We start from the raw sequence: 120849 nt of genomic DNA on the forward strand, positions 1-120849 counted from the left end.
AGGGATGATCGGCTCAGATCCCAGGGAGCAGGTACTGGGGACTGTTTGGGGCAGTGGCTGGGGGAAAGGCTGCTGGATTGGGGCTAGAGGAACACCCCCCGCCCCCCTCTGTTGGTTGCTGCTACTGAGGGTCCCTGGGTGGATCCTGGAGTAGTGAGCAGGCCTCGTTCCCCCCCCCAAACAACCTGTTCTTGGAAAGGGAGGCCAGGATCCGGGAGGGGGCTCCCGTGACTCAGTGGGCCGCGACCCTGGCCTCTAGGAGAGGTGAGAGGCGGTGGGGGGCTCACAACGCTCCTCGGAGGCAGACGATAACGGCCCAGACACACGGGGCCCATGGGGCACGGCCGGAGCTTTGCCACACGGTTACTAAAAGCAGGGGCCGGTTCCAGCTTCCCGGGTGCAGGAGCAGGGACTGGCTGCCTGGCAACTCCCTCCTGGCTCTCGCTCTCTGCTTACGGGACCCGGCCGTGGGGAGACTCCCAAGGCGGGACGCAGTGGGGTGTGGAAGGGGGTGGGCTCCCCTCCCGGCCTGGTGGAGCTCGGTGCGACTCCGGCTGAGGCGTCCCATTCATCCCAGGCTATTGTGTGTATCTTGTTTCGGCATGGCCGTAAGGAAATCCTGCGTCCTGCCGGCTGGCCGCGGGGCTGGGGCTGGCCGCAGGCGTGTCAGGCCTATCCGGGCGGAGAAGCTCGATGGGCGACGCGCCGTTCCAGCGACCACGGCTGCGGATTCTCCCCCGAGCTTGGTCACTGGCCCCACGGGGGGGAGGCTGATGGGAGAAATGCTCCCCCACCGCTTTGCTGATACGTTCCCTCTGCTATCCCAGCCCTGGGCTCCCCTCCCAGGTGCCGGTCACACAGATTGGCTTCTCTTCCTTACAATCCCTTTCTTGCTGCCCCCATTCATGTCCCTCCCTGCGCTGCAGGCGCTGCCCATCCCTGTGTGTTGGGGGGCTGCTCGCACAGTGGCCACCTGAGGGTTAGGGAGGGGATTGTCCCCGCAGGGATCCCCAGGGGGTCTCCGTGGGGTGTGTCTGCCCTTTCCCTGGCTCCTTGGTGCCCTGTGCAGGCTCCCTGAACTCCCGCTGCACCGAAAACTGCATCAGCCAGGGGCTGGGGTTAGAACTCCTACGACGGTGCCACAGCCCCCTCTAGTGGCTGCTCTGGGTAACGGCATCACCCCATTAGCTAAAGGGGCGCAGGGGGGATGTGGAAGGTTCTGGGATCAAACCCAGCATGTGCCTGGTGTCATGCGCCGATCTCCCGCACGGGGGACTCCAGCTTCAACTTTCCATCCGTGTGGCTGACCATACCCTTCAAAGGGCGGCAAAAAGAGGGGTGGGCCCCTCTGTATGCTGGGTATTAGGGTTTCATCAGGGGGCCCATCACCCTAGTATCTGGGCACCTTCCTCATAAACTCTCTAGCACCAGCGATGCCCCGGCTGCACCTCAGTGGGTCTCTGGCTCTGTACCCTTCAGGGCCAGAACTCTGCTGGGGGAGGGGGCGCTGGTGGCTTGGAGGGTGGGATTTGTTGGCAGATTTGAGGGTTTTCCCCTTTTCGCTCTGACGGGGAAATTATCCAGTGATCCCTCCCCTGTCACCCATTCCCAGCCTCCAAAAAACAGGCTATGGACACCATTCCTACCCATCCTGGCTAATAGCCATTGAGGGACATGACTGTATCTAGTTCTTTTTTTGAACCCTGTTAAAATCCTGGTCTTCACAACATCCTCTGGCAAGGAGTTCCACAGGTTGACTGCGCTGCATGAAGAAAAACTTCCTCTTTGTTTTCAAACATAGACCAGAACAGGCTTTTTAAATGGTTTTTTATCCCTGCTTCTGTGCCAGTGGAAAGTCAGGTCTCATTTAGGACAAAGAATTGTGTCGCTGTTGCATTTATAGGCGGCTACCTGTCATTTTTGCTGTTCCAGGAAATTGAGGAGGTAGCAGCTGGCGGGAGACTACAGGGTTAGTAGAAGGCTGGATAAAATCCCACTGATACAAGTGGCAGGAGACACTATTTTTATTCCTGGGTAAGTAACAGGTTTCTTTATACACAAGTCTGTGCAAACAAGTATCTGATCGCTTAATGCCAGGGATGCTGATGTTTGACATACATACTGTGCATCTGGGCTTTCCTGGCCAGGATCTCCTTTTAGTCCTTAAATCTCCACCCAGGCAGATATCTGAAACAGGGAAAACTTCCCTGAGAATCTACAAGCCCTTCCATGGAAGTTGTAGGGAAGGGTCTGCCAAGAACAACCCTCCATGTAGGACCTCGGGGATGTAGAGGAATCCTCTAGGGCAGCGTTTCTCGCACTGGGGGAGCCACTCCAAAAGGGATGCAAATGCAAGAGGGTTGCTTGTAGGGTCACCATCCATTTGGGTTTTCCCGGCCATGACCTCTTCTTTGGCCTCAGGTTTCTGTCTGGCAGACTTTGGAAATATGAAAAATGTCCATGATTTCTCCTGGCCTTCAGCGCTGGGTGGCCGGCGTGGCAGCTGCTCTCAGCAGCCCAGCCTGGCAAGCCGGACCATGGCCAGCAGCGGCGCAGGAGGAAGAGGGGTAATATCATCGCTTGCTACACTTCCTTCTGCGCCGCTGCTGGCCATGACTTCACAGCTGGGCTCCTGCGCTCACAGAAGGTGGCAACCCCCCCACCCTTCCTTCTGCGCTGCTGCCCTCCAGTCTGGGCACGGTGCTTTGTGGCCACCCAGCGCGGAACAGCCCCGCCACTGGCAGCTGGACGGAGGAAGGGTAGCAACACCATCCCGCGCCACCTTCCCTTCTGTACTGCTGCCGGTGGAGACGTTGTCTTCTGAGCTGAGTGTCCTGCCAGCAGCCGCCGCTCCCTGGCTGCTCAGCATGGAAAGCAGCGCTCCCCCCAGCCGCGGCACAGAAGGAAAGGTGGCAGTAGCAGACTCTACTCCCCTCCCTTCTGCGCTGCTGGCGGTGGCTGGCTGCTTCTGTGCTTGGTGCCTGCGCTCTCCTGCTTCCCAGCTTAGATGTTCGCGCTGCTGCCAGAAGCAGCACAGATGGGAGGTGGTAACACCAGACAATGGCTCCCTTCCTTCTGTGCTGCTGCTGGCGCAGCTTGCCATCCAGGCTGGGCATCTGGGCAGCTGCCGCCACCCCTTAGTGCTGCCACCAGTTGTGCAGAAGAAAGGACAGCAGTGCCATGCCACGCCACCCTTCCTCCTGTGCTTTGGCTGGTGGTGGCACTGACTTCTGAGCTGGGCATCTGGCCAGCAACCGCTGCTCTGTGGCCACCCAGCTCAGAAGGCAGCTCCAGCAGCAGTGCAGAAGGAAGGGAGGCGAGACCATCCCAGGCCACCCTTCTGTGTTGCTGCTGCCATCTGAGCTGGGCACGTGACCAAGATGTTTGAGCAAAGGGGTCTGTCGTCTTAGGCTAAGGCTGGTCCTGCTCTCAGGCCTGGGGCAGCTGCTGGTGGCCGAATCTCTCCTGCAACCAGGACTCCTGCTGCATCTTCTTCAGCATCTCCCCAGGTCAGTCCCTCGCTCGCTGGGGACTCTCCCCGTTTGGAGCCGGCTGGCGCGGGAAGGTGGGTGCATCAAGGCAAAGGTGCACCCCCTGGACACTGGTCAGACGAGGCTCCAGTTTGCTTAGCTCAGCAGCTGTTGTCTGCTGCTGCCTCCCAGGGGCGAACATTTAAAATACAAGTCCAGAGCCATGATTCATAACTTTACATCCAAACCCCATCCAGGCGTATACGTAGCATACACAGAGTCAGTTCGCAGGGTTCTCAAGAGCTCACCAGATGCCTTTTTCTTGCAGCCCATGAAACATTTGGCTCTTTGCTGCCTCAGCTCAAGTTTTTCAACCGCTTTTTAACATGTGGCCCCTCGAACAGGCCGTGGTCTCCGATCCCTCCCTCCAATCTGCGCTGCGAGCGGCAGGACAAGGCAAAAGCAAGCAAATGCCCTTCTTTAAGGGGAGAGTTTTCCTCCCTCCGGCCTGGGGGGGTCTTTATGATAAAGGTGAAAAAGAAGAAAATGAACCCTGCGGAAGATGCTCACGGATTTCTTCACTTTCCCGAGCCCCAGAGAATGAAGGTTGGTTTCCATGTAACCTTTCCTTTCCTAGTGAATTCTTTCCCACTGCTCTGAATTTCTTCTAGTAAACTCTGGTTTGGCCTCCAGAGCCTAAATAGGTTTCAGCTTTGAGGAGGAAGGGCCACTTCATTCCCCGTTCAACCTGATGCAGACGAGAAATCTCTCCTTTGCCACGTGCCCAGGCCGCCCGCCTGCGTCTGTGTCCGTTCATGCTCCAGCCCTGTTTCCAGGCTCCCTTCCTACAGCTTCCCTTCAGGCATGGGGTACTGTGCAGCAATCACCTTTTCTCCCCCAGGGTCTCTTCCCCCACAACATGGCTCGCTCAGTCATTAGAGCATCAGACTTTGCATCTGAGGGTCCAGGGTTCAAGTCCTTGGTCAAAGTGAGTCTGTATGACTAGCCCCCCACCTCCCCCATGGGACATTATGCAAGACATTCCCTCCTTTTGTCACAGTTAATTTTCTGGAAACCCCCCCCCCCCCTTTACCCTGAGTCCCTCATACACCCCAACCCCCTGCCATAAGATTGACAGAAGACAGCCTGAATGAAGCTGGATTTGACCAGTTATGTTAACTTGAAAGGAATATGCAAAAAGATGCAGCAGTCCCATTAAAGTCTGAGCAAGTCTTATTGGTGCTAATATGTCAGTTGTATATTTTCAGTCCTGCAAGTGGGCATTCTCATACAGCTCTTCGCTGACCACTCGCTCTGACTTTGATGTAGTTTGATGCTCTGGTTTGAAAAGGTTGCCGACCCCTGCCTGAGGGAGAGAATTGCAGAAGGGGCGGTGCTGCAGAACACCAAATGTGAGAACTTTATGCTGTGCAGATCAGATTAGAGGGTCATTGTGGTCCACTCCCGCCTCAAACTCCCTGAAGAAGCCTGAGGGTTACTCGATGGAGCCGAGAGGAGGAGCCTTTGATCTGACTAGTTTGGATTTTCCATAAAGTTTGTTCCACCAACACTGTCCAACCGCTGCAAGGAGCTGCTGCCACTTCTGCCGGTGCCAGGGACTAGCTGGCTCTCTGAGGGAAAGTCTGGCCTTGTGAAAGTTCACCCCCTTCTGTCACTGCATCTGCTGTGAGATTTCCCGTCTGTTTCGCCCCTGCTGCGAAACGAAGCTGCAGAACCACACACACGCCAGCTTTTTTCCAACTTTTATTTTAAAAGTCATAATTGAAGCTTAACAAAGTTGTAACCCATTATTATTGTGAGAGCTGTGACTCTGACATCCCGCGTAGCAGGAACCACCACCCACCCAGCGGCAGGTCACACACACAAGGATGCACCCAGAAGTGGGTAAGAGGTTTGGGGAGAGAGCTTAGTATGTTTAATTCATTAACCCCTCGTGTGCTTCCCACACTGGGTGCAGCAATGACATCCACCACAAGCAACCTTAAAAGAAGTTTGTTTTATTGGGAATTGGGAGGGTGGGTTTCCCGTAATATACTTATCTCCTGGGTGATGGTTCTAGGGGAGCGGTTCCTTCTGCAAGAAGCAGAAGGCGCTACAGAACCTGGGTGTGTCTCCCCTCTTCCCCTCCCCCCAATACGTACATGCAGATAGTTTATAAAAGAAAGGCAGATTCTGGATTGTGGCCACCCAGAGGATGGCTTCTATCAGACAGGATATTCCCTGTGGGGAAATAAAAATAGACTGCAGTCCCCAGAGGATCATGGGAAACCGTCATCATCATCTTCTGCCATTTCCTTCGCAAACTCAAGGTCCTGCTGCTCACGCTCCCGTCGCTCCTGGAAGACAAAGGTGGGGAAGGTTCCTAACAGGTAGACTCTAGCAGCGGGACTGGGATGGCTCAGATTGATGGGAGCTGAGCTGCTCAGAGACCCCCCCCAGGTCAGCGCTGACCATAAGAGCATGGGAGGCAATGGCCATTCAGGGGTCTGTGTGAAATGAGCGAAGGGAAGGCCCTGTCCAAACCAAAGACTGACTGGGCCCTCGGCCGAACTCCCAGCTCGCCACAGAAAAGGTCCCACCAGGGCAGGGGTGGGGCGCTTTGCACAGACTAGACAGGGGTCCATAGCACTGGTTGGGAAGCAAGCGTTGCTCCCAGGGTGGGTTGCTAATGGGACGCTCAACCCCCCCCCCTTCCCCAGCAGGAAGCCCAGAACTCAAGCAGGACCTCACCTCTGCAGACTCCAAGTCCTTGTTGTAAGACTTAGGTGGGAACCTCATGGCCTGGAAAAAAAAAAACCGCACCAGAGGGGATCATAAGGAGCTATGGAACCACAGCCATGTTCCATCTGGGCCATGACCACAGGACAGAGACAAGCAACCCACAGCGACCTCTCAGGCCGTAGCAGCCATTTCCACGCACACACTGCAGCCCGGGCTCACGCTCCTTGCTTCAGCAGCTGCAGGGCGATGGGCAAGTTCCAAACAGCCAGGTAGGTGGCTGCTGGGTCACAACATGTAGGCAGGAGAGCAACCTTCACGCACACCTCCCAGCGCAGTGGAGCTCAGGGTGTGCTCGCAAGGGCCATGCATGCTAAGGCTGCGTGAGCCTACCCGGGGAATCCGCTCTCGCTCCCAGCAGCTGCAGCTAGTGCCGAGAGACTGGCCAGCAGAGGCTTTCACAGCACTCTGGCATGAACGAGCTCGCCCAGTGGTCACGGGGAGTAGCCTGCTATTATCCATTTTACAGAGGCAATTCACAGAATGGAAGAGAACCCAGGAGTCGTCTCTCAACCCCGACTGCAGCGCGCTGCATTAGCAGGCAGAGTACAGAATGGGGCGTGCTTAGATTACAGGGGAACGTGGTGAGCTCAAGGAGGGCAGAAGGACCATACTTTGGACTGGGGAGCTGAGGGTGCGAGGGAGAGGAAGGAGAAGAGCCAACCCATCACCCTAGAGGGGCCTGGTACCAGCAGTGGGAGCTTTGGGCCTTCTAAGTCACTCTGCTTCACTCCCACAACTCAGGACACCTGACCCAGAACCCAGACAACGGGCGGAGCATAGCTACCTTGACAGACATGTTGTGGATGTCGAGGCAGAAGGAGATCCTCTGATGGAAGGCCAGCTGGGGCTCCCGCGTGGAGTAGATGTCAATCATCTCTTTGGACTGGACGTAGCCCTTCTCGTGGTTAATGCTGGCTTCAATCACCCCATCCCGGATGGCCTGCAGCCCAACAGCAACAGTCACGGCAGGGGCCAGCCACTTGGTTCGCGTGTGCCAAGTGCCTGCGTTCCCGAAGCTACGGTGAGCTCCCACAGGACAGCCCAATTGCTTGGTTCCCTCAAGCTCTGAGCTCCACACGCCTCTTCCACTCAGTGGAAGCGGCTCCGTTTTTTCTTGGTGGAACAAGCCTTGCTAAAGATTGCTCAAGGGAGTGACAGATGTAGCGCGATAAGGCCAGTTGGGTCATGGGCATGAAGGAACTCAGAGCTGCTGACGGCCCGGACCCCAATCAAAAGAGGCTGGTGATAAACCAGCCCTCTGCTCCTTCAAAAGGGTGTAACAGTGACGAACGATACAGGATCAACCCATCAGGAATCAGACAGTCCCTAAGCACTGCATGGAGAAGGGGTCAAGAGCTAGATTTCCTACACTGATCCGTGAACCTGTGCTTCGTCCCAATGACCCACCTTGGCAACAATGAACTCAGCATCCTCCGGGCTGTCCAGCTGCAGTTTCTGAGCAATGTCAGCCAGAGCTATGCGAGAATAGGACAAGCTGATCATGCGCACACCTGGAGGAGAGAGAGAACAGGAGCTGCAGTGTGTGTCTTGGGGCCAGAGTGAGGTGGGAAGTGGGCGTGAGGGCAAGAGGCCTTTAAACCAAGTACAAGGACACTCAAATGCGTGTTGCTCTTCTTTTCTGCACTAGATGTTAGGAGCAAGCCACAGGGGCTAGCTAGGCTAAGACTAGGACTGCCTGAGGGACACCGTAACAGGCCCAGGCCTCAATAGCATGGCCATTAGCAGCTTTTTACCTGTCTTAATCACATTGTGTCTCAGCCTGATGATGAGGGTATAGGTCCCGTCGGCCTGAAATTTGTCCGCAAACTGATCCAGAACCTGGTTGAACTTGGCTAAATTACCCGTCCGAACAGCTGTGAAAACACATAGGAAACCATTGAGAAAAAACAAAGGGGGAAAGATCAGCTGAGGTCCCAAAGTAAGAACACAAGACAGAAGTGCTGATCAATGTTCCCTGTAAGCGGAGTGCTTGGGCGGGCAGCCACCCAGGAGAGATCCAATGCTGTCCAGCTGATTAGCAAGTGTGTCCACTGATGGTGCACATCTACTTATTCTTTGGTGCACATAACAAAAATTATTCTACACATGGATAGAAAAATTAGAGGGAACACTGGTGCTGACACCCAATTCTGGACTTTAGTCATTGCCAGGAGTGGAGAACAGAACCCAGGAGTCCTGTGCGCCAACCACTCAAGCTGCTGCCTGACATGTAAAGTAACTGGAATTTTGAGGTTTGATCCATACATGCCAGAAATAAAACAGGAGACAGAGCCCTTTACTGATGAAATGTTAAAAACACCTGGCTCCTTCAAAGAGCAGAATATTATGCCCATTTACAGTGATGTGTTGGCTTCAGAAGACCAACAATTTCATAGATCAGTCTGACCCCCTGTATAACTGAGCCCAGAGTTACCTCAAATAATTTTTTAAATTTGAGCACATCTTTAAAAAAAAATCCAGTCTTGATTTAAAAGTTGCAGGTGATAGAGAAGATGCCATAACTCTTGGTAATTTGTTCCAATGGTTAATGTCACTGTAAAAAGTAAAATTTACTTCCCTGGCTCCTGTGACATTAGAAGCCAGGACCACCCTGGGTCAGACCAGTTAACAGGTCATAAAGTTACTGACCATTACCTTCCATTCTGAAAAAGTTGCATGTATGGCTTTGGAATAGAAGTTGGCATAGCAACACTCGCATACTAAGTGCACTTTTATCTTTTTTTGCAACTATTTTGTTAGCCTAAATAATAAAACCTACCCAAGAAAATGATTCGTTAGTGAAAATATGGTTACATAAAGGTTTTGTCTTATGTAATGAAACTGACTGTTCTCATTGTTCACAGAACTGACCAATCTTTCTTTAAAATCAACCGTATGCTTTTGGCCTCAATGGTATCTTGTGACCACGAGTTCCACAGGTAACGGTCAGCATTTCCTTATAACTACATCTTTCAGTTTCATATAATAGCTCTTTATTCTTGCAGTATGAGACAGCATAAATAAGGTGCACAATTTACCTGTTGTCAGTAACTTCATTTCTCATGAAAGAATTAAGACACTGTAGCTAGACCAAACATTAGGGCTCAGAACAGAAAGTCAGGGGGTTCCTAAGTCATCCGACAACAGATCACAAACCTCTGGGGAGCACCGACAGCGCATCCTTACCCTGCGTCAGGAGGAAGTAGGGCATGAGCGACCTCTTGAGGGAAGGCTGTCTGAACTGGAGCCTGTCTGGGATCTCGCCCAGCAGTAACTCCACCACGATGAGCAGCTTGTGCACCTTAGGAAGACAGACAGACGCAAGAGACTGAATCTGCTAGAACTAGGGATGTAAAATATTTAATTGGATAAGCAGTTAAACGAGATGTTGAACTGGTTAACCGACTAAAGGGGGCAAAGGCGGCAGCAAGGGGGTGGGGGTTCCAGCCCCACTGGGCTGAAGTGCCCGCTCCCCCACCACCTCCAGCCAAGGTCAGGCTGGAGCAGCCCCTTTGCGGCAGGCACGGGCAAATTGCAAACAGGGGTTGCTCCGGAGCAGCTCTTGCACCGCCATGGACACGGCCTACTCCGAGAGCAGCCTCTGACTGCGGCAGGTGGGAAGCTGCTCCGAGCCCTCACCAGTTAATGCTTAACAGGAACCAGTAAGCATCACCCATTAAGGTTGATCTTTCACATCCCTAATTAGAACTGCCTTCGACACTCTCAGGAAGCTAATTCGTCTTTAGAATAGACTGGCCAAGAAGCTGGTGAGAGATCACAGAACCTGCCTTGCCTCTCTCTGCTCCTCTTCCTGGACCCGATTATGCATGGTGCCTGCACAAAATGCCTGCCACATGTCCACCCAGAGGATTAAGCCTGCACTCACTGTCTGTTTGAAGCCGACAGCAGTGTGTTGTGGTGCCTTCCTCAGGGCATTCGTCATGGTCCTGCGTGCTTCAGAGTATTCCAGCTGAATGGCTTTGATGCGACCTGGAAGGGAAGGGAGAGGGAGATTTACAGGGGGACAAACTATTACAGAGTCGCATTGGTTTAACTGACAAGAGCCCACCCAGGCACTGGGACCTTCACCCTACCTGGCACAAACCGCTACTCAAAACAGCTGCTCCATGCCAGGGCATTTGGCTGCTATAGTTTGGTGCACCTTGAGTGACTGACAGCACTTGGGGGCATATCAGCAACAAGCCAATCTAGGTTCAGTTGCCTCACATTCAGATGACTAGAGGAGCTGCTGAGGTTTGGAGATCGCATGCTTATGTACTCTGTGGTGGTGGCGTCCTCAGCAAGGACAGCAGGGTGTGAGCAGTCTTCACCTCACCCCTTTCCTTGCCCAGGGCAGCAAAGTTAATACCTCTTTGCCCACCCATCAGACCTCAAAGCCCCGCACCCACCTGTGCTTGTTAGTGCACCAATCATCATGAAGGCCCAGCACACTCCCTGGCAAGAGGGACGTGGTCTGTGGCACAGTCCCTGGTCTGGAAACTGGGGCAGCTCCATGTCAATTTTAGAACAGCAATTTCAATGTGAATTACATGTGGATATTAACAAGCTCAGTACAGTGGCCCCTGTTCTCCACTTTCACTTTCAGATTTGTACACTGGTGACGCTGAGCGGCATCGCAACAGTCCAGGGCAAAGCTGGAGATTCTGGCAACTGCAAAGGGGGTTTGTGGGGGACTGTGGAATGCAGGTAAGTACCTGTTAGCAATGAACAGTGTTGGCATTTCCACCATTCAGCTTTCTGTAGTTACCTCTCCCCCCGAGAGAAATTTGGTAGCTCTGAGTGGGGTGAATTGCCGCTTCAGACTGCCTGCAGACTAGACTATAATATGCTATGCTTGGTGCATGTTGTCCAGTTTTCTTCCCATTTATTAGGCAGGATGTGCAGATTCACAGAATCCGAGGGCTGGAAGAGACCTTAGTAGTCATCGAGTCCAGCCCCCTGCCCAAAACAGGACCAACCCCAACTCAGGAATAAATTCTGTGGCAAGGAGTGAATTCTTTGGCAGTGGAATGTGCCAGAGGATCGTGATATTTTACAGGTGACAAAATGGAGGTGGAGATTATGAGATTTGCCTGAGGTCACAAGGTCAGTGACAGAATCAGGAGAAAACCCTCAGAAACCTGAGCCTGGCTTTAATCACTTGAGCACACTGCTTCCCTGGCTCCATCAACAGAGCCCAGGAGTCCTAATTCCAGTCTCTGGTTCTCGCCGCTAGACAGCGCGACTCTAAAGCGGCTTGTGATGGCACTGCTGCCTCTCACCTGTGTAATAGAGGTACCTGGCCCACTCGTTGTTATTGGCCTGCTCGGGGAAAACTGATTTGGAGACAAGCTTTTCTGCCTGGTCGTAGAGATTATAGTGAAGATAGTTCCTCAGCAGCAAGTTCAGGAGAGTGGCCTGGCCATCGGCATCATGGCGGAGGGTTGCTGTCCTCAGGCGGGCATGCAGGAAACTTCAATAAGGGTGGAAAGGAAAGTGTGTCAGGAGGAGAGGGAGAAAGCTGCAAAATGGGACAGGACAAATGTCCTCAGCACGGTTCCGATCCTAGCCAAGGACTGCAGTGCCCTCAGGCACCAAAGGGCCCTTTCCTTTCTGCATAGGCGGGCTCCAGGAGAATGCAGCACACAGGACCGCAACTGACCTATCGGACACAGCAGCAGTCAGTCATACCTCCTGACCACGTCAAGTTTATTCAGGAACTCGTAAATACGGGAGTGGTAGTAATAACACTTGGCCACCACCAGATCCAGGGCTCGGCGATTCTGAGGACTGATCTTCTGCATAAGGTCGTCGGATACTTTCTGGGCCTGGAGAAGGAGAAAGATCAAAACAACCAAGCTGAGAGCGTGAGAGAGCAAACTTATGCTTGCTCTCTCATGAGGAAAGGCAGGAGGGGAGGAAATTAGAAGCAGTCTGGCTGTGGAAACTCCTATTACTCTAAATCCCCTGCCTCTAAAGCAGTAGTAGCTTCCAAGGGCTGCATCTCAGCCAATCCCTTTGGAATGCAGTTAAAAAAAAATCCAGGGATGCTCTCCTAGAAGAGCAGTAAAATGTGAGGTGACTAAGTGGAGGCAGTGGTAATTTTTTGCTGGCTAGTTACTAAAGCCGCCTCCTGTAGCCTAGGCTGGGACATGAAGTGTCTCTCTTCTGAAGCTCTCTCACACTATCTGCACTCTATATGTACTTTTCAAGATGCTTTAGCTTCTGTAGCTTAGGTCATGGGAACATGGAGGCAAGGGGGAGAGCACCCAGATTTGACAGTTTAAACTACAGTTTTGTGGGCTGTGCATGCCCAATACATGGGGTTCAGTAGGGAGATGGATCTCCCCAATGCAGCAAGCAGTACAGCCCTGGGGTTTTACCTCTGGATATCGTTTACTGTTCATCAGGTAGATGACCAGGAGCAGCTGGAGATAGGTTTCCACCTCTGGCAGAAGGGGGGCTGAGGCTGCCTTTCCTGTCCGGGGGCGGAACTGCAGCTCTGCTTCTGTGTCCATAGGCTGTAGAGAGAAACCAAGATGTGCTGGAGCCACAGCTCTCAAGTCCTCTAGTAATTCACAGAAGAAACTCAACATGGATGTACCAGGCCTGTCATCAACGCCCTTAGCAGTTCCCTGCCTGCCCCCCAGATGTACCTCATCTTGACCTGGAGGGATTACTGCTAGGGAAAAAGGAGAGTTCAGTCTCCAAGGCTCACTCAGTCTTTGGTCTCTCTGCTGAGGATGCCAACATGGGCCAGCAAATGCTCGTTGCGATTTACAAGCCAGCTGGTACTGAACCTAGTCACCATCCCCAAATCACTTCCCAGGCACTTCTGAATGGTCAAGTTGTAATGTCTGAACACTACCTGTGGTGTCTCTGCTTCCCCCCACTTACAACAGCAGGTTCTGCTACTAAAACACCAGGCATCTGCCAGAGCAATTACTGCCCCTACTTCAGCCACCACCTCTGCACCTGGGACAGACTCACCTCCTCCAGAAAGCTCAGTAGGAAGTCTCGCATGGTGCTGTTGGAAGTGAAGAAGCCATTGATGGCTTTATGGAGCACATTGGGGTTGAGTCGGCGGGACGTGGAAGGCAGAGCTCTTAGGGCACGCAGGACATAGCGAGGCTCCTTTCCAGACACGGCCTTCTCAAGCTGCTTCACGTGCTCTTTGATGTCTACATGAGCATAGGAAAATTTGCTGGCACTCTGCTTCTGGCAAGTGCCCGCACAAAGGAGGTGCTCAGAGGGAAAATCCTAATACTTGATAATTCTACTGGCATACCCCCCCTATTTCCTGTCTGTAGACGATACCTGTTCCTATCGGACTATTTTAAGGCAGGGGTAGAGAATCTAAGGCTTAGGGGCCAGATACCCTAAGGTTCTCCCCCAGTATTTGGGAGCCAGACCTGGCGTTCCAGCCACCCCCATTGTGCCCCACGAAGCTGGAGCACACAAAATCTACTAGTCTAGGCTCTGGTGTGCAAGGGGAATGTGGGGAGTGTCTTTCTCCTTCTCGGACAGGGCCCGGGTTTGGTTTTTTTTTTTTGCTTTTAACTTGTGTGACCCTCAACTAATTTTTAAGTGGGTCAGTGGCCCCCGACCCTAAAAAGGTTTCCCACCCCGGATTTAAGGAGGTAACTTCAATCCCTCAGGACAGAAACCACCCTCTGAATGATGGGGGTTATGAAGAAGGGCAAGTGATCCAATATCTGTCTACCACAGGTTTCTTGCATCTTCCTCTGCAGTCCTTGGTGCCAGCTGCACTACTATTTATATTACAGTAGCACATAGAAGCCCCCATAATGGACAAGGACCCCAATGAACTAGGTACCATGCGAACACAAACCAAACATACAGTATATAGATGTTGGGCTCATCCAGTTGGATACTGCTTTCATCCTCATTACAGAGCAATTCTTATAACAATCGCATGCTTATGTAGGCACTTTCACAATGAAGTGTCCCACTACATTATACAAGCAACCTGAGAGAGAAGCTAAATACTGCCATCACTTTATGTGCAACTTGGGGTGGAGGGGACCCGAACAGTGCTGGGTGCAGCTGACAGATCTGCCACTGGCTCTGTCAATTTAAGTGAGTCACTTGGGGTCTGATTTTCAGGTGCGCTGAACACCCAAACCTCCGGTAGAAGTCAATGGGCGAGGATGCTGCTTAGTACCAATGAAGAACACGTGCCTCTGTGAAATAGTGGAAATGACGCCTCCTGGCCTGGCAGTGGGGTCCAGGCGTGAGGGGTGCGACAGCGGGGACCTTGGCCATACCCATGCTGTTTGCTCACCAAACCATCACCCCATAGGCCGAGCACCACCCCGAATACCCCTCCCCCTGCAAAAGCTGGGACTTGGGAGAGAAACGGGGCCAGTCACAGGAGGGTGGGGAGGGGCACCTAGGACACAGAGGGGAGCTGGCTTTGGCCTCCAGTGTGAAGCAGCCCCTGCTGGGTACCCCCCCCCCCGGCTCTTCTCCCCCTCTGCTCTTCACTCCCTCCCTCCCACAGGGCTGCCCCCTCCCCCCTCTGCTCTTCGCTCCCTTCCCCCCCACAGGGCCGCCCCCTCCCCCCCCTGCTCTTCGCCCCCTCCCCCCCCACAGGGCCGCCCCCTCCCCCCTCTGCTCTTCGCTCCCTTCCCCCCCACAGGGCCGCCCCCTCCCCCCTCTGCTCTTCGCTCCCTTCCCCCCCACAGGGCCGCCCCCTCCCCCCTCTGCTCTTCCTTCCCTCCCCCCCCACAGGGCCGCCCCCTCCCCCCTCTGCTCTTCCTTCCCTCCCCCCCCCACAGGGCCGCCCCCTCCCCCCTCTGCTCTTCCTTCCCTCCCCCCCCCACAGGACCGCCCCCTCCCCCCTCTGCTCTTCCTTCCCTCCCCCCCCCACAGGGCCGCCCCCTCCCCCCTCTGCTCTTCGCCCCCGCCCCCACCACAGGGTCGCCCCCGCCCCCACCACAGGGTCGCCCCCTCCCCCCTCTGCTCTTCGCCCCCTCCCCCCCCTCAGGGCCCCCCCGCTCACCCTCCAGCGTGACGGCGTCGAGCTCGCGCTGCGACGGTTTCTCCCCCGCGCCGCCGGCCCCGTCCGCCGCCTCCTCCTGCATCTCCACGTCCGGGGCCCCGGGCGGCGGCTCCTCGGGCGGGGCCTTGGCCTTGTCGGCGGCCGGGCGGCGGCGGGACGCGCCCTCCTGCTTCATGGCGCGCGCGGGGCGGGGGGGGGAAAGAGCTCGCGCCGCTCGCGGTGACGGTGCAACAATCGCCGGGCGCAGGCGGCCCGCTCCGCGCGAGGGCTGCTGGGAGCGGCCAGGCCCGGCCAGCCGAGGCCAGAGAGCGCGAGCGGGGGCGGGGGGGCGGAGTCAGCAGCAGGCTTGGGGCCCCGAGCGCCGAGCGGGATTGGGGACCGCCTCCCGCCGCTGGGACGTCACCGCTCGCGCCGCGCCTCCGTCATCGCTCGGGTACTTCCGGCTCCGCTCGGGTGTCCCTGCGAAGAGCTGGGGCGCATGCGCGGCCTCGTGTGGGCTCGCTCGAGGCGGGGTTCACGGGCTTGGGGCCCGCTCCTTGAGAGCTTAGCCCCGCCCCCCGGGACCCCTCTTCCCAGGGCCCCCTCAGAGACAGCCCCTCCCCTCAGAGAGCCCCCTTCCCCCGGCCCAGACACCCCCTCAGAGCCCCTCCCCCCTAGAAAACCCCGCCCCCCGAGACCTCTTCCCAGCAACCCCCCCTCAGAGCCCCTCCCCCCTAGAAACCCCCCCGTGACTCGCCCAGCCCCCCCGAGACCTCTTCCCAGCAACCCCCCTCAGCCCCTCCCCCCTAGAAACCTCCCGTGACTCGCCCAGCCCCCCCCTCGAGACCTCTTCCCAGCAGCCCCCCTCAGAGCCCCTCCTCCCCTAGTAAGCCCCCTCCCCTCAGAGGCCCAGGGTGCCCCCCTTCAGAGACCCCTCAGATCCCTCCTTCCCTTGCTGACCTCTTCCACCAGGGTCCCCGCTCTGACACCCCCTCCAGCGACCCCCCTTTCCAAGTCCCCCTCCCCCTAGTGACTGCCTCTCCTCCGAGATCCTCTTCACCTGGGGAACCCCCCCAGCCCTCTTTCCCTTTCCCCTAGAAAGACCCCCTTTCCTCCATTGACCCCCTTGTCCCGGTGACCCCCTTCCTCAGCCCCCTGCCCAATAACCTCTTCCCCCTCAGGCCTCTTCCTCTCAGAGCCCCCTGTTCCTCCCAAAGCTTCCTCAGAGACTCCCTTCCCCGCAAAGCCCCCTATTCCCTGGGTAGACCACTTCACCTGGAGAGATTCCCCTCCAGGGTTCCTCTTTCCTCAGGGAAAATGCCTTAAGCCCCACTGCTGCTCCTCTGCTCTTGAGGACCAGCGACCCTCCCTTTTCACCATCTGTTTGTTATGGAGATTGAGCCCAAGCCTGACCACAGCTCTGTTGTGCTGAGCACTGTATAAAGACCCAGGAAGATAACATAGGAATGGCCATACTGGGTCAGACCAACAGTCCATCCAGCTGGTATCCTTTCTGCTAAAAGTGGCCAATGCCAGATGCCCCAGAGGGAGGGAACACAACAGGTGGTAATTGTGATCCCTCCCCTGTCTCCCATTTCCAGACAAACAGAGGCTAGGGACACCATTCACACCCATGCTGGCTAATAACCATTGATGGAATTAACGTCCATGAATCTATCTAGCTCTTTTTTTTTTAACCCTGTTAAAGTCCTAGTGTTCACCACATCCTCTGAAGATGCAGCACCTGCTCTAGTGTCATTCTTTCTACTACCTCCACCTAAGGCAGCATGGGTACCAAACAGTAAGCACTTGTGGGTGATTCTGCAGGGACCATTGCTGGGATACTTTTTCTCATCTGGAGAGAGATTGGCATGCATCCCCATTGCACAAGAGTCTCCATTTGTCCTGGCCTACAGGGGTGCTGGAGTGAGGGAATGCAGGGTAGAAATCACCCCTATGTCAAAAGCATCAATATCAGAATGTTAAATGCTCACAGCTTCTGCCCATGTGTCATGATTTGAGAGAATTCTTTAAATATGGTCCAGTCTATTTTAGAAAAGTTATGCCAGTGTAACACTGTTGGTTAGAAGTGTGACTTTTTGTAACTAATATTAGTGTACCAGTGTAAGTGTTGTGTAAGATAGTTAACCACTGCAAGTGTAGTACATGGAGGAGGAGGATATATACAGGGTAGGGCCATTACTAAATTATGAAGGAAAACAATTACAGAAAATATGGAAACGGCAGTGATTCTTAATGACCTTTTTGGGGGTTTCACCAGGAAGGTTGGACACCTAACATAGTGAATGATTGTGAAAATGGGGTAGATTCGGAAGCTAAAATAGGAAAAGAACAAGTTAGAAATTAGACAAGTTAGATGTCTTCAAGTCACCATGGCCTGATGAAATTAATCATAGACTGCTCAAGGAGCCGATAGAAGAGATCTGAGCCATTAGTTATTATCTTTGAAAAGTCATGGACTACAGGAGAGATATCAAAAGACAGGAAAAAGGCAAATATAGTGCCCATTTATAAAAGGGAAATAAGGACAACACAAGGAATTACAGACCAGAGGTCTTAACTTTTGTACCAGGAAAAATAATGGATCAAATAATTAAGAAATCCATTTTCAAACATCTAGAAAATAATAAGGTGATAAGTAACAGCATGGATTTGTAAAAAGAATCACGTCAAACCAAGCTGATAGCTTTTTTTGACTGGATAATAGGTCCGGGGGATGGGGGGGAGCAGTAGTTGTGGTATATCTAGACTTTAGTAAGGCATTTGATACAGTTTTGCATGACCTCATTAAGGTAGGAAAATACAACCTAGCTGGAACTGCTATAAGGTGGATGCATAATTGGCTAGATAGCCTTTCCCAGAGAGTAGATATCAATGGTCCACAGTCGTGCTGGAAAGGCATAATGTGGGGTTCTGCAGGAATCTGTTTTGGGACTGATTCTGTTCAACATGTTCATCAATTATTTAGATAATGGCATAGTTTGTGGATGATACCAAGCTAGGAGGAGTTGTTTAGTCTGGAAAAGAGAAGACTGAGAAGACACATGATTACAGCTTTCAAGAACCTAAAAGGTTGTTACAGGGAGGAAGGAGAAAAAATATTCTCCTTAATCTCTGATGATAGGACAAGAAGCAATGGGCTTAAATTGCAAGGGAGATTTAGGTAAGACATCAAGAAAAACTTCCTAACAGTCAGGATGGTTAAAGACTGGAATAAATTGCTTAGGGAAGTTGTGGAATCCCCATAATTGGAGATGGGTTTATGCGGGGCTTAACATGTGGCCCATGGATGGGATCCTTTGAACATGGCCTCCACTGGGAACACGCTCCACAACGTCGAGTCTTCTTATAATGGTCTTCTTTTGATATAGTATAGTATAGATATAGCGTTTTAGTAGTTAAATTCCTGGACTGTCATTGCTCATTAAAAGTGCTGTCATATGAGTGGAAATTGAGTAAATATTGCATTTTATTAATATCAGCAGAACGGACTTAAATGGGGCCTGCGTGTTTTGTAGTCTTGCCTTAATCTTTGTATTCATGCCTGTCAGTGTAAAAAGATATTTGTATATATTTGCATATATATGTAACCATGCTTAAGTTGCGGCCCTTGGTATGTGCTGTATCACTGTGGCCCCCAGGGCTTCCAAAGTTGAGTAGCCCTGGTTTAGATTGTGCTTGGTCTTGCCATGAGTGCAGGGCACCAGAGTTGACCTCTCAAGGTTCCTTCCAGTTCTGTAATGTAAAAGTAACTCAAAGGTTTTCAAATAGTAGTAGAAACAAAAGCACAGCTTATATTTGTTGTGCGTTGTTTAAAAGGTCAGTTTGTTTTGTTTATTGCCTTATGATGAATTTGGGATGCAAAATGTACTGGTTACTAATAACAGGTTTGTTCTTTTGCAGCTACTTAAAGAGTGTGAAGATAATTGGTTAGACATTGAGTTTTATTAATACCATAATCAGTCACAGAACTAGAAAATTGTAGGGTTGTAAGCTGTGTTGGTCCCAAGATATCAGAGACACAAGGTGGGTCAGGTAATATCTTTTATTGGACCAACTTCTGTGGGTGAAGTAGACAAGCTTTCAAGCTACACAGAGCTCTCCTTCAGGAGAAGGAGGAGAGTTCTGTGTAGCTTGAAAAGTTGTCTCTCATCATCTGAGCTCTGTATAAAGGCTTATACAGAGCAAGCTCGTATTGTTCACCCTCTTTCTCAGGCTAAAAAGAGAGATGCACAATTGCTTCCCTCAAGGTAACAGTTATTTACACTGAGTTTATTGATAAAAGTGATTTTATTGAGTATAAAAGGAAGGGGTTTAAGTGGTCATGAGAGGTAGCAGAAAGAACAATGTAGGTTACAAAACAAAACACGCAAACTAAGCTTTATATTCTAGGGCAAAATTTGGCTCATACAAAATACTGCAGACAAGTTCATGGCATCCAGTGTTTTAATTCTTGGTTCTGGTTTCTCACTTTCTTTGGCTGCCAGGCAACTTGTAACGATCCCTTTCTCTGATCAAGAAGCGGCATTGAGGACATACGAAGAGAGTCTAATCTAAATCAAAATAAGCTTGCTACAGTAGATGGGTGTGTATAAAAATTGAGATTCTTTTTGTAGAGGAAAATCTCACTTAAAAACATTTTCTGAGGTTGATTATGTTTCTTGACTTCCCTTCTAATGTGAGGAAAGGCGTTATGTCTACTCTGACCTAGACAGAAGATGTAAAGCATACAAGGCTACATACAATGCACTGAAGGCTGCGAAAGCAGCCATGTCCCCAGTCTTAATGGGATAAAGTCCATTTCTCTGCAGCTTCACTCCATCCATCTCTATCATTGCCTTGGTTATGTTCAGTTCCTCCTCTTGCAGGGAGGAGATTATGTTGGCATCCAAGCTGGAAGCTTCTTGCTTCAAGATGCTCTTGACCTGTGCAACAACAAAGAAGCAAAATTAAAATCAGGTTGTGACAGTAATAATTGTCTGCCAAATATCACCCATGAAATTCAACTAGAGTGATTGTAGTGGATGAATAAACTATTTCTGTTTTCCAGTTTGTACAGTGCTCTGAGATTGTTCAAGATGAAAGGTACTGTGTGTAAATGTGCATTACTATTCAAACTCATTAAGGTTATTTTGTGCTAAAATCATGATAAACACTTAGGCTACGTCTACACTGGCCCCTTTTCCGTAAGGGGCATGTAAATTTCACCTATCGTCGTAGGGAAATCCGCGGGGGATTTAAATATCCCCCGCGGCATTTAAATAAAAATGGCCGCCGCTTTTTTCCGGCTTTTAAAAAAGCCGGAAAAGAGCGTCTAGACTGGCCCCGATCCTCCGGAAAAAGCGCCCTTTTCCGGAGGGTCTTATTCTTACTTCAAAGTAAGAATAAGACCCTCCGGAAAAGGGCGCTTTTTCCGGAGGATCGGGGCCAGTCTAGACGCTCTTTTCCGGCTTTTTTAAAAGCCGGAAAAAAGCGGCGGCCATTTTTATTTAAATGCCGCGGGGGATATTTAAATCCCCCGCGGATTTCCCTACGACGATAGGTGAAATTTACATGCCCCTTACGGAAAAGGGGCCAGTGTAGACGTAGCCTTAGTGATTTCCAAATTTTAGTGGATTAGTTGTTCCCTAAAAGTGGGTATTTTGCTTTTAAAGTAGGAGCATCACAGATAAATGCAACCCACAACTACATTGTCCCAGTAACTGTTGGGTGAAGGTAAAACTGGGCAACAGCACGTTGAGGAAATGCTGAGTTCAAATTACAAAGTAAATTCTATTTCTCTCTCAAGGAGAATAAAAATTCCAGCAAATGGTAGAGTTGCTTCTGTTCAATTTTTAGACATCCTGTTGTAATGAGGTTTTCCATATACTTTATGAAAAATATGCTTATAAATGTAAATATGACATAACTGGAAAACGCTTTATACGAAATACCTCAGGGTAAGGTATCATTGGAAAAGGTATAATCTACTGAATATGACTTTCTCATTTGTATGAATGTGACATCTTTGTCGATTAAGTTAGGAATATGGAGTATAAACCTGTTATTAATATAGTCATGCTAAGTGAGGGCCATTAATGGTACTTCAGGGTTATAATTGCCCATTAGCAAAGAGACATGCCTGGCTTTTCTGCAGACCATGTGGGTCAGCCCATGAAGTCTGGAGACAGGGGTCTAGCACATGTGACCATGTCACCTGATACTGGAATCCATGTTAAACCCTGTATTTTTCCATGAGTAACTGGGAGGGAGGTCAGACTAAAACAATGGATTTCCACCTTATGCAGATCCTGTTTAAGGGTGAGGAGTGAGATAATCTAGGTTGTCAGTTCTCCCTGGCTACCCCACCCAAGATGACTGCTAGAAACATCTAAGACTGAACTGGGGGAAAGATTGGGCCCAGGTTGGAAGGTTTACCAGGCTGCGAAATAAACTTATTAAAACAACTTGGAGGGTGAGATATTCTGTGTAATGAGTCTCTTTAATGCATTAGGCTTAGCTTGCGTGTTGTTTTATTTTGTTTAATAAGCTACTTTGTTCTGCCTGCTGTCTTACGACCCCTTAAATCCTATCTTTTATACTGAATAAAATCACTTTTGTTTATTAGTAAACCCAGGGTAAATAATTGTTGCCTGGGGTGGACAAGCATCTGCATATTGCTCGTTAGTCCGAGAAAGAAGGCGAACAATATGCGTTTGTGCTGTATAAGACTTTAATAGAGTAAGATGGAGTTATCTGGGGTTCAGGTCCCATGGAGGCTGTGCATTTGGGTGCTGAGGCAAATCCCTTTAGCTGAGCCTTCCCAGAGCTGATCTGATCTCAGTGTCTGCATTACACTGCATAGGGCTGTGACCCCATTTCTGTGCCAGTGCAGGAGGGGGCCAAAAGGCCTGGCTCAGCAGGACAGAACCGAGGGGTGCTCAGGAGGATGGGCGCTCTGATAAATCTGTACATTAAGTGACAGTCCCAAGAAGGTTCCAGAGACCAAACCAGTCACATTTGTATCTGCAAGGGAGGTCCATCCATTGCTTCCTGGGTAGATGCCATGTGGCCCTCAGTGTCAGAAAATTTGGGCTGCAGTGTTTTGATGGCTCTCTCTGGAAGTGGGTAGTTATCCCAGCTTCATTTGAAGCCTGTAATAAGCCTTCCTCCTTGCATCATCTCAAGCTGTGATGTTGCTTTTTGTGCCCGGATCTAATCGTAGCTTTGATTTAAAACCACAAAAGGGAAAACTTCAGTGTGAGACATGTGGTGCCTTATTTCACTGGCATTCTCTCTCACCAGCTCAAGCTGTTTGGGTACAATCTTCTTCTCCACAGACTGTGCCAGCCGCAGTAACTGATCCTCAGTTAACTCTGAAAAAGAAGAAGAAATTTTGTAAGAAAGAAGTTTCTTTCTGGGAGGTCCATGGCAAACGCAGAGGTTAGAGCATGAGGGGTTCTCAAAAATCAAAAGGGGGGCATGATGCCAAAAAGTTTGGGAACTACTGGGTTAGAGCATAACCTTTAGGTATCTGCACTCCCTTTGGATGATCGTAAAGCACTTTAATAAATTGACTAAATTAAGTTTTACTATCTTGTTAGGGGGTGAGTGGTTGAAATCTTTTTATTTCCATTACACAGATGTGCCAACTGAGGCATGGACAAGGGAGGAAGTGGCTTTTCCAAAGTCACAGAACAAGCTGTGGCAAAACTGAAAAGAACCCACGATTTCTGATTCCCCCACTCCTGTTACTTAACTACCCTTGCTCAGGTTCTTGCTGAGGTTTCGGGTCCTGGGTGTGCTATATTCTGGGGTCCCCAATACAGTATTTCCAAAGAGGTGCCTTAAGATGATTCTGCTAGGATGCTATACCAGGATGCAAACTCCATCACAAGGCTACGTCTGGCAAATGGTACACTGTGTTAGCTGGCAACAGCTGCCAAAAGCAGGCCCAAGTATCCAAGGAATGTCTGAACCATGTGAGGTCATGTTCATCATTCATTCTGTTCTTCGCAGGTAGATGCATTTCACATAGTCTTACCTTCAAGTGCGTGAAGAGTGTAGAGAACTGGATCAACAAGGAAAAGGTTTATGCTTCCTGCAGAATCCTGTAAGTTGTTTAGCAAATCTTCCAAGTCTGGATTGTCACTCTTCAGCTCACAATTGTCAGCATCTTCAAAAGCCTCTTCTAGCTGAGGGTTAAGGGGGGGGAAAAAAGCTTCAGGGCTGAGGATTACAGGCCACTGAGAGAAACTAGTTCAGCATGGCCATGTGAGGTACTGAAATATGCATCTGATTATGCAGGGAGGAATGGGATGTTGGGGACCATATTTTTTCCTAACCTCTGCTATCTAATATAGCACAAATCGGGATTAGGGGGATTGAATATTCACTTTTACTGCTGTAAGATACAGGATACTAGAAGAAATGGTTCATTGGCCCTGTGGGAATTTTTGTGCTCTTTTGAAAAATGATACTTACAGAAATTTCATGGAAGAGACCTACTGAGTCATTCTGTTCATTTTCTTTCCAGAGCCAAGGCGGGGCTGGTGCACTTAGTTTATCACATTTTATAGTGAAGGGGGCCAGGTCAGAAGGTGCTGGACAGAGAGATGGTCACAGGGTAGAAAGCACACCAAGAAGGATGGGAGTGTGCATTTCTAAACCATAATGACGGAAAATAGGTGCTTTACCTTGAATTTGAGTTCTTGCAAGAGGTCGCTATCTATTATCACAGCTATGATTGATTTTAAGAATTTGGCACGCAGATCTGTGGACAACTGCGAGAGCTCTGCACATTTATTTTCAACTTCTGTCTTCAGGTCATCTATTCCTCCATCTGAAAACACCAGTGGAGAGTCAGAATGCAGGAATCCTTAGCTGTCTTTGTTCAAAAGGGTCATGTAGGACTCAACATTTAGATTTGGAAAGGCTTTTGTGAATATTCAGAGACTCGTATCTCAGGTAATTAGTAATACTTTGTTCTCAGTTACTGCCTCCTATCCAAGGATCTTGACATTTTCTTAAGTATTTTTCCATGTGACAGAAATAACTTGTCCAAAGTCACATTATAAGTTAATAACAGAACCCAGAATAGAATACAAGTAATTTCATTTTAATTCCTTCATTAAAAAAAAATTAGTCTGCTAAAATATTTCCGAGTCATAGTTTAAGGATAGTTGATATGAAATGCACAGCAGCATAAACTATTACTTTGTTGAGGAATTTTGTATGATGTTTGTCAGGTTTATACCACTTTACACATACGAGTCCAGTAAACGATGAAATAGTTACGTAATCATATAAAATCTTTGTTTGCAGATATTCTGACACTGCTTTCTGGTAAGTGAGAAATATTTGAATCACATGAAAGTCAACAAATTGTCATTGGCTTACATAAAAAACTGTGTGTCAATTTTGATTTTCATGCTGTGGCATTTGGTGAAATTTCAAATCCTGCATATGAGATTTTTGCATGAGAGATAACAAGGGTTTCTTTGTTATGACATACTCTGCAGTTCGAAAAGGCTGGGAAACCTATTTCTGTCTACATAAATTCCCTGAGCAATAAGATCAGAACACCCTGAAACGGTTTGTCTACATTGAATCCTGATGTTAGATGAAGATGTTATGAAGAGCTGCCTACCATAGGAATAATCATATTCCTCTGTTGCACCTGAAATGCAAAAGAAGAGAGGTGAAGAAAAAGTAATACATAAAAACTGAGCCCTCATAATTATGAATTGTTGTCCCCACTAACATGTATGCCTCTTTACTCCATAAAAAGGACTCTGTCAGAATAAAGGGTTTGAGGAAAGCCATTATTCTTGTTACTAAATTTAAGTGGTCATTGAACTAACTAAACTTTTAAAAAGTTTAAAAATAGATTAAACGGGTGCATAGCCCTGCAGTGGTTTAAAATGGGCCGTATCAATGTAGTTTATGCCTGTGGACATATTGGTGCAAGGTAAATGGCTCTAAGCCAGGAATGAATTGACAGGAGTATCCATACATAAAGTCGCACTGTTTTATCTCAGATTATTTTAAAAATCCCACTTTAGTGAGAGAACACAAATGAAGAGAGTAAATATTCTGTTTACCGTCTGCAACAAATGTTTTACCACCTGGATGATAGGACAGGTCTGGAAAGAAACAAAAAGGGAAATGACCATTTATAACCTTTGAAGAGTTATTTGATGCTTCAGGATGTCTTCCTCCCCCCCCCCCCCCCCCCCTGTTCACCAGAAATAGTTAAGCCTGAAAATATCACTACCCCACTTCCAAACATCTGGAATGTGCAAGCTCCATTTTGGAAAGTTCATTGCTGGTGTATTGAACTTTCCCCCATAATGGATGAGCTGAAGTTTTCTGGGTGATGCTTACCCCATGATTCATCTGCAATAATAAGCGGCAAGATTCTGTAGGCCAGGACACAGTCCTTAGGGATAATTATGGCTCTTTTGCTGCCTCTAGTGCCCTGGTTCATGAAAAAGGAGTTAGCAAGGTCTCTCAGCACAGCGATTGCTAAAAGGAGGGGACTGTCCTTCCCCTCCTCCCCATTTCCGGAATCTAGATCTAAATCAAACCTTTAATGAAAAATGGACATAGATCTCATTCAGAATGCTGCCTTCCGTGGTATTGGACTTGAAAAATGTGGTCTCCTCTAAAGCCTGTACAGCCTCGTAGATCACGTACAAGTTCTCTCTGCTCTCCCTTAGCTGTTTAATGAAGGAAGAGTCCATGTTGATTTTCCTTAAAAAAAAAAAAAAAAAAGGCGCCTGCATCACTTTTTTTTCTGTAGGATAGCATACGGTCTTGACACTGGCTTCCCTTATTCTTGGATTTGCCACTCAGGGGGAAGAAAGCAAGAGGAAAGCCGGCTTATTGATCCATCAGGGAATTCCCCTGATCTAAGCAGAATGCCTGAGTTGCACAGAGCCTTGGAAGCCTCTATTCCATGGGTGGGGAACCTTTTTTGGGTGGGGGCTGCTGACCTACAGAAAAATTAGTTGGGGGTTGCACGCAAATGAGAACCAACCAACAAACCCCAACAAGCCCTCACTGAGGTCTGAAGATCAAAGCGCCTGGATTTGAGACTAACTCTGGGCAGGTAGAGGGGTTGTCTGGACACAGTGTGTGTGTGTGTGTGTGGGGGGGGGGGGGGTGTGTCAGGATTTCTGAGCTCTACTCCCACCTGGAAGGGCTAGTGGGGAGACAGGGAGGCTGGCTCTGTCTCTGCTTTGGGGCAGAGTGTGTGGCGAGAGCAGTGGGAAAGAGGGAGCCAGCAGTCTTGGGAATTTCTTCCTGGCTTGGGGAGGGGGTATGGGTGCAGTGCAAGGCTGAGGAACCTTTTTGGGGTCAGGGGCTGCCAATCACAGAAAAATGAGTCATGGGCTGTGCACAAGTGAGAAACAAAATAAAATAAAATACCCCAAAACAGAACCCCTTGACCAGGGCCGACATCCATTAGACACAGTGCCTATGGCCCGTGACAGTTTTAGGGGCCCACAAAAATGTTTAAATTTCTTTTAAAATCTGAAGAAAAAAAATGAAACTTTTAGGATCAAAGAGAAATGTTTAAATTTTTTTCTCACATCAGAAAAAAAATGAAACTTTTAGGGCCCACGAAAATCTGTTAAATTTTGCCTAAAACAGAAAAAAATTGAAGTATTTAAAGTTTATCAAAAATAATTTTTCATATTTATATTATTATGGTGGGAGGGGCCCACAAAAGTCATAATGCGGCCCTGCCCCTGACTGAGAAGGAAAAAGACACTCTCCACATTCCCCTTGCACATCAGAGACTCGGGGGGGCTAGGCTAGTAGATATTGTGTGCTACAGCCCCACCGTTGGGTGGCAGGAGGGCTGGAGCACCAGCGTGGGCTCCCCAATGCTGGGGAGGGGGGTGCCCTGGGTCTTGGGGGCCATATCTAGGCCTAAGATTCACCACCCTGTCTCTCTTCACAGTCCTGGTGAGAGGTGCGGCTGTGTCACAGATACAGTCTGTCTTCTGCACAAGTGAAAGCAGTTCTCCCTCCCGCCATTTCTGCCAGCCTTACCTTTCTTTCTTTAGTAACTCAAGGTTTGCTGGGCTGACATGAACTTTTTTCATCTTGATGGACTTCACTTGATAGGTGCTGGCCGCTCCCATCGCTTCCATTCTCCCAAAGTCAACAGGCACCTTAACACTGCCCTTTAATGTACCGTCCACACAGTCCACAACAGTGATTGGGCCTGAATCCTGAACATCTGTGGGAGGAGGGGAGTTAACATGTTTGCTTTGTACCGCTGATATGTAATTATTGCCCATAGCTACTGTGCACATAGGAAAGATGTGACCTGACAGCATTCAGACACAAGCAGCCTAATTCCCTAGCCAGTCACTGGAAGACATCAGTCTCTCAAGACCAGGATGCTCCAGGAGTGTTGCCACACTGGACTGGCAGATAACATGGGAAGATAATTAAAGCCCGGCATTACCTAGATGTGTGCTGTCCTCTCCAGGTACCAGAATGTCCCAGAGCCTAAATCCTGTTTTGGCGTAGTGGAGAGTCCTGCAGAATGCCTTTTTTGGTTTCCTTCGAACTAGGCATAGGGGTCGGAAGTGATCTTGATCAATAAGATTGCAAACCGGGAGCAGATCTCCATCTGGAACCAGCTGCTTTACCAGCTGTTTGGTTACCTTGTAGAACATCCTGGCTGCAGCCTGATGGACCTTGAGCTGAAGCAAAATGTACTTTTACCTTCGGAGGCAAAGACAAGTGAAGCACACAGCAGTTTTACCTGCTCAGAGCTCTTAAAAAGAAAATCACCCAAGGCCACCTCTACATTACAAAATTACATTGACCATGCCTACACTGGCATACAGCCACAGCAGTGAGTGAATGCTGGGGTTCTTGTGTCAGCAGCGTATGTCCTCAATAGGGGCGCTTGTGCAGACTATTGGCAGGGTGGAGCATTGTGTGATGGCTCCTGGAAACCAGTAAGAGTTGATGTCAGTAACATAGTGTCTACATCAGGGGCAGTCAAGCTACGACCTCTGGGACCTTCAGGCACAGAGCAGCCCCACGCTGCTTTAAGTGGTTGGCTGCTCCCTGTGGCTCTCTGCTCACACTGCCCTCCCCTCTCCTCCCAGCAAAATCTCTCAACTCCTATTGTCTGGAAGCCGAAGTTTCTTGCTGCAAAGAGCTTATGAGCTAAGGAGGGCAATAACAAATAATTCACTTTTATGCAAAAAAACTTAAAAAACAGAGAATAGTCTTGCGGCACCGTAGAGACTAACCAAAAATGTAGATGGTATTGTGAGCTTTCATGGGCACAACTCACTTCTTCAGATGAATGGAGTAAGGGGTCCAGGATACAAATAAATAGCGAAAGAGAGGGGATGGGGAGGGAAAGAGAAGGAAAAATATATTGTCAATTAGAGTGTCTGTGTTAAATGAGGCTAATAGAGTGGGCTGTAAGTATCAGGGGAGCAAAGTGGACAGGGGGCTGCAGACAGGGAAGTTTAAGAGGGAGAGCAAGAGATCCTGCCACTGAACAGGTTACCAGGTGAGAGTACTAGCTTGTGGTATGTGTGGGTTTGCTTGATTTTTGAATTTTGATTCTGATTTCAGGTGATTTCAGTTTCAGTTCCTGTGGCAGTTGGGACTGAGTATCTGGCAGTGTTTGATCCTTTGTTCCATTGATTGCCTTTGATCAGCCTTCCCCTGTGTGACTAACGAGCGGGTAGGTCTGACGTAGGCAAGCAGGCTTTAAAAGCCAGAAGCAGAGCGACCAGGGCAGCGAAGTGGACAGAAGAGTTTAAGAGGGAGAGCAAGAGATCCCGCCGCTGAACAGGTTACCAGGTGAGAGTACTAGCTTTTGGTGTGAGTGAGTTTGCTTGATTTTTTGAATTTTGGCCCCAGGCTACATGTGGCATTTCAAAGTGGCAGCGCCGCATGGAGCCCGGTATCTGGTCCCAGGCTCCCACGCGGTGCTACTGTGTTGAAACACCCCCTCTTCTACCCCTCACCACCTCTGTCTGCTTTGATTGGATGCGGCAGGAGCACACTGCTCTCTCAGCCAATGTTGTGTGCAATCAGCCTGCGTCTCACTTCATGTGGTCCTGCTTTATGCGCTTGTGACTTTGGTAATACCAGTAGGAAGAAACCAACGTGGACCAAAACCAGTGGAATCTAACAACTATTCTCATGGGCAACAGTAAACAAAATGTCTCATGGGTTGCACATAGAACACCAATAGGCCGCTTGCTGCCCTAGGTCCACAGGTTACCCAGCACGGCTGTAGACCCAGGCCAGAGTTAAGATCAATTATGTCTTGAAGCTTTTTACCTATGATCAGAACAGTTGTTTAGGGTACGAATGTGCATGTAACAAGTTTCTTAGTGGGTTAGAACTAGCTAACCCTTTTTTGGTCATTTTAATTTAGTAACTTACTGTTTTTACTTGCAATCACTTGAATCCTACTTTTTATACTTAATAAAAACACTTTTGTTTATGTGAAGGAGAGGGATACTACCCTTTTCTAGACATCCCAGCATTCATTAACTAAAGGGTTAAAACCAGAACAATGGGTATCCAGGAAGTGTTGGCAGGGAGCCAGGAGAGCCAATAGGAAAAGTTTTAAATGAAACAAGATTTTGCCTGTTTTCCATTTCCTGTGTGTGAGTCAGAACAGGAACTGGCAGAGAAATGGACTAAGCAAGAATAAGGCCTGGATTTCCTAGAAATACCCATGTCTGAGACAAGAAACGTAAACTTTGGAACAACAGAAAATGTAAGTGAAACAAAGGAATGTTTATACTTAAGATGTAATCGGGTTATTTTCTTTGTTTTTTAGTTTGGTTAAACTCCTTTTTGCTTAAAAAAACACCCCTGTACTCTTGTAACTGAATTGAATTCAAAGGAAGCAATTCTCTGCGCTTTAATTTTTTTTCTTGTTAGTCTGTAACACACAGCAATCAAGCAAACATGCTTTACCAAGTATGTCGTCTTTGTTTTGTTAATAAAATTACCTTTTTTAAGACTATGATCTTATCCCTGTGTCCTAAAAAGCAGGAGGTTCTGTGTGCACGTATCTGAGACTGAAGGTCCGCTACTAAGAAATTACAGTTGGTTGTCAAGCTCTCTCCTAAGGGAAGGGTGGTGAGGAGCCCCAAGGCAGGCAGGTGTTTGTGGCATGATCAGCACACCAGGGACAACCCCAAAGGGACCTCTCGATTACATACCCCGTCAGACAATATCCCTTTTCCTGTCTGTCTCATCTCTTCTGTCCCCACTTTCCTCTGTACTTTGATCTTCTCTGAATGTTTTGTGGCAACTCCTGGTGCCACAAAAGAAAGCAATAGGATAATGACTGATAAAACTAAACTTTGCCCAGACAGAAGAAAGTTACATGCTTTTTCTCTGTGCCCAGTTTTCCTTCCACGGTTAGTAGTATTCCCCCATGGAGAAGTTCCTCACTTCGGGTTAATACTCCACTCTTCCTGCGGGGGAAATCAGTTTTCTTTAAGTATTTTACATAACTTGCCTTACTCGTAGCTCAGAAGTGGCTGTTCTTTTTAAAATCAAACTCTCCAGTAGCCGGGATTTGTTTAGAAGCAGAACGGCACTGATTAGAAACCATAACAGGAAATAGGGAGGGGGAGGAGGAAGGGAAGTGTATTTTTTGTTTTTTTGGGTTCCCTTGGGAAAAGAAATAGTCCTCTGCCTTATCCTGCATTATTATTACAGAAACTTGATTAAACACTTACCCCACTCTCTGAAGGCTGCAAGAAAGGAGGGTCTCAAAAGTAACTTAACAGGCAGCCTGTATCCCTGCCCCTCTTCCTGAAAAATTTGCTCCTCCAGCAACACCGTGTGTCTTGTCCTTAAATAATGTCTCGTCTTAGGAACAAATTTGGCAAAGCTGTTTGTAAGTCCTCTGCTCCGCTGTGCCTCTTCTCGGCATGGCCTCTTCTAGTTTAATTTTCCAGCGGTCGATGTCATAAAAACACCCAGATGCCTCTGTATTTCCTCTGACGTTGCAGGAAATGCTTGCCAGGCCAACCAGGCTTCCAAAGAGTGTGTTTTGCTTTCAGTTTTGCCTCTAAATAGCTGGTTCTCGTTAACCTGTTTGTTTTCCATCTCTCTATTTTGTTAAACTTTCCGTACGTGCAGTCAACTCCTGCTTGGCACTGCTTGTCCTGTGCCTCCTCCAGCATTCCACAATGCCGCTTTTAGGGTGCCAACTACAGGCCTCGGCAGCCTGCTTGGTATCGAGCCCCGTGGGAGAGGCAAACGTGAGGAAGTGGAGTTGTGGATCGCATGTTTTAAACCTCATCAGTCGCATATACAAAATTGCATGGACGCTTTATTCTTTTGGAGGGCATCATATAAGAACCCAGACAGACCAACTCATCCGCTCTGCAGACTCGGGCTCTTTAAGGCCATGGCTATTCTAGGAAAGTATTTCAAAAGTACTAAATCTGACTTAACTCCCAATTTAACAAATTCGAACTAGCGTGACCACACCACGAGAAAGCCTCAAAATTAATCCGAGGCAGATTCCAAATGTGAACGCGCTCCTTTGGAGTTAGAGCCCCAGGAAGCACTGGGGAGTAATTATTTCAAAATAGCGGCACTGGAGCATCCACACTACCATTATTTCAAAATAACTCTTTCGGAAGTAGCATTACTCCTGATGAAAAGGAGGAGTACGGATTTCAAATTCCACCGCCTGTTATTTCGAAATAACGGGCACGGGAGTATGGATGCTCCACTTATAAATCTGATCGGGGGGGGGGGGGTAATTTTGAAATAAAATTCTAGTGTAGACCAGGGCTAAGTGGGTAAAAAAACGAACACCCCCAACTTACCCCCAAGTGGTGGAGAAGGTCATATTCTGAATAGAACTTTGCATCTTGAATCCCCTGCTAACAACCTCCCCCACTGCACCTTTTCCATCCTCTATCACAAAGCCGCTATATTGACAGTTTACCAGAACCAACTTCTTGGGTTTTGTGCCTTTCAGTTTCGCTTGTTCTAGACGAGGGGTCTCAAACTCAATTCACATTAGGGCCAGAGCCAGTCCTCAAATCCTCCTAGCAAGCTAGTGGGCTCCTCTGGCAGAGGGTCTCCATGCATTCCCCCCCCCCCCCCATGTGTCTCAGCCCCTCCTACATCCCTGGCCCTGCCTGCCACTGCGAGGTGATTTAAAACCCACCGGGAGCCCGGGGACAGGTGTGTGCAGAGCCATCCGTAGGCGGAAGCTGTGAAACTGTTAACTCATTTTGTGACACTGACTAGATCTCAGTGATGCCAGCGTTCCCCCCTAAGCAGCACTGCCACCCAGCTTCACAGGTGATTAACCGGCCCTGCCCAGTCCGTCAGCTGTGCATGGAGGCCTGAGCTAGGGGCTGATTAATCCCCAGGGAAGCTGGTCTGCCTCCCAACACCGATGCCAACACTCCTGAGTTGATCAGAAGCCTCCTGATCCTTGGGGCTTTTTAATTTTTCTGGAGAGCCCCAGCCCTGCTATTGGAATTAAGCCAGGCCTGGGAACTTCACTGTGTGGAAGCAGGACTAAGGGAGAGGGGATTTGGGTGGCCATTTCAGGGTTTGTCAGTAGCAGAGCAAGAGTCTGGTTCACTCTGACTTCTGCTAACGCGAGAGCTAGAAGAGACACTGTGTTCGCCTCTCTGCCTCACTCTCCAAGATAAGAGTGGAATGCTGACCTTGTGAGAAGACAGTGTCCAATGGAAACTGAGTGGTCAGGGAAGTAACTGTTTAATGTTATATGTAACAAAGGTGTATATATTGGTTTTTAATTGTTTTGTATTTGAAGATCCGCTTATGCTGTCTTCCCTTGCAAAATTGCTCAAATAAACTGCCTCTGGCAACTTTGTTACTTAAACACAACGCAGAGTGAAGGCTCGTTATCTTCCACAACAGCCTGATGCATCACTATCAACTCTTGGCAGGTTATGCTTGTTTGTTGGGGCAGAGTATTAGAAGAGCATCCCAGCCGGTCTAATGGTTTGTGGAGAAAAGCTAGTAAACAAGCCCTGAGTTCAGCCAAAGACCTCAAACACCAGAGGCCCAATAAGAAGCTGCCCTCCGGCGTTTTTTTATCTGAGATTTCAAGAAACTGCACTCTTTTTGGGGTTGGGTATGGGAGCGTGATTCATGAGTTTCAAATGTTTCCGGTTGACAACACAGGACATGCAAGTTGATTGGACACTTTGGCTGTGTCTACATTGGCGCAATCTTGTGCAAAAGGGGCCCTTTTGTGCCAAAACTTGCTGCCTGTCTACACTTGCGCAAGAACTCGCAGCCAGAACACTGACGTTCTAATGTATGAAATCAAGGCTTCTTGCGCAAGAACTCTGACACTCCTGCTCAGGAATAAGGCCTTTTGTGCAACTGTTCTTGCGCAAGAGGCCAGTGTAGACAGGCAACATGAATTTCTTGCGCAAGAGAGCATCTACACTGGCATGGATGCTCTTGCACAAAGGCACGTTCCAGTGTAGACGCTCTCTTCTGGAAGAGTTTTTGCACAAGAACTCTTCCGCAAAGGAGTTCTTGTGCAAAATCATGCCAGTGTAGACGTAGCCAGAGAGACACTGACAGACTAGGATCCTACAAATGACCTAAAACAAGAGTCCTCACCCTGACACCTCCACGGCCGTGTGCTGGGATGCCCATCCCCACCGCTCACATCTGTTCCTGCACCCTGGAACCCTGTCCCTCCCTCCCACTAACATCCACAGCCTCACTCTGGGATTCCCCACCCCAGCCCAGGGTAACCAAAAACAAAATAGACTGGCCCCATCCTGCCCTACTGGCTGCAGAAGCGCATCAGCGTGGGCAGCTCCCTGGCCAGCCCAGTTTGCATCTAGGAGACGACGACACAGAGGGAGGAGTCTAGCTTTATTGAGGGCTGGGATGCTTTTCTTGGCAGGGAATTGAGCCGAGTGTCTAAGCATCTTCCCAGGCTGAATCCACTGGAAACAAAACCAGCCACAAATTTACAAACTGAAGATTTTCCCTACCAGGACTTTACACGTTTTCCCCCCCATAGGTGGGCCTGGGATGCCGGCTCTCTCAGCCCATTTGGACAATCTAATCCAGTGTTTCTTAAACTGTGTTCTGCAGCACACTGGTGTGCCATGGAGAACAGAATTCAAAATGGCCACCCTTAAAGGGGCAGGCAACTTTTTCCTCCCCCCCCCCAAAAAAAATCCTTGGTGTTCCTCCAAAAAAAAAAAAAAAAAAAAAATTGTTTGGTGTTCCTCGGTCTTAAAGTTCCACTGATCTAATCTGACCACCTGAGTAACACAGACAAGAGATTCTTACCTCCAGGCCAACAAGTTGTGATTGAACAAGGACGTATCTTTTAAAGACAACCACTCTCCACAGGAAAACTTCAAGTGCTGGAGAATCCATCTGATCCCTTGTGGATCTGTTCCAAGGACAGATAATCCTCACAGTTAAAAATATGCATCATGTTTCCAATGTGCAGTTTGCTTACGTCACCCTCTGGCTCTTGGATCTTGTTATGCCTTTATGTGCTACAGTATAGGAAAAGCCAATTAAGCTCCCAGCATGGGTTTGCTATATGATACTCATTTGCCATTTACTCTGTTTTTTTCTCCACTCTTGGCAGTGCAGTGTGTGACCAAAATAGAATTGCTTCACATACCCAGGAAATGTAAAGAGCCCAGACAGGTTGTTACATGAATACTGACCTTTATTAGTTTCTCTTAGAATACTGTACAAAGGAGTAATAAAAATAATATTCACACTTTGTCTTAGAAAGTTCCTCTAGATGAAACTTTTTTGCATTATTTCCCTCCCCCCCCCCACCAAGAGGGAATTGGAAAAAAACACAACTAAAATTCTATGTACAATGCAAGAACGTTCTATACAGAACTGATTTTGCTCACTGAAATTGACCCAAAGTGTGAATTATGCGCACGCACACTTAAAAATAGGTACCTATTGTATGCACGATGGGAAATCAAAGCATTGTCTCTCACTGTTTAAAAAAAGAAAATCACAATATGCATGATGAGATTTTGGTTGTGCTACCACCAACAGCAACCCAGCTATTGCCCCCTCTTTGAGGACCAGTACCGTTCTTTTAATATTTAAATTATTTATACACTGCAGCTGCTGTGGTGTTAAATAAACCCTCATTGACTAAACCACCTTAGGTCTCAGGGCAGGGGAGAGAAGAATGTCCCAGTCAGCTGGATCATGTCAAAGGGCAGTATGGTGCCAGGTCAGCAGATGACATAAATGACTTAAGCCAGGCCAATGTCTACGAACTGGTTTATCGTTACAGATTTTGTTCCCGTTTTTGCTTCAGCAGACAAAACTACAATGCAAAGCAGCGGCAGTGTTGGAATTCACCCTGACTGCTAAGCACAGCGCCAGCTCTCAAGGCATGGGGGAAGATTTTCACTAAGGCCTAAGTGAGTTAGGGACCTAAATCCCATTGAAAGCCAAGGGGAGCCAAGCATCTAGCTCATTTAGGCACTTTGCACAAGGGTTGAATTTCACTCTGGGATCACCATCATCCTGGCTGCAGGCATATTAAAAAATTCAAGACTCTCTCAAGTCCCTCTTCTCCCCAGTTTTTTTTTTTTTTTTTAATAATCCCCCTCGAAGCTTTCTTTGGAATCTTCCCTATTTTCTCCAACTCTCCATGCTAAGAATGGCCCCTCATTGGTCTTCTGATTCAGAGCTGCCATGTGTGACCCATTTCACACCGCTCCCTGGTTTGCAGAAGTGGTTTCCATGCAAAGTTTTGGGAAATCAAGAGTGTGGCTTCTTCTGTAATTTTTGGACTAGCGTTTCATTGCTGTGTCTCCCAGATCACTTACAAGTGTCTAGTGAAGGGGGCTGGTCCCCCCCACCACTTCTGAATGACATTTTAACAGACGCTACCCCTGCACACAAGGCAGCAGCTCTGACACACAATTATGCGTCACTCTTTAAATATAAACAGAAACCCCTTTAAACTGTTAAGTTCGAGGGTCTGAATTCATTTGACCCAAGCAAGGCCCCAATTCAGCAAAATGCTAAAGCACGTGCTTCAATTCCACTGCTGTTCGTGTCTTAAGCACATGCTTCCGCATTTTACTGAAGTGCTTCCAAATGAGAAATCAGACTTTTCTATGAAGATCATGCTTGTGTTAAACCTGTTTAGGAAAATGTCCACTCTGGCGTGTAAACCCAAAGGGGTTGTGGTTTTATTTTCAGTAGCTTTCCCATTCATCGTTTATTTAACAGAACTGATTGAATCTGACCAATATCACTGAATACCACAAACAGTCCAGGTCCAGATCTCAGCTGATGAAGATTGCTTTGCCCCGGCCAAGGGTCTGGTGCCGAGTGTCTATTTTTCCGCTACCAAGTCATTCCATCTTTGCATGTTTAACAGACACCAGAGAGAGAAAATGCAAACATCTACAAATATCTGGGAATAAGTAAATAAAGAAAAAAAAGCCCTTTTTATACATGGTGGGTGGGTTGTTTTAAACACAAGAATGAAGTGATTCCTGCCCCACTTCTCTGGGTTGAGATTCCCACCTTTAAAATAATTTTGTCTCGTCTCGTTAGGTTTCTATTTGTCCCCAAACCTAGATTAACAGCACGCTGCGTGTTCGGTCTCTTTCAGTGGAGAAGGTTCAGCATCAGCGTTGTAATTCTGTGACCTGCCCAACATCGGCGTTTATCCTGCACCGTGCACCTTAGACTAGGCACATCTTCCCAGTGTGAAGACCGCAAGGTGGAAACCTGCGGCCTCACCGTTGCCATCTGAGGCACGAAGCTACAACGTTCATTTCTGAATCCACCCAAACCTCTGCAGAAAGCAGCACTGGCCTGAAACTATTTCTCCCCCCAAGTCACAGGCAATAGCTTGAAAAGTGCACTAGTCTTGGGGTAGATAGTACATCAACCAAAGCAGCAATCCCCTCCCATCTACATCAGGGAGGGAAAAAACAAACAAACAAAGAGCCTTGTATCAAATAAATTAACCCTTTTTCAAGAACCCAAAGCAGGTTCCTGCCTTCTCCTTCATCTAATTCTTGTCCCCATCTTCCTTTTCACTAATACTTAAAGTAGCAGTTCCGTCTTCAAAGCGCGTTGGCGACAATACGCCTCCCGGCGGCCCTGTGAGGTAGGTTAATTATTCCCCCTCTCCTCTGCAGGGTACACACGGTGAAACTGAGGCAGAGCGGTGAAGCAGTTCACACAAAGGGCGGAGAGGGGGCAAGGACACAGGCTGATATTTGAAATTGGGATGTCCCGGCTCCCACTCCTGTGCCCGGACCCTTCGATCGGGGCGCGACCGTTATCGTTTGTACCCACTGACGCGCCTGCTCGGTTCGAAAGCTACCGCTGGCTCCCGCAGGAAGGAAAAGGTCTCCTTTCAAATGTTTCTGTTCGAAACCAGGAGGCAATCAGCATCCACACCCACAAAATCACTTTCATGATTGTGCACGGGTAGCATGACAAATATAAACAGAGGCGTATTTCAACCGGCATATCGATCCTCACCCTGCCATTCAACACAGTGGCTGGCTGCTAAGCCTTCACTCTAGCTGGCCATTTGAGGTGCGTGTGTGGGGAGGGAGGAGTCAACGTTGCAACAATCCTGCATTCTGGGTCATCCAGACCTCCCTGTTATAGGAAATAGCCCCCCCTTGGCTACTGATTATCCCCAACCAGCCTTATTTATCACCCACATGGATTATCAAGCCTTGATTCAGCACTCGCTCTTCACACTAGGATTACTGCATTTCTATTGCAGATTATCATCTACATTAAAACTCCCACCTCGTCCTCCAAACTGGCTCCCGATTCCCTGGATAACTAACTCATCGGCTCATCATAAGAGCCCATAGTAAAACCACACTTCTCCAGGCAGGGCTGCCTCCCACCACCAATGCAGGAGGCAGAAAACATGATCTGGAATACGCTCCGGACGCCTAAACAAAATCTAAACAAGAGTCAGACGGTTGTTAATCAGCTCCCCTTGGAGTTTCCCTGCCCCCTGCGATGCCCCACCATCCTTCACTCACTTGGGGGCAAGTTGCGCCCATTAACGGAGGGGAGCCCGCCCCCCCTTCTGGATCTATCCACCAGTTCAGGAGCAGAATAGCAGGGCTGTGGATTTAAACAGGGACAGCAACTGTGGCTAAGGAAGGCGGCAGGAAAGCAAGAGTCACTTGTCTCCCTGCTGGGCCAAACACCTTCCTTGTCTGGACCCCGACGGGCAGGCAGCCTTCAGCAGCCATTCTCTGGGCATGCGACTGACGGCAGCTCTTGGATTCGCTCAGCCCCTGGGAGCAAGTTCACTGCTTCAATGACCCATCAGATCTGTTGCCCTCTTACTGACTAGCCACGTTTGCGGTCTGCCTCCACTCAGCACCACAACCATATTCCTGTTCCACAGCTCTCCCGTGGCTCCCGGGATGCTGCTGCCGGGCCTCCGGGCCCAGATGTCCGAGAACGTGCTGTCACATGCTGAGCTGCGCCCACCGTTGGTATCTGGCCAATGCCACTGATCTAGTTACAGCCATTGGCGCCCTGGGCAACGGGGTGGAAGAACAAGACCCGTTTCACCCCAGTCAGGGCTACACCCCCTGCCTGCACCAGCACCCCCGTTTCTGTACCTAGCAACAATCTTCCCTTCATCTGGGACAAACCGGTCAGCCGTCAGCCACCCCCCCTCTCCAGATCTCCCAAGTGGCTCTGACGGGCGGCGTGAACGCGTTTACACACAGAACCGCCCAGAAGTACCATCGCCCCTAACACCATCGCCCCATAGTGTTAGCCCCTACTGCCGTACCAGGCTAACACTATGGGGAGCATGTGTGAGGGGGGAGAACACCCCTGCTTTCAAACAGAATCCCTTCCGCTTTAAAACCAACACCCCAACGCTGGTAACTGTTTAAATTCACTGAAAAACTCGGAAGTGGACTCCAATTCCCTCCTCTCCGAATGATACAAATGTTGGGAAATGGGGAAACTTTGCCAGAAATGCCTGGTTGCTCCTTCCTGTGTTCTCGTTGGGAAAAAAACCCATTCCTCCCCCGCCGGAGGAGAGAGGGGGGAAGAGAAATCCACCTCGCAAAAGCCAAGTGGCCAATTAAGGTTTTCACGCCTGGGAAATGTGGCCAAGCCCCCCCAGAATTGCCCTTTGAGTGGCATCTAGCGTCTAAAAGGATCAACGTATTGTAAAGTGCATGTGTCATACTCATACCCCTCCCGACCCTGCTCTCTCCTGTCTTGGCCTCTGGACGGGAGCCTCCCGAAAGCCTGACTATTGTACCTCAACGTCTTAGCCTATCTGCATCTACCGGAGTACAAGAAACCCCTCCCCTTCCCCGACTGCTGGCTCCCTGCTAAGCTCTACCGAGGATTCTGCTACTCCAGAGCTTGCTTAGATTTACTGGGCACCAGGATCCTGCCTGCAGTACACAAGTCTATTGGCTACTGCCTTTAAACAGCCGTCAGGAAGGTCTATCCCAGGTGGGGGGGAAGGGAGGAGGAGGACGACGACTGGATTTCCCCTCCCACCGCGGCTTGCTTCATCCGGGGGACTCAGTACTTGTTGATCCCAAAGATCCGGACTCCGTGGAGCTGGGGCAGCTTGGGGATCAAGACGCTCATGAGGGAGATGGTGTTGATGATGAAGTGTATCCGGTCGTATTTCGTGTAGAAGCTGGTGAGGAAATACCTAGGGTGGAAGAGAAGCAGCAGTTGACTCTCGGTTTCCATCGCTCCCAGGGGCTCAGCAGGATCTCGGGAGAGGCTGGTTGCACACGACTCACTGACTGCGGTTCCTGCTCCAATCCCTGCTACTCTAGTTACGCCCACTAGTCAACCCTTCCCCCGAGTCTCGTCACCCACTCAGGGCCTCCGATCTGCACAGCACAGCTGGGTAAGTCAACACAAAACACCGGGAGCAGGTTTCTAACAGCTGGCAAGGCCCCTTCCACAACGAGAATGGAGGGAAATCTCGGTCTCCTTCTAGCCACGAGCTCCGGTCCCACAAGACTCAAAACAGCTGAGCCCCTTTGCAGCCGCAGCCTTGGAGTGCTTTTGGCAAAGGATGGGGCAGCACCGGGCCCTTCAGGAATATCCCAGTCGATCGCGATGGGCCCTACACTACGCACCTCGCGCTGGAGAACAACAGTTCCACGCAGACAGTGTCCCAGCAGCGATTACGTCAGTCAGGACTGAAAGGCGGGTTGTAGGCGGGTAGGGGGTGGGGGGAGAGAGACCATAAGAACGGCCAGACTGGGTCAACCAAAGGTCCGTCTAGCCCAGGATCCTGTCTGCCGACAGTGGCCAGCACCAGGTGCCCCAAAGGGAGTGAACAGAACAGGGAATCATCAAGTGATCCCTCTCCTGTCGCCCACTCCCGGCTTCTGACGGTGAAAGGGGGGAAAAGCAAGAGGTTGCCCTTGTTGATGTGGTTTTAGGGTCTGATCCAGACCCCAACATTTTGCTCCACTGGGACTCTACAGACTTTGGATTAGGGACGTTACACGGGAAGCGTGAGGCTTAGTGGGACGCTTACCGGTTAACTGAGCCTTGATGGCCAACGCCGGTGAGAGCCGGCCACGCCCGAGCAGACCCAGCTGTGGAGGGGCCGGCAGAGAAACCTCACAGCCACAGCAGGGCCCTACAGCCACAGCGGGGCTGGGCGGTAAGAGCTGAGTCAAACCGGTTAACTGGCTGAGTGCTTTCGGTGAACTGTTTTAACCTCCCTCCTTCGGATGCTCTAAAAGAATTTCTCGGTCACCTTGAACACAAATGACTGGTCTTCGCTTTCAGAGCCCTTCGCAGCCTCTCCCAACTGACTTCTCTCCCCTTCCCTCCCGAATCATTGACACCTGCCTCCGGTGAAGCCCCGGCCCCCACGTTCTCCCTCGCTGCCTTTGTGCTTGGGGGGTCGATGGCACGCTTCTGGGGGCAGGAACGGGCTTCTTCCGTGTCTGGACAGCACCTGGCATAATGAAATGCCGGATCTGGGACAGGCTCCGAGCTGCTACCAGGACACCCACAATTGCTGCCAGTCCCAGTGATGAGAGACAGCGGCGCTTCGAATCACCCCAGGTCTGCCCCGGTCTCTCTTTATGGGCATGGACCCAGCTGGGTCACAAGTAACAAGAAGATCTCCAAGGTTCCAGAGTTAGCTTTTGGGGGGGTGGGGCGGTTCGGGTTGGGGCAAGACCCGCCAGCCCAAAGTACTCACAGCACGATGGGCGTGATGGTCAGGAACTTGCGCGACGCCGTGAACTGCACCCCGTAGTCCATCTGCTCCCAATGCGTGAGCAAGCGGGCTTTGCCCTGGTCCGGCGTCTCGAAGGGCGTCCCCTTCACGGTGTGCAGGAAGATGTACATACTCTGCAGCAAACACGAGCAGAAGGTAAAACCTGCGCAGCCCCTTCGAGACCGGGGGCCTGGAGATATTCGTGGGACCTGGGTCATCCGCTCAGCCGTGGGAAAGGTCTCGCACTCGCAAGCTGCAAGCCAGGGTCACACCCCTAGGGGGCGACGTCGTCATCCGATAGGGGTTTTTTTTGGCATTGGCAATTCGGGTCTGGCAGGACCGGAGCCGGTTACAACCCAGCTACGAGGGTCGGGCGCTGGAGCTCTGGCTGTAGCGGCTCCTGCATTTAGCTCTGGAGCACCGTGGGGCCCTGGCCACAACCGAGTCGTCCACGGTAGTCCAGTGCTGGGCCGTAATTGTTAATGGTAAGCAGTCAGGGGCCACACTTCTGCGGAGGGGGTGGGGTCAGGAACAGTGAATGGGTGAAGAAGGGAGCTTGGGGGAGGGGGCTGTGGTGTGGAAGAGGCTGTGAGGTCAAGGAGGGAGTTTGGGTGAAAGAGGAGGGTTGTGGTCTGGGGCAGGAGCTTGGGGTGCAGGGCTGGGGAGGGGGGATGGGTACAGGAGAGGATTCTGGCCTGGGGAGGGGTACAGAGGGGGTGCAGGGTCTGGGAGGGTGTTGTGGCCTGGAGGAGGTGGGGAGAGGGGGTGGGTGGTGACTTGGGGCAGGTAGTTGCAGGGAGAGAGAGGGTAGGATGCCAGAGGCAGGCTCTGGCTGGGAGGCATTTACCTAGGCGGCTCCCAGCCAGCGGCCCTGCAGGAATCTGAGGCAGGCTCCCTGCCTGTCTGCTCCAGCTCCAGCCTGCTCCATGTGGCTCTGCTCCAGCAGAAGGGAGGGAGGGAGGAGGCTTTGCACACTGCCCCTGCCCCCAGCAAGATTTCTCAGTTCTGGAAACTGTCCAATGGGAGTGGAGAGATTTTGCTGGGGGGCGGGGGCAGCGCCTGAAGCCTCCCCCTCCCTCCCCAGTGTCCAGAGCAGGGAGCAGCCAGCCGTGTAAAGTGGTGTGAGTTCCTCTGTGCCTAAGGGTCATGGCGAGGCGGCCGTGGGGCAGATCTGGTGGCTTGGCAGGCTGCATCCGGCCCGCTGGTCACATCTCCCCCCCCGGCGTTACTCAGATCCCCAGTATCAGAGGAGAAGACACATGGAGCGGAAACAAACGTACTCGTGCACAGACAATACCAGGTGCTTCCTGCCTTTGAAATGAAACAGCTGCAGCTGGACGTGGGCGGGGGCATTTCCTGGGCTCTATGCCCAGTTCTAACCTCAATGGACGTTTCACCCCTACGTGCCCCACGTCCCTCCGGGGAGGAGTGGCGAAAACACTGACCCCCACGTCCGGGAGGGGGAAGGGCAGCAGACAACTCTCTGCCATGCTCAACGGTGCGGCACGAGAGGAAGGCAAAGGGTGAGCGATATTTACGGGGCGGCAGCGGAAAGACGCTGCATGGGGTGCCCCGGAACCCTGGCTTGTTCCCAGTGCTGACCTTGGGCAAGGTGATCTCTCCGTGCCTCAGTTACCCCATCTGTACAATGGGGTTAATGATACCAACAGAGTCTTCCCCCTTGATGGAAAGGGCTGTGAACGCTACCAAGGAGAAGCACTAGATAAATGCAGCGTATTATTGTAACCAGACCTTACTCCCCTGGAAGATTCTACGGACAATCCAGTGACACACACACAGAGCAAATCTCTTGCTATGGTTGTTTAGGAACAAGTGCTGCTGGCCCTTTAAAAGCCTCCTGCTCCTAAGCCTCACCCCTCTAAGCTGGGCAGACAGGAAGGCAAGGAGCGATGAACCAGGTTCCCTGTAAGCGGAGCACTCGGGCGGTCACCGAGGAGAGATCCAAATGCCGCCTAGCTGATTAGCACAGCTGGCAGCCTGTGTTTCTACTGGTGGTGCACATCTGCACATACATTGGTGCACACAATAAAATTTATTCCACACATGGATGGAAGAGAGAAGGAAAAAAAAAAAGGAGAGGGAACAGGAGTGCGGATCGGAGCCCTTTTGCTCTCCGCTCCAGCTGCCGATTGCTAACGATTTGGGGAGTTTTTATGGGCTGGGTTCTCAGGGGCCTTGCGAGGGAACTGAACCAGGGGTGAGAATCCGTGACATAGTGGGGACTGTATTCACTGGCTGCTTTGGTATATTTCAACAAGACCAGACTAACATGGCTACATCTCTCTTGTTATGTTGTGTGTGGTTCCTACTGTCCTGTGCCGCTTTGTGGTCACAGAGAGTGTGTGTGTGTGGTTGTGTGTCTATATATAGATATAGATACAGAGAGAGAGAGGAAATGGCTCAAGTTGTTTTGTAACCTGAGCAGAGGGGGGGAGATGCAACCAGGTGTTATCAGATTACACCTTGGGCCCAGGAAGCAGGCAGGAAGGGATGGGGGCTTCCTGTAGGTCTAGGGCCGGGTTGCTGGGGACTTCAATCTTGGCTGATTTAGGATACAAGCAGGGGGCTCAGAGAAGGAGGGGGATGAAGGGCCCTTCTCCCCAAGACGGAAGGTGCTGGCTGCTCCCGGTTCCTGTGTTAACGAGTCTGTGCTACGCTGCGTCCCTGTGACCCAATAACCCTTCTCTTCTCCCTGCCGGCGGAGAGTCACGTCTGGCTGCGGAGGGGGGTGCTGGGCCCGGTGACTCCCTCACCCCGTACGGAGCCACAGTCGCACCTCAGAGAGACACAGACTTCAAACCAGAGGGGGAGGCTCTCAGCAGGGACACACACGGGGCGTTTCTCCGTCCCGGGGGCAAAGGTGCCGCTGAGCGGCTGGGCTTGCGCCACATCCCAGCTGAGGGCAGCGATGCGTCCTCTTGCTGGCACCCCCCCAAGCTCCTCCCCCTCCCGCCCGGGGCCACGCCCATGCTCAGGGCCCTACCAACTTCACAGCCGCACCCCAGGCCGGGAACTAAGCCCTTCCCCCAGGGAATCAGCTGTTCCCAGCAATGCCCCAGCAAAGGGGGCTCCTAGCTCCAGCTGGGCTGGGGTGGGGAGAGAGACCAGACCCACCTCCAGGTGCTTCCTGGATGCGAGGGCCCGGGCAGCAGGCCCAGCAGTTGCTGCAGCTGGCGGAGACTTGTGGAGCTGTGTCCGATTGTCCCTGTGCTGCAAAGGGGACTACCTGGGAAGGGGAGGCCTTGCGCTTTCCCTGCAGGGCTGCTCCTGGGTCTCTCTCCTGGCTGCGGAGAGCTCTGCGCCCCTCCTCCACCCTCTGAAGGCAGCCCAGAAGCGGGGGTGGCGATCCCAGGAACCCTCTACAACATATTTGTGACCCCCCCCCCCCCCCGTGGGCCTGGTCTCCCATGGGAACAGCCTGGTGAAACATCAGAGTTAAACATCCGCAGCCATGAAACAGGCCAATTGGCAAACCCTACGGTCGTGCCGTGGGCCAGAACCGACTCACTTTGGTAGGGCCCGACCCAGTGGAAAACTGAGGGTTGGTCCCGTTTCTCAGCTACCCTGGAGCCAGTGACCCATGAACCAGCCACCCCCACCCCATCATTCGTCGTTGCCCCCTGCCCCTCTCACCGGGCCAGTCTGCTCCTGCAGGAGCCTGTTTGGGCGGCTTTGGTGATGCAGCCGCAGGGGGAGGAACCTTGTTTGGGTCTGTGACCCACAGAAAAATCAGTTGGGGGCCACACGCAAGTGAAAAGCAAAGAGAAAGCCCCACAAAAACCTCTCACTGAGGTGGAGGAAAAAGACCCTCCCCATGTTCCCCTCACGCACCAGAGCCTATGGGGGCCCAGGCTAGTAGATTGTGGGTGCTCCAGCCCCATGGTGGGATGGGGCTGGAGAACCAGTGTGGACTCCCCCATCCCTGAGCCTGGGGGGGCCGGCTCCTGGCAAGCCGGGGGCCGCATCCAGCCCCTGGGCCTGAGGTCACCCACCCCTACGCTAGACTGGGACCCAAATCAATTCCAATTTTCAAAGGTTTGTTTGTCCCCACCCAGGCTGGATTCGAACCCACGACCTGGAGATGGAAGAGGGCAAGGCCTGGGCTGTGGCTATTTCGTAAGAACATAAGAACGGCCATACTGGGTCAGACCAAAGGTCCATCTAGCCCAGTATCCTGTCTGCCAACAGTGGCCAGCACCAGGTGCCCCAGAGAGGGTGGACCAAAGACAATGATCAAGCGATTTGTCTCCTGCCATCCCTCTCCAGCCTCTGACAAACAGAGGCCAGGGACACCAATTCTATCCCCTGGCTTATAGCCTTTTATGGACCTAACCTACAGGACATTATCAAGCTTCTCTTTAAACTCTGTTATAGTCCTAGCCTTCACAGCCTCCTCTGGCAAGGAGTTCCACAGGTTGACCACAGGTTTCATCAGCCAGGCTGCGTCGCATGCACTTGCAGGGACCCGGGACTGGGGGCTGATTTCACAGTGGGATCCCTCAGCGCTGTCCCTATAAGAGCAAACCACCCACGTGGCAGACAAACCCAGCTGGGGGTCCCCCTTACCATGTTGTGGATGAGGTTGGTGAGTGTCCAGACCACGGGGACGCTGAAGAAGGGGATGCTGAGGAGGACCACGTGCAGCAGGCCAATCCCCAGCACGTAGGAGAGCCAGATGCCTCGGCTGTTCATGACGCGGGTGTTGGGGTTCACCTCGCTGTGGGCCGTCCCCACGTTCATGCTGGCTCACGCGCCGGCTCGGCAGCCCTGAACTGAACCAAGAAAAGCAAGAGACAGGTCAGCGCAGGGGGGCAGCAGCCGCTGAGCTAGAAACTCCCAAAACCTGCCACACAACAGCCCCAGCCTCCCCCCCCCAGTTACAGGCGATGGGCTAAGCAGCAGTTGGGCAGAACAGGCCCTGGGGATGACAGTGGGTGAGAAGCTGGATCGGATCAACAGGGCGCCCTTGTAGCCAAGAAGGCTAACGGCATATTGGGCTGCATTAGGAGGAGCATGGCCAGCAGATCTGGAGAAGTGATTAGTCCCCTTTGTGCGACACTGGGGAGGCCACATCTGGAGTATTGCACCCAATTCTGGGCCCCCCATTACAGAAAGGATGTGGGCGCATTGGAGAGGGTCCAGCGGAGGGCGACCAAAATGATTCGGGGCCTGCAGCCCTTGACCTACGAGGAGAGGCTGAGGGATTGGGGCTTGTTGAGTCTGCAGAAGAGAAGAGTGAGGGGGGATTTGAGAGCAGCCTTCAACCACCTGAACGGGGGGTCCCAAAGAGGCTGGAGAGAGGCTGTTCTCAGGGGTGGCAGATGGCAGAACGAGGAGCAATGGGCTCACGTTGCAGTGGGGGAGGTCTAGGTTGGATATTAGGACAAACGATTTCCCTAGGAGGGTGGGGAAGCGCGGGGAGGGGTTCCCTCGGGAGGGGGTGGAATCTCCATCCCTAGAGGTTAAGTCCCGGTTTGACAGAGCCCTGGCTGGGATGATTGAGTTGGGACCAGTCCCAACTAGGATTCCTTGTCGCAGCTACTCAGCCAAGACCGGCCCAGGATGGAGCATGGTCATGCAGGTGACACGGCTGACGCAAAGTCGGGACTTCCGGGTTCTGTCCCAGATGCTGCTGCTTTCCCACCAGAAGCTCTCCGTACCCAAGCTTTGAAGTGGAGATGGAGCTACATCTGCTAAGGTTTGAGATTCAAGCGGAAGGTGCCAGGGAAGAGGGGTAGCTTCGCGCCAGTGGGGCGTGGGTCACTCCGGAGGTAGATTCTGATGGAACCAGGGCTCTGGATGATTTCAGTCCTTGGACTCTGTCTGTGAAGAGCCAAATGGGTAATTTCCCAGCACAACCCGGAGCACGTCCTCTTTCAGGACACCTTGGGTACGTCTAGACTACAGGCTTTGTCGACAGATACGGTCGACAAAGCTTCTGTCGAAAACGAGCGTCTAGACGACATCCAGTTCTGTCGACAGCTGCTTTGTCGACATGAGAGTGTAGACGCAAAGGACAGTGTAGATGCAGTAATGCCTTCTGTCGACAAAAAGGCGTTATTCCTCGTAGAATGAGGTTTACCGCCATCAACAAAACTGCCGAGTTCTGTCAACATTATGTCAACAGAACTCGGCGGTAGTGTAGACACAGGTATAGTTTTGTCGACAAAAGTGGACTTTTGTTGACAAAAGCCTGTAGTCTAGACACACCCATTAAGGCCCTGCAAAATCTGGAGCATAAAGTAACCCACATGCTTTAGTGTCTGTAGGATTCAGGGCATAATCTGAGAACAGCCCCGATTTTGCACAGTCTTGGGGAGGAGGGGTAACCTTCCCATTAGGATTAGCCATACATCTGCTATAGGGGTCAGTGTGGCTGCAGCCTCCCACCCCAACCCAGAGGTCAGACCTGGGCCCTCAGTTTGTAAGCAGTGAAAGTCTCCCAATGAAAGGCATTACAGAGATCGAGGCAACAGGAGGGAGGGAATTGCTCTGGGACGAGCCCTCGAGAGCGAGGTGAGAAAAGCAACAAGGTGGGAATGAAGCAGGGAGGTGATTTCAGCCGGGGGTGCCATATAGGAGAAGGCTGCCCCACTGCCATGGGGCAGAACATGCAGACACCAGGGGACGCGTGGAAAGAGGCAGTGTCAAAGCAATTCTGATGAGGCCAGAAAGAGAAATTCACTGCAGGTGCAACCTCTCTATTCCGGCACCCTCGGGACCTGACACGTGTTGAATCAGAGAATTTGCCAGACCATGGGAGGTCAATATTGTCTAGCAGCATGACCAACACTTCTACTGCTTGCTGGGCTCTTAAAGACATTTAGGGGTAGACTGGAGCTAAACAGCAGCAAAGAACATTGGCAGCCAGGACTGGTGGCTGTAAGCAACTTTATGGGACTGTGGGAAACGTCGCCACGCCCACAATAAGTGGCCACCTGGCTACGTAAAATCATGCCGGACCAGAGGTGTTCAACCTGTACTGGAAAGGAGAACACAGTGCCACTGGCCATACGGAGGATGGATTTGGGGGCCATCCACAACAATACATGAAATCTCACAGCCGGCTACACTCATTGGCTCGTGTATTTAAAGAGGTTCATTAGCAAACACCAGACACATGCTTACCACACCCTCGCCTAATGACGGAACACGCCAGGTGCGGGAGCAGCACGGAATGGGGTAGGCCTATCCGTGGCCACGGTTCACACGTGGCCACCGGCTGACAGGGATCAAAACCACCGGCCCCACACAAACGGGACCTTTCACCCACCCCTCCCCAGCTCGCAGCTGGCTGCTGTCCTGCCAGCACCTGCCACAGCTGGCTCCCTCTGGATGGGCAGATTGTGACGTCATCCAGCCAGCGCGAGATCACAACCGAAAAAAACCTCAGATTCCAGAGATCGCCAAAGCGTGCCAGCCACGGGCCCGATCCGGGGAGCGTATTCCTCCCAGGCAGAGCGACAACACGTGGCGCTGAACAGCGACATCACCAGGAAGCCAAGTCAGCGAGTATTTTCAAGCTCAGACCTTTGCAGGATTGAATCATAAGAACGGCCAGACTGGGTCAGAGCAAAGGTCCACCTAGCCCAGCATCCTGTCTGCTGACAGTGGCCAATGCCAGGTGCCCCAGAGGGAGGGACCAGAACAGGGAATTATCACGTAATTCCTCCTGTCACCCATTCCCAGTTTCTGACAAACAGTGGCTAGGGACATCCTCCCTGCCCCACCTGGCTAACAGCCATTGATGGACCCTCTTCCATGAATGTATCTAGTTCTTTTTTGAACCCTGTTAAAGTCTCGGCCTTCACATCATCCTCTGGCGAGGAGTTCCACAGGTTGACCGTGCGTTGCATGAAATAGTACTTCCTTTTGCTTGTTTTAAGCCTGCTACCTATGAAGACCCATCACCATGTGTCTCCCAAAGATGCCGCCACACGTTTGCCAGAGCAGCGGGTGCGCGTTCCATCACTTGAAGCCTGGTGAAGAGGTTCGCTGCAGCTCCATCCCCACTTTCCTGTGGGAATCATCGGGTGGGAGTTTCTAAGCTGTGCTTTCCAGGCAGCGAGACTAGATGCTCAGAATGGATCCTTCCAGCCTTGAAACCTACACGTGCCCATTTAGTATGTCACACCCGGATCCGGCACTCACTGCGGCATGTGCTTAAGTCAGCGGGACTCGTCACGTGCATTATGAGAAGGGGATATGCATGGCTAGGGCCAGCTTTTGGGCTCTTGAAATTAATTTCCATGGATTTTGTCTGCTGAAGCTTGGTTTGTGGCGTTTTGATTTTTTTTCCCAAAGTGGGCCAAACTTGTCCATCAGCAGGAGCATTTTTTTTTTTTTTTTAAGATGCCGCTTGGTCATGCAAAGTTCAGTAGCGACAGATGCAGAGGCTCACGCACAGATGCAGAAATTAAAAGGCCGGGATAAGCCAGGCTCCCCCTTCCTGGTGAGCGTCTGGGGGTGTTGCTGGCTTAGCTCCTGTTGCTGGGAAAACTGATTTGCCGCTGCTGGCCAGCTCCCACACGCTCGGATCGTGGGAGGCGGGCTGCAGCCAGACACACAGCTGCCAGATGGGCCAAGTTTCCCAACAGAACTCTGGACCTAGGTTATTTTGCAGGCTGCAGCTCTATCATTAGATCATTACACAGAACAAAAACTCTCTCCTGCCACTGCTGCTGGCTGCAGGACTCGTACACTGAGCAGTGGCCACGTGTGACTTTTGGACGCGGGCGCAAGGCAGGGCTGCTATCCGACCAGCACACCAATTCGTCTGCCTCTATAAACTAACCCCCTCCTCGGCAGATCAGGTAGGGCCCATTGGACTCCTCCAGGGCTCAGAACCCAGCATTTAGGCCAAAAGCAGCGTTCCCGGTCGGCTGGGCGCTTGTGCAGCTGCTCAGGAGATTCCAGTGCTGCCCAGCGGATTAGCAGAGTGTCCTCCGCTAGGTTGGTGTTTCACATTCGCACATGCCTCGGTGCACATACAAAATTTATTCCGCACTGTCGCACTGGGGCAGCTTGCCGCAGACCGGGGCTGCTCCAGTCGTCCAGAGAAGCCCATGTCTGCCCAGAGGCAGGGGCTGCTCTGGTTGTCCATCAACAGGGCTGCAGCAGGGGGAGGCTCTAGCCAGCCCCCCCCCCCGCCAGTGTTCCCATTTGTCGGTTAACCAATTAAACGGGATTTTACATCTCCATTTCACACATGGGTAGAAAAGATTCGCGGGAACGTTGGCCAAAAGACATGCTCAGGATCAGCTGCTTGGGTATTCCGGGAGTCCAGTTGGAAGACACCGGCTTGATCTTCGGGAAGAGTCGGGCCTGTTGCAAACTTTAGCAGGTGCTTTGGAAATGTGGGCCCGTCCCCTTTGTGTGCCTCAGTGTCCCCTCTGGGAAACATGGCTCAGGCCTGGTTGAACCCTCCTTCCTCCGCATGCCCTGCGGAGCCCGGCCCACCGAGGAGGTCAGCCACGGAGTAATACCAGGAATCTCTCTCTCGCAGGCCCCTGCGGTTTATTTCCAAAGCCTACTTCAGAGCTAACCAACCAACCCAAGCCGACGGCCCCCCCCCCAGCGCACTGGTTATTAGCTTTGCAGACGGGATTTTGTTCCCCTACAGGAAAAACAAATCACACAAGGAACGTGATGGAAACTTTGCTCCAGTGCCCTCCCCCTTCTGAGGCAGATGGCTGCTAAGCGCCAATCTCCCAGCTGCGCAACTGCTCCTAAGGGGGGAAAGACTTGACTGTTTCACCAGGCCGAGGCAGCTGCAGTGCTGGAGGAGCTAGACCGGCCTCTGGACAGCCTGGCCCACGGAGCCTCCTGCCTGCTCTGTGCCAGTCCCGCTCCGAGACACATTCCAAGCCTGACCTACAGCCTCGTGGGATGCAGGGCAGGACACCCTCCTCCTGCCCCGTTCTGCCTCCTCCTGTCCCTGCTCTTCATTGCAATTGTTGCTTTGGGGAGTGTTCCCTGAAAACATCCACTCGATGTGCAGCAGCAGTTAAAAAAAGCAAACAGAATGCTGGGACTCTGTCAACCTGTGGAACTCCTTGCCACAGGATGTTGTGAAGGCCAGGACTTTAACAGGGTTCAAAAAAAGAGCTAAAGAAATTAACGGAGGATAGGTCTGTTAATGGCTAGTAGCCAGGCTGGGCAGGAATGGTGTGTCTAGCCTCTGTATGCGAGAGGCAGGAATGGGAGACAGGGGAGGGATCACTTGATTCCCTGTTTTGTTCACTCCCTCTGGGGCATCTGGCATTGGTCAGAAGACAGGATAGCAGGCGAGATCGCTCTTTGGTCTGACCCGTACACACACACAGCCTGACGCAGCCCGGATCAGCGGCAGTCACGTTGGGCTGTTGGCTCGGCTCCCATCAAGCACAGGATGGGCACTAACAGGCCCGTGTGCTGGGAGGCCTAGCACCGAACGGGCCACTAAGACTCTTATTCATCTGAAGCCCTCCCCCGGCGGGGCCTGCGGGGGAAGGAAGCTGCTGTTCTGCAGCTACAGGTCTGTCTGCAGGGCGGCCAGGCCGCCGTCTGGACTGGCGGCATCGCCCCAGTTCAAGGGAAGAAGCCAATCAGCATCGTCGGTTTTCTCCCAGTCGGGTCAGCCACCAACTGGGGATGTAAAAACCCGTTTAATTGGTTAGCCGATTAAAGGGGAGGTGGGCAGGGGGCCTGCTCTAACCCAGCTGGGCTGAACTGGCTGGAGCAGCGGTGGGCCCCATGGTTAACCACTCACATCCCCACCTCCCACCCAGCAGGGACCCCGGGGCAGCAGCACAGGCTGCTCGCTGCGGCCCGGCTGGAGCGGCCCCCTTGCGACAGGCCAGGGTTATTAGGAGGCAGCCAGCTCCCAGGCATCAGCTCCCAAAGCCCAGCACTTGGGGGCGGTGGGAAGAGAGACTGGGAGGGAGGCAGATTCCCGCCCCGCCGCTCAGTTGAGAACGATGCTGACTCGTCTCTCTTGTGACTGGCCATCGATTGCCACGCTCAGCCTCGTGCCAGGCCAGAGAAAACTGAGATGCGTGGCCACGGCTGCTCCTCCGCGTCAGAGGGTCACAGGGACGTGAATCACAACATGGCTGAGCAGGCAGGGCCCAGACGTTTGGGTTCAGCTGCCAGATCTTTATCAACCTGCTACGCGACTCCCAGCAAGTCACTTCCTCTCCCTGCACTTCTGCGCTCTCCGGGTCACGTCTAGTCAGACTGCAAATTCTCCAGGGCAGGGACTGTCCCGCTCTACAGGTTTACACAGGCCCCGATCTCACTGGGAGGAAGAACGAATCTATGCAGAGTTCAGTGCCAAGGGGCCCCAAACTCAAACGAAGCCTCTGGCTGCTCTCACAGCACAAACAATCACGTACGAGGGGCCGAAATCGCCCTCAAACGTGGGAGGGGAGCCAATTTCCTGGGGACACGAATATTTTCAACCCTTCTCCGCAGTCACATTATTTGCTTCTTGCTCATCAAAGCGCAGCCGGAGCCTTGCTCCCAGCGTCAGCATAACGCATTTCAGGGACTACGGAAACACCGCTACCCTGAAAGGAAGCCAACATCGGAAGGCGCCTCAGGCTGCGTTAGGTTAATGGCAGTTTCTCATCTCTGGAGCCCAGGTGCTGACCCGGAGTTAAGTCCCAGACAGAACAAACTGGGCTGATTTCAGCCTAGTCCTGAATGGCCGTTCCTCCCTGCCACTAAGCCAGCTGTTTTCAAACTTTTTTTTTTCCCCCTCTCATGATCCAGCTGAAGAAAATGGTTGATGCCGCGACCCAACAGAATTTGACAGGAGTGCGGATTCCAGGGTGGGGTGGAGGATGGGAGCTTTGGGGTGCAGGAGGGGGCTCTGGGAGGGGGCAGGAGGGGCCGACCTCGAGCACCTCCCGGTCAGCGGGGGGGCTAAGGCAGCTTCCTGCCTCTCCTGGCCCCGCAGACTCTGCTGTGCCCCAGAAGCAGCCGCAGCAGGTTCCCAGCCAAGGAGTTTGGAGCTAGTGCTCAGGGCAGTGCACAGAGCCCTGTGCAGACCCCCGCCCCCCCCCGAGGAGCCGGGCCTGCTGCCGGCCACCTCTGGGGCGCACCGCAGTTTGCAGTGGCAGGACAGGCAGGGAGCTTCCTTAGCGCCCCCCCCCCCCCACTAGTCACCAGATCCCCCGGCAGCCACGAGCCCCAGCGCCCGACCTTCCACCGCCCAGTCCTGGGTCACAACCCCTAGTTTGAAACACACTGCCCTAAGCCGTCACGCAGGGCTGACTGGCAGCCGGCTGAGGCCTGAACCGCAAGAGATGGGCTGCAGTGAAGAGACAAGAGGCCATGGCTGCGCCGCGCATGCGACCCAGGAACCAACATGCAGAGGGGGGGACCGAGTAACAGGTGCATTGGTAGGTGCTGTGGGGCGCACGATTGGGGCGCACAGTCAACACCGTCTATGGGAAACCTGCCCGACCCCCGACTGGAAATTCATCCCCACCCCCAGTTCCCAGAGACGCCGCTGAGAAAAGGAAAAACGCTGCAAGCTTAACACCCGCTTGTCCTTTCAGGAGCTCAGCCACAGGGCCGAGCCAGCCCCCTCCCGTCCCTACTCCGATGGACTTCGGTTAGCGGCTTGACCCGCACGTGGACTGCTGGCCTCTGCATGAGAGAGCGTGGGACCATGGCTACTGAGTCTCTACCAGGCAACCCAACCCCCTCCCCCTCCCATCCCAGCTCCAGCCATGTCAACATCCCTCCTTTAACCCGGAGAAACAACTCCCCGGAAGAGCAGAACAGCAGCCAGATCAGGTCAGGCCATGGCCCATCTGGCCCAGTACCAGAGCCTCAGGGGAGTATACAGAACAGGGCAGCTGGAGTGGTCCACCCCAGCTTCCCCTCTTGGCTTCTGGCAGGCAGAGGTCTGGCCGCACCCTAACTATGGGGTTGCATCCCTGGCCATCTTGGCTAACAGCTATTGAGGGACCTGCCCTCTGTCAACTTACCCAGGTCTCTTTTGAACCCCGCTTTACTTCTGGCCATCACCACACCCCACGGCAACTGGCGTGTGCCTACGTACAGCCTCGCGTGGATTCATTCTGCCACCTACTCATTTCAGCAGGTGGCCCTGCTTTTTGTGTTGTGGGAAAGAGTAAATAACTCTACTCCCCGCCCCAGTCGTGATTTTAGAGACCTCTCTCACAGTGCCCCTTGGCTGTGTCTCTTCTAAGCCAAACAGCCCTTGGCTTTTTATTCTTTCCTTGTACAGCAGCTGTTCCATACCCTTGAATATCCGTGCTGCTCGTCTCCTAAGCTTTTCTAGTTCCATCATGCCCTTTCCGAGATGGGACGCCCAGAATCGCTCACAGTATCCCAGGTGTGTACAGAGCGGTGTTACGATATTTTCTATCCCTTTCCTGATCCATCATTATCCTATTGCAGCCTCTCTAACTTCCCACTGCATTTCACCGTCATCCTGGTCAGACCCTAGAATTCTAGAACTGGAAGGGATCTCAAGAGACCAAGTCCAGTCCCCTGCCCTCATGGCAGGACCAAGCACTGTCTAGATCAGTGTTTCTCAACCTTTTTTTATACCGTACCCCCTTTAAAAAAATTATAAGTACCTCTAGTATCTACAGTTTTCAAAGACAATTTTTTTCCTACCATTGCAACACGTTTGTTTAAACAACTTAATCGTAGCTGGCGAGTAATTAAATTTTTGGGTGTAAAAAAGTACAAAAACAATAAAGCGCTGTAAAACTTAAAATAAAAATTCAGCTTTCTCCAAATTTCAGTAGTGTGGACATACCCCCCAGACTTCGAGTACCCCAAGGGTAGTCGTACCACTGGTTGAGAAACACTGGTTTAGATCATCCCTGACACATGTTGGGTAGATGTCTGTCCAACCTGCTCTTAAATATCTCCAGTGATGGAGATTCCACAACCTCCCGAGGCAATTTATTCCCACATTTAAGCACCCTGACCAGTAGGAAGTTTTTTCTAAAGTCCAACCTCAACCTCCCTTGCTGCACTTTAAGCCCATTGCTTCTTATCAGGAAAATATTCCTCCTGCGATATGCTTTTTAATCAGGTATGGCATTTTTGCCCATAGAGATTCGACCGTATTGTTTGTTTCACGTAGGACACGGTTTTCCTTATCTTGGAATGCCCCTGCCCTTTCCGTCTACACTGCCGTTCCTGTATATTTGACACCCTGGTATTAGCATGTCCCTTCATTACCCTCATTGCAATAAGGTTCCATGATCCCTAGTAAGTCAATATCCTCATTTAATGCCAGGCACCCGAGAGCACCCAGCGGAGCCCTGAGATGGCCAGCATTTGCGAATGAACGCTTACAAATTTTGCCAAGAGTCAGCTGCTTGCCTTCCCATGTCGGAGTTACCTGGCACGCTGAGTGAGCGCCCCTTCAAATCCTCGGATTATCTGAAGCCAGCAGGAGTTGCACCTTCCTACAGCACAGGGCTCAAGGACTCCAGAGGGAGGGGCCTCTGGGAGCAAGCAGCTAACAAAAACAGCACACACGGTACACACGCCACAGTCCTGGGGAGATCAGGCTGTTAATGAGGCAGCGAGCCACCCACTGGGCAGACAGGCACGATGCTTTCAATATGCATGGGCCGTCCGCTGGGAGCCAAAACACCAACCCCACTCTCCTTAATAGGGTTGCCAGGTGTCCGGTTTTGAACCGGACAGCCCAGTATCTGAGCTTTCTGTTCGGGAAACAAATTGAGAAAATAGAAATGTCGGGTATTTTCTAAATCAGATGGAATGTCGATTGTGATGCAAGGTCAAGTGTATTTTTGCTGAAACCATCTGGCAACCCTACTCCTTAACGGGAGAGTCATGGTCCCCTAAAAGCCGCTCTTCCCTCACAGGGCCCCAGTTGGAGGGCAGCCCTTCCAAACACACCTGCCAGCCAAAGGGTCTGTCGGAAGGTGGGGACCATCCAACCACGCGGCGTGCGGGGCCGGGTTACAGAGGGGCAGAACCTTTTCCCACGTGTGCCGAGTACCAGCTGGAAGCATGGAACAAGCCCTTCTAGCCCTGTGCCAGATTCACTTGGGAAGCACTTAATTAGCTGGTTAGTACCAGGCCAAGTCTAACGTACCTCCCAGGATGCTACCGAAACCCCTGAGATCATGTGGGCTGCGTTGTTGCACCCGGCAATCACTTTTTGCACCCACTTTACACAGGTAGGAGTTAGGGATGTTAAATGTCGGTTAATCGATAAGTCGAGTAACCTCATGAATTCTGATCAGTGAGGTGACTATTCTATAGTCCCTGGGGGCGGGGCCAGTAGCCAGTGCACCTCACTCCCCAGGAGCCACCTGCCACTCCATGCTGCTGCCGCTGTATCAGAGGCAGCAGCACGGGGTGCCAGGCAGGAGCTGGTCTGTGAAGGGAGCCAGGTTAAAAATCTGCTCTGGTCACGATCCGGCTGCCTGTCACCCTGTGCTATCGCCTCTGATAGAGGCAGCAATGGCAGCAGCCCTTGTCGGGGGTGGGGGTCTGAGCTACCAGACCTGGCACAAGCTGGAACTGAGCAGGGCTGTCTGTCTGCCCAGCTCCTAATACACTTTAAATGCAGAGCTGCAGCCAGGGTAGGTCCCGGTATGAGCCAGGACTGAGCCGAGCTGCTGGCCAGCTTGCTATAGAATTCACTGGGGGGGAGGGAAGGGAAATGCGTGTAGTCTCTAGCATTAACCTATAAGCTTTTGCTTATCGGGTAATCGACTCCACTATTACACCCCTAATAGGAGTGAGCAGACACGGGGGGATGCAGTGGGGGAAATCAGGTGTGGGATGTGCTGGGAGGTGCTTTCCAGACTGATTGGAAGAGAACACACTAGAGACCAACTCCACCGGGTAGCAAGGAGGAGAGTCTAGGGGGTTTTTGGGAGGGGGGGACTGGAACAGTAATTACTGGTCACACCCCATGCTCACACAAATGCTCTCCAATCAGGCACCGGACAGCCCCCCAAAGCAGCAGCAGCCCAGTTCGACAGGATGCCAAGGTTTCTCCAGAAAGGGGAAGTCGCTCACTCCTCCCCACGCAGCAACCAGCGGCAGTGCTGGACGAAGGGGGTGCCCCTCAGACCACACGGAAGCGCTCGGCTTCTGCCAGCGTCTCCCGTCCGCCCCCGTGCGCGCTCCTTAACGGGAGCGAGGGGCCTGAACTGAAAGCTACAAGCAGGACCGACTCTGGAGTCGCAACTTGCAGCTTCCCAGTCCCGTTTCCAGAACGCATCGTCCGACCGATCCTGAGCAATGTCCGGGTCCAGCCTCGGGGGGTGCCAAGGGAGAAGGGCACCCATCTGGGGTGCTCTTGCTGGAACACGGTTTGCTACAGCAAACACTGACTCAGACTTTTGAGGGGAGCTGGCTGGCATCGCTCGCATCACCCCCCCTCTGATTACCTGAGCCACCTAAGAGATGTTTATGGGGCCCACAGTCACTTCTGGAGGCTGGACTTTCCAGCATAGAATGATCTCATGGAACAGGAGGGGCTCCCCCATTAAAGCTACCAGCAGCTTGAGTTTCCCCTTAGAAACAGCAACATGGCTGCAGAACAGTATTGTTTAGCCATGCTGTGGTAGCATTTAGGAGCCACAGGCCTGGGTCAGCACCAGACCCTGTGGTGCTTGGAGCTGTACAAGCACAAAATAAAAATGGCTCCTGCCTCAAAAAGTTGGCAACCTAAGGGAGGTGAAGATTGCAGGCCGAGGTGGGCAATTGTTTTCATGGAAGGGGGGGGGGGGGAATTCACAAATTTTGGTATGTAATCGCAGGCCACCTCTGCCCCCCCTTGAAGGGGCGGGGCTTTGGGTGGAAGGGCTGGGGCTAGAGAGAGTGTGTGTGTGACATTTTATGTGTGAGAAATAGACTTTCTGACACAGATTGAGTACGTGCGGCAAAGGGACAGGAAAGTATGCGTGGCAGTGTGGATGTGACAGTGATTGTGTGGGGGGGGGCACAGACTGGGAGTGGGTGCTGGCTAAGTTTGAGAGAAGCCACCTCTGTTTCTTTAAGGAAAATCTGTCCTAGTCTGCTGCCCGCCCCCTCACTGCTATTTCACAGGCTTGATTTGTACAACTCTGCTGACTGTGTGTCTCCATCTACAACCCCTGCTCTGCAGAAATGGGGTACAGGGGAGGGGAACACCCTGACTTCAGCCAGTTCCTGCACAGTTAGCAGGAAAATCCTGGGAGCCAGGTGGGAGGAGGGGCAGCCGAACACACACTGCCAGCTGTAAGTCTGCACCTCTGCTAATCAGCTGGGAAGGCCAGAGGGAAATACTTGGGGCCAGATCCAACCCCGGGGCCGGAGTCTGCCCACTCTTGTGGCAGGCTGTGCTGGAGAAGCATGCTCAAGAGGCAGGAGTGGGGGAGAGGAAGCACTTACCAGAGCCAGAAGTGAACTCCCTATAGGGGCTTCACATCCCAGCTGTCCAGCCTAGAGACTAAGTGAAGGTCCCACGGACAGAGCAGGCCTCCCCTGGGGATTTCCCACAGCTGCGCCCGCCCGAGATAGCTACTGCCAAGAAGCTGTGGGTATTACAGGCTGTTTGCCTGTAAGCTGCGGAAGGGCTCTGCTCTCCCCACCTCCTGCTCCCCCCCCCCCCCACCATTAACCTCTTTGTGACAATTCAGGGACCTGTCGCTGCCCAGCTGTGCAAGTTCATTCCACAATATTGCACAATAGGGAACCGCTGCCGGCGCAGGTTCCCTGCTCTAGCGGCACAACTGGATGGGATCTGATCTCAGGGCTCAGCTGAGAGGCTCTGGGTGACTCACTGAGGGGAGGACGAAGGGGGATGGGATACAGAGCCATTCACCTGGAGGTCACGGGTTCAAATCCAGCTCAGGCTGGCAGAGAAGTTGGACCTTTCTGGATCGAATGGAGGTGCCAGCCACAGGGGAGACCCCAAAGAGGCTGTCACAGGTAGGGACCAAAAGGCCTCAGTAGGTCAGTGATTGTGGGGGGATGGGGCTGGATTTGTAGGGGACTTCTCAGGACTGTATCTCTTCTGTGGAGAGCCTAGAACTGGGGCTAACTTGCCAGCAAGTCACCCCTCTCTGGAGACCAGCAGCCCCTCCTTCCATCACCCCCCCCAGAAAGCCGGAGATGCTGCCACTGACTGCGCAGAACGCTCTCAAATCTCCACCCCTCTCCTGCAGGGATCCCAGCTGTGTTTTGGCTTGTTGCTTTCCAGGCTCCCCCAAAGAGCCATGGTTCCTCTGGGGACCTTCCTTGTGCTGCCTGCAGAGTTTGGTAAAAGGCAGCCTGGAAGCTCCAGCTCCTACCCCCGCCCTAAACCCTCAGCTCGACACAGCAAGCCACTCTGGAGCGCTGAGATACGGTCCAAAGGCCTAACACCAGACATGCACAAAAAAACAGCCAAAGGTCGCGGTGCCCTGGCAGGCTTCCCAGCCTCCCCCCACCCAGTAGGCACTGCTCTCCCAGCCGGCTTTCCAACATCTCGTGGCAGGTTTCCCAGAACTGCCCCCATTCCAGCTCCATTGCCCAGAATCCAGCACCCCCACTCTCTCTTAGCCCCCTGCTCCTTCCCTTCCATCACTGGGACTTCTCCCAAGCCTGGCACCCCAACACCCTTGCCTCTCCCATCTGCTCCCCACAAAGCCTACACTGCTCTGCCCTGGTTCCCCACATGTCCCTGCAACCCTCTACTCCAATTCCCCCCCGCAGTTCCTTCCCCTCCCAGGTCCCCGAATCACTGGATTCTCCCCACCCCTTAGTCTCCTGCATCTCCCAGGGCCCCCCCAGTTTCCCTTCCCCTCCCAGGTCCCTGCACACCCTTCCCCAATACCCCCCCCCCCAGTCCCTTCCTCCCTTTGCCCCCAGTCTCCCTTCCCCTCCCAGGTCCCCCCAAGTCCCTGCAGCCCCTTAGCCCCACATCCCTTCCCCTTCTGTATCCCCCCCAGGTCCCTTCCCCTTCTGGGTCCTCCCACAACCCTGCACCCCTTTGTCTCCAGATCCCTTCCCCTCCTGGGTACCCCCAGGTCTCTGCACCCCTTTGTCTCCAGATCCCTTCCCCTCCTGGGTACCCCCAGCTCTCTGTACCCCTTTGTCTCCAGATCTCTTCCCCTTCTGGGTCCCCTAGGTCTCTGCACCCCCCTTGTCCCCAGATCTCTTCCCCTCCTGGGTACCCCCAGGTCTCTGCACCCCCTTGTCCCCAGATCTCTTCCCCTCCTGGGTACCCCCAGGTCTCTGCACCCCCCTTGTCCCCAGATCTCTTCCCCTCCTGGGTACCCCCAGGTCCCTTCCTCTTTCGGCTCCCCCCGAGGCCCCTGCACCCCTTTGCCTCCAGGCCCCCCCAGGTCCCTTCCCCTGCCGGCTCCCTGCACCCCCCAAGTCCTCTTCTAGGTCCTTGTGCCCCCCGCACGCCCCAGCCCCTGCTCACCGCGCAGCCGGCTCTCGGCCCGCCGCCCCGGGCTCGCCGTGGGGGTCTCTCCCCGCCGCCCGGCTCCGCTCCCCGCCGCCGCTGAAGACAACACAGCAGCTGGAGGCCCCGCCCGCGCGCCCCAGCAACCCACGCGGCCGCGGGGCGCCCTGGGAAATGTAGTTCCTCCGGGTTGGCCGGGACTCCCACATGTCCCATGGCTCCAGGCCGGGCTGCGCCGCTCCGCGTCCCCTGCCGCGCCGCTCGCTGCCCTGTGGTTATCATGAGTCTTTCGTGTTCTCCTTCATTTTAGTATTTCCCCGTGCATGGGTTCCCATTCTCTGATTTTTTTTTTAATTAAAACCACGAGGACTCCTGAGGCAACTTAAAGACCAACAGATTTATTTTGGAAAACCTTAAAAAACAACAAATGGTCCGGTAGCACTTTAAAGACTAACAAAACATGAGCTTTCGTGGGCACAGCCCACTTCTTCAGATGACCAGAGTGTTGGAAGTCCAGGAACAAGAATAAATAAGGGAAGGAGGGAGGAGGAGTGGAGGGAAGGAACAAAATTGGAGGGGGGCTGGTAGATAAGTTTCAAAGGGATAGCCCAGCCAGTCCGTAACAGGAAAAACTTAAAAAACAGTTAAATAGTTAAAAGAGGCTGATAAGAACCATTCGTTTGCACTAGGAAAGGAAGAGTGTTTTGGCAGCTGCTTTTGTGGGCAAAACCCCCACACCATCAGATCCGACTTGCCCACGAAAATTTATGTCTAAATAAATCTGTTAGTCTTTAAGGTGCTGCAGGACTCCTCATTGTTTTAATAAAAAAATAATCAGAGAATGGGAACCCATTTTGTTTTTGCAGCTCCAGACTAACATGGCCTCCTCTCTGATCTTTTATTGTGTGCACGCACCTCCGTGATTCTCTTGTGACTTGTCAGCCTCCCACGCTTGGCCTTTTATTGCGTTATGGTTTGCTGACCATCAGCAGCATGCCCGCCGCTGCACGGTACGCACTTTAGGCCAGCAAAAAGCTACAATCCTGATCTTATGCCCACATCACTTTCATAGAATCATAGGACTGAAAGAGACCTCAGGAGTCATCAAGTCCAGCCCCTGCCCAAAGCAGGACCAATCTCAACTAAATCATCCCAGCCAGGGCTTTGTTAAACTGAGACCTAAAAACCTCTAGGGATGGAGATTCCACCACCTATCATGAATCCCTTGAAATCATTGTAGTAGTAAAAACAACAAGGAGTCCTATGGCATCTTACAGAGTAATTTATTAAGACATACGTTTTCGCGGGCTGGACCCCACTTTGTCAGATGCAAGTAATCTTTAAAGTGCCACAGCCCCATTAGTTTTGCTGAAACAGAGTAACACGGCTACCCCTCTGAAATTTGTAGTAAAGTTAAGCATGGGAATAAATGCTTGCAGAACTGGAAGTGGAAGTGTGTACTTAATAAGATGGTGTGTCAGTAAACATACAGAATTCAGTGGGGCTGCCCCCATGCTACAAGGGGCAGCGGCAAAAACAGTCTTTGCCCTGAAGAGCGTACATGGTCTGTGAGCTCAGTCCTGCAAACGCTCATCTCTTTACTCACAAGAGCCAGACTGGAGCCTGCATTGGGTGGAGCCCGTTCCCAGATGGCCCTCAGCTAAAATCAAATGGGGCTCTATGCAGTTATGAGGCTCCAGCTGCAGGAATGAGAAATCAAGTGAGTAAAGAAGTCCACAAGTAATGCACATTGGAAAAATAACCCCAAGTATACATACAATATGATGGGCGCTAATTTAGCTACAACTAATCAGGAAAGAGATCTTGGAGTCATTGTGGATAGTTCTCTGAAGACGTCCACGCAGTGTGCAGCAGCAGTCAAAAAAGCAAACAGGATGTGAGGAATCATTAAAAAATGGATAAAGAATAAGACGGAGAATATCTTATTACCCTTCTATAAATCCACGGTACGCCCACATCTGGAATACTGCATACAGATGTGGTCTCCTCATCTCAAAAAAGATATACTGGCATTAGAAAAGGTTCAGAGAAAGGCAACTAAAATGATTAGGGGTTTGGAATGGGTCTTATATGAGGAGAGATTAAAAAGATTAGAGCTTTTCATCTTGGAAAAGAGGAGACTAAGGGGGGATATGATAGAGGCATATAAACTCATGAGTGGTGTGGAGAGCATGAATAAGGAAAAGTTATGTACTTGTTCCCATAATATAAGAACTAGGGTCCGCCAAATGAAACTAATGGACAGCAGGTTTAAAACAAATAAAAGGAAGGTCTTCACACAGCGCACAGTCAACCTGTGGAACTCCTTGCCTGAGGAGGTTGTGAAGGCTAGGACTATAACAAGGATTAAAAAAGAACTAGATACATTCATGGAGGTTAGGTCCATTAATGAGTGGGTAAGGAATGGTGTCCCTAGCCTCTGTTTGTCAGAGGGTGGAGATGGATGGCAGGAGAGAGATCACTTGATCATTACCTGTTCAGTAATTGACCACTGTTAATTAGACAGGAGACTGGGCTGGATGGACCTTTGGTCTGACCCAGTGTGGCCGTTCTTATGTTCACATTGCAAAGACGCAGCAATTGTGATATAAGCTGAAGGTAGGCAGGGTAAGGCAGCTGTTGACAGAAGGGTGGTGGTGTGGCTTAAACGGGTGTACTTGAGCGGGGCCACGATGCAGCCCCAGTTGGGCCCTGCCCCCACCAGCTTCCCTTGGGCTAGAGCTGACACCAGCTGAATGTAGGGTAGATAAGGCATCAGTCTCTGGACTGTGGGGTTGTGGCCCTGGCAGCCACCACCCCTTGCCCTGGCTGGAGCTGGCATCTGCTAAAGGTGGGGTGGTCCCACCAGTGGGGGGTCTAGGATGGAGATTGTGTGTAGAAGGGCACATGGGGTAAAGGACTGGGATGCAGAAGGCAGGCTGCTGAGGGTAGGAAGTAGAGCATGGGGAGGTGGCGTGAGATGGGTTACCTTACCTGGCTGAGGCTGGGCTACCTGCGCAGCATGAGCTGGATGAAAAGCAGGGCCAGGATCGCCACAGGCGGAGCATGGCCTCCCCCCCTACCCATGCTGCAGCAGAAGGGGTGCCACCTGCAGCCACACGGGGGCCAGACTGGGGCAGTCAGATGGGGGTTGGTGCTGGGCCAGAAGCCAGATGGAGGTATCTGCTGCCGCCCGCCCCTCTCGTTGTCCCAGGTTGGAGTGTGCCCTCCGCTGGCCCTTGAAAGGAACAGAGTGCCCCAGCCGGCTCTTACCCGGGCACAGCGCCTCCCTTTCACCTCTGGGTCAAGGGAAAATAGACCAAAAAAGCCCCTCTTGACCTGAGTTATTGTCCCTGTTTCAAATTTTGAATTAATTTTTCATTTTAAAGAACTCATCGCCCCTCTCTTAAGAGTGGGGGGTTGACCTGGGGGCGTTTGGTCAAACTTTCCCTCCCCATCCCGCAGGTTTGTGCGAGTTGGCTGTTGGCCTCCACCCCCGAGGTGGCTGCATTTCAGTCCCGCCATGTACACGCTGTCTGTACAGCCCTTTGGAATCCTATGGAATTAGGTGTGCTATAACAACAGGAAATAATTAACATAAGCTGTTAATAGAAATAATAATTGCAGGTAATTTAGTGTTCTACCAGCTGTGGCTGTGATCCAGAAAGCACTTAAGCATGCCCCTTATTTTTAAACCAACGAGAAGTTCTGTTGACCTCCCTTGAACTGCTCACGTGCTTAACGTTAAGCAGGTGCTTAAATGCTTTGCAGGGCCAGGGTCTGAGACTGTGTGTGTGAAATAACCATTCACTAACCAGTGGCACTGTGCCACCCCTGTCCAACAATCCTGCAATTTACAGTCGGATGCACTATGGCATCTTTGGGCCAAGGTCGGGAGCTTGTCTCCACTCTGAATTCTGCTAAAAGGGAGCCCGTCTGAGCCCTGCATTAATAATCAGCAATTAATGGTGCTAAATAATCAGAACTAAGCACCTTGGAGCTAAAGTCCAGCAATAGGCGTATTCTTTTGCATGTTTTGTGCGGCTTGTGAGCTTTTCCCACCAAGCAGCAGCAGAGGGTGCCAGGCTGTTAAATGTCTGACAGAGATGCAGTTCATCTGGAGAACAGGTTTCCAAATAACAGCCTGGCACCCCCTGCTGCTGCTTGGTGGGAAAAGCTTACAAGACGCACAAAGCATGCAAAGGTCTATGCCTATTGTGAGGGATACGATCGAGGTTTATAAAATCATAACTGGTGAGGAGAAAGTGAGTAAGGAAAAGTTATTAACTTGTTATAAGAAGTAGGGGTCACCAAATGAAATGAATAGGTAACAGGCGTAAAACAAATGAAAGGACCTTTTTCTTCACACAGTGTACAGTCGACCTGTGGAACTCCTCGCCAGAGGATGTTGTGAAGGCCAGGATTTTAACAGGGATCAAAAAAGAACTAGAGAAATTTATGGAGCTTAGGTCCATCAATGGCTATTAAGCAGGATGAGCAGGAGTGGTGTCCCTAGCCTCTGTTTGTCAGAGGCTGGAAATGGATGACAGGAAAAGGATCATTTGATGATTCCCTGTTCTGTTCACTCCCGCTGGTGCACGTGGGAGACAGGGCACCGGGTTAGATGGATCTTTGGTCTGACCCAGTGTGGCCGTTCTTATGTCCTTACTATTCCAGCCCTACGCTCCTGCACACTGGGCTGTCAGTCCCCTTCCGCCCCTACTTACTGAATTTCATTTCAGCCCAATTTTTCATCTGTTCTTTTTTTTTCCACCCTCACTGTGCAAAAATTAGCCACAGACACTTTGTTCTCTTGGACTGGAGTTCAAGCAGCAAGAACAACAACATGGCGAGCTTGCTGCTGGTGATCTGAATGAAAGTCATTGAGGTTTTCCTGGGCTAGCCCCAGAAATCAATGCAGATCTGCACTTGACAACTCAGCTGCTTTCTGCCGTATCCTAGCCCCGCTACTGCTGAGTTGGAGCCCCCAGTCACGCTCTCAGGAACACATGCAAGGTGTGGCTTGGTCACAGAGAGATGGGTCGTTCCTTGTCGTTTGTCACCTGGCTGTCAGCCGGAGTGATGTTAGCAACCTGTGCCAAACTAGCCAGCCTGTTGACAGGGAGCCGGGGTTAATTTAGGGTTGTGTGTGAGAAGAGTGTGTGTGGCTACGTTAGCGTGTGTGTATGGGAGTAAATTACATTTATGTGGGTGTACGAGACAGCCTCAGCGCACTAGGCGTGCGAGTGAATATGCGTGCGAGTATGGTGCCTATGTGTGCGCGTGCAAATCCGCGTGTTTACGATTGTGTGAATGTGTGTTCTTGTGTGACAGCCCAGCTCTTTCCACCGCATTAATCACACTCGACGTGGCCATTTTGACCTGGGAGATTTTTTTTTAACAATTGCCTAATTACCATCCCGCCCCCCCCGGCATGATTAACCTGTAGCATCTTCCATGACACCACAATTTAGTGCTGCCTGGGTGGGTGTTTTTTTGGGGCATGTGGGCAACTCTTCACTGAGACCCACAAAACTCTCACCGCTGCTTCACTGAAGTGCCAGGCAATGGACCAACGATTCTGGAGCCGTGACAGTGCCATCTCCAGCAGCTGTCCTCGCTCCGCAACCCCAGTGGCCCCTCCACCCCACTTACTGTGAATTTCATGACAGCTGGCATGCAGCGCCTCCAGCTGAGCTCAGGGGCTTGTTACACTAGGCGGGTAGGATTCGCAATGAGCATCAGTCCCTGCCATAAAGAGTTTACAGCAAGACTAGACAAAAGGCAGGAAGGGAAACTGAGGCCCAAAACTTGCCAAGGGTCGTGCAGCAGGTCAGTTGCAGGGCTGGCATACAGCTCCCCTGCTCTGTACGGCAGGACCATGCCCACGAGATCTGGGCGTTCCTGGGTCACTCCTACTTGTCTCCTGCTTGTGCTCTGCTGATGTTGCTAAACAAGGACCCTGCGCTATCTCGGGCTTGGGTGCTTGCCGTGTTGCAGCTCCTAAGTCAGCGGTGCAGGAACATTTTTAAAAGTGGGGGTTCTGAGCTCTGTTTTGAACAGCTGGTGGTTCTCTCTGGTTCCGTGCACCCCTGGTGGGGGAGGAGACTTTGCGCACTCTCCCCGTCCCCAGGTCTCGATGGGCCTGAGGGCGGGAGTACAGCAGGGGGGTCATGAGCCGGGTCAATCAGCTTGGCAGGCTGGATCCAGCCCACGGGCCATATCTTGCCCATCCCTGGTATAGCCTATAGGCGATATTGTCTAAAGCCCCTCCCCCAATCTTTGCTGCTTTGCAGACTTGCCGGTTCTGACATGCTGATGCCACATCCACTGCAGGGCCTGGTCTGCTTTGTTGTTTCGGGGGAGAAAAAGCAGGAAACCTCATGAGATCAGCTTCCATCTGGATGGGAGATTGTGGTTTAGGACAGGGGCTCTGGCCAGGGCCGCATTATGACTTTCGTGGGCCTCTCCCACCATAATAATATCAATATTAAAAATTATTTTTGATATTACTTTAAATAATTCAACATTTTATCTTTTTTCTGTTTTAGGCAAAATTTAATAGATTTTCGTGGGCCCTAAAAGTTTCATTTTTTTCTTCTGATTTTAAAAGAAATTAAAACATTTTCGTGGGCCCCTAAAAGTATCGTAGGCCCTAGGCACTGTGCCTACTGTGCCTAATGGATAAGTCGGCCCTGGCTCCAGCCTCTTGGGTGCTATTGCTGCCCAGTAAGTCTGAGGATCAAAACACCTGGGCTGCGTCTAGACTTGCAAGTTTTTCCGCAAAAGCATTTGCTTTTGCGGAAAAACTTGCCAGCTGTCTACACTGGCCACTTGAATTTCCACAAGAACACTGACCATCTCATGTAAGATCGTCAGTGTTCTTGCGGAAATACTGTGCTGCTCCCGTTTGGGCAAAAGCCCTCTTGCTCGAATGCTTTTGCGCAAGAGGGCCAGTGTAGACAACGCGGGATTGTTTTGCGCAAAAAAGCCCCGATGGTGAAAATGGCGATCAGGGCTTTCTTGCGCAAAACCGTGTCTAGATTGGCACGGACGCTTTTCTGCAAAAAAGTGCTTTTGTGGAAAAGTGTCCGTGCCAATCTAGATGCTCTTTTCCGCAAATGCTTTTAACGGAAACACTTTTCCGTTAAAAACATTTGCGGAAAATCATGCCAGTCTAGACGTAGCCCTGGATTTGAGCCCAAATACGGGTGGGCAGAGGAGTTGTCTGGACACAGAAGGGGAGAGAGTGTCAGGATTTCTGAGCTCTGCTTCCACCCAGGAGGGCTAGTGGGGAGACAGGGAGGCTGGCTCTGGCTCTGCTTTGGGGCAGAGAGGGTGGCGAGAGCAGTGGGAAAGGGGAAGCCAGCGATCTTGGGAATTTCTTCCTGGCTTGGGGAGGGAGTATGGGTGCAGTGCAAGGCTAAAGAACCTTTTTTGGGCCAGGGGCCGCCGACCACAGAAAAATGAGTTGGGGGCTGCACACAAGTGAGAAGCAAAAGAAAAGAAAAGAAATAAAAAAACCCAAAACAGAACCCCCCTGACTGAGGAGAAAGACTTTCCCCATTTTCCCCTCACACATCAATGCTCAGTGGGGCCCAGGCTAGTAGATCTGCTCTGTGGTGGGGCCAAACATGAGGGGTTCAGTGGGAGGGGAAGACTGCTGGGAAGCAGGCTTGGAGTGTGGAGTCTGGGTGGGAGGGAGGGTGCAGGAGTGCGTTGGGGGTGGGATGCCAGGGCAGGGATGCTGGGGCAAGAGGTAGGATGCGGTAGCAGAGGGGGCTGTGGAGTCTGTATGGGAAGGGACTGTGGGGTTGGAGCACCCTGATGCTGGGGGGGAAGCCCTGAGTCTCGGGGGGCCAGATTCAGGCAATCCGGGGGCCAAATCTGGCCCCTGGGCCATAGGTTCCCCACCCCGGTCTAGTGGTTAGAGCAGAGGGCCTAGGCACCAGGTTTCCTGCATTCTGCTTAGAGCTGATAAAAACCCTGAAATGTTGCAATTTGCTTTTGCTGTTTTGGTTTTTTTGTATCTCAGCTTTGCAGAAGGGCTGTGATTCTCTGCGAAAGCCAAGCCAGCCCCCTGCCTTTTCCTGCCCGCTTCTCTGTGCCGGGCGTTTCTCGGCTGGAAAGGCAAGCCCTGGTGCACAGCTGACATGCGCTCCAACAAAGGGACTGGCGCAGGAGAGGAGGGGGTGTTTGCAGCAGAACTGCGGGGGGGGGGGGAGGGGGCCGGGGAAGGCTCTGGCTGGCTCACAGACGCAGGGTTGCCTGACTGTTCTTTCGCGGGGGAGGGAGGGGAGCTCCCGACGGAGCTTGCCTTGTTGTGTAGGAGACACACGCCCCTACGCAGGGTCTATTTTTATCTGCTCTCCCGCCCGAGCGAGCAGAATCCCTCTGCACCGTGACATCTAATTTAGCAGCTTCCCCGCATCCCGCTGCCTCGGCACGTGAGCGGGAAACTCGATGCGGCAGCTATTTTTAAATCCCATAAATATTAATCCCCATTTATCAGGCAGCCTCGCTCAGCTGCCTGTGTGTGAAGGCCTCAGGAGCTGTGTGTGTGTGTGTGTGTGTATGTGTGCATGTACGCAATCTTCTAGCACTTACTGTGAAAGGAAATAGCACCTTCCACTAGGTCAGTGTTTCTTAAACTTAACACCAAACCATTTTTTTTGAATGAGGAACACCAAGGATTTTTTGTTAAGCCAAAAAAAAAAAAGGATTGGGGGAAAGTTATTAAGAAAAAAAAAAAAGGCGCCTGCCCCTTTAAGACTAACATATTTATTGGAGCATAAGCTTTCGTGGGCAAAGACCTGCTTTGTCAGATGCATGCATCTGACGAAGCGGGTCTTTGCCCACGAAATCTTTTGAACCAATAAATCTGTTAGTCCATAAGGTGCCACAGGACCCCTCATCGCTTTTGTAATTCAGATTAACATGGCTACCCCTCTGATACTTGCCGCTTTAAGGGCGACCATTTTTAATTCTGTTGTTCTCCGTGGCACAACTCCGACTGCCTCACGGCACACCCGTATGCGATGGCACACAGTTTAAGAAACTCTGCTCTAGGTGCATCTCCAGGGTGAAAGGAACTTACAATTTCTTACAGGTCCTGCCCGCTCTTTAAATAGCTCCCCGCTGGCTTTTGCTGCAGCTCAGCCAGCTCTTACTGGTACCACGGCTCACCCGCTCCCTTCCACCTCTGGGCATCCCTCATCTAACCTCACATCGGCGATCCACAGGCTTGGGACAGTGGCTGGGTTTTGAGGAAAGGGAGGAGAATTTTTTTACTCTCCCGAGGGTTGGGGGAGAAGGGCCCTCATTTCCCCCACCATGTTAGCTGTCACCCCTCTTCTTCCTCCACGTCAAGGGGGTGAGGTGTGTGGGGGGATAGAGGTGAAGATGGCGGGTGAGGGCTTCTTCTTTCACGGAGAGGTACCATAGCAGCATCCCCATAGTGGAAGCAAGGAGCTCAGACTCTGATCTGGATGTGCAGCTGGTTAAATCGGCACTGCCCCCTGGACGTCAGTGCAGCTGGGTTGTCTTATGCCCACTAAGGAAGAGGCCCTGAGTAAAGACAACCGGATTTATTGCCAAGACCTCCAGACTGGCTGCAACGGGGTTATGGGGAGGAGAGATGGGGCAGGGGAGAGATTGATTCTACACCTTGGTCGGTATTGCTCTGTTTTCTTCTCCCTTGTTTTAAATGTTTTGAAAAATACCTAGGCTATGTCTACACTCACGGCTTCTTGCGCAAGAATTATGCAAATGAGGCTAAGCGTGGAATATCGCTGAGCCTCATTTGCATACCTAATGAGCCGGCATTTTTGCGGAAGAGGCTCTTGCGCCAGAAGGAGCTGTCTACACTGCCCCTTCTTGCACAAGAAACCCCCTCTTGCGCAATGCCGTTATTCCTGAAAATAATCGGCGTGGTGGCATTGCGCAAGAGGGGTTTTCCTGCGCAAGAAGGGGCCGTGTAGACAGCTCCTTCTGGTGCAAGAGCCTCTTCTGCAAAAATGGCAGCTCATTAGGTATGCAAATGAGGCTCGGCGATATTCCACACTTAGCCTCATTTGCATATTTCTCACACAAGAAGCCGCGAGTGTAGACATAGCCCTGGGCTGGGTAAGGCACTAGAGCGGGAGGAGGTGCCAGAGCAGAGGAAAACAAGTACCGTATGTAGCTCTTTGTTATTTATTACGAAGACTTAACCAGCGTTGCTCGGGGCCTTAACTGAAATAAGTTTTGATTTCTTCCTTTAAATCCTAGCTCTGGGGTGGGGTTGGGGAGGAGGGGTTCAGTTTGCAGGCTGCCCCGGGGAGAGAGGACCACCCCAGCCCCCTCTCACCGCAGCAGCTACGGCCAGGTGAGAAGCGCCTCTTCGTGGCCTCTGCAGCGGGCACAGCCAGGGGAGGGGTGCATGGGACAGAGACACACAGGCACAAACTCTGAACTATATAGCAGATCGCTATCTCTTTCTCCACCCCTGCCCCCTGCTGGTCCAGTGGGGTTATAGCTGTCCTGATTCCCGTCTCCGGCCCTTTGCTGCCCCCATGGTCATTCTACAGTATAACTCCCTCCTACCAGAGCCCTCCCTTTTCATGTGAAACAATCCAATTCCAGGCACATCCCTTTGTCCTGGCAGAACTATGCCCTGACCTTGCTTTAAGTTAGGAGACGAGGATGCTGCCTCCCGAATTTGGTGGGCCCATCTCTTACCATTTAGGAGCTCCTGAACCAACCTGACTCACAGATGGGCAGACAGACAGATGCACAATCTCTCTCAAATATACAGTGGATTTGTGTCATGGAAGTATCTAGGTGCCCAGGCATAGACCAGGGCCCCTGGGTGCTGTACAAACACAGAACCAACCAGCTGTCCTTGCCCCAGCCCGCTGACAACACAAAGCCCTGTGGAGCCCTTCTGCTGTCTTCAGCGAGCTGCATCGGACTCCCCATGCAACTTACAAGCTCTCCGCCAGCTGGCCTGGCCCCAGAGGGCCTCGGCGCCTTCCCATCATGCTGTGTGCCTTTGGCTCATCTTACCCAGCCAAGTGGAACGAGGTCAGTGGCTCATTTCACGCTGGGCACTGCAGCGATTAGCACACAAAGGGTGAGACCCGACTGTCCCAGGGCGGCCCTGCTCTGCTAAGGAGAGTGTTTCAGGTCCGTCCTGGCTGCTGAACGCCCAGGCCAGCAGCGACTCCTAACAATGCAGCTGCAGCCAGGGGCTGGGACAGGAGGGCTTCCCGCCCTCCTCCCGGTTCGATGGGCCAGCTCCTTCTGCTGTAAACAATGGGAAACCTCGCGGCATCAGTGGTGCTACCCTGCCTTACCCCCCCTCCCCCTCCACCAAGAGCCTCGCCCGATGCTCTTCCCCCATCGTCCTTCAGAAGTTTTCCCTCCACGGCTTCCTTGCCGCGTCCCCACCCCCACCTCCTCCCTGGAGGTTCCCCCGTCGGCTGCTGTTTGCAGTCTGGGTCAATAGGTTGCTATATATAACTGCAGCGCTCCAGCGAGAAGTCTCCTCGTCAGCTATTTTTAACCCGCTGCAGCCCCGCATCGGTGGCTCCTCTCTGCTGGGAAAGAGCTGTACCGCACTGCAGGCTCGCCCTGGGAACTGATTTATCTTCTGGCAGCTGCCGTGGGGCTGGCAGGGCCCGTCATGCAGGTGCCAAATGGCCTTCGAGGAAAATAAATAACCGTCACGGAGCGTGCGTCGGAGAGCGAGAGACGGGACGGAGAGAACTGGGTTTGCTCAGTTTGGAAAAGAGAAGGACGTGAGAGCAGCTTTCAAGCAGCTAAAAGGGCGTTACAAGGAAGAGGGAGGAAAATTGTTCTCCTTGGCCTCTGAGGCTAGGACAGGAAGCAAGCGGCTTTCGCTGCAGCAAGGGAGGTTTAGGTTGGACATCAGGAAAAACTTCCTACCTGTTAAGGGGGTTAAACACTGGAATAAATTGCCTGTGGGTGTGTGTGCGTGGAATCTCCATCACAGGAGATATTTAAGAGCAGGTTAGCCAATCAGGGATGGTCTAGATCAGTTTCTCAACCCCTTTTTACATTAAAATATTTTTTTTTGTAAATAAATTAATGGAGATTGCCTGTCTCCTAGGACTGGAAGGGACCTTGAAAGGTCATTAAGTCCAGTCCCCTGCCTTCACAGCAGGACCAAGTACCATCCCTGACAAATTTTTGCCCCAAATCCCTAAATGGCCTCCACAAGGATTGAACTCACAACCCTGGGTTTAGCAGGCTAACCCTCCCCCCCTTTTTATAAAGTACCCCTTTAAAAAATTATAAGTACCCCCACTACCTACAGTTTTCAGACACCATCTTTTTCTACTGTTGCAACACGTTTGTTTCAACAACTTAATCGTAGCCGGCCGGGCGATGAAATTTTTGGATGTAAAAAGTACAAAAAGAATACAATGCTGTAAAACGTAACACAAATTCAGTTTTCTCCAAATTTCAGTTGTATTGACGTACCCCCCCCAGTCTCCTCGAGTACCCCTAGAGGTACTCGGACCACTGGTTGAGGAACACTGGTCTAGGTGGTACTGGGTCCTGCCGTGAAGGCAGGGGACTGGACTCGATGACCTCTCGAGGTTCCTTCCAGTTCTAGGATTCTATCGCCGTGTCGGTGGCGGCGTGCTGCAGGTAGGCTGGCTTTGTGGTCCCCTGGTGCGCCCAGCAGGGCACTGGGATTCTGAGCCGTTGTTCCTCCCTGTGCAGGGGAAGCAAAGCTGCAGTTGCCAGAGTGCAGGAAGGCAACTGGTGTTGCTCAACAGCAGCCCTGGGCGACAAGGCAGGAGCGGGAGGGAACGGGCGTCCCAGCTCTCCTTGGAGAAGGAGGGCAAGAGGACACATCGTCCACTCAGGGCCTGCCGGTCTCTTCCTTGTGGCCGAGCGCCACTGTGCTGTGTTTAAGGGGGCTGGCAAGCATGCACCCACCCCCGCCTCGGCCCTGCCGCCTCGTGCGTCGCTGCTGGCTGCTCAGCGCAGAGCCGGGTTCCCCAGCAGGCCGGCGGCGGGAAACGAGGGGCAGAGACAGCGACCCGTTCCCCTCAGAGCCCACCTCGGCGGCACTCCGTGGCATTCCAAGGCGGCGTTAGCTTTGCCTTGGCTGCCCTGGGGATCCGGCCCCTTCTCACGGCTACAGGGCCAGCCGGGATCAGACCAAGTGCCTGTCGGGTAGCGTCACTTTCTAGGGTTGATTTGCCACCAGGGCCCACAAATCAAATCTCAACCCAGGGCCCTCCCCGGGGGTCATTAGCCAGGAGAGACACATGAGGAGCACGCCACGAACGCCCCCAGTGGGGTCACGGCTGCGTTCCCGTGCCAGGTCTGAGGGGCAGGAGGACACAGAAGAGGGGCGAGGGTGTGGGGAGGGAGCGGGGTCTGAGAAGAGCTGTCAGCCCCTCGCTTGCGAACCAGCTCCAGTTATTCACTGCAAGGTCGTCCTTGGAAGGGACGCTCCCGGAAAGCATTGCAAGTGCTGGAACGGTGTTGCCGTCCCGTCTAGGGCAGCTTATGGTCTGGTGGGCCCGATGCAGCCCCTGGCTTGCCTGGATCCAGCCCTCGAGGCCCAGGGCTCCAGCCCTTTCACGGCCCCCCACGGGGCTGGAGCGCACAAAAGCTACTAGCCTGGGTGAGGGAAATATGGGGCGTGTTTTTCCCCTCAGTTGGGGCCCACACTAGAGAGAGTTTGTTGTGGCTATGTCTAGACTACAGGGCTTTATGGGAAAAAGCTACACAAATTGTGCGCCACAGTTTGCGAACCTTTTTCCGAAGAGGCTTTTCCAAAACTTGGCCCATCTACACTGTGCCAAATTTTGGAAAAAACCCTCTTCCTGAAGCGCTCTTCTTCCTCGTGGGAGGAGGAAGACTGGGCTCCCGAAAATGCGCATCTGCTCCTCCACAAAAAAAAAAGCGGAGGCGCAGCCACGTGCCCTAGATGTGGCAGAGTTTTAGTCTAGACCTGGCCTGTGGTGGGTTCGTTTTGTTTTGCTGCTCCCTTGTGTGCGGCCCCCGACTGATTTTTTGGTAGGGCAGCAGCCTCCGACCCAAAAAAGGTTCCTCAGCCCTGATTTAGGGCCTCTGGCAAGAATATGGGGGAGCAGACAATCCCCGGAGGAGTCCTAAAACCCAGCCTGAACGGCTGCAGACCCAGCGAGGGCAAGTGGGGGAGACAGAGGCCAGTCTTGCTCAGCTGCCCAGGACAGAGGGGGCTGGAGAGCAGGAGGCTGAAGGTTGGTCAGCCCCCCACCCCCCATCTCCGGATGAAACACAGGAGGACCAGCGTGCAGGTGGCAGACAAACGGCCACAGAGAAAGGCCCGAGAGGGGCAGCGCGGTGCAGTGGAGAAAGCAGCAGGCAGGGAGTCAGGACTCCTGGCCTGTAGACCTGGCTCTGTCACCATCCTGCTAGGTGGCCCTTGGGCAAGTCCCTTCCAGGCTCTGTGCCTCAGTTTCCCCCCCCCCCACACACACTCTCTGTCTACTCCAGGGCAGGGAACTTTTCCGGGGAGGCCACCGACCCACAGAACAATCAGTCAGGGTGTCCTGGGGCAGACTCACCTCCAGCCGGCAGTCCTGGGAATTAGCTCATTAGGCTGGCTAGACGCCCCCTCAAGCTGGCATCTCCGCATGTTTCTCTTTGTCCCCAGCATCCTTTTCAGGATGCTGCCCGCCGGCAGTGTCCACACCAGTGTCTGAACCCCCCCTTCCAGGGGGGAATATTCTTTACTCCGCTGTGCACGCCAGGGTCCTCCCCTCCCCAGTTCTCCTCCCAGGGAACACCCAGTTCCCCTGCCCCCCCCTTGCCTCAGTGACCCACTGCTAGTCTTCATCTAGCCCCTGCCTCTGGGGCAGACTACAGCCTGTAATGGCCACTCCTCACTGGCAAAGGGGTGTGGACCTGCTGCCCCTGCCTATCATGGCTTCCCCTTGCAGCCCCAGTAGCTCCAGGCTTCCCCAGCCCAGCTCCAGCTCTATGAAGCCTCCTGCTCTCTCCAGAGCAGCAGTCAGTCCTCCCTCTCCCCCCAGGAGTCCTTCTTTGTATTGCCCCCAGCTGGGCCCTCATTAACCAGAACGGCCTGGCTGGGGCTTCCCTTGCAGCCCTCACTCAGGGCTGGGGTTTTTGCCCTTAAAGGGCCAGTTCACCGGGGCCCCCACACAAGTGAGAAGCAAAAAAACCAAAAAACAAACAAAATCCCCTCACTGAAGTGGCCCCCGACTGAGAAGGAGAAGGACCCTCCCCACATTCCCCTCACTCCCCAGAGCCTTGGGGGGCCCAGGCTAGTAGATTTTGTGGGCTCCAGCCCCATGGAAAGATGGGTGGCGAGCTGGAGCATCAGAGCAGGCTCCTCAATACAGGGGTGGGGGGAGAAACCAGGACTTCAGGGACCGGATCCAGGGATGCCGAGGGCCACATCCGGCCCCCGGCCCTTAGAATCCCCACCCCGGTGTACACTGCCATAGTCACGGGAGGGCAGAGGGTTTGCCGGGGAGGGGGTGCAAGATCCTCAAACACGGGAGCTCCCCCACGTCTGGCAGCAACCCCCCCCCCCCATTCCTCCGACGGCTGCAGGGTGTGCGCTCCGCAGGGGAGCTCTGGGCATCTCCAAGCCACAGGCTTTCGCCGGTTGCCTGGAGACCAGGGATTAGCATGGGGAGATCACAAACGGCTGGTGCCTCCAGAAAGCCACCCCCTCCCTTCCCCGCTTCCCTACTGCCCTGGAAATGGGCCAAGCCTGCTAAAAATAGCCGGGCTCTCGGCAGGAGAGCGGGGAGCGGAGGGCGAGCCTAATGAGGTTCTGCCAAGGAAACACCTGGGGCTTTAATGGCGCCATTTGTCATCTGTCGAAACAAACAGAGGGTCGATTTGGATGATCCTGGACCCAGGGCCGTGCCAGATGGAGCCTTTCTGTGCTACAGCCCAGATCTCGCTGCTCTGGAGCCGAGATATAACCAGAGTCGCAGCTGGCTGCATCATGGCTCTGTCTCCCGGGTACGTCCAAGCAGGCGCACCTGGCTGCCTCACAGCTCTGTCTCCCGGGGATGTCCGTGCAGATGCACCTCTCTCACTGCTTGATCCCAGGTACCTCCCCAAAGCTCTTCGATCACTAGTGGAGACACCGCTGCAGGGACCTTTCCCTCCTCCAGTCCCGGGCGTCAGGGATATTTGCTGACTCTGAAGACCCCAAACTCCTTCCTCCCTGTGTGGGCCCATAACCACCTCCATCTCTCCCCCCCCCCCCCCCCCCCCCCGCACCTTGCCGCATGCGGAGCCCTTCTCCTCAGTGGAGTCCAGCCCTTTTGCGTACCCCACCTTAGCAGTGACCTGGCCTGGCCTTGTCCTTTTGGCAGAGAAATCTAGACCCACCTTCATCACCACAGAGGCTGAAGGCTCATGTAGTTCTTCCAGGATGGCTTCTTGGGAGCAATCCCCAAAGCTCCCAGATCCCCAGGATCTTACATGAGCAATGCTCGGTAGGGAAGCGGCGGAGAGGGTCCTATTGGAACAACCCAGCTGCCACAGACATGGGGCGGCTCGGACTTTTTCTTTATATTCACCCCTTTTTGGTGGTTGGTGCAAGTGTCAGTTTTTGACCTCCTTAACTGAGCCCGGAGCCAGGCCAGTTGCGTGGCAAATGATGTATCGTTTTAGTGGTGAATTCTTATCGGTGAGTCGACTATCCTACTGGAGCCAGGCGGGCCGGCAGACAGTGCACTTCATTCGCAAGGAGCCCCCTGCCACTCTGTGCTGCTGCGTCTGTATCAGAGGCAGCAGCGTGAAGTGCCAGGCAGGAGCTGGTCTGTGAGGGGAGCTAGTTTAAAAACCAGCCCCCTTCACGGACCAGCTGCCTGTCGCCCTGCACTGCTGCCTCTGATACAGAGGCAGCAGCGCAGGACGGCAGCAGCCCCTGTCCAGGGGGAGTCTGAGCTCCCAGATCCCGTGTAAGCAAGAACTGAGCTGGGCTGCCTGCCTGCCTGGCTCCTAATACACTTGAAATGCAGAGCTGCAGCGGGAATAGGTCCCAGACCCGGCACAAGCCAGGACTGAGCTGGGCTGCTGGCCAGCCTGCTAAAAAATGTACTGGCGGGAGAGGAGGGTAAATGCGTGTAGTCCAGGGCATTAACCTAGAAGTTTTTGCTTATCGGTTAATTGGTTAATCGACTAGACTATTACAGCCCTAATACATTGTGCTTTTGGAACCCCATCAAGACAATCTAATGACTGGGCTTAATTTCACCACCCGTCCGCAGTGAAGTTCACCATGAGGGCTCTGCACGGGGATTAATGCAGGGAGGTTTCTGCCGCTGTCCTCACCCAGCAGCTGGGATGGTCCTGGTGAGCTCCATATGGGGCTGGATTAAGGTCTTCGTGGGCCCTAGGCACTCTGATAATCGGACACATTTACATGAGCTAGTAAAATTATTACATTCGATTGGGCGCTTTTCTTATTTGAGTCAATCATGAATTTTTCGTAAGCACTAAACGTTTTCGCAGGCCCTAGGCTCTTTGCCTATTGGGCCTAATGGATAATCCAGCCCTTTAACCCTTCTTTCTCTCTTTCTCCATGAGCCTTGATTTGGGAGGGGGAGGAGGGTGTCACGGAGGGGTGGGGAGTCACCAGGTCCTGCACCCTCCTCTCAGCCAGACGTGACTGTTACTAGCAAAGGCACACTAGGAAACTAAATGTAGTGGGGCTGATCTGAATAGGTGGAAAATGCCTTTGCCCCAGAAGGTGGTCCGACCTGGAAAGCACCGTATCCGTCACTGGCGGATTTCTCCAGTCTGAAATAAGCACAGACATGAATATCAAATTTAAAAGATATATTGAATACAACAGGTAACAACACAAAGAATAACCCCAGAATTCAACACTGCATAACTCAACCCCTCGCCCCAGAAGCAATAGAAGATAGCACAGTATAACTAGACAGGAGAGCACTATATTCAGTGTGTTCTGAAGTCAGATGACAGCCACGGCTCAGGACCTTCAACCCATTGGCATAGGCAGCCTCGGGGAGGAATACTGAGGAGTCCGATTGATGATTCGTCGATGGTATGACGGTAGGTTATGTTACACAGGCACCCGATGGTAATCAGTTCTCGGCTTCAAAATAAGGCCTTTGCCACAAGGGTTGGAGTGGAACTGGGTGATAGGCAGCTGCTCAGTCCGGAGTTACAGGTAGTTATAACCCACAACACTGGGCAATTGCTACAGTAGTGAGCTAATCAGGGCCAGACCGAGCCATTCCGGCACCCTGGGCAGACAGTTTAATTGCTCCCCAGGTTGGGGGAGGGCGCATGCGTGGCCACGCCCCCGCACTGGTGCATGGGGAGGGCGCGCGGAGCTGGTGGCAGCAGGACGCACATGCCCGGCCTGGCCTGGCCCAGCCCGGCTACCATTGCTGGCGCGCAGCCTGGGGCCACCCAGGGCAGGCCGAGTCTGGCTGTGAAGGGCCTCGCAGCCATGGGGGGAAGGGTGCTGCTGGCCAGCGCTGTGGGGGTTAACGAGAGCCCCGGGCGGCCGCTGCAGGGTGGCCGCTGGGAGCTGCTGCAGCCTGCGATCTGGGCGCTGATGGCAGCTATTAGGGGTGCTGTGTGCCCCTTACCGCTGCCATCAGGTGCCCCCCATAGGTTGGCACCCTGGGCAGCTCCCTGGCTAGCCCATGCCTTAATCCGGCCCTGGAGCTAATGCACCCTATAGGTAGCGGTGGAATTGAGTCTGGTTTGGTCTGTTGGGAAGCAGGTCCCGGCCTTCGCCACGGCTCTTCTTCAGCAGCGATCCGAACTGTCAGCTACTGGACGGTGAGAAGGAGCCAGGAGCAGGAGCAGGAGGAGCCCGATCCCTTCAGGGGTCTGAGCTTATAAAGAGCCCAAGGCGGGAAACAGCAGGAGCGTCTCTAGTGCACAAGGTGTGGTGTTGGGTGCAGATTAGCGTTCCTGGTGCAGACTTCAGTGCCGTGTGCAGAGCAACAGTGTCGTGTGCAGAGCCACGTGCTGTGTGCAAACGATGGATTTTGGCGGCAAAAGTCTTTTAGTCCTTTGGGTTCCATTTTGATTTCTGTGTAAAACTCAAGACTCCATTTTGATTTTAGCGTCCTTTTGGTTGTAATGTCCTTGATCTTAATAGTCTAACTTACAGTCAACATGACTCTCAGCCGACAGGGAGAACAGAAGGGTTATTGGTTCACAGGGACACAGCGTAGCACAGACGTGTCAGCACAGGAGCCAGAAGCAGCCAGCACCATCCATCTTGGGGAGAGGGGAGCCCAGAGCCTGGGCCCCCTCCCTGGATCCTAAGCCAGCCGAGACCAACTCACACACTCAGCCACTGGTCCCAGCCCTGCAGCCAGCCCCGCCTCCTCCTTTGTCCAACTTCCTGGGCAAAAGGTGTCACCTGTTTGCAAACCCTCCACCCCCCGCGCATGTTACAAGTGAGCTTTGGCCATTGTGTACGTGCTGGGCTGGGGCAGCCTCCCCTCAGGGAGAGTCACACCCAAAACTCCCATCCCTGTGCGGGCACCAGTGCAGCGCCCAGGGAAACTGAGGCACGCCCACACAGCACAGTACAGGACAGTAGAAATCACATGCAACATTCCAAATTGAACCGAGCGAATACCAGCCCCATGTTGGCACAGATGGCCTAGTGGTCAGTGCAGGGCCCCAGAAAACAGGGCTCCCATGTTCCATCCCTGTCTCTGGACAGGGAATTGCCTTTAGGGCTTGAGCCCCAGGGCGGGAGGCGTTTCCTGCGGGATCCGGGCTGTTGCTCTCCCCTCCGAAGGACTCGGAAGAGAACCTGGCAGCAGGGACATGTGTTTCTTTTATTCCCTGATCTGCTTTATTTATAGCACCAAGGGGCCGCGCGAGGCAGCGAAATCCTGGGGGGTGGCCAGGACAGATGGAGGGGCTGGGTTCACGCTCCCCAGCTTAGCTCCCTCCCCCTGGCAGAGGGGATGGGAGGGATGCGTCTTGCCTGGCTCCCCTCCCGGAGCCGTCGTTCTCCATGGTTCTGAACGCCGCTGTGCGTGGAGGGGTTGCGAAGTGGCCGGGGCAGGAGGCAGGGGAACATGCCTGGGCTCAGAATGGACCGGGGCTAGGTGGGATCACAGGGAGTGGAGCCATGGCAGGGGCACACTAGGCTGGGGGATGCGCATTGCTCCCCTGTCTGCCTTCTGCCCCATGCAGAACTGCTTGAGCTGCGTCCACACTGCAGAATGACAGCCCCCCCCCCCCACACCCAGCTGCATCACTGCTCCGGGCTAGGTACGTCCACTCAGACGCACCTGGGATACAACGCCCCCGCAGGGATCTGGGACCGGGGTCCTTAGTGCTTGTGTGATGTACTGGGGGAGCTGATTGGGCATTCACTGGTCACTATGCTTGGCCTGTGTCTGGAAGCACTGCCCAGCCAGGGGTCACCCTGCGGGCCCTCATGTCCCGTAGACCGTGGCCCAACCGGTTCTCACCTGGCCGGGGAAGGGGTTGAGACAAAGGAAGGCTGTGGCTTGGGGAGGGGGCAGCATGGAGGAAGGAGACTAAGCCGAGTGCTGGGGGGTCAGGGGCCTGTGGGCCCTACCCCAAGGGGTCTGAGGCTGCCTGGCCCTGATGCCTATGTCCACATCGCGCCTATGCTGGGCTGTGTCTCCGAGAAGCAATACACCTTCCATACTCTACCCGCTGGCGGAGTCACATCTTGCTGCGGACGGGGCGCAGGGTCAGGGGATCCCCGACACCTCGTTACAGCTTCCTGACCCAAATCCTATTGATTTGTGTGTGGATGGCAGGCCCCCTGGCCGGGGGCGGGAGGGGGCAAAGGGAGCTGCTGCCCCGGGGATTGGGCCTTTCGAAATGACCTGGGGCTCCCAGCTGCTGCAGCCGGAACCTGAGCCCCAGCTCTTCCACCAGAGACCTTGCCCTTTCCGGGAGCCAACCCCGCGCTTGCCCAGGGGCAGGGCGAGGCTCTCAGCCCCCCTACTAGTGCAGGGAAGGGGGCGTGAGCTCGAGCCTGGATCAGAATCTAGACTGAGGGTGCAGTGTAACTGTAGCCTTGAGCAAGTCACATGCCTGCTTGGTGCCTCAGTTTCCCCACCTGTCAAACAGGCATAACAACACTGCCCCGTCTCTGAGAGGAGTTACTGACGCGGTGTGTGCAGAGGGCACCCCAGCCCTACATGGGGCCATGGGAAAGGAAGCGTAGCAACGTGAGAGTTTCCTATGACACAGGAAAGCTGTCTCCCCCAAACCTGGTGTGTCACTTCCCCCCACTCCAAAGGGCTCTTCTTGCCCAAACGGGTCATTACACTAAGCCCTGGCTTGGACTAGGCCTTCCTGGAAGGGACTGGCAAGGCGATAGTCACTTACCTGCTGGCGCCAGGTGCTGTACAAACACAGAACAAAAAGACACGTCTGCTCCGCACTGGCCCTTTAAAGGCTCAAGCCCCACCCTGGGAAAGGGCTGAGAGGGAGGAGCCCACAGCTGGGGCAGAGACAGCCAATTAGGACCCAGCTGTGGCTATATAAATAAAGTCTCCTGCTTTATTAGACTTGCTCTAGTGGAGGAGCAGGAGGGACCTTGCTGCTGGGGGAAATGAGGGGCGTCCTGACTTAGAGCAGGGCTGAGGCAGCTCTGGCCAGGCAAACTCCCAGGTGGCAAGGCCTGAGGCTAGTAGGGCTGCAGAGAGGCAGCCAGGGGAGGTAAAGGCAGAAGGCCCACATTCCTTTGCCAAGGATGTGTGGCCATTTCAGGCTGCAGTTTGCCCCTGAGGCAGGGGCTAGATGAAGACTGGCTGTGGGTCACTGAGGCAAGGTGGGTCTAGGGGAATTGGGGATTCCCTGGGCGGGGAGGACACTAGAGTACAGGATGGTACCGGCAGGTGTGACACCAGCTGATAGGGGCACTCTAGGGTTGAAGAGCTAATTCCCAAAGCAACCAGCAGGGGGCACCCAAGGCGGAACATGCCCCTCCTCTGACACACTCTCTGCCCCAAGAAGCTTACAGTCTACATAGGAGATCTCACGCTGATGCCTTTGCGGGAGCAGAGCAAATCACATGGCAAAGGAGACAGAACCAAGCCTGCCGGGCGCTGGAGAGGGCAGCCTGAGATCCGTGGGAGACGGAGTCGGGTTTACGGGGAGCTGTCATGATTTGCAGAAATATCTCCTCTCTGGCATGCGAATCCTGCTATCAGGGGAGCTGGCACAGGTCTCTTAGCACAGGCTGGCTGGCAGCATCATGAGGGTGGGTTAGCAGCTGTGTCTGAACGGTGCGTATCCATAAACCACAGCAGAGCGGGTCCCACTGCCTGTAAAAGGAAATCCCTGTGTGAAGGGGTGGGGGAGAGGGGGGCAGTTCATAGCAGGGCGCTGTCCCGAAGAATCCGCAGGGCAAAAAGAGAATAGGAGCAAAACAAGAGAGAGCAGCCGCTGGCGCCGGGCTGGTATTATCAGCTGTGTTTGGGTAAACAGGAGTGGGGAGGGGCAGAATAACCAGGTTCTTAGACAGCAAAAATCACTCCCTTCTGCCCCACACGTCCCACCTTGCCAAGAGGGCTGAGAACTCTGAACTCCTCCCCCAGGCCTCTGTTCCCCCTAGTGTGCTGCATCAGGGAAGGGGCCAGGGAAAAATCCCCGAGCTCACGGGGGGGGGGGGGGGGGGGGGGCGGGTTGACCTACGTCATAAGAAAGGGCATGCCTGCACTACTGCGTTATTTCGAAATACCACGGCGAGCGTCCACACAGCAGGCCTGCTGGTTCGAAATTATTTCAGAAAAAACGGGCTTGTTATATCGAAAGAAGAAGCCCCCGTTCTAGGAGGCATAAGGCCTGTTTCAGAACTGCTATTTCGCAATAGGGTTAGTGTGGACACTCGGCTGCTGTTAATTCCCATGGCTCTTCCTACATTTAAAATGCAGAGCGGCAGCGCAGGTGGTACCAGCAGCTGTGACACCAGCTGATAGGGGGCGCTCCAGTGTTGAAGAGCTAATTCCCAAAGCATCCAGCAGGGGGCACTTGGGGTGGAGAGTGCCCGTCCTCTGACACATTCTCTGCCCCAAGGAGCTTACAGTCTACATAGGAGATCTCACGCTGATGCCTTTGCGGGAGCAGAGCAAATCGCATGGCAAAGGAACACTGGCCCCCTCCCACTGCTGCATCCCAGTGTCAGTCCTCTGGGGCAGCTGTCCCTTGAACAGAGTCAGGGCTCAGCCTCACCTGCACCAGGTGGAGCCCAGATGCCCCTGTGAAGGGTATGAGCCAGTTCCTGGAGCTACTCTCCCACCCCCCGTGGCTCTGCACAGGGGCCCTTATCGACGAATCGTGTCAACACGATTAGCCAGATAACCGCAATGGAACGTCCCTCACCCGTTCCCAGCCTCTGGGAAGCCTCGCTCTGCATCCTACATCGGCCTGCGTTTGGCTGCAGTCAAAACCCAAGTTTGTGGGAAAGCTGCCTAGGGTCAGGCCGGTAAAGACCTGGAAGTCCCCAAAGAGGTGGGCAGGCAGCTTCAAAAGCCCTCTGAGAGGCTCTTTAGGGCAGTGGGCGCAACCTTTTTTCAACCACGACCCCCATATTTTATTGTACTTGTGTTGCGACCTCCCAAGCTAATTTGAGCAGCGCAGCGCTTAGATCCAGGCAGCCGGGGGCTGGGCCCAGCTGTTGGTGGCCCCACGGCACTTAGATCGGGGCTTACGCCCACCGCTATGGTGACCCCCTCAGGAAGACGTCCGTGACCCCCTTGGGGGTCGCTACCCACGGGTTGAGCACCACTGCTTTAGGGCACCTACAAATTGGTTCGGGGACCTGGCCTGCCGAGCCACCGCGGGACGAAGTCCATCTTTTTGCCCTGACCGTGCATTTCTCTCCACTGCCTGGCTCCTTCCCTTCCCCGCCATGACACAGACAGGTCCCTTCCCATCCGCTTTTCCTCCCTGGAGCGGCAGCTGGCACCTCTCAGTCTCTGCCCGCTGCTCGCAACCCGCCCGTCGCTGTGGCAACCCAGCCCAGGTGTCCTGGCAGGCTGGCAGGCTTGGGTTTCTTGCGAGTAAATGATACTTGCACACCAAGCTGCTGGCGATGTGGGGGAGGGAGGGGGTAACAGATGTCACCTCAAGCAGCTCGAGACACAGGAACGGAGCCGGAGAGGGGCCCGGAGGAAACAAATACCTGCATGCGCCTGTTTGTGTGCAGCTAAGGCAGGACTGTGTCCCTAGAAGAGGTATCCCAGCCCTGGTCCCGCAGCGGTGATTGGGCAGCAAAATGGCAAATGAATTTTAATATTGCTAAATGCAAAGTAATGCTCACTGGAAACACAAACGATGGGGACTAATTTAGCTAGAATCACTCAAGAGAGAGATCTTGGCATCATTGTGGATAGTTCTCCGAAACAATCCACTCAGTGTGCAGAGGCAGTCAAAAAAGCAAACAATGTTAGGAATCATTAAAAAAGGGATAGAGAAAAAGACAGAGAATATTTTATTGCCTCTGTATAAATCCATGGGAAGCCCACATCATGAATACTGAGTGCAGATGTGGCCACCTCATCTCAAAAAAGATCTCTTGGCATTGGAAAAGGTTCAGAAAAAGGTAACAAAAATGATGAGGGGTTTGGAACGGGTCCGTATGAAGAGAGATTAAAAAGACTGGGACTTTTCAGCTTAGAAAAGAGGAGACTAAGGGGGGGATAGGATAGAGGTTTATAAAATCACGACAGGTGTGAAGAAAGTGAATAAGAAAGTTATTTACTTATTCCCATAACGTATGAGCTAGGGGTCACCAACCGAAATTGTAGTAGGTTTAAAACAAACAAAAGGAAGTTTTTCTTCACGCAGTGTATAGTCAACCTGTGGAACTCCTTGCCAGAGGATGTTGCAAAGACCTGGACTTCAACAGAGTTTAAAAAAGAACTAAATACATTCTTGGAGGTTAGGTCCATCAATGCTTATTAGCAGGGTTCGACAAATAATGCAATCTACTCGCCCGTGGTGAGTAGATTGCAACCCGGAAGAGCATGCGCAGATCACCAGACAGTGCGGCTGGCAAGGTCAGAATGGTGTCCCTGGCCTCTGTTTGTCAGAGGGTGCGAATGGATGACAGGGGAGGGATCACGTGATGATTCCCTGTTGTGTTCACTCCCTCTGGGGCACCTGGCATTGGCCACTGGGGGAGGACAGGACCCTGGGCGAGGTGGATGTTTGGTCTGACTCAGTGTGGCCGTTCCTATGTTCTTAGGACAAGAAGCAATGGGCTTAAACTGCAGCAAGGGAGGTTTAGGTTGGACATTAGGAAAAAGTTCCTACCAGTCAGGGTGGTTAAATAGTGGAATAAATTGCTTAGGGGGGTTGTGGAATCTCCATCCCTGGAGATATTTACGAGCAGATTAGCCAGACACCTGTCGGGGATGTTGCAGATGCTGCTTGTTCCTGCCGTGAGGGCAGGGGACAGGACTTGACCTCTCGAGGTCCCTTCCAGTTCTAGGGGTCTGTGATTCCATAATCAGGGGCAGCCCCAGGACATCGGCGGGGGTGACGGGCTGCCTCAGGCCCTCAGCAAAGCTCCGTGGCTGCGGATCTCCCTGGCGCCGGAGGGTTTGGAACATGCTCCCCTTGGTGCGTCGACCCCGCTGGTCCCCTCGCTGGAGGGCAGATAAACCCTCCCCCCTCCCCTACGCTTTCCTCACGGGCACAAGGCTGTCCAGGCCTGGGCTCCCGCTTGACACCGCTGAGGGGGGTACCTTAGGGCCCGCTCCCCTTCCCCTCGCGCTGCCCTGGCCACAGGCTCTAGCCCTTAGGCCAGGCTGCTATAACCCCCTTCTCCCCCACCGGGCACTGCTCCCCCTCGCCGCCAAGCCTGCCCCCGTGCCAAGGGGAGAGGGGAGGCCCCTGCTTCTGCCCCCCCCCCGCCCCAGCACCGTCACCAGCTGGGGAGCACGTGTCAGAGGAACCCACCTCGGCAGCCCCCTCCCGCTGTGCTGAGGGGAACTCACCTGGCGGCCCTGTGCACGAGGCCCAGAGGAAACAACCTGGGACAGGCCCCACCTGGGGCGGCTTCTCTCCAAGGGCTGTGGGGCCCAGGCACGTACCTCCAGGGGGGGAAGTGCTTTGCATCCAGCGGGCTACACGCAGGGTGAAGTTGGTCCCCAGGGTGGAAGCTGATTTGTCTTTCTGCACTGCCGGGAGCAGGCCGGGGGGGGGGGGGGCATCTTAATGCAGCACTTGCAGGGCTAGAGGGGCCCTGATTCCTGCTCTGCTCATTTCTCCCTCTCTAGGCCTCGCTGGGCCTTAAACCACCTCCCTCCCCACCGCGGGGCAAAGGGCAGGGAGGTGGGGAACGGCGAGTCGCGGCTGGAGAGTTTAAAGCAGGCGTCAGCCCCGGGCAAGGGACCGGCAGTTCAAATTGCGAGAAGGGAGAGTCCGCGGCTCGGATGACTCCGAGCCCCCCGCCAGCGGGTCACAATCCAGCTCGGGGAGCAGGAGAAAGGGGGTTCAAATCCGAACGTGTCCCCGGCCGGCGGCTCAGCAGGATGCTGCCCGGTCGCTGCCCGGTGTAATGCCCTGAGCTGGGTGGCCAGGCCCAGGAATCGGAGTTGTTCCAGCGCAGGCGGGGAAGCGTGTGCAGCAAAGTGACTGTACACAGCACCTTCCCAGACTCCTGCCTGGCTAACCCTTTGTCTATGCTGGGGTTTCAACCTGCACTGTGCACGGCCCCCATGTAGACACGACAGAATCCAGTGCCCCTCACAACAGTGGGTGCAAATCAGCCGCCTGGGGGCTGACAAGCCCTGCACGGACACGGGGTAATGCACGTTTCCAAAAAGCGGGATGCTCTGATTGGCTAATGGCCGAGGCAGGGGCTGTAATATGCCCCCGGTGAGTTTCCAAGTCTCGGTCTCCCCCCGCAGACTGGGGCTAATCACGACATGCTACTGCTCTGCAGCGCCTGGCACCCTGTCCCCCCTCCAGCTCCTCGGCGAGGGAGAGAACGGATCTCCCCACCCCCTTTTACATGGGGGAGAACAGAAGCCGACGGAGACAAACCGGCTTCCCGACAGCCACGCACGTCACTGGTGGAGCTGGCGACGGGACCCCGGAGCCCAATTCTGCCCCCGCCCCACTTTCATACCCGACCCCTCTTCTTTCCCTCCGCTGGGAATAGCGCCCAGGAGTCCTGATGCACGAGCCCCGAACTCCCCCAAACTGCGCGTGCAGCCCGGGCCTCCCTGGCAACCAGAGGGACCCGGGGGGAGAGGCGACGTGCTGCGCGGGCAGGAGAAAGCACCGGGGTCCACGGGGAGCCAGGCTGCAGCAGCAAGTGACGAGCCGCCTGGATCTGAGTCAGAGACGCCTCCTGCCGGAGAACAAACAGCCCCCGGCTCCGTCGGGGGAGCCTCCAGAGTCACAGGCCGGGGGAGGGCCCGGAGCCACGGCAGAGCCACTCGTGGGACCGGTGACACCCACCGGGCGCCGGGGGGCTCATTAGCGCCGTCATTAGCCGCGGCTTCCGGTGCTAAATGAAAGCCGCCAGCCGAGGCTGCCAGCGGCTTGGCTGCGTTCGTGCCCAGCCTGGCGCCGGCTGCCTCGGGGCGGGTCTGCATCCAAGCGGGCTGCTGGACTCCCCCGGGCTTAGCCCGCCTGGCCCTGGCCACCCCGAAGAGAAGCCCCCGGCCCCCGGGGAGAGAGAAGAGCTGCAGGCTCTGGGCACCAGGCGGGTGGGGCTGTAGCAGAGGGTCTGCGGATGGGTGCTGGGGGGGCACCCCTAGAGCTGGGGGGATCCTCAGGCTGGGGAGGCCGTGGGTCAGCATGAAGCTGCACAGGTTTGTGTGTGGTCTGCTGAGCATGGTGGCTCTCAGCCAGGGGTACACATACCCAGTGCCATCCCGAGGGGGGGCTCAAGGAACCCCCCTCCCCAAGCACAGGGCACCCACCCACCACGCCCTCGTCCCGCCTCTTCCTGCCCCCCTTATCCACCTTCCCTGGAGCCCCCTCCCCTGAGCTGCGTGACCCAGGGGATTAGCAGAGGGCCTAGGGTGGGGGCGACAGGAGGGGCCAGACCCCCCCCTGCACTCACCGGAGCCACCCAGCAGTCTGCTCTGCTCCCCCCTCCCGCCTCCCAGGCCATTGAGCTCTGCCGTGGGGAATGTGGGGGGCCGTGCCGAGCTCCCCAGGTTAATCCCAGGCCGCGCTAGGTCCTGTCCATGGGACGGTTGAGGTGGGCTCTGCAAGGTGGGCTCTGCAAAGCGCAGGGCCTGGGGTGAATCACCCTGAACTGCCCTTCGGTGTTTGTGGGATACTCAGCTCTTCCAGCTCAGCCTCTCCCAACCTAAGCGGAGAGAGGGGGGCTCTCGGGGCAGGGAACAAACACTAAGAAAAGCTCAAGGCAGGGTTTGAGCCCCGAGTTCTCATGGGGTCCCTTGTGAAAGCCCCATCGCTGCGGCCTGGGGAGGGCCCCCCCCACTGGACAGCCGCTCTCCCGCCTCCGTGTAAAGCGCTGCCGGGGCTGCCCGTTCAGCAGGGACGTGTAGACCAGCGGGTCTCAAAGTGTGGTCTGCGAGCGTCTCGCGGGGGGCTGTGGAATCGGGGCTTCTGCCCCACCTCCTGCCGTGGGAAGCCAGCCTTGCGCCCCCCCCATGTGAGGTAGGAGCGCCAGCGCCGGCTTCCCGCTGCAGGGAGGGGCGAGTCTCATGGGCAGGATCCAGCTGGGGGGGGGAGAGGAAATGGCTCCATGAGCTGCCACTACCCCTCCCCCAAGCTGGGGGAAGGGCAAAGCAGGGAACTGCTCACCTGGAGGCTTCCTCTGCTGCTCCCATTGGCCAGAATCGTGGCCAATGGGAGCAGAGGGGGGTGGTGCCTGGGCGTGGCAAGAGGCACAGAGTCAGGTAAATGCCCCCTCCACTCCCTAATGCCCAGACCCTGCACCCCCATTGCTCTCACACACACCCTCCCACAGTGACCCCCCATCCCCTCCTGGACCCTCCTTCCCACCCAAAGCCCCCTACCCTCAGCCTGCTCCTGCAGCCTCCCTCCCTCCCACCCAGGTCCCCCACCCTCAGCCTGCTCTTTCACCCTCCCTCCCACCCTCAGCCTGCTCCTGCATCCTCCCTCCCATCTAGATCCCCTACCCTCAGCCTGCTCCTACACTTTCCCTCCCACGCAGACCCCCCCCACCCTCAGCCTGCTCTTGCACCCTCCCTCCCACACTCAGCCTGCTCCTGCACCCTCCCTCCCATCTAGATCCCCTACCCTCAGCCTGCTCCTGCACTTTCCCTCCCACACAGACCCCCCCACCCTCAGCCTGCTCCTGCACTTTCCCTCCCACACAGACCCCCCCACCTTCAGCCTGCTCTTGCACCCTCCCTCCCACCCTCAGCCTGCTCCTGCACCCTCCCTCCCACCCAGATCCTCCACCCTCAGCCTGCTCCTGCACCCTCCCCCCCACTCAGGCCCCTCACCCTCAGCTCGCTCCTGCACCCTACCCCCCACTCAGATCTCCCACCCTCAGCCTGCTCCTGCACCCTCCTCCCACCCAGACTCCACATCCCCACCCCCACCTGCAGCCGTTTTGTCATCTTGGGCGGTTGGCTCGTGGTCCACAGAAAGGTCTGCATTGAGTGGGGTGGGTCGTGGGCCAAAAAGTTTGAGAACCGCTGATGTAGACAAAGTCTTAGTCTTCTCAACTTAGCCTCTAGCCTGCACGCAGATCCAAGAAAACCCCCTTGGATTTCAGCCTACAGCTTTAACAGCTTTAACCACACTACCATGGTACCGTTCTCCCTTTGAGCTGAATGGGGTTTTGCAGGGTGGCTTCCTTTAGGATGAGAAATTGGTAGTGGGTCTAGCCCACTCTTGCGGTTATTTACTTATAAAAACGTACACCGAGTCCTGATTACCTGAACACAAGTAAGCCCCAAGCCTGTCCCTCCAGCAATCTCTGTGCCAAGAAGCTCTGTCTGTCTGCTTCCCCCCAAGGGCATGCTCCGAACTTCTCGTCCCCGCCTCCCACATGTGCCAATTGCATCCAATAGGCTAGTCAGTGGCTACGTTCACAACTTTGGAACCCCCAAGTGAATGTGGCTTCGCTGTGATCTAGTACTTGGGCAGTCACCTCCCTTGTTTGCAGCTCTCTTTGCTACATTAAGGGGATTGATTGCTCCTTCTGTTGACCCAGAGAGTGCTCGACCACCCACTGGCTTTAATGAGATCTGATTGGTGTTGGATGCAAGACCCCACTGTTGGCAGCCAAGAGCATCTTCCAGCCTCACACCCACTTCAAAGCTTGGCGGAGGGAGAACAGTCTTGTGGCTAAAGCAAAGGGCAGGTACTCAGGAAACCTGCCTCCATTTCAGGGCTCTGCCCTCAGTTTCTTGTGTGACCCTGGCCAAGCCGTGTATGGTCTGATGGCAGTCATGTTTCCTTTCTCCCACTTTTCGTCAGAGCTGTGCGGACAGAGCAGTCGGCTGAAACTCAAGTTATTAGAGACTCAGGAGACTCCCAGCTCTGTCACTGGCCTGTCGGGTGACCTTGAACAAGTCATTGCCCTGCCCGTGCCTCAGTTTCCCCACCTCTTACACAGCGATAAGGATACTGATCTCCCTTACCACGTGCTTGGAGATCTAGGGATGAGACGGGCTGCATAAGAGCTAGGTCTGATCAGTATTATTTAGGACAGGGACCGTCTCTCAATGCACCCAGCCTTCAGGTCCTCTAAGTGCCGCCATGACCCCAACTAATAAATAATAGTGAGATGAGGGAACGAGGTGGAAAACTGGTAGAGAAAAGTGTCATGAGACGGGATGGAGCGGGTTCTCAAAGGGCCCTGAGCACAAGGAAGGAATATTGAACTGAAATCCCTGAAATGAAAGCCCTGGCCACCTGGCCTTGAGGCAATAAAACACTTATATTAGTGCAGTTATTTATATTGCTGGAGTGCCCAGAAGCCCAGCCACAAACTAGGACCTCATTGTGCTGGGGGCTGGACAAACGTAGAACAAAAAGAAAGAGAGTTTACAATGTCAAGCCCGAAGACACAGCTGAGTCTATGTTACATTTCTGCCGCCGGAGCTGTGTCAGTCAGGGGTGGGAAGACGGGTGAACCCCTTGGCCCGTGCTCCACATGGAGATGCAAAGCTGAGCTTTTATCCATCTCGCTTGTTTTATTCAGGGGCGGTGAAATAAATTATACCGGTTGGAGCGGGGTGGGGAAACTTTTTTGGGTCAGGGGCCACGAACTCCCAGAAAAATCAGTCGGGGGCCAAATACAAATGAGAAGCAAAAAAACCACCCTAAAATAAACCTTCACTGATGTGATCCCTGACTGAGGAGAAAGACTCCCCTCACACACCAGAGCCTAGCGGGGGGCCGAGCCTAGTAGATTCTGTGTGTTCCAGCCCCATGGTGGAGCAGTGGGGGCAGGGCTGGAATGCCAATGCTGGTTCCCCACTGCTGGGGGCGTGTCCCTGAGCCTTGGGGGCCAGATTCAGGCATGCTGGGGGTCACATCCAGCCCTGGGCCTGAGGTTCCCCACCCCCGGATTAGAGTGTCCACACTTGGCATACCGTATGCTATCTATTTTAGAGAGTTTGCGCATCTGTCTGTCTGTGTGTCCATCCGTTTGCAGGGCTGTTTGTTCAAGAACTCCTTAAAGAGTTAGGACCACCAAATTCGGCAGGCAGCTCCCTCTTCTCATACCTTAAAGCAAGGCCAGGGTTTGGCTGTGCCAGGACAATAAGATGTGCCTGGAATGGGATTGTTTCCCATCAATGGAGAGGAAGGGGTGTGACAGCAAGGACAGTTATACTCATGAATGACCACAGGGGGGCAGCAGGTGTCCTAGCCCTGGGGAGCAGCTGCTGGCTGGCAGTACCACCCCTGCCGTGTTAGGCTGCCCCATGGAGCAGCTCTGATTAGGCTGCATGGTGCCTGCTGCCCCAGGCCAGCCATGGGGAGAAGCTAGCCTGCGCAGCCCCCTCCTGCCACACTGGGCTGGCCCCAGGGAGAAACCAGTGGGTGGGCAGCATGAATCTCCCCCCCCTTCCCCCTCTGTTGGCCTCAGGGCCTGCCACCTCTGAGCAGACCTGGCCCTGGGCAATACCGGGTAAGTCTTCCAGTACCTAAATATAGATGATCCATTGGGAAACTTTTCTTTCTTTATTCTAAGAGCAGCTATGTCAACATTGCTAGGAAGCCGGCCAAACCCACCAGCCACCTTGGTTTTCCGAGTTCCCTGCTTTAGGGAGGGTTGAATGCAGATCTTCACAGCTGCCTGGGGAAACAAGGAAACCTGTTCTCTGAGCCTTACACCTCCTCCTCTGACCCTCAGGGCTATTCCCCATTGCTCTTGCTACAGATTTTTTTTTTTTAAAGAAGAAATGTTTAACCCTCCGCTCCCTGCCTCCTGCCCTCTTTCAGATCCTCCACAAGTCCTCACGGGAGGAGGGGGAACAGCTAAAAATCCCCATCACATGCACGCATCCCTAGAGAGAAGCCAGGTCTCTTGGAAGACTTGAGAAAAGGGGGTGCAACTGATTTTGCAGCAAAGACTCTGGCAGCTTTGGCCCGAGGGCTTTCCCCCTCTGGTTGCACCGAGCCTGGTCTCTCTGTCTGTCTCTCTCTCCAGGCGGAGTCCTCAATTCCCCAAGGCCGGATATCATTCTCCAGCGAGAGGAGAAAAAAAAAATCCATCGCTCCTCTCTCTCTCTCGCACACACAGCTAGACAAGCGCACTCCACGCATCTCGGCACCTGCCGCCTTCCCTGTAGCCTCTCTAGCGTTTTGCCTGCAATTTCGGGACCTAGCAGCGCTGAGCCTGCAGGGCTATTTATTTATTTATTTTTATTGCTCCTGTGTCTTTGCACAGGTAGCTGCCCCCCTGGCAACCCCCCCCCTCTCACCACCACGCTGCGCGCGGGAGTAGAGAGACCCTGTTCCCAAAGCCGGGAATCGCTCAGCCTCCAGCCGGTTCGGCGCCACGTAAGCCCAGGACCGGGAACCCAAGCGCTCCAGCGATGCCTGCTTCTGGCGGAATCGGGGCCGGTTCTTTCCTCGTGCTGCCTTTTTATCCTCGCCGGGCTCCAGGACTTTGAGCCGTGGCCACCGCAGACAAAAAAAAAAAGATGCAACTGACCAAAGGTGAGTCAATTTCACTTTGCCTGGGTAATTGACTAAGGTAAGACCTGGGGCTTAGGGGTCGCCCACCGGGAAAGGAAGCAAGAGGCAACCTTGGATTGGGTCAGGACCAGCGGGAGGGGCCGATTCCGCTCTGCGCGGCACAGGTGTAAATCCGGAGCGACTCCACTAACTTCCTGTTTACACGGATCAGAATCCGGCCTCGGGGTCGGTCAACGGGAATGGCAGAACCCGACGGTCTGATTTCACGTGTGCACAGGGAAGGGTGAAAACCAAAGAGACTGAGGTAGAGACCGGCTGGGTGGCTTTGACCTTCTCAGAACGGCTTTGTAAATGGGGGGAGGCAGCATGTTTCAAGCGAAAGGTAAAAGGAGAACGAATTAACCCCCCCCCCCCGTCCCGCCCATAGACCTGCTGGCAGATGAGGGGGGCTCCTGGGAGGGGCGGTGCGTGTTAAATTTATAGCAGCTGAGCCTCAGCAATTTGAAATCCGATGAGATCCTAGATCACTGCAAAGGGAATTTACTTTCAGCCCCTAGAGGTGCGATTTTCACTAGATCCCCGGTTAACCTGCTGGGGGGAGGAGGGGGGGTTGCTTTCCCCTCACTGCAAGGGGGAGGGGCCTTCCTCTACTGCGTGTGGGGGATTCCCTCAATACACCGTCAGGGCTTCTCCCCCCCCGCCCCTCTAAGCGTCGAGACTCCGCTTGCATTTCAATCCGGAGCAGATCTGGCGCCCTCTGCTGGTTCTGGAACGAAGGCAGAAGGGGGCGGGGAACAGCCCGTGGAAATTACAGACAAGTCGCAGCCCTGTAGAGACTGGCAGAGCTAGAGAGATGGGCTGTCGTGGGCCCAGCCCACTGCCTCAGATGAGCAGAGGGGAGGAACAAAGGAAGGGGGGTTGCCCAGGAAAGCTGATGATCCTAGATATGGTTTTGTTAGTCTCTAAGGGGGGGGGAGTCTTTTTTTGGGTTGGGGGCTGCTGACCCACAGAAAAATCTGTGGGTGCCCGGGGGGGGGGGAGGCACACAACTGAGAAGCAAAAACAACAACAAAAAACAAAGGAAACACAACCCTACCCCCACAGATGTGGCCCCGACTGAGAAGAAGAAAGACACTCCCCACATTCCCCTCCGGCCCCAGAACCTAGGGAGGCTGAGGCTAGTAGATTTTGTGCGCTCCAGCCCCACAGGGGGATGGTGTGGGGGCTGGAGCACCAGCGCAGGCTCCCCAATCCTGGGGGGGAGCCCCAAGACTGGGGGCAGCTCCAGACACACCCTATGTTCCCCACCCCTGCTCTAAGGTGCCACAGGACTGCTCCTTGTTTCTTTAAAGTTACAGACTAACACGGCGAACCCCCCCCCCATTTATAGATCACAGAGTCATGTTCTCCTTGAAACGTGTTTTAAAGGTGGGAAAAAGCGCAGGAAAATTCCCCGACCTGCCAGCTGTTGTTAGTTATCCCCCTTCTGCCACAGTGCAGCATCACAATCCCTGGCCAAGAGAATGTGCAGCCTTTTCGTCTCCAGAGTAAACTGCCCTGTCAGGGAGCTACCTCCTGTCAGCTGTATCGTCCGGCTGCCACACCCCCAGGCGTGAGTCTGCCATTGCGTTTTCGGTCGAACTTTCGAGGGTTTGTCCCTGGAGGAGCCTCCCGGTACATCTGAGGCGGTGATAAATGCTGCTGATCCATATGACAGAAGTGGAAGAGTTTCTCTCTCACATTAGTGGGATCGTCTTCTGGCAAAGATCTCTTTGCTCAGGGGAAGGGGGAAAAACTTCCCTGGCCCCTGCCGGTTAAAACCCTGCCGGTTAAAACACGTACGGGGTATTGTTCCACTAATCGGCAGAAGATTTTCTCATCTGCAAGCTGATTTCCATTGAATAGCACTGGGGTGGCTGTAGAAAAGGCACTGTTCTTGCAGGGCCTTGGCGTATTAAGGCAGGAGGTATACTGCAGTTATATTTTTAAATGATTCTTTCTTTCTTTCTTTCTTTCTTTCTTTCTTTCTTTCTTTCTTTCTTTCTTTCTTTCGGACACAGAAAGGTTCATGAAAAAAGGGATGCGCTATGTCTGTCACAATCTTTTTCTGCCTGTTTTCACTGCTCACTAAGGGTGTGTCTAGACTACAGGGTTTTTTTGGAAAAAAAGTGGCCTTTTTTCGAAAAAACTTCCCCTGCATCTAGACTGCTGCCGTGTTTTTTCAAAAGTAAATCAAAAGCATGCGGCAGTTTTTTTGACCGCGGAAAACGTCATTTTATGAGGAATAACGCCTTTTTTTGAAAGTGCTCTTTCGATAAAAGGTACTACGTAATGCAAACTGTGCTTTTTTGAAAGAGAGCATCCAGACTGCCTGGATGCTCTCTTTCGAAAATGTGGCTTCCTTTTTCAAAACTCCTGATTGTAGTCTAGACGCTCTTTTTCAAAAGAGGCTTTTTCGAAAGAGGCTTGCACTCTATATGTATCCAAAGGGTATGTCTACACTTGCACCCTATTTCGAAATAGGGATGCAAATGAAGACATTCGAAATTGCAAATGAAGCAGGATTTAACTATCCCATGCTTCATTTGCATATTCGCGTTATGGCACTGTTTTGAAATAGCGCTATTTCGAAATAACAGACGCTGTTAAGATGCAGTTATTTCGAGAGAAAGCCCTTCTCTCGAAATAACTGGTAAACCTCATTGTATGAGGAATACGGGTTATTTCGAGAGAAGGGTTTTCTCTCGAAATAACCGCATCTTAACAGCATCTGTTATTTCAAAATAGCACCATAACGTGAATATGCAAATGAAGCACGGGATATTTAAATCCCGGATTCATTTGCAATTTCGAATGTCTTCATTTGCATCCCTGTTTCGAAATAGGGTATTTCAGCTTCATTTGAACCCACTGGACAGACTGGGGGTTTCAGGACTAATTCACAGATGCGTCTCACTCCTGCAGAGCTTGCTGCTGGATGTGCAGGAATACACATTGCAACCCACCGGAAAGACAGTCCTGTTCAGTGTCTGTGCTGTGTGTGGCTGCAGGTATCAGGGCTTATCACCCACGCCAGACAGTCAGTGGTTGGGGTTACCAGTTCTCTATTTTCCACACTCACTTTTCATGCCCCAGCTAAAAGAGCCCACTGGATGGCATCTCCCTCTTCTACTGGAGAAAGCTGGATGTATCCCCTCCCGAGTCCATCGATGGTACTCTGACCACTCAAAGGATGCTGGATGCTCCTCTTAGTGGTCCCTGTAAGCTGGGTACTTCTGCAGCTGCTCAAGAGCAATTCTGATGCTGCCCAGCTGATTCGCAGAGGTGCCCACAGCTAGGTTTTCTTTCCACTGCTGGTGCACATTTGCATGCATCGTGGTGCGTATAACAAAATGTATTCCACCAGGGGAGGGAAGAATTCGCACATGGACGGAAAAGATAATCATAGAATAGGAAGGTACCTTGAGAGGTCATGGAGTCCGGCCCCCTGCCCTTATGGCAGGACCAAGCACTGTTTAGACCATCGCTGACAGGTGTCTGTCCAACTTGCTTTTAAATATCTCCAGGGATGGAGATTCCACAACCCCCCCAGGCAATTTATTCCACTATTTAACCATCTTGACAGGAAGTTTTTCCTAATGTCCAACCGAAACCTCCCTTTCTGCAATTTAAGCCCATTGCTTCTTGTCCTATCCTCAGAGGCCAAGGAGAACAAATTTTCTCCCTCCTCCTTATAGCACCCTTTTAGGTACTTGAAAGCTGCTATCATGTCCCCTCTCAGTCTTCTCTTTTCTTAACTAAATAAGCCCAATTATTTCAGTCTTCCCTCATAGCTCATGTTTTCTAGACCTATAATCATTTTTTGTTGCTCTTCTCTGGGAACATTGGCTCCTGTCCCATGCAAATGAGGTACAAAGTTAGTGAGGAAGAATGGGGCAGTGGTTCAGATATTAGCGCAGGACTTGGAAAACCTGCATGCGAGCCCTTGTTCTGCTACTGCCTTTCTGTGTGACCTTGGGCAAGTCATTTAGCATCTCCTGACTCCTGGCCTCCGTTCTCCCTGTGCAGAATGCGGATAATAGCCCTGCCCTTCCTCACAGGGATGTGATGAGTCTAAACAGATGAAAGATAGTGATGTGCCAGTCAATGTTCCCTCAATTTTTCCCATCCATGCATGGAGGAAATTTTGTTCTGTGCACCGAGGCATGTGCAGATGTGCACTGTCAGTAGAAATACCTGCTGCCAGCTGTGGGCACTCTGCTAAGCAGCTTGTTGGCATTTGAATTTCTCCTGGGCAGGCGGCCATGCGCTCAGCGTGAGTCGGGAACTCCAGATGGACCAGCTCACCAAAGATTGGGGGTGGACTTTTTAATCAAAGCTGGAGGTTTTGCTAACAGACCTGCTCTCCTTCGAGCAGGAATTATTTGGAGGCAGGTTTCTGAGCTGGGTTATAATACAGGGGGTTAGACCAGATGAGCTCAGCAGTCCTGTCTCCTTGGAATCGATCAGTCTCTGCAAGGAGGGGAGTTTATACAGCTGCCACTGCAGGGCCTGTTGCAGTGGGCGATTTCGTAATGGGGACCCTCTGCCCAGGCCCGCCGACAGGGGAGGCAAAGGGGGTAATTGCCCTGGGACCTAGCGACTCAAAGGGGCCCGGGGCTCCGTCCAACGCTACTGTGGTGTGCTCTGGATGGCACTAAGGGCTGGCTTCTGCAGGCCCCGCCCCTCTTTGCCTGAGACTCCGCCCCTTCCTGAAGCATGGAGTTGCCTGTCCCCACACTTTGCCTTGGGGCCCCGCGGAGGCTGTCTGAGCTCAGAACTCCAAGCAGCTTTTGCACAAATCTCTGAGCAGGCTCCCACAGTCGCTGCTAAGCAGTGAAATTCTCTAGGTCTCCAAGCCGATGCCTGTGCGAAGACAGGTCCACAGCTTGGATGGATCTTGTCACTCTCAGGGGAGCAAAGAGTTCTCCGTGGATGGCGGGGTGGGGACAGGGAGCTGGGAGCACCAGCCACGAGGCTGCAGAGTTCGTGGCAGGGCCAGTCACCCAAAATAAGGGGCTGCGTCAGGTCTGCCACCTTTCAGAGGTCAGAGATGCTGTGTCCCCGCAGCCCACGTCCCCTCCAGGACTTACAGCTGGATTCTGGTTAATCAGCCGGAATTCTCCCACCAGTTCTTTTTTGTGGCGGGACTTTTCCTCCGCCCAGCCCCAACTCAGCCAAGGGTTCGGAAGTGCACATTTGCTCCTTACCGCCCTGGGTCATTTCTCAGCCTTAACGCTGCCTGCACAAACTCCTTGTCTGCTGCATTGCCTTCCAGCTTGGAAGCCTAGTTTGCATCAAACTATCATAAGAACGGCCAAACTGGGTGAGACCAAAGGTCCATCCAGCCCAGTATCCTGTCTGCCGACAGTGACCAATACCAGATCCCCCAGAGGGAGGGAACACAACAGGGAATCATCAAATGATCCCTCTCCTGTCATCCATTTCCAGACAAACAGAGGCTAGGGGCACCATTCCTACCCAGCCTGGTGAATAGCCATTGATGGACCTAACCTCCGAGAATCTATCTAGCTCTTTTTTGAACCCCGTTAAAGGCCTGGTCTTCATACCATCCTCTGGCAAGGAGTTCCACAGGTTGGCTGTGCACTGCGTGAACCTTCTGTTTGTTTAAAACCTGCTGCCTATTCATTTCATTTAGTGACCCCTAGTTCTTACATTATGGGAATGAGTAAATAACTTTTCCTTATTCACTTTCTCCACACCATGATTTTATAGACCTCAACCATATCCCCCCTTAGTCTCCTCTTTTCTAAGCTGAAAAGTCCCAGTCTTTTTAATTTCTCTTCATAAGGGGCCCGTTCCATCAGTTTTGTTGCCCTTCTCCAACGCCAAGATATTGTTTCCGAGATGAGGCGGCCACATCTGCATGCAGTATCTGTTTCCTCTTGCCATTGTAGTGCTGTAATTTTAAACCTCTGTGAAAGGCAGGGGACAAATCTTGATGGGGGTTAGTATCTGGAAGAGAGACACTCACCAGCCTGCATTAGCTTTTCAAAGCATGCCTCAGTCCCTGCCCCATTTGAACCACTCCTGGGGGAATTCTCCCCTGTGGTTTTTAAATTCAGTGACCATGTGGACACCCTTTCCTGTATGTACCTTCAACAAGGGAATGAATCAGGCCACAGTTTCGGTGTCTCCTTTGCTTTGTTATTGCTGTTATGGGACGGGAGTTGCTGTCAGGCTAAAAAATACGGGGGCTTTTTCAGTGTGGAGGCTGGTGCCGGCGGGCGGGTGACGCCCTTGTCGATTTCACAGAGCAGCCCTTATCTGCTATCTCCACCCTGGGAACATATTGCAAGCTCTGCTCCAGCAAGTTTCCTTTTTCCGTTTTTGTTTCTCCCGTGCTGACGTTCTTCCCTTCTGGAATAAAGAGCTGGATGGAGAATGCGATTACAGCGTTTCATGGGGGCCACCCAAAATGGGTGACATGACGGGACATGTTGGCAAAATGCCAGCCTCCCCCGCGTGTGAACCCGCAGGGCTGGGGTCAGTGGCAATCTGTCAGCCGACTTTTGCTGGGGTCAGGCTCAAAAGCAAAGGCACCCCGGAAATACTCGCTTTAGGTTTGCATCTTCTGGGAGAGATGAAAGGAAATGGCTTGTTTGAGTTGTTGGCATTCAAAACCTCAGCAAGGTCAGCCTTGATAACAATTCTGTAGGTGAGTCTTTGTGCTCCAAAATCAATCTGTAAGAGACCCCTAATTATAGATCAACAGACAAATCCAGGGAGGCGTAGCTGTGTCCGTCTGTAACTTTACAATGAGTAGTCCTGTGGCACCTTAGGTCACGTCTATGCTACATGGAAGATCGACACGCCAGAGGTAATTCTGCTGGCATTCAATTTAGCAGGTTTAATATAGACCCATCAATTGAATGCTGAGGGCAGCTCCGGCTGGCATGCGGTACTCCTTTTGCAAGGAGCAAGGAAAGTCGAAGGGAGCGACTTCCCATCAGCTTCCTGTTGTGTGAACGGCATGGAAACGTGATTTAAGCTCTGTCGACTCCAGCTATGTAATTAACATAGCTGGAATTGCATATCTTAATTTGCCCTTCCACCGTAGTGTAGAGACTAACAAAAATAGAATCATGAGCTTTCATGGGTAAAGCCCACTTCATCAGATGAATTGGAGTGGAAATAATAGAAATCAAGAGATCTATATATCAGCAGAAGACGTACCTGTCAATTGTAGGACCTGTGTGAATGAGGCTAATTAAGTGGGCTGGGTGTGTCCCACACATTGCATTTTCACATCAAAAGCTGATGTTAAAGGCAGGAGAAATTGGCTTTGTAATGTGCCAACCAATTCATGTCTTTATTCAAGCCCAGGGTAACAGTGTCAAATCTGTAGATGAATTCCAGTTCTGGAGCCTTTCTCTGTAACTGGTTAGTGAAATTCCTTTGAGGCAGACTGGCTACTTTTACATGCATGACTGAGTGCCCAGGCAGGTGAAAATGTCCCCTAAGGTTTGTGAGTGTGTGCTACCATTTCTGATGGCTGATTTGGGTCTACTCATCCTTTGGTGCAGAGACTGTCCGGTTTGGCCGATATCCATGGCAGAGGGGCATTGCTGGCACTGGAGGGTATATAGCACAGCAGAGGATGCGCAGTTGTAGGAGCCCCTGACAACTTGTTCCTATCTCAAATATTTCTGCTTCTGGTCTCCTTGCTGGCTTTATTAAAAGGCTGTTTGCCTGACCTCAGGATTTGGCTACCGCTGCTGCTTATTCCCAGCTTGGAGTCCCGGGGTGAAGTCTGGGCCCCGCTGAAACCAATGGCAAAACTCACATTGATTCACTGGAGTCGGGATTTTTCTGGCCTCCCCGGAGCTGTGATGCTGTGCTCAGCAGGGGGCGAATCCTGCCAGGGCTACCCCCTAAGGGGACGTTCTTCCTGGCTTCAGGGAGTTTTTGCATTTGGGTGGTGGCAGTGTAACATCCAAGCTCAGAGAGCCCGTGACCCTTTTAAGCAGAAGCCTTTAGCAGCAGGGCATTTTAAGATCCCTTGCGGGCCCCACCTTCGGCACTCAGAGTGCCAGAACAGGGAACACCCTTGGCATGGCTTAGTACAGGCGCATAGACTCCCCAGACTCAGCAGGTGTCTTCTACACTTTCAGTGTCTAGACACACGGCTGTGTCGACCCAGCCCCGTCGTTGTAAGTCGGGCTGGGTGCACGCCGTTGGCCCGCACTTTTGTCGACATGGTACTTCCTCCCCCTACGAGGGGGTTTCATTTTGTTGGTCACTTCCGACAAAGTGGCGTGCACGCTTTCACTTGCCGCGAGAATAAAGGACTTGGACCACATCATAGATACAGAAGGCCCCTTAGGGGTCTGTGTGGTGTCTCCCCAAGCAGTGCTGCTTCTCCAAAGAGGGTTACCAGTAAATGTGGGACCAACGTGCCCTCTAGGGTTTTTTCACCCATGTGCAGAATAAATTTTATTATGTGCACCGAGGCATATGTGAATGTGCACCACCCTGTAGAAACACATGCGGGCTGCTGTGGGCGCTCTGCTAATCACCTGGGTGGCATTAGAATCTCTCCTGGGTGGTTGCCCAAGGGCTCAACGTACAGGGAAACACAAGACCAGACCCCAGATCTCCTGAAGGTGCACAGATCTCTGCTCTCCATGTGCAAAGCCGCACTGTTCCTCCCTGTCTAGCATGGTTTATCTGTTCCCCCTTCTCTCTCTTACTTAGATCCAATGACTCCAGCAGCCCGCTTGAGAGACAGCTGATAAGCAAGTGGCCGCAGGGTTATGCAGACACCCCACCATGCCTCTAGTAGACTGGTTCCTCCGCCACTCGGTGACCATGTGGCTGCTTCTCCAAAGCTTCGTCCTGATGACCTTTTGCTTCCATTCGGCCACGACTTTCCCCAAGGGCTGCTACCCCGCGGAGGAGGACGGCTACAAAACCTTCCGGTGCAGCAACGCTCAGCTCACGGAGATCCCTCAGGACATCCCCAACGATACCAACAAGCTCTACCTGGATTTCAATCAGATTCCCTCCCTGCCCCTGGATGCCTTTCGGCACCTGCCGGTCCTGCTGGAGCTGGACCTGTCGCACAACGCCATCGTCCGCATCGAGGGCGGGGCTTTCCGGGGCTTGTCGGAGCGCTTGCACTCCCTGGATTTGTCCTCCAACAAGCTGGTGTCGGTCAGCAAGGATGTCTTTAGCGGGCTGAAGGCCAAGGTCAATCTCTCCAGCAACCCATGGTTGTGTGACTGCAAACTCCAGGAGCTGATCAGGACCGTGGACTTGGTGACCGGGTCCTCTGGGAGCATTGTCTGCGACTCCTCGGTCAAGGAGGAGCACGTGGGCAAGCCCTTCCTGCACGTGGTCACCGACACGGACTTCTGCAGCGTTTACAAAAAGACCACGGACATAGCCATGCTGGTCACCATGTTCGGCTGGTTCGCCATGGTGATCTCCTACTTGGTCTACTACGTCCGGCAGAACCAGGAAGACGCCCGGCGGCACCTTGAGTACTTGAAGTCCTTGCCTAGCAAGCCGCAGAGGTCGGAGGAATCCTCCACTATCAGCACTGTGGTGTGACTGAAAACGCCTCTCCTTCCTGCCCCCCCTCCCCGCCCTGTAGGACCCCCGGGGGAGTTCGTGGAAAGGGTCCTCCTGCATTTCCTGGGGACCCACTCCGCTCCAGGGCTGAAGAGGCCGTCCGTCGACAAAAGCAACCACGTTTTTGCATTGCGCTTCGGACCCGGCCCAGCACGTTCAGAAGAAAACAGGAGCGTGATTGTACAGAACCAATGCCGCAGGGGCTGTGATCTTCGAGCAATTAGTGAGGGCCCCAGGGGATTTGGGGGCGTCTATTTATTGTGTTGCATAACAGAGGGGAAAAGCGAAGAAACCCTGTGTGTTCTCCTCAAGCAGACGCCGATGACTCAAATGATTCCCCTTTCAGAGGTGAAACTTAATTTAGAAAGAATTGTATTTCTTTTACAAGAATCCATTAGGGTGTGGTTTTTTTTGGTAATTATTCAGCTACTCACTGTCTACTTCCTTCACTCTCGGTTAGGGATGCTTCCAGCTGTCGGGGGTGCCCCAAAACATTGCAGAGGGATGGATCAGTGGCGTGCTCTTACTATGTAAATCCTTCCGGCTTTTGAAGAATATCGGGAATAATGGGTATCCTGTCAAACTAAAGAGAGCAAAGCAGATCCCAACTGCTGGAGGCTGGGATAAGTGAATCCCAATAGGATCTAGAGTTAAAAATCTACTCCAAATACCTGCCCCTTCCTCTCTCTAAGGCAGGGGTTCCCAAACTTTTTCGGTCCCCATACCCCCTTGGCTTTTAGTAAACCTTCCCGTAGCCTCTATTCAATATGAAAGGAAATAAATTCTAGACTCTAGAATCCACAACTTTTTTCACTAACACTACTACTTTTGGAATATTTCAATTAGGAGAATCTAGTTATTTACCAAATATTCCCCGTACCCCTTTGGAAGACTTCTCGTCTACGCGTACCCCAGGTTGGGAACCCCTGCTCTAAGGGCCAGTAAGGATAGGGGGAAGGCAGTTGCGGGTGAATTTGGGCCTTGCGAGAGGAAAGAGGCAGAAGGGGATTTTTTCATTAGAGATGGGGGCATCTGTTAGGATAAAATAAAATCCATCTCCCTGCCGCTCAAACATCCCCTTCTTTTAGAAACAGCTCGGATGGGAGGTGCTGAAATGTTTACCACGTGTCAGCTCCCCGGGACTAGAAATGTCCACGTGCCCCATGGCAAGTTACCCTCAAAGCGTTTCCAGCACGGGCTGGTGATCTGCTGAGAGCCCGTCCCTGTGAGACTGTCCGCCCACCTGGCATAGGTAAAATAACGGAGACACACACAGAAGGGGCAGCCCGCTGCAGGAGTGGGGAGAGCTCTGTGAATAGGTAAAGCCCGGTCCTGGTATGTCCCTCTGAAAAGGACACCCCTCATGGGACGAGAGACTCTTGTTAGTAGTAAGGGTCCCACACCGGAGATGTGAGTAACCTTTGACTCCTCTGTCCCAGCCGGGCGCACTGACTTATAAAGTATTTTCGGGGGAGGGTTTCCTGTAGCTGAGACATTTACAAGTCAGCCTGCGGTAGAGCAAACCTTTCAGTTGGCTCCATATGGAGGACCCTTTGGGTCTCCTACCTCCCCAAGGGGGTCCTGGTCATGGCCAGAGAAGGCCTGGCCGTGAACAAGGGAGATTCCTCGCCATCTTGCCTCTAGTTGCCTCCCGAAGCCTCTAGTTGGTCATCGCATGTTTACTTGAGGACTGACAAGTTTGTCGACCTATCACTGTGACGTGGCGGGCGAAAAAAGGATGTGGGGGGTTAGAATGAGGCCACGGCTCCGTTGCTTTTTTCCTTCTCTCTCTGTCCTCTGTTGGCAAAGGGTCTCCCCCCCCCACACTCCACAGCAACGCTAACAACAAAACCCAGCCTCTCGTCTCTACATTTTCAGTATCGGGGCTCAGAATCCCCCCCCCCCCCTCAGCCCCACATGCAAACAATATTTGGAAATCGAATCATTAGAGTGGGGCCTGAATCACTCAGTTTTGGAACTTGCTTGGACTTTCTCCACCGTTTGGGGGTGGGCGTTTGGATCAGAGGTTTCGGTACGGCCTGTGATGGAGGGCAGCTGCAAAGTTTGAGTCCGGATTCAGCCGCTGTTTAAAGGAAGAAAAGCCAGCCGGAACCAGAATCTTAACAGGTATCAGCTGGAGCTACCTCTGGCCCTGGAGGAAAAGGCTGTAAACCCGTTTTGTTGTGTTGCATCCAGACTAACGGTAAATTGCCTTAATCGCTCAAGGTCACAAACCAAAGCTCTGCTTTGCTTTGAGTTGAGTAGGATCAGGCCCTTGGTCTCTCTGTTTGCTAGAGTAGTTCAGACAGCAATCAACCCTTATATTATATTATGCTTAGAGCTTAACCTACCGGATTCAGGTCCTGATGATGAACCGAACTCTCGCAACATTTGGGGCGTGTTTAGATGGGGGGGGGGCGGGTCTAGGTTCAGGCCCGTCTCTAATTATTTTTGTGAATCACCCCGGGGTGACACGCATGAGGCCAAATTCCTCAGAATCAGCCAAACCAACTTTGGCGTCTGGGGGAAGGGGAAATTGGCGAAAGTGTCCAAACAGCCTGGGAGAGGTTTCGAGGTGGGAAGCAGCGAAAGTTCACTTGGTGCTCGTGAGAAAACCCCACGCACAAATGCCCTCAGAGCTGCTCCGATACATTCAGAAGTGCCTACTTTCCCAACGTCGGCAGGGCTCCTGCGTCACGCACAAACACCTCTGGATGCCGCTTTTGTGCATGAAGCTCCTTTAATGAGTTTCTCCTTTACAAATCGATCTGATGTGCTGGAAAATGGGAGGCTGAAAGCAGCTAATGCAAGGACCTGGGCTGACCAGATGTCCACATTAAAACCAAATGTGAATGAATGAACTGCATATTTCCACACACACTCCACCCCCCCCGCCCCGGCCACCAACACCGTGGGCCCCTGATATCTATGCTGTAATAAAAGCCCAGTCGAATTCTGGGCTGCCAGGTGTAAAACACGGTGGTCAGGGCATGCTCACTGTGTGAGATTACGTCTTGATAACATCTGACCAAATGATGCGTTGTTGTTGAACTAGACTGTTCACGTTCTTACTTTATATGAGAATAAAGTTGACTTATACTTTGGAGTTTGTGTCCTTCTTTTGAACAAGCACAAAGAAAACCCAGCGGTGGGAACCGACAGGTGGAACAGAACCGGGACCTCTGGAGCCTCTCCAGCCTGAGCTAACAGCCAACTGGTGCTCAGCTACGGCTACAGAGCAAACGCAGTCTCTCTCTCTGTGAGTGGTCTAAGTGCCCCTCCATGGGAGAGAGCAGTGTTTCCTGATTTTATTTGGCTACAGAACCCTTTTCAGCTTAAAATAATTTCAAGGAACCCCTAGGGTTCCCAGAGTAAAATTTGGCAAGCGAAAAAAAAAAAAAAGCCCCTCCAGAATTGGTTGAGCAAAAAAAACCCTGCAAAATACTCTGTCTCTTTAAGAGGGGGTGGGGCAATGCCGCGTTCTCGCGGAACCCGTACTTTCACTTTGCAGAACCCTGGGGTTCCATGGAGCACCAACTGGGAAGCAATGGGATAGAGAACCCAGCAGGTGTGTGGGTTGCACTGGGATCATCCCTAAAGGGGACGACGTTTCCGCCCTACAGAAGCTGTCCCTGATGAGGAGAAAAGTTGAGAGATGGAGCCATCCTTAAAAAGTCAGGGCCCTCACCAGCGGCCCGACAGGTTAAGCAGAAAAGGCCCTGGGGATGCCAGCGGCCGAGAAGCTGGATAGGAGTCAACAGGATGCCCTTATAGCCAAGAAGGTTAACAGCATACTGGGCTGCATTAGGAGGAGCGTTGCCAGCAGATCTAGGGAAGTGATTATTCCCTTTTATTTGGCACTGGAGAGGCCACATCTGGAGTATTGCGTCCAATTCTGGGCCCCCATTACAGAAAGGATGTGGACGCGTTGGAGAGGGTCCAGCGGCGGGCGACCAAAATGATTAGGGGGCTGGAGCACATGACCTACGAGGAGAGGCTGAGGGATTTGGGCTTGTTTAGTCTGCAGAAGAGAAGAGTGAGGGGAGATTTGAGAGCAGCCTTCAATTTCCTGAACGGGGGGTTCCAAAGAGGCTGGAGAGAGGCTGTTCTCAGGGGTGGCAGATGGCAGAACGAGGAGCAATGGTTTCACGTTACAGTGGGGGAGGTCTAGGTTGGATATTAGGACAAACGATTTCCCTAGGAGGGTGGGGAAGCGCTGAGCTGGGTTCCCTAGGGAGGGGGTGGAATCTCCATCCCTAGAGGTATATCTACACTCTATGGACATACCCCACAGGAACATTGTCCAAAGTCACACGACGTGGGCAGGCACCAAAAATCTATTAGTAAGAAATAAATTTCAAACCAAAATGTTCGTTGTCTGCTCTTTTTTATCATGTCTCCAAAAGGAAGTGGCCCTCGAAAAATTTTTGATTGGCCTGGTGGTCCGTGGACTGAAACGAGTTGAGAACCACTGGTCTAGACGTACCCTTACATAGCAAAGAAAGAAATAATAAGAACCCCGGGCTGGAAGCAGAAGCCAGACACTTGGAAATTAGAAATAAGTCACACATTTTCAACAGGGAAAACAAACCACTGGAAAAAACTCTGAAGGGAAATGATAGCTTCTCCATCCCTCAGAGTCTTCACAGCAAGACCAGATAGCTTTCCGGAAGATGTTTTAGCCAAGCATAAGTTATAAGTTACGGGTCTCCATACAGTGCAACTGGGTGAAATTCTGCAGCCTGTGTTACACAGGTTGTCAGATTAGAGATGATCTAACGGTACCATCTGGGCTTCAGCTCCGTGACTCTGTGGCATGCAACCCGGACATCGGCACTTCATCCCTGCCAAAACAAAAGCAAAAGGTAAGAGGTTCTTTTGTTTTAGCTTCAGTGTCACCGTTTTGGAGACAGGAGGTGATTCCTCTCACATACTCACATCCCATGTGAGACAAGATGGTGGCACCATGTACCATTGTGACTTCCAGGAAAGACTTGGCCAGAGTTATTCAATTTGCTTTTGTTGCTATTTCTGTGTTAAAAGAAAAAATATGAACATCTGCTTTACGAGGGAAGGAGACGCGAAAGTATGAACCGATCCATTGTGGCAATTCTTAAATTCCTTGGGGCATCTCTTCCTAGTCCCACTATCCGTCTTGCCACAACCCATCCACTTCTTATGTGGCATTAAAATCCAGTTCAGGGTTTGTCAGAGGGGCTGGTGAAAAATCCCAGCAAGAAAGCGGTGCACTTGTGGCAGACTCTGACACAGAATTTTCCTCAGTCAATTCATCCGTTTGACATAAACAGCAGAGGAAGCTGGACTGTGTTTATGGTGTCCTTATGGAATCAAGTGTGGTTAGAGTCCCTGGGAAGACCAAATTCTGAACGGGATTTCTTTGCCCACTTGGAACCGTAAATCTACCCCCTAACTCCCTAACCCTAACCCTTTCTGCCCCTCGACAGAAACCTGGGGCAGGAACCTCTGAGCATCACTCGGAGTTGTTTACTGCCTATATTTGCAATAACAAGTGAGTCACTAATTTTCCTGGTGACCTGGTGATAAGTGGGAACCATTTCAGCTACCCAGGGGTGTGTACACAACAGCTGACTTTGTGACTTTAGGGCTCACAGCTAATTAGCTTCGTTTTGCAGTGACACACCTGGGGTTTCCTGGGCACTGTTGGCGGAAGAAGGAGAAAAGACGAACAGGTCTAGGAAAAGGCTCCGTAGAGATCACAATGACTTTTGCTCCCACAGAGAGGCTGAACGACAATCATTGCTTTTGCTGTGCCTGTTTATACCCTCCTGAACCTTTCCAGCCTCTCTAGAGTGCTATGGTAATTAGGGGAACCCAAAATTTGCAACACCATCAAGATAACAGGCAAATTCCCACCAAATCAAAGGCACCATTTTCTTCTATATTAACATCCCCTTAAGTACCACTAATACAATATACAACATTATATTTGCTTGCGCTTCTATCTTCCTTGGGAGGGGTGAAAAAGAGCGCTGTGTATCATTGTAAAGAATATTTCTCCCTCCGTAGTGTTTACACCCTGCTGGTAGTTGTAGAAGTTTACCATGTTTCTCACTTTTTAGTGGTTGTGTAGACAAGCCGTACCTTCCAAACGTTTTAACTCTCTTCTCATTCAACTTTCCAGATCATTTTTGTGGCTCTTCTCTGAACACCTTCCATTTTTTTGGTCAATATCTGCCTGCATAGAAGCGCCCTCACTCAACACACAATTCCAGGAACTTTCCCGTTCAAAAGGGAGCCTGTGCATTAACGCTGCTGAAGAGAATCTTTCTTGGGTGTGTGGGATGAACAGGAAGGACGTTGAAAAAGTTGGGAGGAAGTGATCAGTGTTTAGCAAGAGTTCAGCACAGGTTGAACCTCTCTAGTCCAGCACCTCAGGACTGGTTTGGTGCCAGTCCAGAGAATTTGCCGAACCACAGGAGTTCAATATTGTCTAGCAGCATGACCAACGCTTCCACTGCTTACTGGGCTCTTCGAAGACATTTAGGTATAGACTGGAGCTAAATCACAGCAGAGAACACTGAGAGCCAGGCTTGGTGGCTGCAAACAAACTTTATTAGACCACGGGAAACTTGGCAACGCTCATGAGAAATCGACATCTGGCAAACTCAATCATGCCGGATGTTGCCGGACCAGAGAGTGCTGGATTAGGGAGGTTCCACCTGTAGTATTTACACATGGCCCACGATAATTCCACTGTCCGTTGATGACCCGTTGTGAGATGTGAGGAAGGCGCTTCCCTCCGACTCGGTATGGCCAGAACCAAAGTCCGTGGGAAACTTTTCATTTGCATCAGTGAAATTTGGATTCAGCCCTGCGTGCCCAACTGATCTGGTGCACTGCGGAGTATTTGGGGCCTGAAGGACTGTACACTGCCCCATCTGTATTTCATTCTAAACCCTTCCACCATCACTACGACAGTGCACCATCATAGTTTTAAATCTTGACCCCTCTTTGCTAGAGCCCCAGAGGACAAGAAATCTCTCTGCGGAGCAGTTTCATTCTAGGCTCACCAGCCTAGTCCTCTCCACTCCCCTGCTTCCTTCCTGCTTTTTCTCAGACAATTCGTTCTTTACCTCCTCGTCCTCTCCTTCTGATTACCTAATTGTTCAACCAGCCCTCGCTGGGAGGGACTAGTGGAGGCTGCAGTGAGCAGAGAGAGCTGGTCTCAATGCCCTGTCACAATAGGTTAACAGTCTTGGGCTCCTGGTAATATAGGCAAGGGAAGGCAATATTAAAATGCATCTGACGAAGTGGGTCTTTGCCCACGAAAGCTTATGCTCCAGTACACCTGTTAGTCTATCAGGTGCCACAGGACTCCTCGTCGCAATACTAAAATGTTTTTTAAGTACATCAGAAGCAGGACGCCGGCTAAACAACCAGGGGGGCCCTTGGACGATCGAGATGCTAAAGGAGCCCTCAAAGATGATAAGTCATAGCGGAGAAGCTAAATGAATTCTTTGCTTCAATCTTCACAGCTGAGGATATTGGGGAGATTCCTAAACCTGAGCCATTCTTTTTAGGTGACAAATCTGAGGAATTGTCCCAGATTGAGGTGTCGTTAGAGGCTACAACATTAGAGGTCATCAGCTCCCTGGCAGCCAGAGAAGGTTGGGGCTATGTCCTGTGGCAGCCCCAGCCCTCAGCTAGCGTTGGGCAGGGGTTGGCTGGGCGGTGGAATGTCGTGAAGGGGCATGCTCTCGGGGAAGAGGCGTGGCTTTGGGCGGAAGGGGCGGGGCTTCCACTGCTTTCCCCAGCCAGGCCTTCACTGGCCACCCATGCTCCCAAGGCTCATGGTACCAGGTTATAATTAGCCATGTAGACTTGCACCTGGGCTCTGAAATCTGGCGTGTGAGCTGGTTCTCAGAGCCCGGCTCCAGTCTGAGCGTGGGAACCTTGACACTGCTATCTTCAGCCTCATAGAGCCAACCTGTGCCAGGGGGCCTAGGGTTGGCAGCGCACTGCCGCGGTTAGTGGCTTGCTTGCAGAGTAGTCTTACCCTATATAGACAACAGGGTTCTCCTTGTGCACTTTGGAAGTGGGCAGCCCAAATTCAGAAGCTCTTTCTATGTTGTAACAAACCCTCCTTCCATTCATTTGGTTTTCCACCCCCAGCCAGAACCCCATCCCTGCAGGGATCCAGGGAAGTGCGTGCGTGGTGGTGTTAGAGTCACCACATGATCTGTGCACTATTCTTGTGATTAGCTGGTGAACGAAGGCATTTTGCTACGTGTGCTTGAGAGCCAGGCCAAAAGGCAGTGGGGTTCGAACACGAACTAGATATTTTTCAAAGTGTTTGAATGGCTAGTTGAGTACAGCAGCGGGAAGGCAAGAGAAGAGGAAGCAGCCCCAAGAAAGTGGGATAGGCAGGTCCCTGTATCCAAATGTGAGTGTGACTTCATGTTCCGTGAGTGAATCTCAGAGGGTATGTCTACACTACAACGTTAATTCGAACTAACGGATCCAGACTAAAAAACTAGTTCGAATTAGCGTTTTGCTAATTCGAACTAGCATGTCCACATTAAGTGGACCCTGAACCAGGCTTAAGGATGGCCAGAAGCAGTGCCGGCAGGGCATCAGAGGAGGACTTAGAGCGTGGAGATGCTGTTTCAGGCTAGCTGAGGGCTGCGCTTAAAGGGTCCCGACCCCCACCCCGGACAGACAGTTCTCAGGGGTTCCCCGCTTGCAAAGCAGTCCTGTCTTGGATTGCCTGGACTACCCACACTGGGCACATCACACCACTCGGCCATCAGCCCGGCTGCACTTGCTGCAGGCTGCCATCTGGGGAGAGGGGGCAATTGGGGGGCTGCAGGAGAGCTTCCACCCCCAGAAGCCCACAGAGCCAGCCCAGTCCTCCCCATCGGGGGCTCGTGCCCCATTCCTCCCTCACCTCCTTCCACTTACCCTTCCCTAGCCCCTCTTCTTGATGTACAAAATAAAGATAATGGAATCTGTCTTTATTGAACAAATCTGGGGGAGACTGGGAAAAGGAGGTGGGAGAGGGGAAGAGAGAGGCTGGGAGAGGGGAGGGCAACTAAAATGATCAGGGGTTGGGAACAGGTCCCATATGAAGAGAGGCTAAAGAGACTGGGACTTTTCAGCTTAGAAAAGAGGAGACGGAGGGGGGACAGGATAGAGGTCTCTAAAAGCATGAGTGGGGTGGAGAGGGTGCATACAGAAAAGTTCTTCATTAGTTCCCATAAAGAAGGACTAGAGGACACCAAAGGAAAAGAATGGGTAGCAGGCTTCAAACTAGTAACAGAAAGTTGTTCTTCACAAAGCAAAGAGTCAACCTGTGGAACTCCTTGCTGCAGGAGGGGTGTGGGGAGAAGGGAGCCACCTGCACCCCCTTTAATCGGTTAACTGGTTAAACACCACATTTAACTGGTTAACCAATGAAACGGGATTTTACATCCCTAGTGGGCACAGGGGTTGCACATGCAGAACAAGGCTTCTCTCTGAGCAGTGACAGTCTCTCTTTGTCTCCCCAGCAGGGCAGATAGGGAGGGTGGCGATTTCAAATCCTCCCTTGGAAAACATTGCCTCTGGAGGTTCCACTGCCTCCCACACAGCTGAGAACAAAACTTGAATCTCACAGGCAGGAAAAGCTGGTTAGTTTCCTCTGGGGCAGCCCTCATGACTTTTAAGGGAATGCAAATACCACCCGTCCTTCATGCTGATGGAGCCCTGCTCCCTGGCCCGAGATCTCTCCCTATCTTCCTTTTCTGGATCATTGTCGGCTTTCGGCTTTCTGCTAAAAGCTTTTAGAAATAAGAGACCCTAATCCCAGGGTATCACCCAGTGGTAACTCTACCTTAGCTTTGAATTAATGAACACGCAGCAGTCAGGTTTCTGCAGATCACGTGCAGGCTCCGAACAATTTGGGTCACGTAGAGGTTTGAAATGAGATCGGCAGGTCTCGGAGAGGCACATGGTGGGGGAACCAGCCTTTGCTTTCATTCAGCAGTGAGCCAGCCAGATCAGCTGGTTTAGTTCGCTCTCATTGTAGTCGGCCGGCAACAACGGGCGTGAATAAATTCTGTACCCAGGAGGGGAGTGCAGGTCAGAGCTTGGGGGAATCTCCCGGGTGTCAGCGCCACAAAGTGGCAGGCGGGTTTATTTATTTGTAGGTATGACCGAGCGACCATCGCTGTAGAAATGTGGTTCAAGGCAGGACAACCGGATGACAGGCAGAGAGAACTGGGATCCTCACTTTTAATGGGCCTTAGGTGTGCCTTCTGAGGCTGGATGTAAGCGAGCGTTGGACCGCAGAGGGGAGCCTCTGTGGTGTTATTCTCCCTCTTTCTGAACATTTATCCAGTGAAAGCTTTATTTTCCAGAGCTCCTGGAGAATGAGGTTGCTGATTAATGGAATGTGCCGGAGAATAAAGCTTATTGCTCTGACCCTACCGGCCGAGGAACCTGCTGATGACAGTCCGTGCCGGTTGTTAGAAGCCCCACAACGGCCGGCGGCGGGGCAGGTGGGAGCCAGACGCATGCACAGGAAGACACAGCGGTGTTGTGGCTGGGGGCAATGCCGGTTAATAAAGTTTTCCAGTGAACAAAGTGCTGGATCACAAAGCTTTCACGGTAGCAATCTTGTCGGTGCAGGGGCATCATCTGAAGAAGTGGGTTGTGCCCACGAAAGCTCATGATACCCTCTCTATTTTTTGGTTAGTCTTTACGGACTAAGGTTAGGCTCTTAAACTGCAGCCAGGGAGGTTGAGGTTGGACATTAGGGAAAACTTGCTACCTGTCAGGGTGGTGAAACACAGGAATAAACTGCTGAGGGAGTTTGTGGAATCTCCAGCTCTGGAGATATTCTAGAGCAGGTTGGATAGGTATCTATCAGGGATGGTCTAGATCAGTGGCTCCCAAACTTTTAGGCATCATGCCTTCTTTTTTATTTTTGAGAAACCCTCACCCATCCCCCCAAAATAGCAGCAAAACTTGTTGAGCAAAAAAAAAAAAGGTTGCCCTTTTAAGAGTAGAGCAGGCATTGTCCTTTTAAGGCACCTCACCCCCCCCCCCCCCCATGGTCTAGAAGATGGTGCTTGGTCCTGCCGTGACAGCAGGAGACTGGACTGAATGACCTTGCGAGATCCTCTCAGTTCTAAGATTCTAAGGTGCTGCAGGACCACTTCTGAGCTACCGGAGTGTGTCTCCGTCACACATATGCCCCTCCCCCGCTTCTTTCTGCAGTGATCCCATCCATGATGCTGCCTCTGAGCAATTCTCCTCCCAGATGAGGCCCAAAGGACGGCTGGACCCCTGGGAGGCTGCTGGAAGGTCACAATCATTCATGCTCTCCTCAGCAAGCGAGCATGCCAGCTGCTCCTAGCGGCAGCCCTCTGGCGCACCCAGCCCTGGCAACAGCATCTGCTCAGAGAGACAGGCCCAAGACGCAGTTCCCCTTTGCCATTCATATACCTTGAGGATTCATTCTGGTCTCAGCCACGTGTGCCCAGGGCTTTGCCTGGCGTGACCGATTGCATCTGATCGGTATAAAGCAGGGCGGGGCAAGGTGAGACCCAAGTCCGGCCCATATAACACTTGGATCCGGCCCCCAGACTGCAGCGGGCTGCTTTCTATTTATAGCCTGCTGGCCATGCCACTGGATTTCCAGGCGGTGGTTCAGACAGCAGGATCCTGTTGAAATGACTCACAGCTCCCAGTCGCAACACTGCCCCGGCAGGGGTCGGAGCTGCGAGCCCTTTAAAATAGCTGCCGCAACCCTGGGCGGCTGCCAGGCAACACGATAGCGACGGGGCCAGGAGCTGCAAGCCCTTTGCTGGGTTTTTAATTCAAAGCCTTTGGTCCCAGACAGCTCTGGAGGAAGCTAGCCCCCAGCCCGCCCCTTCCGCCCCAAGCCCCATCCCTTGTGGGTGGTGTGTGAAGCCGGCCCATGACCACCTAACACAATTCACGAAGTGGCCCCCCTGCGAAAATTATTTCCTACCTCTGGCATAAAGGCAAATGGGCCAGATTTGTAAAGGTATGTAGGTGCATAAAGATGCAGCTAGGCACCTGATGGGGTGCTCCAGGCTCCTAGGTGCCTAATTCACATTGTAGTCAATGGGAGTTAGGGTATGTCTACACTACCCCGCTAGTTCGAACTAGCGGGGTAATGTATGCATCCCGAACTTGCTAATGAAGCCCGGGATTTGAATTTCCCGGGCTTCATTAGCATAAAGCCGGTGCCGCCATTTTTAAAAGCCGGCTAGTGCGAACCCCGTGTCGCGCGGCTACACGCGGCACGGGCTAGATAGTTCGAACTACGTAGCCATTCCGAACTATCTGTACTCCTCGTTCAAATCCCGGGCTTCATTAGCAAGTTCGGTATGCATACATTACCCCGCTAGTTCGAACTAGCGGGGTAGTGTAGACATACCCTATGGCACTGAGGTGCCTTTGAAAATCCCAGCAGACACTAATTTTTAGGCATCTAAATATCTTTAAAAGCCTCTATGGGCTTAACTGGACTGCCCCCTATCAAGGAATGCAGAGAAGTCAGTCGGCAGGAGAAATTGCAGCATGCAAAAGAACTGTTTGTCCAGGTTCAGTTGTGTGACAACTTCCTTTATTTAGACACTTGTCCTCTGAGAAACCCCTCCCCTCCCCCTGTGTCGGAGTGCTGGAGAGGGAATTTTGCAGAAGACTCTGCAGACCAGCCAAGACACTCACAGGTCCCCCAGTTAAACAGTTAATTTTCCTTTAACTTTCCATCAACGGTTTTTTAAAAGAAAATCTAAGCAGCCTAAAAATGCTCTTTATTCCCCAATGATTTTAAACACAGGAATTACAGCTGGTCTAGACCTCATCGTAGGACTGGAAGGGACCTCGAGATGGCATCAGGTCCAGTCCCCTGCTCTCTAAACTAGTGTCAGGTTCTTCCCTTACAGCAGTGGTCCCCAATGTGGTGCCTGCGGGTGCCATGGCGCCCGCTGGGGCATTTATGTGCACCCGCCTAGTGACCAGGGCCAGCCTGAGCTATTCTTGCGCCCCGGGTGCCCAGCGCATGCGCAGCCCCAAAAGGTTGGGGACCACTGCTTTACGGGATCTCTTATATGGAGATCTACCTATCTCATAAATCTGGAAGGGACCTTGAGAGGTCATTGAGTTCAGTCCCCTGCCCTCATGGCAGGCCCATGTACCCAGATGGCCCCCCCTCAAGGATTAAGCTCACAACACTGGGTTTAGCAGGCCAATGCTCTAACCACTGAGCTATCTCCTTCATGGTTTGACTAGTTGTATTTTGGTTCCCCTAAGTAATGAAACAGCTATCAATAATAATAATCTACTATATATTTTACAGAGTTTTGTGTGTCTGTCTGTGCGTCCATCCATCTGTGAGTTCATTTGTTCAAGAACTCCTCTTAAAACGTCAGAGCAAGGAGCACCACATTTGGCTTGCAGCTCCCTCTTCTCGCAGCTTAAAGCAAGGCGATGGTTTGGTTGTGCCAGACAATGGGATGTGCCTGGGATTCGATTGTTTCTCATAAAGTGGAAAGGGAGGAGTCTGGTAGGAGGGACAGTTATACTGTAGAATGACCACAGGGGGCAGCAATGTGGACCAGGACAGCTATCCCACATTGGACCAGCAGGGGGCAAGAGCAGAGAAAGGGAGAGCTATCTGCTATATATTTCAGAGAGTTTGTCTGTTTGTGTGTCTGTCTGTATATCTGTCCCCCAGCTGTGCCTGCTGCAGTGGCAATGGAGAGACGCTTCTCACCTGCTTCTCTCAGCTGCTGCGGTGAGAGAGGGCTGGGGTTGTCCTCTCTCCATGGGGCAGCCTGCATCCTGAACCCTCATCCCCAGCCCTACCCCAGAACAATGATTGAAATGAAGAAAAACAAAACTTATTTGAGTTCAGGACCTGAGCAACGCTGGGTAAATCCTCTATTAAGAAATAATCTGCCTTAGAACTTTGGTGTCTGAGTCATGGACAGTCCCTGCCACAAAGACCTTGTGGTCTTAGAAAAAGACAAACGACAGATACAGACAGATAGCTGGGGGAGAGCAAAGAAACAGTGAAACAATATTGCTCGCTATGACGGGTGGACATCTCAGTGCACCAGCAGCCTGATGGGTGTTACGTTTTTTTTTTTACTGGCATCTTGGCATAGGAGAATTTTAAGGAGGGCTCTGAGGCTGGACAAAGAGGTAGCTGCAGATATTTATGGAGCGCCACCCTCAAGCGTGAGGTGGAGAAGGGGTGACGGAGGCTGGGGTCATGGGCCAATCAAAGGTGGGAGTCGGCAGCCCGATAGTGAATGAGAGATCGTAGGTCTGGTGAGGAGAGCCATGAGGACTGTGGACCATGCAGACAAGTAGTTTACATTTGATGCTATAGAAAAGGCGAGGTGAATGATCCAAATGTGGCACTGTCGCTTTGAAACGCTGCATGCAGCCTGGAGTCGGCTGGGGACTCCCCCACTGACCCCGGGCTCCACATGGCGCTGCCGCTTTGAAACACCACAGGGAGCATGGGGCCAGTGGGGGCTGCTTGAGTCCCCCACTGGCCCTGGGCTCCCTACAGCGCTTCCACCTTTGAAGTGTAACAACAGCCCTGGGGCTGTTTAAAGAGCCCGCCCCAGCCGGGGTGGTCCCCGCTGTGCAACATATGGTACCATATGTTCATTTTTTAAAAACAGGCAGGATGCCTTCCAGAGGGCTTGTCTAAGGGCCTGTCCCGTTTGGGTCATCCTAAAACTAATCAGCTAGGTTTGGCACAGGGAGAAAACTGGAAGCGGGGGAGGGTGGGAAAAGCTGAGCTTGCTGGCGTGGGATCCAGTGATGTGGGAAGATTGCTTATCTCTCTGCCTACCTGCCTGTCTCTCTCTCTCTATATGATCCTCACCTCCCCCTGTTCCCAAAGGAAAATATCCCACTGACTGAACAAGGAGGAGATTTTTTCCTGATAGTCTAAGAATCCCTTTTGCCCAGTTTCATTTCATAGTTCTCGGTGGGGACACCTTCCCCTCTCATACCACTCTCAACAATTCCCCTCTCTCCTTATTGCCTACACCTGTCACTTACCCACACGTGCCCCTGGGGTAGCACTTTGGCTGTGCACTCCGTATTTTATCTGGTTGCTGTTTGATAAGCATTGATTTTTTTTAAAACAAATTTTGCTACATAGCTGCAGTAAAACAAAACAGGAGCATAATTCAGGCCCCTTACCAGTCCAGATAAGTAGCTAATGAGCTGTTGTCTTTACAGGGAAACGCTCGTCTGACGTGCCTGAGGCCCTGTGCAAACATGAATTCTCATGATTCGTGCTCCATAACATCCGCAAACTACAGCCGCGTCTTCTCCAAGAGGTCCATCAATTGCAAAGACAGGCAAAGTTCTTGGGCACATGTCCCTGCTCTGCCCGCTAGATCGTACTGATCTGTGCACCAAAGCATAACCTGTTTGTCAGATTGGGTACTGAAGGATGTATGAGGCCAGCAGCCAAGCTAAGGAATACACGTTGCACGACTGTTCTCCCTCCCTCCCTGGGATTTCATAGTTTGAAAGTGTCTGTGTAACCCACCCACCTGCTGGGTGTGGTTCACTGTCCCATAGATCATGGAATCATAGAATTCTAGAACTGGAAGGGACCTCGAGAGGCCATCGAGTTCAGTCCCCTGCCCTCATGGCAGGACCAAGCACCATCTATTTCCTCCTTGACAAGTGTCTGTCTAACCTGCTCTTAAGTATCTCCAGTGATGGAGATTCCACAACCTCCCTAGGCAATTTATTCCAGTGTTTAACCTCCCTGACAGGTAAGAGGTTTCTCCTAATGTCCAACCTAAACCTCCCTTGCTGCAGTTTAAGCCCATTGCTTCTTGTCCTATCCTCAGAGGCCAAGAAGAACAATTTTTCTCCTTCCCTCTTGTAGCATCCTTTTAGCTACTTGAAAACTGCTATCATTTCCCCTCTCAGTCTTCTTTCCAAACTAAACAAGCCCAAGTCTTTCAGTCTTCCGTCGTAGCTCATGTTTTCTAGACCTTCCATCATTCTTGTTGCTCTTCTCTGGACCTTCTCCTGTTTCTCCACCTCTTTCTCGAAATGTGGTGCCCAGAATGAGATGCAATTCTCCTAATCAGCGCAGAGCAAAGCAGTAGGATGACTTCTCGGGTCTTGCTCACCACACTCCTGTCGATGCAGCCCTGGAGTGGCACTGAGACCACTTACAGAGAAAGAGAGAGAATGATTTTTCTTTCCAGACTTAGCTGAGAGCCAGTTGGCTTTTTAGCTGAAGCAGTAGACAAGTAGAGGCTTGTGCACTATGCGCCAGGTTTGGCCCCACGTTTGGTTCCACCCGTTGGTGTTCCAGCTGTACATAGGAGGAAAACTTTCTTCCTGCAGGGATCATTTGGCGTCCAGTCTAGGGCTGGAAAGAGCTTTGGCTGCCAGTAATGGGCAAGCATTCGCTTACACTAGAAGAAAGTGTTGTTGCCAATGGCAGATCTGCTATTGACTCGACTGAAATTTGCAGGTGACTTTTCCTGGTCCCCCAGAGGGTAACGCCCACGATTTGAAATGGAACAACAGCGGAAATGACCCTCCTTTGCCACATGCCTCGCTAGGACGTGACTTGGTTTGACGGCCACGCGCCTGGAGTGCGCTTCCTTGCAGAGGGTTGCGGCTGTCTTTCTTGTCCACAACGTTAGCTTCTCAGGCACCCCCCTGACATTTTAGGGATCCACGGTGGAAGGAGGGGGATGGGGCTGTGTGAAGGACCCATCTGCCATCCCTGGTCTGCCCCACTTTGGATCTTGGGTACTATTAGGAAGGGATGGCACAGATTCTCGGGCCCACAAGCTAGTTGCTGGGTAATCACAGTTGGAATAACAGCCTCATGGTCAGACGCTGCAGATGCTGCAGAGGTGAATGCCTTGCTGGCATCTGCTAGCTAGCAGCCAGGTTAATTCCGTGTCAATGTGGGAATCTTTTTGACATACCTTGGTCTCTTTCACTGAGGGCATGTCTACACTAGGAAATCATTCCGAACTCCTGAAATAACTATTTCGAAATAGCGTGTCCACACTATCAGGAAGCCTCGAAATGAGTCTGAGGCAGGCTCCCTTACTGT

At 52.6% G+C, this 120849-nt stretch overlaps 4 protein-coding genes across 11 annotated transcripts; 1 reads left to right on the forward strand and 3 right to left on the reverse strand.

Annotated features, from left to right (window-relative positions):
• Window positions 1–5472: 5472 nt before the first annotated feature.
• Window positions 5473–15580, reverse strand: PSMD3 (proteasome 26S subunit, non-ATPase 3). The gene is made up of 12 exons (XM_075911237.1): window positions 15298–15580; window positions 13263–13453; window positions 12656–12793; window positions 11964–12100; window positions 11555–11745; window positions 10159–10262; window positions 9459–9573; window positions 8027–8146; window positions 7680–7783; window positions 7057–7212; window positions 6222–6272; window positions 5473–5827 (listed from the first exon to the last, which is right to left on the reverse strand). Exons 1-12 carry the CDS (start codon window positions 15470–15472, stop codon window positions 5750–5752), a joined length of 1560 nt encoding a protein of 519 aa, XP_075767352.1. The 5' UTR covers window positions 15473–15580; the 3' UTR covers window positions 5473–5749.
• Window positions 15581–19548: 3968 nt separating this feature from the next.
• On the reverse strand, window positions 19549–34738 carry GSDMA (gasdermin A). 4 transcript variants are annotated; one of them, XM_014570637.3, is made up of 11 exons: window positions 34618–34738; window positions 27761–28001; window positions 27340–27529; window positions 25866–26031; window positions 25663–25756; window positions 25380–25421; window positions 24926–24955; window positions 23973–24118; window positions 23321–23471; window positions 22579–22652; window positions 19549–20222 (listed from the first exon to the last, which is right to left on the reverse strand). In XM_014570637.3, the coding sequence occupies exons 1-11, from the start codon at window positions 34705–34707 to the stop codon at window positions 19995–19997; spliced, it is 1452 nt and encodes a 483-aa protein (XP_014426123.2). In that variant the 5' UTR covers window positions 34708–34738; the 3' UTR covers window positions 19549–19994. The 4 variants fall into 4 exon arrangements, with proteins under 4 accessions (XP_014426123.2, XP_075767564.1, XP_006117470.2 ...); XM_075911449.1 differs by lacking the exon at window positions 34618–34738 and adding an exon at window positions 31035–31383 and having other exon boundaries at window positions 27761–28023; XM_006117408.4 differs by lacking the exon at window positions 34618–34738 and adding an exon at window positions 31035–31378.
• Window positions 34739–36489: 1751 nt separating this feature from the next.
• Window positions 36490–61143, reverse strand: ORMDL3 (ORMDL sphingolipid biosynthesis regulator 3). Of its 4 annotated transcripts, none has more exons than XM_075911450.1 (5): window positions 60996–61125; window positions 47239–47401; window positions 46145–46350; window positions 41540–41691; window positions 36490–40015 (listed from the first exon to the last, which is right to left on the reverse strand). In XM_075911450.1, exons 3-5 carry the CDS (start codon window positions 46316–46318, stop codon window positions 39880–39882), a joined length of 462 nt encoding a protein of 153 aa, XP_075767565.1. In that variant the 5' UTR covers window positions 46319–46350; window positions 47239–47401; window positions 60996–61125; the 3' UTR covers window positions 36490–39879. The 4 variants fall into 4 exon arrangements, with proteins under 4 accessions (XP_075767565.1, XP_006117467.1, XP_075767566.1 ...); XM_006117405.4 differs by lacking the exon at window positions 60996–61125 and adding an exon at window positions 48707–49296; XM_075911451.1 differs by lacking the exon at window positions 47239–47401 and having other exon boundaries at window positions 60996–61143.
• A 32232-nt stretch (window positions 61144–93375) lies between these two features.
• On the forward strand, window positions 93376–106814 carry LRRC3C (leucine rich repeat containing 3C). Of its 2 annotated transcripts, none has more exons than XM_006117404.4 (2): window positions 93376–94112; window positions 102849–106814. In XM_006117404.4, exon 2 carries the CDS (start codon window positions 102924–102926, stop codon window positions 103704–103706), a length of 783 nt encoding a protein of 260 aa, XP_006117466.1. In that variant the 5' UTR covers window positions 93376–94112; window positions 102849–102923; the 3' UTR covers window positions 103707–106814. The 2 variants fall into 2 exon arrangements, with proteins under 2 accessions (XP_006117466.1, XP_075767583.1); XM_075911468.1 differs by lacking the exon at window positions 93376–94112 and adding an exon at window positions 94218–94395.
• Window positions 106815–120849: the final 14035 nt, after the last annotated feature.

The sequence above is a fragment of the Pelodiscus sinensis genome, chromosome 29 (assembly GCF_049634645.1).
Source record: "Pelodiscus sinensis isolate JC-2024 chromosome 29, ASM4963464v1, whole genome shotgun sequence".
Classification (NCBI taxonomy): Eukaryota; Metazoa; Chordata; order Testudines; family Trionychidae; genus Pelodiscus; species Pelodiscus sinensis.

Bases quoted from the DNA above. Each gene is read 5' to 3' on its own strand.
- PSMD3 (XM_075911237.1), bottom strand. From the start codon at position 15,472: ATGAAGCAGGAGGGCGCGTCCCGCCGCCGCCCGGCCGCCGACAAGGCC. The intron at 11,746-11,963 runs GTATGACTGACT...CCCTTATTGAAG, and splicing joins AAACTTGACGTGGTCAGGAG to TTTCCTGCATGCCCGCCTGA. The intron at 5,828-6,221 runs GTGAGGTCCTGC...TTTGTCTTCCAG, and splicing joins AGGACTTGGAGTCTGCAGAG to GAGCGACGGGAGCGTGAGCA.
- GSDMA (XM_014570637.3), bottom strand. From the start codon at position 34,707: ATGGATTCTCCAGCACTTGAAGTTTTCCTGTGGAGAGTGGTTGTCTTT. The intron at 22,653-23,320 runs GTAAGACTATGT...CTTCTTTTTCAG, and splicing joins CACTCTTCACGCACTTGAAG to AGTTAACTGAGGATCAGTTA. The intron at 20,223-22,578 runs GTGAGAGAGAAT...GTTGTTGCACAG, and splicing joins TACCCAAACAGCTTGAGCTG to GTCAAGAGCATCTTGAAGCA.
- ORMDL3 (XM_075911451.1), bottom strand. From the start codon at position 46,318: ATGAACGTGGGGACGGCCCACAGCGAGGTGAACCCCAACACCCGCGTC. The intron at 41,692-46,144 runs GTAAGGGGGACC...TGTTTGCTGCAG, and splicing joins CCAACCTCATCCACAACATG to AGTATGTACATCTTCCTGCA. The intron at 40,016-41,539 runs GTGAGTACTTTG...CTTCCACCCTAG, and splicing joins ACCATCACGCCCATCGTGCT to GTATTTCCTCACCAGCTTCT.
- LRRC3C (XM_006117404.4), top strand. From the start codon at position 102,924: ATGCCTCTAGTAGACTGGTTCCTCCGCCACTCGGTGACCATGTGGCTG.